General features: G+C 38.9%; 1 protein-coding gene across 1 annotated transcript; it reads left to right on the plus strand.

The window, feature by feature from the left end:
• Nucleotides 1-33,020: 33,020 nt before the first annotated feature.
• Nucleotides 33,021-104,336, plus strand: LOC126282329 (golgin subfamily A member 6-like protein 2). The gene is made up of 7 exons (XM_049981987.1): nucleotides 33,021-33,222; nucleotides 38,192-38,358; nucleotides 76,399-76,627; nucleotides 76,712-76,845; nucleotides 103,196-103,435; nucleotides 103,568-103,741; nucleotides 103,866-104,336. Exons 1-7 carry the CDS (start codon nucleotides 33,021-33,023, stop codon nucleotides 104,334-104,336), a joined length of 1,617 nt encoding a protein of 538 aa, XP_049837944.1.
• Nucleotides 104,337-144,179: the final 39,843 nt, after the last annotated feature.

The following is a 144,179-nucleotide window of genomic DNA, read 5'->3' on the forward strand; positions in this document are numbered from 1 at the left end:
TTTAAAAATGTGTGAGAACAAATTGGTAATACTAATGATCCGAAAAATTTATTGTTTACTGGAAAACAGATGGTTAATGAAGCTCCCTTAGCAATATATTTCCATACCATAGGTTGCGAATGGCGTGTTCACACCTTAATCCCTACCACACGCCTACGCACCAGTTTTCAGCTTGAAAGCTTATACAGAAGCGAAGAATGTTATAATAAATAAAGAAAAATGAATGACAGCATATGATGGCATAACAAATACACATACAGCAATATCGCTGAGAAAAGCACTTTGTAATGAATAAATAAATATTGAGTGAAATATGCAATGTTCACCGCACGCCATAGGCTTTTCAATAGAAACATTCTCATTAAGCGACGTTTTCATGTGGGTAGATAAATGGTGTAGCATATTTTTTCTACCACTCCCTATCATCTTGATGTACCATTTATACGATCTTCACTGCTCTTCCTTTTGCCACACTCCTATGAATTATTTTTTTTTCTGTTTTTTCTGTAACTTCTTTTAAGTTTTTTCTCATTCCCCTTTCCTTTCTCATTGATGAAGCCATAGTCAATTGAATGCCTTTGAAAAAATGTAAGAATATGCAGGTTCATTTTTTGTTCGATTAGAAAATTTATGATAGACAGTCTTGAATTCTCGTAAACCTGCGCTGATTTTAAAGCCACTAAACACAGCAGGATGGGAAAGTAGGACTGAACCAGTCTACCTGTTAAGAATAACGTTATGCAAGGGTTGAAATAAGCAAAGATACAGACAGAATGCTTGCACCTACAGCTGGCAGTTTGGCAGACCTTACCCAGAATTTTGAGTTGTGTGGTTCAGTGGCGACCTGATATGAGATATATCACTCAACATTAACATTAGTCTACCGATACTCGAAAAGAGAGTATTTCACAAATTACCAAGATGAGCCAATATACCAAGATCACTCACTTTACTCAAAGAAACTGACAACCGAACTTTTTTTTTTTTTACGCAAAGAAACTGACAACCCAACTCGATGTAGGAAACCCATCCGTACGTGGAACAACGCAGTTACGAAAGAGACAGAAGAAAAAACGGTTCTGTTGTGAGGGAGATGATAAGAAAATTGATTGAGAATGTGGTACAAAAAAGAATTTTAGTTCGAAGCACTGGATGCTATTATATGTGCTATCAGTAACAGATATGAACAGCTTAGAAGTCAGAGTGGGCTTTTTGATTTTTTTTATGTCACCTGACGTTTGTGTGACAGTTTCAGTCATAGACAGGCTAACGACATCAGTATTGTCAGTTTTAAAGATGAAGTTAAATTGATCTTAACGTTGGTAAAGCGTGGTAGCACACTAAGTCAGACTTTAAAACTCCTACAAAGAGTATCAATTTGTGCGTAATGTACAGAGAAGCATTACAACTTTTGCAAATGAATCTACTGACAGTGTCAAATGATAAAAACAGTTTTTCGAAACTTAATCTGATTAAAACGTGACACTGGTAAACAATGTGATATGTGGTATAGTGTGGACTGGCAGTGCTGTCGACTAAACATGAGTTAGCTGAATGTTTGGATTTCAAGGAAGTTACGCAAAAGTTCACTGATGCCAAAAAAGAGGTTAGTAGAAGGTAAATGTGTAAAAATATGATTATCACCAATTTTGAAAGTTATTCGTTCTGAGTCTATGGATCGTTCGTTCATGAGCATTACATTTTGTCCAGCTTTTCACCTAAGACTGAAGACTGAATGTACTCTCCTCTCATATGAAAAGGTGGAATTGAAATTACTATTGTAAACAGCGTGCCTCGGTGCACACATTTACATAAAGACAAAACTAACAGGTTTTCACTGTGCAGGAAGTTAAAACAAAACTCTTACTCAAAAACCACCACCAAAATGAAAATGTGCACTGCCCAAACAGTTGAAACAATGAAATTACGCAGCGACACACACTGTCCACTGGTCCACTAAGAATATGAATTACAAATAAAATACTTCGAATTTTGGCAGTGGAAACATGAGATGAGAAACGAAAGAACCGACAAAGTACGAAAAGAATCTCACCTAAAAATTACAGGACAATTGGCAGCAACAGCACAGCATGAAGAAATCGCAGCAGCTAAAATATGCCAAAAAAAACTTACCTACTGAGAGAAAGATTGGGATTATTTTCTTATACTAAAAACACTTCTCACTTGAAACAAAAACACTAATCCGTTCATTATAATGACAATGCTGAATTTTATATTCTTTTTAACCCTTCTAAGTAACAGAAACAAAAACCTTACTTTATTTATAAAAGACAGTGATTTTACAATTATACAATACGAAATAAATTAAACTGGAATGATATAAACTTAGGCATGGAGATGGACTGTTGTGTTGCAAGAATCGCTAATATTATCACTACGCACCAGGAACAATTATTACCTTAAAAACTTGTAAAACATACAAATCCATTTTCTCTGCTCCATGAGTGCAGAGTCTGTGAGACATTCCATTTGATTAATAATACCTATCAACTTTCTTAAGTAAAATCCTCCTCCAATATGCACTATGCTAAAAGTTCTCCCAGCTAATTCCATGTCCAACACTTCACTAAACTGTGCTGTACAGCTGAGCCAAAGATACACACGTTCAAGGATACTACTGACAGTTCATAAGTGGAATAATCCACATACATAACGTGTGACTGCCTCACACTTGTAACATGAAATTTCCACTCATCCTAAAACTATCATCATTTCATATCATTTCCTAAATCATGGCTAACTTTCACCTTAACATATACCTCTGATAACTTATTGCCAAATCATGAGTTAATACCTGATATCAAATACTTAAAGTGTGGAGACCTCGCTGAAATTAGAGTAGCACATCACACTCATTCACACAATGTAGAAAAAGAACAAAGCATCTAACTACAAGCAAAAGAAGGGCCTATCATGTTATACAACATAACATCCTAAAAAAATTCATCTCTAGTACAATTGCACACAAAGAATCATCAAGACCACAAAATCATAGAAAATTAAGTTGTCATAGCACATGCAACAGTGTACCACATCCTAGCAAAAAGTGGTTTAACCAGTTCAAAATCTACTACACACCAACATGAATTAATCTGCCTCTCAAGTCATGTAGTACTTATATTAATATGTGTTATGTAGTAAGTTAAAACAGTTTGATGAGAAAGATTTTAATAAGTAGTACAATAATTATAAATTAATAATTATTTTGCAGTTTTCCTTCGTGAGAGATTTCCTCTCTCATTTCTCACAGTTTCTGATTAAGTCCCTCCCAATAATCTTTCAGAATGTAAACATTTTATAGTAAAGTTTTTCATCATAAACTCCCAAAAGGTCTCGTGAACAGAAAAAGTTAAAGATTGGTAGAAAGTGGTAAAACATGTTTAAGTTTACAAAAGTATGTAAAGGAAATTTTCAAGAAATACTGGCATCATGCACATGAAACTTCATTCTCAAGACATATGGTACTGATGGTCAGGAAGAGTGGCAAAATCTAAGTAACATTTTACGAATTCACATCAACTCTTTCAGGCGTTCAGGCAAAAATTTTCAAGTAGAGTGCATAAATTATTTCATTTAATTCAGTGTCAACACTTACACATTTTTTTAACTTGCAACCTAATCGGTGTACCATTCTCCTAACAACAACTGTGTCAACAAAAAACAGAGTCCCTAACGAATCACTAGTCACCACTACCTTTAATACATAAACATATATCATCACACTAATTAACATAAACTTCATCACATAGCATCACCAAAATGTAGCATCATTGGCTTCAGTGCACAAATAAGAATATGTCCCATTCAGTGCACAAATAAGAATATGTCCCATATAACTTAGTTTTCAAATACAGCGCTTGTTCTTTACTTAGTATTCACAAATTGGCATATTAGAAAAACTACATCATTAGCTGCTTATTAAGATAATAATTAATAGTGCTATTCCCATTCTTCGCTCAAAACCGGAAAACTTTAATAATGTTTACTACTGTTCAATATACTTGTTAATCATGCACCAGCTTAGTAGAAAACAAAATTGCAGTGCATTCCTAATGAGTTACATAAAATTCCGTTCTACAGTTTTAGGTACTCCCAATGTAGTATTTACTCAACAAATACCTTTGTGTGTGATATCAGGTGCATTCCTTTAGAGTTCTGAGTATGTAGTATTTCAACTACGATATTCTGGTGCAGTTTTCTGTTCTGGAAAGAAGACTTACCTTCACTTGATACAGGATGAGATCTGATCAAAACGTACTATACTACGTGGATTTTACTGGCTTGTGTCTTCATATTACGAGATTTTCTGCATTTTTCAGCTGTGCTTGGAACATTTGTTAAGGCTAGTTGTATGATACCTTTGTGCCATATTTTTCTGCTTTGAGGAAACTACGAGTCCTTTGATTTTGTCTGTTGGCTTTTGGATGTTGGCTTTTTAATGCTAAGTCTGGTAGTATAGAAGTTGGGTGGTCAAGAAGCTTATTTAAGATGTCTTGAAATGAAGTGATATATCTTAGTTCCTATGTCGACCGTTGCAATAGAGTCTGCACTATTTGTCAATCTCTTCTATTACACATTCTGTTTTTCAGAGTCAGGTGCAATACCTTCAGTGAAATGGTATGGCCTACTAATCATTTTGCACTCGTCTTACTAAAAAGAAATTTTTCTTAGTTAGTGTCAAACCAAAACCTTCAAAAATGTTCAACAAATTTTCTGAGATTTCTTTATGTCTTGATCAAGTTGGTTCTGCTCTCAAAATATCATCGATGTAGGTATTGTGTCACTTTAGATGATATGGAAGAATAGTATTTAATAAATAAATACTGCTGATGAAATGCTTAAACTGGAATGCAGTTTACATAACTGGTAACATGTCCCAAGGCATGAAAAGGCTGTATACTTCCTGCAGTCAGGATGTAACTCTATTTGCAAAAAACTAGAGTATAAATCTACAGATGACAATACTTGTATGTAATAGAAATTTTGTAAAATATCTTCAAGTGTCTCGGTCTGTCTGTTTGCGGAAGAATGATAGTATTGACCTGACATGAGTCGGAGAGCAACCTAATTAAACTACCTCTTTTTTTAAAGATGTGCAATAGACTGTTGTAGGAGCTCACAGCTGGCTCAATATCACCGTTTTCTAACATCGACTATATCAGAGCCTTCTCCTTTTCTTGGTAATTAACTGGTATTACATAAGATCATACACAGAATTTGTTGTGCTCTCTGACTAAAGGTGGTATAGCAATCTCTTGATGGTGCTGAGTGTAAGTGTAAACAATACAGCATCTTTTTGTAAAATTAAGTGCTTTGTATTAATGTTCATGAAAATTCTGTTTCCCTTTACTTGATTTATATACCTATATTGATTACGTTATCGTAACTGTCGTTGTTTGTACAATGATATGCTGTATTACTGTCAACATAATCAGCTGATTACTGAAAAAACTCATTATGCAGGAACATGGGCGGTTGGTCTCTTCTTCTTGTGCTCTTACCCATTATTCATATTTCCTAACGGTCTCATAGTTAACTGTTTTTCCCAAAATGGCTCCTCATATTTTAATTTCCCTAAGAGGTAGTGTCAGGTAAAATTTTGTTTTTGTACATTTATTATATGCAGAAGCGCTGATAACTACTATTCCGCTAACTGAGTCCAAAAATGTGGTATAATTATTATTAGCAATGCAAATGTTGATTATAGGGTGTACAATGTCAATTGTTTACCTGGAGCAGAATGTCCCTAATATCTTCTAACTGCGTGAAATTAGCAGTTACAGCAACAGACTCATCTGTTCACTGTCTATTCCCCTCAGCTGCCAGGGTCTCAAATCATTATTTACTCTTTTTATCCTGTCACTGACTGCCATTAGATGTCAGTGATCTAATTTCGACTGTCTACCAGAGCTGTGACTTATAGACATGTTCTGCTGACTGGTATTCTGATATTTGTTTTTGCCTGAATTTCCATGCTTATTCCAGACGTTGTTTTGACCAGACTGCTTACATTGCTGATTACATGATTGTCTTTGATTATGATTGTCGGTATTATATTCATGGCTGTTTTCTAAATGATGTTTATTAGCGGAATAAGAATTCATAGCTTCTGAAATTGCACCTGTCTACGTAGTTGTTTTGGTGCCAGAATTGCGTTCGTTAAGATGGTGTCCATGATAGTGTCGTGATAGTTTCTACCATGTAATTTATTGTAAAACAATAAACTTGTAGCCAAGATCGCATGGATTCTTTTTATTCCATGGTTACCGGTTTCAGCTAAACTAAAGCCACCATCATCGGATCTATGGAGGACAGAAAACACTATAAAAGAGTGCTTGGATTCCACCTATATATCATGTATACATATATCTTTAGTTGCATACTTTAGGACACATACAGGTTACAACATTAAGGCATACAATGGTGATAAGGTATTTAACTAAAGTTATATGTATACATGTTATATAGGTGAAATCCAAGACCACTTTTATAGTTTTTTCTGTCCTCCCTAGACCCGATGATGGCTGCTTTAGTTTCGCCGAAACCGGTAATCATGGAATAAAAAGAATTCCTGTTACCCTGGCCATCAGTTTATTGTTTTACAAGCATCTAGATCGCTCCCACATGAGCACAATGTGCTACCTACCAAATTAAAGTTATTGTATGATTTACCATTCTTCTTACACAAGCAATCGTAATTATCAGACTTGTTCTCTGTTGATTTTCTTGTTAGGGCATAGTCACTCACTAAATCCAACTCTTGCAAGAGACTAAAAAATTCCTTTAAATCGTCCTCACACAAGTTTTCCAAGATTATTTGACATAAATGGTAGATAATTTTGTAAGGAAAATTGTAATTAATTCAGGTGGGCTGAGCAGATGGTACAGGTATTGGTTCCGTCACGTCATGTCCTCAAAATATTGTACTGAACTTGAGAATTCCAACTGTTCAAAGTTGTACGACAATATTATACGGTGTTTCATTCTGTCCTGCTTTGATGTAGGCAAGTATGCGGTTAAAAATGCCTCCTAAAAGTCCACTTCTGATTCACTGACTGCTCGTTCATTTTCTAGGTATTTGCAAGTGAATTGTAGCTTGTGTTCGAGGTGCCAGTTTGGTGGCAACGCATAGATAAAATGATCAAGCCATGTCCTAGGATGAATTTCGTTAGTGAATTTTCGGAAAGCTTTGATCTTTCGTACAGTGGGGAAGTGTTCATTATCAAATGAGCTTTTGCGCCTTGGTGCAGCGTTTTCATGGTTGCGCCAAGTGCTTTGTTCGCTGTCATATATTGACATCTGAAATGGTTCACTTTGGTAATCTCGCAAACACTATAAGTTACTTTTGTCGCCTAGGTTTCCATAGTGGGCACTTGTGTTACTAGACAAACTCTTGTCTACGGTTATTATTGTCCAGTTTTTCTTCAGTGCAAGTAAGTTGTGACTATACTGTTGCAATATCATTCCTTTCTTGTTTATTGATTATTATCTGATTTTCCTTGAAACGGTCCCATCATTGGTATTTGATTCTGTCCACGAAGTGCACAAACACTGTGTCATTGAAATTTGGATAATTGTTGGCAGACGAATTTGTTATTTTTGCACACAGTTCATCTGTTTGTTCGAGGTTGTTACTTATTTGTCCTTTCTGTACTTCTGATCATAAGTATAAGGTTTCGGATTTTTCGTTAATTTTTTTGACATTCTGTTGCAAAAATGAGGTCTGTTCTTTTATGTCAATAACTATTTAGTTGGGGCGGACCTCGCAAATTTTCGCCATTATTTTTGCGCGGTCAGCTTTTTGTGTGTTTTTAATTTGCTCAATGTCGGTTTTTAAAGCTCCTAATCGGTTAGTAACACTATCAAACATTGGTTGAAAATCATTCTTTATTTCTTCCTTGCCTAATAAACTCTGTATTTTTTCTTGTGTCGGCTTAAACTGACTCATTAGTTTGTTCTTGTGACTGTTTTATCTGTTCTCTTGAAACATTCATGTTAGGTTTTGATCTGAATTCTTACTGTTCGACATTTTGACAGATTCCGATCTCCTGGAAAAAAGATGCAAAACCTGAATCTGTGCAATTCAACTAAACATCCCTATCTGTTTGCGGTCCGGTTTGCATGTTACAAACTGTGCGGCTTATCGCTTAGCGATTCTTCTTCTGTTTGACAACTATCGCTTTTTTGGGAATTTTGTTCTATTTCAAATGTAGGCACCTGTACCTACACTTGCGTGATTAGATTACTCTCGTGCCGGTTGTTGTATTGATGCTAAACGGCAATTGTTCGTTATTAAATGACTTAAATGGCATGTTTCTCTGTGTTGCGTCAGGTTCTGTTGCCGCTCGTCGCTGCACTGAACGCGTCTCATAGTCGTTGTTATAACAAAATGAGACTGGCAAACTTTACCAAAAATCCTACAATTGTAATATGGTCCACTATAAATTTCTAAAAAAAAATTCAGTAACTGAAAATAAAATTTAGCCGTTTCCCAACAGCAAAATCAAGAAGTCAAATTTTTACAGTTAATTAAACTTGAAATGAATTAAACTGAAATTACATAAACTGTGGTGGGGAGGTGCTGTTGTGTTGTGACATTATCAATACGTGCCAGTGAAAGTTACTACCTTAAAAACATTTCAAAAATGCAAAGCCATCCTGTATGTTCGACAAATGCTGCTGTGTCTGCAAGTCCTTCCATCATATTAATAATTCCTAACAATTTTTTTAAGTAAAATCCTCCTACAATATGCGCTACGCTAAAAGTTCCCCCAGCTCACCCCATGTCCAACACTTGACTGCTCTCCACTGCCCAGCTGAGCCACAGTTACACAAGTTCGGTGATAATACTGTCACTGCTGTAAGTTGACCATTTCACAAACGTCACATGCGGCTGCTTCACTCTCGTAACATGAAACTTCCACCCATTCTGAAACTACCCACAAATAAATGTCCAGCCACTTATATAGGTTCAACTTTCAATTTTAGTTTTGATTTATTCACCTATGTGGTTATTTTTCATTCTTTTATGCGGCACAAATTTCCAATTGTCACTCACCTGTTCGAACACATTCGTGGAGATAATGTTTCACATACTATACTCTGTTTTCTTTTCCTTGTTCACTGGGACCCTTATTTGTGCTCGCAGCTGGTTGACTTAGTTTCGGATGGTTCATGCCTTTTGTAATTTCTGTAAGTGTATGCGTTGTAGCATTGTTCAGCATTGCAGTGAACAGTTGTTCAGTGCACTGTGAACTTGCGTGCGTTTCTTTATATTTGTGGTGTGCTACAAATATGTACCATACGCGTAGATAAACGTGTAAAGTAAATTCTCCGCTTCTCGAAACCTGTCTGCCCTGTGCATTGTTTACATCACAACAGGCAGCCGGTATGAAATGGAAATTGTGTAAGTTGGAAGTACAGTGGGGACTAATCCCCTCTTGGTATCCTCGTGGCAGTGCTCATTGTGCTCTTCTCTCTGCAGCGCACGTTCAAATGGCTCTGAGCACTATGGGACTTAACTTCTGAGGTCATCAGTCCTCCATAGCATGTTCCTTTCTTCTCAGTGGACGAGAAAAAGGGAACTGATTTTATAGTTATACTGTCCGGAAGTGACGAAACCTTATTTTGGTCGACATAACTAATTTTTCTGTTTTGTTTTCGCTGTAAAGTTTCACTTCTGCTTCACTGACTGGTACCCCACACCACCTTGTGCTCTTCAAAGTGCATTTACGTCATAAAGACGTATCAATAAGTGTTATATGTCAAAATCATACGTCACAGTTGAATGCCATTGTGAAACAGTTTCATTACATATGGTAATCCAAAGAGAGGTTTATGTGGGGAGTTGAGGTGGAGCTTGAAATTTTCATATAGGGCGACGATATCCCTGGAGCAAGGTCTGCATAGGAAATTGGGTCTGCAAATATTTTAGAGACCTTTCACATCATACTTACGATCAGTATATATTGCAACTTCCCTCAAAAATTAATCTTGTAACTAACTTCTAACACCTTTAGTTCAAATGCAAAAAAGTTACCTTTATTCGAAATGCAATTAAAAAAGCAATATTAGGCTTAAACTGACATCTATTATGTTTTGATATGTAACAGAAGATGCATTATCTTTGTTCCTCTTAAAATGATACTTGCTGAGAAGAAGCGTTACTGCGAAAACGCTGTGATGACAGTTTGTTCTAAGAACTAAGAACAACAATTCTTCAGACTGAAATCACAATACCCTATATAAATTTTAAAAATGGAAGTAGTGTGGTAGCACTTCATAAAACATTATAGAACCACTTGTACATGGAGACATTTGATTTGAGGGTGCACTGTGTCTTACACAAAGTGTAGGACTAAAAATGTAATTCTTTACATTCTTGCAGTAGCTGACGATTTGTTTTCCTACTGGCCTGTTTTAAGCAACATGTGTATTCTGCAGTTATAAGCTTCATCCAGTCAGTTTCACTTCACCATTTAACTTGGGTCTAAATTTTAAATTACTTGCCTTTTTAGCATGTTATTTTTAGCCAAATACAATTAGGCATCAAAATAACATTGAGGCAGTTAATTTCAGACTATATCTGCGTGTGTGCGTGTGTGTGTGTGTGTGTGTGTGTGTGTGTGTGTGTGTAAACAGTGTGACACTCAATGCAAACAGTCTATTACCACATTGGTGATGCTTTTTTAACAGACATTTAAATGTCTGTGACAGTAGACAAACCTTACAATCTTTGCAATTATTTAATATTTTAATTTTTTATTATTTCATTTGAAGCAAATAATGTTATAACACTTGAGGTAAGTGTTACATTTTTGTATTGTTGATGTATTTTTGCTGACATTTTAGAGTTGCAAAGAACATTGTCACAATGGACAATATGATGCCTTTAATTAAGTTGGGGCTTCCTTCTGTCTTACCCCATGTAATTGTCAGAAACTGAACTTTACTTGTCTGCTGATCTGCTTAACCTGTACATTTATGGGAGAAACATCATTTATATGTGTGTAGTGTGTGTGTGGAAGAAACACCATTTATGCATATTTTTGGACATATTCTATTGCAAATGGTGGAGGGGAAATACAGATCATCCAGAATGTTTTGATCATAGCAAACATGGCGGCTCCAGCCTCCATTGTCATTTCTGTTTAATGCCCACTAAAACAGTATGCTATCATTGGGTTATTCATTTCAAATCCATGTTGATCTTATTTGGAGATGGAAAGGGGGTGTATGGAGGGGGAGAATGTAGGGCAAATGGGAGGTGGAGAGACACAGAAAAATGGTGGAACATGTCTTGCCAATGGATGATGATGGCATGATTGGTAAGGAAGATCTCGTTTGTCATACAGCAGGTATAATTTAGGTGTGGCTTGTGACATCAGAGGTGGGGAGCATGATGTGGGGACATGGATATCCTTTACAACGTTCAGCAGATGATTGAAGATCAAATTTATCCAATTTGTCGAAAGATATACCACACATAAAATATCTAAGCTACCAACTGACTTAACTAAACAAGTAAGATGTGCCATATGTTCTAAATCACAAGACATAAAAACAAAAGTTTGATGTCTTAGTTGTAGCATACTACTGTAAAATGGCTATGCAAAATGTCTTTGTAAGGTTTGCGTATTATGTAAGAACCAACATGGTTTTGTTTCCTTCCTGATACAGGTAGTTCGCAATTTACATTATTCCACTCCTGTGTTTCCTATTGCTACTATCAATTAATAATTTCTAAATGTCAACAAATCCTCCCCATATGCGGAGGATTTGTCTGAAAACCAGTATGTGCCAGAAATAATCTTTTATTAGTATGAATATCAAGGTTTATTGATAATTGTCTTGTACTTACATATAAAGTCCTTTGCCCCAAGACCTTAATAAGATCGAAAGGAATGCAAATAATGAATGAATAGAGTCTGACCATGAGAGCAGTTTTTTATTATTTTTTATTGGTTGTGACAATGATTTTTATCAGATGGTCTGCCCCATGTGCCACGATGTCCATATGATTTTATAAATGTTAATCTATGTTTCAGGTGTTTGGTTCTGTAATAATTGTAATGTATATAGTTCACTCATGTAAGCCCTCCCTCAAGCCTGTTATCTTATACCTTCACAGATCTGATGATGGCACCTTCAGGTTGCTGAAACCAGTCATCAAGTAAACGATATTGAATCATGGATTTTAAATTATTTAAAAAAAAGTGATGGCCCCATGACACACCATATGTTCACTGCATCAAAGAAATCAGATTTCTCCTTTACCTATGAAAGATGCTACACTCTCATTCCACTTCAGATCCCTACAATCATTCCAATTTATCACAAGAGAGAAATGAGTCACTTTTTATGCAGATTGAATAATATGTTTACCAATTCTTGTATCTGGAGGAAAAACAATTGTACAAAATGGCTTTTCGAAGATATAACTGTGTAAAATGATGACATTTTGTTGTGCAGGTTAATCTGCAAGAAGGGGGCTACCCAATGGAGGGGTCCACCCGTGAAGGGCAGAGCAAGCTGCCTCCCACAGGCGCAGGCGAGAACGAGCTCCAGCAGCAGCAGCAGCAGCACACCTGTCAGAGCTCGCTGGTATGCTGCGACGGGGTGGCGCCGGGCAAGCAGCCTGAGGGCATCTGGCTGACGGAGCGGCCTCCCGTCCAGGCCAGTAGCCCCCCGCGCATCTTCACCGAACTGTTACCTCCAGTGACCAGTTCCCAGCCCGACGTCAACGTGCCGGTCGCCATGACTTTCACGGGAGGCGAGAAGCAGGACGGCTGGTGTCCACAACGAAAAAACGAGCACAACGCAAATCCTACCTGCGCAAGAAGCGACGAACTACAACTTCAGATGCAGCAGCCGATACTGCCCAATGACCAGCAGCGACAGTTTCCTAAGAAAGATACTCTAGCCCACGGGAAAGAATATGTTTGCAAAACATGCTCCAAGAAGTTCGCCACACGCTATTCTCTGAACGTAAGTTGCCATTTCTAGTTGTTGATATAGTGGTTTCCAGTCGGACGACTGGCTTAATGCTGCTCTGCGCGCTACTCAATCCTGTGTAAGCCTCTTCATCGCCGAATAACTGCTGTTACCTACTCCCATTGGAACCTCTACATCTGTATTAACATCTACACTAGGTGATCAGAAGTATCCAGGCACTTGTCTGAAAATGTCTTAAAAGTTCTTGGCGCCCTGCATCGGTAATGCTGGAATTCAGTGGGGTGTTGGCTCACCCTTCGCCTTGATGACAGTTTTCACGCTCGCAGGCATATGCTCAATCAGGTGCTCGAAGGTTTCTCGGGGGAATCGCAGCCCATTCTTCACGGAGTGCTGCACTGAGGAGAGGTCGGCCAGGCGGTAAGTGAGGCCTTGCACGATGTCGGCGTTCTAATACATCCCAAAGGTGTACTATAGGATTTGGGTCAGCCCTCTGTGCAGGCCAGTCCATTACAGGGAAACTATTGTCGTGTAACAACTCTGCCATGGGCCGTGCATTATGAACGTGTTAAAGGATGCAGTCGCCATCCCCGAATTGCTCTTCAACAGTGGTAAGCAAAAAGGTGCTTAAAACATCAATGTAAACCTCTGCTGTGATAGTGCCACGCAGAACAACAAGGGGTGATAGCCTCCTCCATGAAAAACCGGACCACACCATAACGTCACAGTCTCCGAATTTTACTGTTGGCACTACACACGCTATACCGAGCGAGGTGGCGCAGTGGTTAACACACTGGACTCGCATTCGGGAGGACGACGGTTCAATCCCATCTCCAGCCATCCTGATTTAGGTTTTCCGTGATTTCCCTAAATCGTTTCAGGCAAATGCCGGGATGGTTCCTTTGAAAGGGCACGGCCGATTTCCTTCCCCATCCTTCCGTAATCCGAGCTTGTGCTCCGTCTCTAATGACCTCGTTGTCGACGGGACGTTAAACAACACTAACCTAAACTAACCTAACCACTACACACGCTGCCGCATGACGTTCACCGGGCATGCCCCTGCTATCGGATCGCCACATTGTGTACCGTAATTCGTCACTACACACAATGTTTTTCCACTGTTCAGGCGTTCAATGTTTACGCTCCTTACATGAAGCGGGGCGTCGTCTGGCATTTACTGCCGTGTTTTGTGACTTACGAGCAGCCGCACGACCATGATATCCATGTTTTCTCAACATCAACCTAACTGTCATAGTACTTGCGGTGGATCCTGATGCTGTTTTTAATTCCTATATGATAGTCTGGACAGAAGTCTACCTCTTGAACTGTCGGCGATCTCTGTCAGTCAACGGACGAGGTCGACCTGTACGCGTTTGTGCTGTACGTGTCCCTTCATGTTTCCAGCCGGCCGCTGTGACCGAGCGGTGCTGGGCACTTCAGTCTGAAACCGCGAGGCCGCTACTGTCGCAGGTTCGAATCCTGCTTCGGGCATGGATGTATGTGATGTCCTTGGGTTAGTTAGGTTTATGTAGTTCTAAGTCTAATGGACTGAGGACCTCAGTGGAAGTCCCATAGTGCTTGGAGCCATTTGAACCACTTTTGATGTTGGGGTTGTCCGGTCCGGATACTTTTGATCACATAGTGTTCATACATACACAGGCAACAATACAGTGGAGGAACCTCTGTTTTACTAATTGTCATTTCCTTTCGTGTTACACTCGGAAACAGAGAGAGGAAACAAGAGGGTGTCTATATGCCTCCAAACGAGCTTTAATTTCTGTTATCCTTAAGCGAAATGTAAGTTTCCCAGTAAAATCGTTATGCAATCAACTTCAAAAGTTGGTTCACTGAATTTTCTCTATAGTGTTACTAGAAAAGACTGTCGCCTTCGTCTAGGATTTCCTATTTTTGCTACCAAGGATCATGACGCTGGCATGTTGTTCAAACCTACTGGAAATAAATTTAACAGCCTACCCTGAATTGCTTTGATGCCTTCCTTTAATCTGAGCGGTGGAGGATCCCAGACACTCGACAATTACTAGTGTCCAACATATGGCCTCTTTTCTAGGTGAACTAAACTTTCCAAAAATTTCCCAATAAACCCCTGTCGACCGTTTGGCTTCCTTATCACAATCCTTAGATGTTCGGCCCATTTCATATCGTTTTGCAACGTTACACTTAGATACTTCACCGATATCACTGTGTCAAGCAATACACTACTGATCTTGTCTTCGACCATTACAAGCTAGTTTTTGCTGCTGATACGCTTTAACTCACATTACTCTTCGTTCAGAGCCAAGTGCTATTCAGCACACCAGCTAGAAATTTTGTCTGAGTCATCTGATATCTTCCTACGGTGTTCAACTACGACACCTTTCTGTACACCACAGCATCATCAGCAAACAACCGCAGATTTCTTCCCACCCACCGGCCGCTGTGACCATGTGGTTCTAGGTGCTTCAGTCTGGAACCACGTCATCACTACGGTCGCAGGTTCGAATCCTGCCTTGGGCATGGATGTGTGTGATGTCCTTATGTTAGTTAGGTTTAAGTACTTCTAAGTTCTAGGGGACTGATAACCACAGATGTTAAGTCCCATAGTGCTCAGAGCCATTTGAATCATTTGAAGCTGCCCACCTCGCCCCCCCCCCCCAATTAAGTCACTTGCAATTTTTTATAGTCGCTCGGCCAGAGTTCCATGATAAACGAAAGCTATGGAAGAGTCCAGTGCTGTGGAGCACTCTTTGTAAAAGCGAACTGTAATGCCATCCGACTTGGTAACTTACTTGCTTTCGCCTCTTTCAATTGTTTATCTGCGCCAGAGATGCTTGTTAGCTCACCTTCCATTCGAGAGGTTGTGTGATAGTCAAACGACGTCATGTCTGTATGAGTCTCTTTAGAAAACGATTTTTTAAACGAGAAATTTAAAACTCTGGTTTTTCTTTTGCTGTCTTCTACTGTGATACAGACAGTTCAACCTGTGACTTAATAGAAGTCTTAATCCAGATTATCTGTTTTTCGTAGGACCAGAATCTTCTTGCACTCCTGGCAAGATCCTTTGCTAATATATGACGGTGATAGTTCCTGTATGCTTTTTGCGTCAATCGTTTTATGGACCCACCAATTTATATTAACTTTTGACTGGCATCAGTTGGGCTTTCTCTTCTGAACCAAGTGGGGAAGAGCCTTTGTCTCCTCAGCACATCCGAATTCCATTACTAAACCACAGTGGGCTTTTTCATCGTCAATCCACTTTCTCGGAACATACTTCTTGAGTGAACGATTTCCAGCTCAGTTAAATTTTACCCATAATTCTTCTCCGTCCATAATACTGGAACTAAGTGATGTCAATTCATTATCTAAATGCGTTGTTGAGTTTCCTACCTGTTTTTTATAGCAGAGATATTCTCCCAGCCTTCTCCAGTGATTTATTAATTTCAGGAACTATAGACCTGTAATAACATAATCGCCACTCATCCCTCTCTCTGTACTGACGCCTTTGTTAAGGTCAAGCATATGTGCCCCTCTACAATTTTTACCATTAAGATTTAATTCTATTACGAAATTCGTTATATCTTGACATATCAACCGATCATCTGATTGCTTAGTTAGTCAAGTTGGACCATGAATTTGTTATTTCCCATAATTAGATTCAGTGCCTCCTCATTAATTACTTGTACTACCTATCAGATCTGAAGCATTCTTCTGCTGGAAAGGAGTTTCAAAACTTCTCTTCTTGTATGAACTGCCCCCTGTATCCGTTTCACTTCCATACAAGGGCAGCTTCCAGATGAGTACCTTCAGAAAAGATTCCAAATATTCAAACTTTTACTTGACATTACTAAATAACTCTCTTTAGGTATACATTTCGTGCCATAGTCTCTATCTCAACTACCATCAGTGAGTGTATGTGTCTTTTGAGGTCGTCCCAATGGCGAGGTCAGTGCTCTTACATGTGTTGAAAAAAAACGAATGTGGATAAAATTGCGAATAATTTTGCTTGTCAGAAGCATAAGGCAAATGGATTCTGTTTTTATGTTAGATATGTAAATGGAAGCAAAAACTATCCTGTTGTTTTTACAGGACCAAATTGTTGTAAAAAGTTTATTGAATATATAAAAAAGAGGTTTAAAGAATTTGAAAAATATATTCTGGAGTTGAAGAAAAGAAATCATAAACTTCTGAATAACAGTCAAGAAATAAAAGATAGAAAAATGTACATTGTGTAACTGTCATTATTCAATAAAAATAAAAAGGATTGTCTTCCTGATGATTTAACTGGAACTTGTATGCATCCATTATCTAATAAATGTTATTTGCAGCTAAGACATCAAACTTTTGTACAGATTTACTTACATAAGGCATCAGAATATGATACACATCTGTGTGTAAGAGAACTTGGCCTATGGTAGGAAATACATATATTTAATGCCAAACAATGAAGGTAGATATGTTAGTTACGGTAAGAGAACAGAAAGTTATAAATGAGATTTTTTGACAGATTTAAAATTATGGCTTCTTCACTTGATAAACTTTCATCAAATTTGAAAAGAGATCAAATGAATAACGTTAGAAAGCGTTTCCAAGAAGAGTAATTTAATTCAGTGGGTACAAAACTTGTGTATCCAGATGACCACATGGATTTTAGGAAAAAATTTGAAGAGACACAGTTATCAGCAAAATAACAATTTTACTGTAAACAAACTGACTGTGAAATAAGTGATGAAGATTATAAATAAGCAAAAATACTTCAGAAAAATTTAATATTAAAGGTCTAGGTGAATATCAATATATATCTTAAAACTTATGTTTTGTTATTGTCTGATGTACTTGAAAATTTTAGAAAATCTTGCATAATAGCATGAGATTTTCATCCATCTAGCTATTATACTGCTATTTGAAATTTGCCAAACAACCACTTGATTTATTACACGATTATGACACAATTTTAATAGTTGAAAAGGGAATAAGAAGAGGAATATCACAGTGTAGTAAAAGATATGTTAAAGCAAACAATAAATATATGAATGGATTTGGTAGTGAAAAGATATCAAATTATCTAGCACATATGGTTGCAACTAATTTATATGGGTATGCTATGAGACAGTATTTACCATATGGTGAATTTGAATGTTTGTTGTTGTTGTGGTCTTCAGTCCTGAGACTGGTTTGATGCAGCTCTCCATGCTACTCTATCCTGTGCAAGCTTCATCATCTCCCAGTACCTACTGCAACCTACATCCTTCTGAATCTGCGTAGTGTAGACATCTCTTGGTCTCCCTCTACGATTTTTACCCTCCACACTGCCCTCCAATACTAAATTGGTGATCCCTTGATGCCCCAGAACATGTCCTACCAACCGATCCCTACTTCTGGTCAAGTTGTGCCACAAACGTCTATTCTCTCCAATCCTGTTCAATACTTCCTCATTAGTTATGTGATCTACCCATTTAATCTTCAGCATTCTTTTGTAGCACCACATTTCGAAAGCTTCTATTCTCTTCTTGTCCAAACTAGTTATCATCTATGTTTCACTTCCATACATGGCTACACTCCATACAAATACTTTCAGGAATGTCTTCCTGACACTTAAATCTATACTCGATGTTAACAAATTTCTCTTCTTCAGAAACGCTTTCCTTGCCATTGCCAGTCTACATTTTATATTCTCTATACTTCTACCATCATCAGTTATTTTGCTCCCCAAATAGCAAAACTCCTTTACTACTTTAATTGTCTCATTTCCTAATCTAATTCCATCAGCATCACCCGACTTAATTCGACTACATTCCATTACCCTCGTTTTGCTTTTGTTGATGTTCATCTTATATCCTCCTTTCAAGACACTACCCATTCCGTTCAACTGCTCTTCCAAGTCCTTTGCTGTCTCTGACAGAATTACGATGTCATCGGCAAACCTCAAAATTTTTATTTCTTCACCATGGATTTTAATACCTACTCCGAATTTTCCTTTTGTTTTCTTCACTGCTTGCTCAGTATACTGATTGAATAACATTGGGGAGAATCTGTAACCCTGTCTCACTCCCTTCCCAACCACTACTTCCCTTTCATGTCCCTTGACCCTTATAACTGCTACCTTCAGAATATAAAAAGAGAGTATTCAAATCAACATTGTCAAAAGCTTTCTCTAAGTCTACAAATGCTAGAAATGTAGGTTTGCCCTTCCTTAATCTAGCTAGTAAGATAAGTCGTAGGGTCAGTATTGCCTCATGTGTTCCAACATTTCTACGGAATCCAAAGTGATCTTCCCCGAGGTGGGTTTCTACTAGTCTTTCCATTCGTCTGTAAAGAATTCGCATTAGTATTTTGCAGCTGTGACTTATTAAACTGATAGTTCGGGATTTTCATATCTGTCAACACCTGCTTTCTTTCGGATTGGAATTATTATTTTCTTCTTGAAGTCTGAGGTCATTTCGCCTGTCTCGTACATCTTGCTCACCAGATGGTGGAGTTTTGTCAGGACTGGCTCTCCCAAGGCCGTCAATAGTTCCAATGGAATGTTGTCTACTCCAGGGGCCTTGTTTCGACACAGGTCTTTCAGTGCTGTGTCAAACTCTTCACGCAGTATCGTATCTCCCATTTCATCTTCATCTACATCCTCTTCCATTTCCATAATATTGTCCTCCAGTACATCGCCCTTGTATAGACCCTCTATATACTCCTTCCACCTTTCCACTTTCCCTTCTTTGCTTAGAACTGGGTTTCCATCTGAGCTCTTGATGTTCATACAAGTGGTTCTCTTATATCCAAAGGTCTCTTTAATTTTCCTGTAGGCAGTATCTATCTTACCCCTAGTAAGGTAAGCCTCTACATCCTTACATTTGTCGTCTAGCCATCCCTGCTGAGCCATTTTGCACTTCCTGTCGATCTCATTTTTGAGACGTCTGTATTCCGTTTTGCCTGCTTCATTTACTGCATTTATATATTTTCTCCTTTCATCAATTAAATTCAATATTTCTTCTGTTACCCAAGAATTTCTACTAGCCTTCATCTTTTTACCTACTTGATTCTCTGCTGCCTTCACTACTTCATCCCTCAAAGCTACCCATTCTTCTTATACCGTATTTCTTTCCCCCATTCCTGTCAATTGCTCCCTTATGCTCTCCTTGAAACTCTGTACAACCTCTGGTTCGTTCAGCTTATCCAGGTCCCATCTCCTTAAATTCCCACCTTCTTGCAGTTTCTTTACTTTTAATCTACAGGTCATAACCAATAGATTGTGGTCAGAGTCCATATCTGTCCCTGGAAATATCTTACTATTTAAACCCTGGTTCCTAAATCTCTGTCTTACGATTATATAATCTATCTGATACCTTTTAGTAGCTCCAGGCATCTTCCATGTATACAGCCTTCTTTTATGATTCTTGAACCAAGTGTTAGCTATGATTAAGTTGTGCTCTGTGCAATATTCTACCAGGCAGCTTCCTCTTTCATTTCTTTGCCACAGTCCATATTCACCTACTACGTTTCCTTCTCTCCCTTTTCCTACAACCGAATTCCAGTAACCCATGACTATTAAATTTTCGTCACCCTTCACTATCTGAATAATTTCTTTTATTTGATCATACATTTCTTCAATTTCTTCATCATCTGCAGAGCTAGTTGGCATATAAACTTGTACTACTGTTGTAAGTGTGGGCTTCGTATCTATCCTGGCCACAATAATGCTTTCACTATGCTGTTTGAAGTAGCTTACTCGCATTCCTATTTTCCTATTCATTATTAAACCTGCTCCTGCATTACCCCTATTTGATTTTGTGTTTATAACCCTGTAGTAACCTGACCAAAAGTCTTCTTCCTCCTACCGCCTAACTTCACTAATTCCCACTATATCTAACTTTAACCTATCTATTTTCCTTTTTAATTTTTCTAACCTACCTGCCCGATAAAGGGATCTGACATCCCATGCTCCGATCCGTAGAACGCCAGTTTTCTTTCTCCTGATAACGACCTCCTCTTGAGTAGTCCCCGCCCGGAGATCCAAATGGGGGACTATTTTACCTCCGGAATATTTTACCCAAGAGGACGCCATCGTCATTTAATCATACAGTAAAGCTGCATGCTCGTGGGAATGATTACGGCCGTAATTTCCCCTTGCTTTCTACCATTTGCAGTACCAGCACAGCAAGGCCGTTTTGGTTATTGTTACAAGGCCAGATCAGTCAACCATCCAGACTTTTTCCCCTGCAACTACTGAAAAGGCTGCTTCCCCTCTTCAGGAACCACACGTTTGTCTGGCCTCTCAACAGATACCCCTCCGTTGTGATTGCACCTATGGTACGGCTATCTGTATCGCTGAGGCACACAAGCCTCCCCACCAACAGCAAGGTCCATGGTTCATGGGGGGAGCAATTTGAATGTGATGAACCAAATAAGTGGAATTTCAAATACTGCTAAAATAGGAAATATGTTTGAAGCAGATTTCGAGTGTCGAAAATACTTACATGATTAGATAAAGATTTACCATTAGCTCCTGAAAATAAAATTGTGCATCGTGATAAGGAAATGAAATTCTTAACTACCTTATAAACCAAAAGTTAAATGTAGTTCATTATAGAAACATTAACCAGTACTTACCATTAGGAATGAAATTAACCTAAATACATAGTTTTAATATTTAAACAATTGGATTGGTTGAAGAAGTAAAGACATTGAAGTACAGAAATGAGAACTAGCCAGAAATAATTTTGAAAATTATTTCTATTAAACTATGAATAATTCGCTCATTGCCAAGACAATGGAAAATATTAGACGTAGAGCTGATACTTAATTAGTGTCAAATGGAGAAAAAAGCGATAAATTAATAGTAAAGCCTAAATTAAAATCAAGAAAAAGAAAGATGAAGATTATGGAAAAACAATGGAAGAATTTTGTAGTTTGAGAACGAAAATCGATGCTTATGACGTTGGTGATAAAATAGCGAAAAATTTTAAAGAGTTAAGAAATATATTGTTAAAAACAGAATAAGGTTAGAAGATTATCAACATTGTTTACCAAAAGATAACAGTACAGAAGAATTAATATGATTCCAAGTAAAGAACATGAAATATACATAGTAGAACCAAACAAAAAAGCATTGTGTCCTCTGAAGACAAAAGATATGTTCTGAAAAAGAAAATAGAAATATTTCCGTACGTTCACCACAAATTGTAAAAAAAAATTAACAAAAATTATTCTATATAAATAGCAACTCTAATGTAGAAGCTCAATAATGTAAGTGTATCTAAGGAGATTACAAAATTAAGTGAGATAGGAATAAATGTTATATGTAAAGTTACTGAATGTGTATATTTATGTACTAGATCTGGAGAAAAATTTTGTATTGAGCTTAATAATGTGTTTATGATGCTTTCAACAGATAGATATTCTAGATTAATTATTGATTGGGATTTTCAATCAATCAGTAACAAACAGATGGAAATGAGATACAAATGAATGAAGAAACTCTAAAACAGATATAATGAATTTCATGATATTGAATTCACAATGTGAAAATTTTGCACTCCTTGATAATGAACCTGTTATTCATATCTGTGGCTTTACAGGTATGAGCAACCTATAGTGGCTCGCCTTCATGCATTCTTTTTTTAAGAAAATTTTGACCAAAACTCTTCTGGTCTATTATTTATTTTATATGTGACATGTAATTACCGTCTCTGCCTTGTATTATTAGTTCATTCTTACACATTCATATAAAAATTTTATTTTTCCATAAAATTGTAATTATGTTATGACCAATCAAAATATTTAAATGCTGTGAAGGCAGTCTTAGAAGTGTTGAAACCTGTTTAATATGACTAAAGTTGTGCCAAAACGCTCATTTGTTTCAACTTTAATTTATTAACAGCTGCTGAACAAAGCAGCCATGTTTAAAACTTTGCGATTTTTGTATGGGATTAGCTGGCCACTTTTGATTGCCTATGTTTTAGCTCCTCTGTCATTTTACTTGAGATTTACTCACTTCTATAGCACATTAACGCCCTTTCTGTCTTAAGGCGTGTGAAAAAGAGGGTATGAGTGGGTCACTGAGAATGAGGTGAGAGTAAGCGCATGACTGCTGTTTTTTAGGTATCGTTTACACTGTGTGCAACAATATTCTCGATTTTATCCACATCGGTTTCCTATAACATGTGTAGGGGCAATGACAACCTCGCCCTTGTGGTGTCCTAAGTAGAAATACACATACATTGACTGATGCTAGTAGAGGTAGAGAGGACATAAAATACAGCCAGACTACGGCACGAAACGCATATCTAAAAACAGTAATTTAGTAATGTCCAGTAAATGTTTGAGTATTTGGAATTTTTTACGAAGGTACTCCTCTGGAAGGTGCCCTTGTGTGGAAGTGAAACGGATATAGGAGGCAGTTCACACAAGAAGAGAACAGAAGTTTTGAAACTCCTTTCCAGCAGAAGAATGCTGCGGATCGGATGGGTAGACCAAGTAATTAATGAAGAGGCACTGAATCTAATTATGGAAAATAATAAATTCATGGTTCAACTTGACTAAAGAAGCAATCAGTTGATCGATTGATATGTCAAGATATAACGAATTTCATATTAGAATTAAGTCTCAATGGTAAAAATTGTAGAGGCCTGACTTTAATACTAACAGGATATTCTTCAAAGTAAAGCATTATGTCTTATCTGCTCTCTAAATTTCTCAGAAATGACACAGACAGGACTACCTGTGTCTAAGAGGCAAACTCCATGATTTGCCACTCTCTCTCTCTCTCTCTCTCTCTCTCTCTCTCTCTCTCTCTCTCTCTCTCTCTCTCTCTCTATATATATATATATATATATATATATATATATATATATATATATATATATATGTTGCAATAAATCAATCTCAACCTCTCTAAAGTTCAAGTCGTTTATACCATTTTTTCCTGCATAAGTTCTTTTATTTGTCTGAATTTTACTTAGAGCTACAGCAGATGATCGCTTGATTTCATGTCCCTCTTTTACACACTGTCTACTTTTCCTTAAAGTGGTCTCACTGTAGCCTGCTGATTGGTCCTACTTTACCAGTTGGAATGCAGTTTTCATAAATAATCTTGATGACCTTTTCTACTCTGTCGCTGCCACTATAACGCTTGTAAGTATCCCACAGAGTCTAGCATCACATCTAAATCATAATGTCTGTACACATGTTCCTTACCTGATGGTACGTTCCACCTTCCATGGGTACAATCTGGTTCTCATATTATTCACAAATGCTACTATCATCATTCTCTTCACCATTAATTAAATCTTCTTTAACCTCCCTATACCCCATGCCATCTAATTGTTCCTCCCATTCATCATTACTACCGACACTTCACTATCAAAATTGTCAGACATGCTATCACCTCCAGTACTAGACGCATCTACAATATCTTAACAATGATCATCAGAAATGTTGACGAGTACACCAGTACAAGTATCATCACTTAAGTGCTTAACAGGGATAGATTCTTCCTCCATCAATTTACTTAATCCAAACTCATTAAGATTACCATCAGAACGAACATTTTCGTCGCACACTTCTTCACCACACTGATTATATAGACTTGATAGTTCCCTCCTCTAATGCAACGACTCAAACATTATCACAGATGCTATTACTCCTATCTTCAACATTTTTGTTCATACTTCTCCAGAATTTACTATCGGACTGTAATTTTGTAATCTGATGTGCTCTTCTTCTATTAGTTCTGTCATTTCCACCCCAAATTTTCGGTTACTCTGCCTTATGTAATTATTTTCGATGTTTCTATGCCAGTGGTGTTTAGTCTGATGTCAGTACTTATTTCTCGCCACCAACTGACAGGCTTCCAATGAGGTGTTTCTCAGTTTACATTGACTAGTCTTGATTGGTGATTATCCAATTGCCTGTTATTATTCTCTGAAGGTCTCTTCCTGTTATCACATCCTCTGTTTCCATTCCCATTTCTATTGGTAATCCATCTATTATCAATTCTGTTATAATCACTATTATTATTCTGATTTTCATTGTCACACCTACCTTTGTTCCTGATCTGAACCCACCACCCCAGATGGTTGACTACCAAATCTGCCATTACTTAATGGCTCACTTGTCTCAAATGCTGTATCAAACTTGTCTACATATCTAAAGAACTGATCTACAGAATTGTCTGGTCTATAAGTCAACTCCCACTGTACTCTTTAGTAATCTCATTATCAAGACACCTATTTGTATTAGTTCATCCAAAGGTTTGAGTATGTGTACTAATTTTCCAAAACACTTCAAGCTACCATCACCTTCCTTATACATTAGACCATTCAAACACTCAATCTTAATTCTTGCATACTCAGATTCTGACCAAAACATATTTAAGAACATTCTTTCAAATTCATCATATCACCATTAATATTCTAATTAGCCTGTGAGATTGTTTCTCCATCCAAAAATCTCTTAACAGATTCAATTTTAACATTGTCTGTCATGTCATTACTAAAATTATCTTGACAATGCTGTAAATATTCAACAGGATGCTATTTACCTTCTTCAGGAAAGCGTTTTAAAGGTATACCACCCCATACACAATTAATAGTGCAAACAAAATTTCTTTGAGCTACACCCTCTTGGAATTCTACAACTTTCTTGCTTAAGTCTACAACATTATTTTCAAAGAAATTTATTTTTCATCACACTTCAGCTCTACACTACTTATTTGCTTAGTATTGTCTGTAGGTTTTGACTCAGAGTTCATTTTGTAAGATCCTGCTTCTTCTAAAATTCTGCTAGTCTGGATAACTCCTACTTCCAGCTTAGAATTTTCTATTTCTATATGTTTATCTGATTTTACGAATCTCTCCTCGTTTCTTGAAAACTCTTGTGTGAAGTTAGTTTCTAATTCCTCTAACCTTCTTTCTACTGTTCCTACACAAATATTGAGTTCACCCTGCCCTGTCTCAACAGTAATTTTTAGTGCTGGCAAAGCCTCCTGTACTTCCCTTATCTGCTTTGTATTTTCAGTTAATCGCTGACCAATATCCTGCCTAATCTGTCCCATCTGTTCCTTCACTTATTTCATATGCTGCATTAATAACATTAACAGATGATCTCCGCCTACTCTTCCCTGAACAGTTGGAGTACTTGTGCCAACATATTCACTGGAACCCTCTCCACAAGAGCTTCGATCTACACTTGGATTACTACTGGGCGACAGTTCACTAATACTTGCTCCTAGGTCCGAAATGTTTTCTACGGATTCACTAATAACACCTTTTTTCTCACTCATTTTTACATAGTCTTTATCAGCCATGGCAAAGTATAAAATAGAAAACTTCCCACACAAATGTTTGGCACTTTCCGAAAATCACTAATTAAGAAAATAAGCTATTACTCATCTGATGGCTGACGGTGCTGTCCAAGAATTTGGTACTCTATTATCCACACCAACTCTTCCCATGTGGCAACATCCGTTTGTTCTGTGTTTCCATGACACAACATTTTCAAGACAATTCATGTTTGGCATTCGTCCTACATTCACATGAAACAGTCACTTATTAAACATATTTCCACATTTCAGACACTGATCCAAGATCAACTCCACCATTTGTATCGATTCATGTTGAATGTTTACTACCTTAAGGTTCTTCTGCCTGGTCCATTGATAAATGAATGCAAAATTTTCATGCTTAACAAAGTTTATTAACATTAATTGACATATGAATGGCACACTCGTCATCTAAACAAAAGTCAGACAGACTTAACTGACCTCTTTCACTTCCAAAAGTAACTTCAAAACTAACTTGCTGCAGCATCAATTTATATAGAATTTTAAAAATTGCTTCCAAAACAAAGCATTATTAATTTTGTACAATTTTGATGTTACAATTAAAACTTACACAACATAAAGAATCTGATGTTACAGCCGAATAAGGTATAAAGTACAATCTTGAATGACAATCTTTTATAGTAGTGTCCTACGTTTTCCATAAGAAAATCATTCTGAACTTAAATTACTATAAAATCTCTTGTATTATTTTAGTTACAAATTAATTACAGTTTAAAATTGGGTATTAAAATTCAGTGTTGGTACAGAGCTCTTGTTATATCCGATTACATACACAAACTGCCCGATTAGGGCCTTAAATTCTGGAATTTGGAAACTGTGAGATGTAAACAATTGGAGAGTTTATTCGAAATGTAATTACAAATAATATTAACTACAGAGGAAGACATAAAAATAAATAACAAATGAATATACATCACTAGGTAATAACCTTTATGCTGTTTCTCAAGATAGTGAGATCTTCTGTTACTGCATTTTTATATTACCATTTCATTAATTAGAAGCATCAATTTTTCATGCTAACATCTCTGTAGTCTCTAGTTATTTATAGCAATAAATAACTCATTACTTCAATTTCTTGATTAGTTACTTAATTTAGTATATCTACATAATATTATGAGTGACAACAATTCACTGACAACTATGACAATACAATACCCTCCAAGATATTCCATATGCTTTTGCAATGAACGGAATGATATATATTAATGCACACATACAAGGCCTTAGGAAGCACCGAATTGTCCAATAACTATCCAGATGCATACAAAAAAGATAGTACCAGGCATTTCATATGAATTTTGGGGGAAAGCTGCTATAACCTGCCTCTGGCATTTCTATTTTCCAGGGTTTGTTAACTAACCAGCTTGATGTGTGATTTTTTTTCTTTACTAGTGAAATGGAGTAAAAATATATCATAAGTAAGTGTTGGTTCTTTGAGTTTATTAATTTGACTCAAAAGAAGCATACATAAATTTTTTGTACAACAGTGGTGTAATTATTTCATTTCTTGAAATAAAGGAGATTTACATATTTCTCTTTCATATTTTTAGTAATTTTTGATGGATGGACTTGATAGTTCTTATCAAATGAATAACCATTGACAGGTAAATTTCGTATTTCATTTTCAATTTTTTTGAGTATGACCAACTGAAGCAGAAAACTCAAAATTTTGAAGTTCCTGATCGAGATCAAGACCAATATATTTATATACTTTCAACTCTTTCTGATTTTTTATCTACCGGATGGAGAGTAGGTTTTATTGCCACAGAACACACTTTTGATCTTTATTTTTCACATTGATACAAGGGTTTTTTATTTCTTATTTTATCTGTGGTCATCTCACTAGAACATATCTGTTAATTGCCAGTTGTGAACAATTATTCTATTTAATGATCATCCTGTTTCACATGCTTGAAGAACACACATTCTTGACAAAATATGTTGTTTACCTATATAAAATTATTAAATTATCTCTCTTACACTTGTGATCGATTAGTTTTGTGTCTGCAACTGAAATACCACAATATTTCTGGTTGTCTACATTTGGTAGCCACAGAAAATTCTTCAAGTTATTTTCAATCCACAATGTATTCTTACACTAATTTTACAATTTTCATAACTTTCTGTTTACTGAAGTTAAGAGTTGATAAAGTTCAATTAAGTTTATATTATTTTCAAAGTCTGTAGTTTGTAATCTGTTTTCAAATGCAGTATCAACTAGATAATTTCTGATCTTTTCTCTTATGATAAATTATTATAAATAGGAAATAATATTTCCTGATTAATTGTAGTTTTTGGTTTTACAAACACGTTGGCAAAAAAGGAAAATTTTTAAATGATTTATCTTCTATAGCACGGATTCCCAAAGTATTTTGGACAAGTGACCCCTTTTCCAAAGTGAACTGTTACCTCAGACCCCCACGGCCAAATTACCTATCTTTAAGATTAACCCCCTTATTGATAATCGTTTGCTAACTTAAAACAGCTGCTACAGAGTGTTATTTTTCATTCTGACTTAGGTCAATAGAAGAAAACAGATTGAGATTTAGCAATGCTTTAAGTTTGCAAACTATTATAAACAAGGGAGCCTATCTTTAGTTTTTTCCTATTGATACAAAATACCTAGGCACTAAGGTACCAATTGGAAAACTTTGCACTTGGTTAAGTGAGTAAAGTTGTCTTCATTTTCTCATTAAAATTTAACAAAATAAAAAGCCATAATTCAGTAAATATTAAGTTTAATTTATAATGATTATAACAAATAAAGTACTTGATGAATTTTAAGTAAGTAGGATATTATATTTAAAAAAGTATTAATTTGCAAAGAGAAAATAAAACATTCAGTGTGATGGATGAACCTGGTGACTATCTACCAATCTAGCTACATCCGGTTCAACATTGGTGAGTTATGTTGTGCTAACTTATCCACACAGACTTGCAGAGTTTTTCATCTTGTACGAACTTGAGATTTTACATTACTACAACAATGCTATTTCCTGCAAAAATATTACTTATTCCTAGTACACGTAACACAGCATAAACAATACAGTACCTACCTATCTTGAAAGTTTTAAATAAGAACTTGTGTTAATATAATAGGGGTCGATTATTAGACCTTGTCGACTCACAAAATCAGTTTTCGTTTATGTCGACCCCTAGTAAACCGATATCGACCCCTTGGGGTGGATATCGACCACTTTGGGAATCCCTGTTCTATAGTGCCGAAAACATCGTCGCCACTTTTAATTTTATGATAACATACTTATCTCCAAAGACTTCATCCTTGTAGATTTAAGTTTGTGATATGATGTCTATTACAAATCTAATTAAATTAGCTTTACTTAATCTACTATATGCCTTTAAATAATTCCTTTTACAGTTAACACAGAGTTGAGCAACTGTGAACCACTCCATTTCGTCTTCTATTTGTAGAAAATGATATTCAGTTAATTTCTAGAATTTAATTCTTCAAAATTGACTAAAGAGAAGTCTTTTTTAGTAGGTACTTTATATTAAGTATCATAATTGTCCTTTCTTATTTTTTGCATATTCTAAAACACTTTTTTACATTTACTATTATGGTTGTCTTTATGAGAAGAATTTTTGTAAAAACAAATACTTTCTATCTTGACAAGCTTTACATTCCTTTGCCAGTGTACGATTTTCTTGTTTTTCTTCAGTATTCATGGACAATAATATTTTAGAATGTTCTTCACTCATAATTCTTTGCAAATGATTATTACAATAATATTTAAAAAGTTTTTTCCACATACACAGGGAATTTTATTGTCATTATATTTTTACATGATATTCATTTACACAATGACTACACATTATTCTATATACATATCTTGTATGCATCCCTGAAGTAATATTATCAATTGACTCCTCAGAATTAAAATATTTACAAAAGTTCCAGAAGAATGCTCTGGTTGTTGAACCTCCTTTATTTGTATAGAAACAAATTTATTACTTTTGTAAAAAGTAAAATTCTCTAATTTTTCGATTCTATCTATTAATAAACTTATTACATTATGCTAAAATGTTGTACATCTAATACCAAATAAAACTAAATCAACTGTACCAGCTGTAACTACTTTTTTTTGGAAATTCATTATATTCATAAGCAGTATCGTCCTTGAAGAAAACAATCCTTTATTGTATCTGAATGCTGAATTAAGTCTATTAGGTCACCCTGTTAAATCTCTAGTTATATTTCTTTGGAATTTACATATAAAATTACGTTCATCTAATTGCACATAGTTAAGTTCATTAAAAAACAAAACAGCTCTATATGAATAAATGTTGACTACACTACGTAATAAAATGTTTTTACGCAATCCTGTACTAGCTATTGATTTGGATATCCCAGAATTAACGGCAATGTTTGTAAATTGGCCATATATATCATATTTTCATCAAGTAATACAACTTCATCAGTTGGTCTTTGACGTATTTTCTATTTTTAGTAAAAAATTTGACCAATTCGGTATTAAATGCGAGTTCATACCATCACTTATCAATGCACATTTCTGGTAAACAGTATGTAGAACTTCATTCAAAGTTAATAAGTGTTAAAATTTATTAATTTACATAGCACTTTAATTAATATATTTAAATTAAGGTTGGTACCATTCATGTAAATTTTTGCATAGTTATTTGTATTGATATTTTTACCACACAAAATTTGAATACTATCAATATCATCTTGAACTAATAGTCTACTAAACGTGGACCATGACATAGTGGATATTTTATTGATTCATAAACATCTGAATGACAGTATATTTCTGGTATATGTACATGTCTTTTACATTTAATTAAAGTATCAAGATTATTAATATCATGAGCAAACTGAATATTAATATACTTTTCCCATAATCGAAATGTTGCCTCTGTTACTTCAACCATTTTTTTAAATTTTGCTTCTTTAGAAGTCCATTTCATAATTTTTTTATTCGATTTATACTCATTACTTCTATAACTAGTGAAAAATTTTTTTCCTCACACTTCGGTTTGTTCATAAAATTTCAAATTTCTTCACTTAATTCATCGTTTACCTCAAAATTAATGTTAGTTGAAATAACATTACTGATTATCATAATAAACCATCTTTCGATTTAGTAAGTACTGTTTCATCTGTCTGGATATCTAAGTAACCATAATAATATAAATATTTAATTCCCTTATTCTTATCATGTGGTGGCTGGACTATAGCTGGCACTATTGAAAGAGCTATCATATTTTTTTCTGATTACTGTTAAAATATAATGATGATAAATGTTTGAGATCATTTGGATTAATTCTTTAAAACTAAGTAGGTAACGTAGCGTCATTTGTTTATTCTTAGAAGGAAAAAAAGGGTTTTTATTGTGTGTTTATGGATGCTCAGTGTCAGGATCAGTGATTAAGATTCCAGAAATAATTGATTAGACAAAGTACAATTGCACACAATCATTTAAGGTTAATTATGACCTTGAAACTGGTTGTAGATGTATGCAGGTCAATTTTGTGGCAGACTTGTAAGCGTCGTGAGTGTGTTGTAGTATCAAGATTGCTTTTGCATCGCCGATGACTTGCTTTAAAACTCACGAAAATACAGTTTACGCGAATTCCTAATCTTCACAAAACGGTAAAATATCTCATGAGCCATTGTGGAGGACAGAAGTTTGGATATAAAGATAATTTTCAAAATCCAATTTAAATCCTGTTGATCGAAGTAGCCTAGCAACCAAAAAGCTCATATGTGGTTATCAGCAGAAACAACGTACTATTTTTCATGCACACGTTTACAATCCAAATCGAGGTGTAGATGATTTGTGGAAGTGAAACAAACATTTGAAAGCATTTGATTAAATAAAAAGGAAAAATATAAAGAATTTTATTCGTATGTTTTGTTATTTCATGAAAAGTGTTATTTTCTTATAGTGATGTAGAGCCTTATGTATTATTAATGTTGTGACAGACTGATCGCAAGTGCTCTCGTTACAAGTCAAGTTTTGGGCCTGATTAAGAGTATCTGGTACCTAAAGTCTCAGAGATTAAGTGAAGAATAATATCATACCTAAGTAATGCAGCATCGAAAAATACTATATTATGCTAGCTATTCTGGAAATAGATAAACACTCACATAAACCTTTCTCATGTTCTGATAACGATAAGGGACAGAAGAGACAACAACGACGACATACACATATACATATACAAATGGTATATGTGGGGCCTTACCATACAACAAGACAATGGACATCACAGTACAAGTGGTGCCTAAACGAGTGGTTCGATCACAGAGGATTTGCTGCACTGAGTCGAGTGCCACCCAGATTCACCAACTGTGAAATGGAAGAGCACTGCAGCAGCCAGCGAATCAGTCCAGCGAAGTAGGTACACGTCAATAATCGCTTAGAGTAAGTGATGCCGCCAGGTACGAGAAAAAAAAAACATTGTAATAAAAATAGAATATTGATACTAGTGATATTGATGTATATTGGAAAGTGTACAATTTAGTGTTGAATGATCATGTCGAAGCGACCCAAGAAAGTACATAGTAACGTGCAGTCTAGTATGGAAACGATCAGAGAGAGGGAGGAAAGTGATGATGATACGGGTATAGCCTCCAGTGAGGCTAATATGGAAGAGGAGACATGTGCAGATGATCATACTATTATTGATTGAGAGCCACCAGTAGAAACAGATACAATGGCAAGTGGGATAAGCAATGTGGAGAAACAAAGATATCGAGGTTTCGGAAGTAGATCAGCCAGCTGATCCAAAACTTGGATATATTATTCAAAAAATGTTGGATATGTTAGTATCAATAAATACTCAAATTGGTTTGATGAATGGAGGACTCAGTTGGCAAGAGGAGGGCAAGAAAAAGTTAAACGATGAATCTGAGGCCAAATTATGTTCATTAAAAGGTAAAATGAAGTCATTGGAAAGTGAACTTAGTACCTTTGATCATAAATTGGAAAATACTAAGAAAGAATTAAAGGCTGATTGGGAGACCCAGTTAAATGCGAAATTTTGAGAACTGGACTTAAGTATTCTGACACCTTAGAAAATCAACAGAATAAATTAATAAAAAAAAATCAGTGATGTAGAAAACACATATGAAACAGCTTTGAAGAGTTGTGATAATCTGTCTAATAGGATGGTAAAGTGTGAAAGTACTTGTTTCAATGCTAACACACAGATAGAAGGCCTTTCGAAACAAATAGCAGTGTTTGAATCGGATGCTCGTAAGAGGATCGACAAATATTTAGTAGATCAAACGAAAAGGCTTGACAAAGACCTTTCTGAATGGATAAAAGTAAAGGAAAACGAAATAGCAGATAAGGTCAAGACTACTATTGAATGTCATCAAATGAAGCTACAAATGAGCACTAAGGTACTAATGAAGAATTAGTTAAGGTATTCACTAGCGAATTTCTGCTAATTAAATACAAAATAGTTGACGCATTCCCTAAATGACAAAAGGAAACCAATCATAAACAATCGGTGAAGACTGAAAATGATTACAGAATTTGCTAACTGAGGACGAAAGTTCAGAGAGTAGGTCGAAAAACAAACAAGTTTGTGGTGATCCGAAATACAACTGTTATGAAAATCTACAGAGGGGTGTTGATTCTTTTGGGCAGGAATATGATTCTTTTGGTCAGTGAGGATATTTGTCTTCATTAAAAGTGGAGAACATTATGTTCAAAAGTAGGCAATTCCCAACATTCTCCACTGAAAAGATCAGTCTCCATCCGAAAATTTTTGCCAATAATTTCAAAAGAGTATTTCCGTGCAGCTCGTCAGAATATGACAGACTTCAATTTGTAGTGTCCAAAATTACAGCAGAAGCAACATTTTGGGCTGCAGAAGCAACAGAAAGTTGCAACACTTGCGCTGAGTTTGAACAACTGTTCTTAGCAAATTACTGGTCACTGAGTAAACAGGAAAAATTATGAAAAGAGGTTTATCAACCCGGCTAGGTTAAAGATAGATATAGTGGGAATTAGTGAAGTTCAGTGGCAGGAGGAACAAGACTTTTGGTCAGGTGACTACAGGGTTATAAACACAAAATCAAATAGGGGTAATGCAGGAGTAGGTTTAATAATGATTAGGAAAATAGGAATGCGAGTAAGCTACTCCAAACAGCATAGTGAAAGCATTATTGTGGCCAGGATAGATACGAAGCCCACACTTACAACAGTAGTACAAGTTTATATGCCAACTAGCTCTGCAGATGATGAAGAAATTGAAGAAATGTATGATCAAATAAAAGAAATTATTCAGATAGTGAAGGGTGACGAAAATTTAATAGTCATGGGTTACTGGAATTCGGTTGTAGGAAAAGGGAGAGAAGGAAACGTAGTAGGTGAATATTGACTGGGGCAAAGAAATGAAAGAGGAAGCTGCCTGGTAGAATTTTGCACAGAGCACAACTTAATCATAGCTAACACTTGGTTCAAGAATCATAAAAGAAGGCTGTATACATGGAAGATGCCTGGAGATACTAAAAGGTATCAGATAGATTATATAATCTGTAAGACAGAGATTTAGGAACCAGGTTTTAAATTGTAAGACATTTCCAGGAGCAGATATGGACTCTGACCACAATCTATTGGTTATGACCTGTAGATTAAAACTAAAGAAACTGCAAAAAGGTGGGAATTTAAGGAGATGGGACCTGGATAAACTAAAAGAACCAGAGGTTGTACAGAGTTTCAGGGAGAGCATAAGGGAGCAATTGACACGAATGGGGGAAAGAAGTACAGTAGAAGAAGAATGGGTAGCTTTGAGGGATGAAGTAGTGAAGGCAGCAGAGGATCAAGTAAGTAAAAAGACGAAGGCTAGTAGAAATCCTGGGTAACAGAATAAATATTGAATTTAATTGATGAAAGCAGAAAATATAAAAATGCAGTAAATGAAGCAGGCAAAAAGGAATACAGACGTCTCAAAAATGGGATTGACAGGAAGTGCAAAATGGCTAAGCAGGGATGGCTAGAGAACAAATGTAAGGATGTAGAGGCTTATCTCACTAGGGGTAAGGTAGATACTGCCTACAGGAAAATTGAAGAGACCTTTGGAGATAAGAGAACCACTTGTATGAACATCAAGAGCTCAAATGGAAACCCATTTCTAAGCAAAGAAGGGAAAGTGGAAAGGTGGAAGGAGTATATAAAGGGTCTATACAAGGGCGATGTACTGAAATACAATATTATGGAAATGGAAGAGGATGTAGATGAAGATGAAATGGGAGATACGATACTACGTGAAGAGTTTGACAGAGCACTAAAAGACTTGAGTCGAAACAAGGCCCCTGGAGTAGACAACATTCCATTTTAACTACTGACGGCCTTGGGAGAGCCAGTCCTGACAAAACTCCACCATCTGGTGAGCAAGATGTACGACACAGGCGAAATGCCCTCAGACTTCAAGAAGAAAATAATAATTCCGATCCCAAAGAAAGCAGGTGTTGACAGATGTGAAAATTACCGAACTATCAGATTAATAAGTCACAGCTGCAAAATACTAACACGAATTCTTTACAGACGAATGGAAAAACTAGTAGAAGCCGACCTCGGGGAACATCAGTTTGGATTCCGTAGAAATGTTGGAACACGTGAGGCAATACTGTCCCTACGACTTATCTTAGAAGCTAGATTAAGGAAGGGCAAACCTACGTTTCTAGCATTTGTAGACTTAGAGAAAGCTTTTAACAATGTTGTTTGGAATACTCTCTTTCAAATTCTGAAGGTAGCAGGGGTAAAATACAGGGAGCGAAAGGCTATTTACAATTTGTACACAAACCAGATGGCAGTTATAAGAGTCGAGGGACATGAAAGGGAAGCAGTGGTTGGGAAGGGAGTGAGACAGGGTTGTAGTCTCTCCCCGATGTTATGCAATCTGTATATGGAGCAAGCAGTGAAGGAAACAAAAGAAAAATTGGGAGTAGGTATTAAAATCCATGGAGAAGAAATAAAAATGTTGAGGTTCGCCAATGACATCGTAATTCTGTCAGAGACAGCAAAGGACTTGGAAGAGCAGTTGATTGGAATGTACAGTGTCTTGAAAGGAGGATATAACATGAAGATCAACAAAAGCAAAACGAGGATAATGGAATGTAGTCGAATTAAGTCGGGTGATGCTGAGGGAATCAAATTAGGAAATGAGACACTTAAAGTAGTAAAGGGGTTTTGTTATTTGGGGAGCAATTAACTGATGACGGTCGAAGTAGAGAGGATATAAAATGTAGACTGGCAATGGCAAGGAAAGCGTTTCTGAAGAAGAGAAATTTGTTAACATCGAGTATAGATTTAAGTGTCAGGAAGTCATTTCTGAAAGTATTTGTATGGAGTGTAGCCATGTATGGAAGTGAAACATGGAGGATAAATAGTTTGGACAAGAAGAGAATAGAAGCTTTCGAAATGTGGTGCTACAGAAGAATGCTGAAGATTAGATGGGTAGATCACATAACTAATAAGGAAACATTGAACACGATTGGGGAGAAGAGAAGTTTGTGGCACAACTTGACCAGAATTCAACGGATCACCAATTTAGTATTGGAGGGCAGTGTGGAGGGTAAAAATCGTAGAGGGAAACCAAGAGATGACTACACTAAGCAAATTCATAAGGATGTAGGTTGCAGTAGGTACTGGAGATGAAGAAGCTTGCACAAGATAGAGTAGCATGGAGAGCTGCATCAAGCCAGTCTCAGGACTGAAGACCACAACAACAACAGCAGAACACTTTCTAGCTCTGAACGTGCGTATTGTACTATTGAATTGAAAGTTCTGGCTGTGACCTGGTCACTTAGAAAGTTTCGCTGTTTTGTTTATGGAAAGAAGGTTATGATACACTGTTTTCACAAAGTTTTATCTTTTACTCTATCTGAAAGGATGTTTCATACATGTTTAACCCGGTGGGCTTTGCTACTCCAAGACTATGATACTTCACTGCAGTAAATCAGAGGATAAACTAACATCATAGCTGATGCTCTTCCAAGGCTACCGAAAGAAAATAATGACGACGAATGCGAACTATTGACTTTAAAGTCAAGAATTTATCAATGCAAAACTGTGAGAAGCAGATTTCGCAGCTGTGTCGAAAGCTAAAAGACCTACAAGAGACGATATGTTGTGGAAGCCCACTAAGGATGCAGTTGGACGCAAAAGAATAAGTCGCTTCAAGGAACAGTATCAGTTAAAATCCGGACTGTTATACAAAAGAAAACATAAGATGACATTTGGAAAGTTTGTATATCTTAGTGGATTCTTGGAATCACTAATATGGTGTACTCACTTAGAATGGGGTCATTTTGTTTCCACAAATTAGCGCAATATTGTTATTATTCAATTTTGGGATTTTTAGCCACACATATTCTCAAGAAGTGCAAGATAAGTCAGAAGTAAAAGCCATAAATTATTATTGTAAGATGGAAGTACACCTGATAATTCCACAGCTGCCTTTGATGTTGGCGTCCTGTGATGTCTCTGGACTGTGCCCTATGATACGTGGATGGCTCAAATATGTTTTGGCATTCTATGATCTTTTTTCAAAAGATGACAAATTATATTTCTTGAGAAATCTTTACATACAACCAATGTTACACAACTTTATTAACAACTATGTAACTGAGCTTCGTAAACCTATGATGATTTTGACAGATAACGCTGTGTATTATACAAGTAAAATATGGAGAGACACTGTGAAAGAACAAGGAATCAAACATATTTATGTCTCACGATTTTGCACAAGTGGCAATCCTGTTGGAAGAATATTAGGAAAGCTAAATGAGTTACTACATTCATACATACATACCGAACCAACATTATAAATGGATCGACCAGATTTACGATTTTGAAAAAGTGTATAATGACTTACCTCATTTATCAACAGGCTATAAGCCCAACCAAATAGAATTTGGTGAAAGTAGCTTGTCAGAATGGTTGAAGGAATTATCTCAAGTGGAAGGAAAGAATATCGAGAGAGAAGATATTTTGAAGAATGTTTACGAAAACCTGAAGCACAGAGTACGATTGAGAAAGGCTAGGTTTGATAAAACCGTGAATAAAGTAGTCACTTATAATGTAGAAGAAGTAGTGTTATTGAGAAATCACCTGAAAGCATCAACTAGAAATAGAGTGAACAAAAAGTGGCAATATTTGTATACAGGTCCCTATAGGATAATTAAATTACCACATGAAGGGAGCTACATACTACCAGATGGCGACACTGACAAGATTAGGGTCTTGTTCCCCCACATAGACATTAAGAAATATTATCAATGATGAAAGAGATATGGATTCGAGAAATACAGAATAAACCAATAGGACACTGTTAGTAGAATTCGACCAGATGTCAACTGTAATGTGTGCAAGTACAATATCAGTGGAGGAAGAAAAGAAGATGGTGAATATAAGATTATTATGATTTTATGAACTGTGAAATAAATGGATAGTGAAACAGAATGACTATTCAATCTTGTAAAAGAAGAAATTGTGAAGAAAGAATCTATTTTATGTAAATGTGTAAATGAGATTAGTATGTAGCGCGCATATATATATATATATATATATATATATATATATATATATATATATATATATATATATATATATATATATATATATAGTTGAAAATATTTCTCTGTCACAACCTAATTAATGGCAAAAAGACAAAACTGCATATCCTTATGTATATATGTAAATAGTCTTACAGACAATGATTCAAAAGTATTGTTAAGATGTAAGAAGATGATGTATTGGGCTTCAGTGTATATATGTTATACCAAGAAAGGTTATGTTAACCATAAGAAGAGTTTATTTAGTAATTGATTGAAGATTTATTAGTTATGTAGTGTTATAGATAGGTTTGTGAAGCAAAATGGGAAGTGCACTGTAATCACATGAGCTTAAAAGTAGTGAGATGAGGAAATTTAATGCAACCCTATCAAATGATGTAGTAATATGAAATAGAAGAAGCGGAATAGCAGGTAGAAAGCACTGGAATAATAACAGGAAGCAAACCAAGATAACCGTCTAATGTTTAAATGTTACATAGGAAATGCAATTGACCACGCCAATGGAAAAAAACCTAAAGAGGGTAAAAGAACTTTTTTCGTAGTATTATGAGAAGACAAAATAAAAATACCTGTTAACATGTACCTATCTGCACTAATTCGAAATGCAAGAAACAATGAAATATGTAACAATGTAAATACTGAAATTTAGCAAGAGATCCTACAGTATGGTATTAAAAAGTATTTTACTGTATGTTTATGTTGGTTAATGACCAGAAATAATTGAAGAATGATCTTAAATAAAGACGCAAATAAATATTGAAAGAAATTGCTATCTTCACCTAATAAATTACGGACTTCGCCGAGTGAGATAATTTGAAGAGTGTTAAATGTCTGGAAAGGGATTTAATCGAAGTGTATTACGTATGCAATCTGCCCATCAATTGTTAGTGAACAGTTAATGCAATTAAACGATTGTAACAGACAATTAATATCCTAACCGTATTGCAGAAGTCATAGAAGTTTTAGCAAACTACTGTATTGAGAGAAATTCAAATTATCTAAACCGCCTGAGCTAACTGAACGAAAACATTATGGAAGGCAGTAATAGTGCGAAAAGTACTCACATTAACGCCAGGAGATGATTATTTCGTAAAGCACCAAAGATTTCCATCCCATAGCTTCTAGAGGAATGCTCAGCTATGGTAAAGAATCACAGTTGATCGGTCCTTCAAAGCGCGCTCGTCGCGCGATGCAGCAGTTCATGTGTACCAACTTGTGACAAACAATATAATGTCATAAGTCAACCATTACACTTCAAAATTTTAATGAAAGCATTGCTGACATCGATTCTCACAATTAATACAACAAGGAAGTTTGTGGACGACAGTGATTTAATGTACTTTAATGTTGCTAATTCAGTCACAGTGTGAGCAACATAACTACTTTCATTAGAGATGGATTTACAATGAACTATACAGCGGCAAAGACAATATTGAGATCCCATTTGTCGTCTCACCTTATGGCAAGAGCACCTGATTTGAAATTGGAATTGGGAGACGAAGACAACAACCAGGTTGTATCCAGCCAAATAGGCCGTCTGATGCTGGTCACACCTTGGGCGTCAATCGTCAGAGCCAGCTGCGATCCCTGCTTTGCATTGTCGGCTGGAGAACTAAGAACTTCGTCCAAGAGAATGTGTTGTGTGATTATGTATTTTTTTTTTCAAAAAGTTTTTGATACAATAGACAGATTTGAAATTTATTTAAGGGCGTTTTGTCTAGGCCCACTGATACATCATAAAATTGTTGTAACATACATGTACTTACTTACTGATTGAATCAGAGTGTGAGTGAATGCACAAGGACAAGTACACCATCCTATCGAAATAGACAACAGATAGGCCTGTTCTGTCTAGAACCCTCTTCAAGGCATCACAGTCCGGGGGGCCATATAACATTACAGGACTGTGTAACATTACAGGTCTTGAATATCTTATTTGTATCTGTCAGTTGGTATGGAGAAATTTAGATTTGGTTCATTTCTTTATATAGTTTTGCGTGATTAAGTCCCGACGCTATACAAAGCTGTCATTTAGTTACGTGCGATTTGTGATCTGTTATGTGTTACTTTCCGATAATAAATCATATTTTTTCTGATTACTTTTAACATATAATGATAAATGTTTGAGATCATTTGGAATAACATTTTAATAGCTATGTAGATGACGTGACGTCATTCGTTTACTCTTACACAGAAAAAAGAGTGTTAATTGTGCATTTATGGACGATCAGTGTCAGGATCAGTGATTACGATTCCAGAAATAATTGATTGGACGAAGTTCAATTGCACACAATCGTTTAGGGCGAATTATAAGCTTGAAACTGGTTGTAGATGTAAGCATGTCAATTTCATGACAGGCTAGTAAACGTCGCGTGTGTGTCGCGGTATCAAGACTGCTTTCGCGCCACCAATGGCTTGTATCTGATTAGTCATTGTGGAGGACGTAAGTGTGGATAGGAAGATCATTTTCAAAAACCAATTTAAATTCTACCAACCCAAAAGCTCATACGTGGTTACCAGCAGAAACAGTGTACTATTTTTCATACATACGTTTACACTCCACACTGAGGTGTGGATAATTTGTGGGCGTGAAATAGACATTTGAAAGCATTTTATTGAATAAAAAGGAAAAGTATAAAAAAGTTAATTCCTATATTGTGTTATTTCATGAACAGTGATATTTTCTTATAGTATTATGAATATTGTGATAGACTGATCACAAGTGCTCTCGTTACAAGTCGAGTTTTGGGCCTGATTAAGAGTATCTGGTACCTAAAGTCTCAGAGATTAAGTGAAGAATAATGTCACACTTCAATAGCGCAGCATCGAATAATACTATATTATGCTAGCTATTTCGGAATCAGGTGATACCGTGGCCATGTAGTTGTATGTACTCGTCAACAAATAGGTAAACACTGACATAAACATTTCGCATGCTCTCAAATCGACGAGAGAAAGAAGAGACGACAACGACGACAGACATGTATACATATATAAACGGTATACGTGGCGCCTTACAATACAACACAACGGACATCACCGTATACTTCCACTGTCCTGTAACACTAAATTTTTTTACATTTGACATTACTGCTCAACACCATTGTTGACATAGCTGGCCCATCATTCTGACCTCTTATGTGGTGTAGCTTTGTATCACTGTGATCGTTAATGTAAATGACATGGTATTTCATTCTTCTGTTTTCACAGTAAATGATAGCAGCTAAAAAGTCGCAGGACAAAGACTTATTGAAATCCTTGACCACGGTTTTGGTATATCTAAATACACCTGAACAGGAAGACACATTCATTAGCAAAAAACTTAGCAACATAACTGAGATAACAGAAAACAACCACTTATATCTTTAAGTACCGTGAAAAATTACCACAGTATTACAAGCACAAAAGCTTTTAGTCACTTATGGGTTCACATTTTGCAGTGGAGGTACATAAAACAAATGTGCCAAAGGCGTCGTCAGTAGTTAAAGTTAAAATATCACCTCCATCTCTACAGCATATTTATGAAGAGATGGTCGATGCTAACACGGAATGCTATCAGTACTTAGCCTACGAACTAGCATGAAGAGGATATGGAAGGACTATGGCAGACAGTTTTACCGAGAGAGAGACACTCGCGCTCATTAGAACCCGGGATACATACTCATGCGCGTCAAAATTGTAAAGGTTATGCTACGTCAGCCCGCATCTCGTGGTCGTGCGGTAGCGTTCTCGCTTTCCACGCCCGGGTTACCAGGTTTGATTCCCGGCGGGGTCAGGGATTTTCTCTGCCTCGTGATGGCTGGGTGTTGTGTGATGTCCTTAGGTTAGTTAGGTTTAAGTAGTTCTAAGTTCTAGGGACTGAGGACCTAAGATGGTAAGACCCATAGTGCTCAGAGCCATTTGAACCATTTTTTTTATGCTACGTCAAACAAACCCTCTACCTTAATAAATAATACATATCAAAACCATTTAAAACACCTGCATACAAGAGAAAATATGAACACCAATTTGCCTATGTCCTAGTGTCAAGCAGGTGAAGCTTGCACTAAGGAACATATCTAGCGAGAGAGGGCACTAATATTATCAGAGAATCTTGCGCAAATTAAAGGCTGGGATACATACTAGCTAAAACGAACAAAATGTTGTAGTAAATGGAAACCATCTGTCCTCATGAGTAAAAAACATAACAGACACATTTAAACCACACATAGGCAAAAAAAGAAACCACGAACAACGATCATCAAAAATACATTTGTTTCTCTATCTCCATATGTTGTTTGTGAAACCCATTTCAGATTTTGAGCTATTGTTTCATATGTTTCTGAGATAGATTCTTCTCGATGCAATGACTTAGTTTTAACAATCGTTACTTTCATGAAAGAACCTTCTGCGTCTCAATCTTCGTACACTGTCATCGTTATGCTGCCGTCCACTAAACCGATTTCCAAGTATCATACAACATCTATATACTCTAAAAATACTTCTTGTCTATGGCCTTGAAGAAAATAAGTTCATCCATTGGTATTTTTGGATTTCTTCAATTCTGTCATTTAACATCTCAATTTTCCAGGTATTACCTTGACAAGACTTACCAGTTCTGTTAATTTTTGGTTAACTGCCTCGGTTTTTCTGTCAATCTATAGACGAATGTGCTTCGCACATTACGGATGAGTGTGTGACTCATGTGTAAATATGTGTTTAGTCTACAGAATAATGAGATAATTGGTCATGAACACAGCAGCTTTTAACCCTTGCAATACAAAATGATGGGAGAGGATAATTCGACCCCACCTTTGAAAATATTGTAATCCAGTTTGGTACTTTATATTTTAAAATTATGAAAGATATAAGGTTTATTGTTTTTAATTATTCTTTATATGCGATTTTGTAACTGTTTTAAATATTTTAGTAAAACTTTACGCAAAAATTTATGTCTTAGTATTGAATGTGACCTTTTTAACGATTTTCATGTTCGTGTTTTCGTGTTCAGTACCCTTTTTACACATCGATATAACTTTAAGAAGAATATTACGACTGAAAAATCAACGACAGCTGACGAAATTTGTATTTCTTTAAGATTCTTCTGGTAGCATGAAGTAGTCCTCCACTCTGTGTAAAGACTACAGAAACGTTTCGCTGTTGCTAAGATTGTACATTTAGATATTTTCAGGTTTTGTACCCTACTTATATAGCAGTATAAGATATGTCATTAATAAAAATTCATAAAAATACATCAGTATAAGTATTGTCATTAATAAAAATTCATCGCATTTAACGAAACTTGCTTTTTTGTGGCCCCTTAGTATTACGTGTTATGGAGAATGAATCGTTATTTTTAGCGTTAACAGAATCCCCTAGATGTTTCATCTATAACGTCATTTTCAATCACATAAAAGCGACACTGCATCTATTCCAGAAATGCCACATATGCTAACAATTTCATAACATTTCATGTTGTTTCCTATCTGTGCATGGTAAATTTGTTTTAAATTTATCCTTCCTGTTTGAGTGTGATCATAAGATTCTCATAATCCCTTAAAAATTGCTTCAGAATCCTGGAATTTATCTTGCTCAAATAAAAACATCCGCTTTCATGTCATGGCAACGAAATATATTACCGTATTTGGGCCTGTTTTTTGCTGCAGCGTCATCAGATATGAACGAACTGCTTGACTTTACTTTCGCAGATGATGGAACGTCACTGCCTTACTGAATGCCGGGTACGTTACGCCTTCAACGCAGTCGAAAATAAACTTCTAATATCTAATAATTGAGCTGAAACAGTGTTTTTGTAATATGTATAAGCATGTTTGAAGTGGGTCCCCTCAGGGTATGTGAACAATGACACAACAAAATTATCCTTCCCACAATTAGTAGATCAGTTATCAACGCACTTACATTATCACAAAGTGGAGAACCATTTTACTTCTTTCCTGGTTAGCAGTATCATTACTTGACCAGTCATTACTACAAGGCTTCATCTGCTGAGTGATGGTGACAACTATACTGTTACATTACAATACAGGGGGGTTTTGTAGCTACATTTCGTTGTATTTGTACTCTCACATATAGCAGGGTATATGAAGATACTTAAGTAAGATCGTAGTTTTATGTCCACATTTAGTTCACATATCTCTTCCTCGTGTATTGATGTGCAACATGAACAGAAGAGTTCAGTGAAGGATTTTACTAATGGGTGAAGGGTTTTGTACGCCATCGCCAACGGTTTTCTCTACATTCTCTCGTAGAATGCATAGTCCTGTGGTTCCCAGTTATGTTGATAGTCTAGAAGGTGTTTAATTGCATCACTGGAATACATTAAATTCTTAAAAGCGCCTTCCAGTGAGTCACTGCACCGTCTTTCACTAAAAATTTTAACTGTACTTGGGAGTTTTCCTCCTGTGATAGCATGATCACTTAGTATCACTGACGGGGAGTGAGTGTTCCTGTGGAGTAAAGCAGTAATCTGTAGAGAGACACTATATACACAATTCCACCATCAGGGAGTAATATTACTTCAACTTCGCTACATCATGGATTTTCGAATACCTCTCTGGATAAAACTCATTATCTGACTTCAATGCCATGATGACTTGCTTAAGGGCACTCACCTGACCTTCAACATCATTATTTCCACACCAGACAACTGCAATGAGTTACAATCGGACATTCTTATGTTTCGGGTGATTTATCGACAGTTGTTTGCAAACATAGCAGCAATATAAACAACGTTTAAAAAGAAAGAATGGTCTCTAAAATATATTTTCGATCACCTTTTTATTGTTACTGTTGAAATGTAGAATAATTGTCTCTCCTTCTTCTCTGTGAAGTTGCTGATTACGCTCATTTGCATGCGTTAGATATATTAGAGTCACTGTAATAAACGTATAAGGTACCCGCCAAGGCCACCACCAGAAGATGTGCCGTGTACTGGTCACTGGGGTAAAGGGAGGGGGGGGCATAGTATGTGTCACCAACGACTTTGAATGTGACGTGCACAATTGCGTCTGCTGTGGTATGATGCTGGAAAGTGCTGACTTTACTGTTCCCATATTGACAGACACACGTTATTAACGTATCCTTCCCATAACGCGTGGTCAACGAGACGATTAGAAAGCATCCCTAACCACTCATTCAGTGAGAAACGTTATCAGTGAGGTGAGTTAAGAACCGAATGTGAGTGTACGTCGAATCTGAGCCAAATTAAACAGAAACTTAATCGAAATGCGTAGACTTCAAATACTTTTAATTAACTATGATAATTTATGGTATGGAAGTCAGTGACAGCTTGTAGTCACAATTTCCTAATATCTCGCAAGCGCTCGTTTGTATATCAGTATTTGCAAGAATTTTTATGTTTAGATTACCACATACTTTCAATTGCGTCAGTTCACGTCATTAATTATGATACACGTTTCATAACAGATGTTTATGTGGATGTCTCCCACTTACTAATAAAGAAATTCTTAAGCGAGAAAGAAATTGAAATTTCTCTCTGTACAATGCGATTTTCTTTTGCAGTATTTTTATTTATAGTAATTTAGGGAATTCATGTCATTTTTACGAAGCAGATTTTGCTCATAGAGCTCAATAATTTTGGTAATCTGGCATTTAACTGGGTCTGATTGAAATAAAAATGAAGCAACTGGCAGAGTTTGTCTGTTGCAAGTGCAGTGACGACAATAAGATCGTATTCTTGTAATTAATGAATTAATAACTACATCTACGTAAAAACTCTGTAAGCCAGTGTTCAATATGTGGCAGTGAGTTCTTCGTGCCAATGCTGGTTACTCCACGCAATACATAATTTTCGAATTGAGCGAATATAAGGTGATTGCACATGCCTCACTATTTGAAGCAGTCTCTCTTATCTGCATGAAGGATATACGATAGACACAGGTAAATTATTGCACAGCCGTGACACCAGCGCTCTACACTTAATAATCAGGTTACATATGAGCGACTTTGACTTTCCTTCAAAGATTATCATTTAACTGAACGTCTTCATTACACTTTCATGTGGCATGTACTGTCTTTAACTTTCCTGGATGTGATATCTAAATTCGCTTGATGTGTATTCTTAAGTCTGCATATTGATTACTCCTAATATTGAAGCAGGACTTCAAAATTTATTACTAAAACCAAATGTTGATGGTGTTAGGACAGCAACCAGCCACAAATTTGCTTTCAGTTCCTTTATTCAAAGGGTACCGTCACCGGTTTCGAACCGTTGTGATTCATCCTTTTACACGTTAATTGTCCTAAAATATAAATAATATATAATTATAAAATGCGTTACAGTTTCATAAATGAATATATGATCCTTTCCAAACATAGGACATCATCGTGAAATGTTACGATATATCATAGCATCTGTGATAGTCATATGTTTGTAAGCTGTTTGTATGTATCAAAACATGTGGTGCGTGGTAGAAAACTTCTCAGTGACAAATCTAAAGTATTCAGTGAGAAAAATTTACGTGTGCAACAATAAGAATGCAGTGGGAATGCATTTACATCTGTTGGACGAATGTTATGGAAACAAACACTCCAAACCGAAGTTTCACGTAAGTCACATGCAACGAAAATCTGTAACGCAACCATCTGTATGAGGCGTGTTTATAATTATGTATTATTTATATTTTAGGACAATTAATCTGTAAAAAACACACCACATGTCATAAACGAAGCATGTAAACCGTCTGAGGATGAATCACAACGATTCAAAACCGGTAACTGTACCCTTTGAATACAGGAATTGAAAGTAAATTTGTGGCTGGTTGCAGTCTTAACACCATTAACATTTGTCTTCAAACAAGAGCCAGGGGTCTCCATCATGTTATCATATTATTAAAGCATCTTGAATACGATTTCCTTCACAGACTTAACAGATTTTCCAAGAATCTTCCCATCAAACATGTCATCCATTCTTCTTCCACTCTACTTATTTTACGTGTGCATACTGTTTCATATTTCTTCCTTGTATTACCAGAAAATATTTAAACTTTGTTACAGACTCCAGAATTTTACCACTAATTTGGAAACCAGGGCACTAGCCGAGTCCTTGCCTTCGCGATGCTATTTGTGTTACATGTACTCACATTAAAAGATGCATTTAAAGACATCTGTCATTCTGTATAGAAAGTAGAAACAGCTACTAACCATGTCGTTCATTTCCCTACAATTTTATCCCGAAAATTCTTTGCTGTAAGAGACAGTTTAATTAGAGAATAATGTGATACGCCAGGAAACGTTGCCCTTTCCTACGCTTTCTACAAATAGGTGTATTATAACGCGTAATTGAATTGGACTTGTGGTACACAAGCACATGAAAGCTATTTGTGCCATCACTCTAGGTGCTCAGTCCGGAACCGCGCGACTGCTACAATCGCAGGTTCGAATCCTGCCTCGGGCAAGGATGTGTGTGATGTCCTTAGGTTAGTTAGGTTTAAGTAGTTTTAAGTTCTAGGGGACTGATTACCACAGATGTTAAGTCCCATGGTGCTCAGAGCCATTTTGTGCAATCACGTATGTGCTGGCTATTTTTTCAAATCTGATGTGATGCTACAGGATTTCGATAAGTGCATGAAAATAACAAATAGTTGAAATTGGCTTACTTCAAGGAAAATACTTGAACCAATTTTTCTTTTTTTTAAAAAAAAATAGTCAGTATCAGTATTTTTGAGGAGGTGGTTCTTCACGCCTTGCACCTTGTAACGTCTGAAGATAGGTGTTTAAGAAACATGAAGAGCTGCTGATGAAATAATCCAATACATAGGAGGATGGAACCTGTATGGAGACTTTTTCTTAATATCATTTAACTGCATTAATGTATTTTTTGTTGAACTCAGTTTTAGTTACCCAGAGTTTGGTGCTTACGCCACAGTATACGGACGATATCACACAGACTGATAACAATAATTTTATGTTACCTGGTGATCATCGGCTGAAGGAAACTAGTGTAGTAAATTTTATTTCATCTGGAACTCTTGATGTCTGTCAAATATGAAGACCTTTAACTAACAACACTGTTTTTGCTACTTCCGACCTGACGTTGTTTAATATGAATCTTCTGCCTGCCAACAGCTTCATTCACGTACACATACAGGAGAAAAGCCACACATGTTTTTACTAGTTTGAACGTGACTTTCTTTAATACGAATCTTCTGCCTGCCAACAGCTTCACGGGCGTACGCATACAGGAGAAAAGCCACACATGTGCGAACAGTGCGGGAAGAGGTTCAGCCAACGTCGGAACTACCGCTACCACCTGTCGCTTCACTCCGGTTCGAGAGAGTTCGAGGCGTCGTGTCCGGTGTGTGCCAAAGTGTTCAGCGACCGGGGCTACCTGAGCTCCCACATGAAGATCCATCGCGACCAGCGCGAATACGCCTGTACCGAGTGCGGAAGGCGGTTCAACCAGCGCGTCGCCTACAACACGCACGTGCGTACACACACCGGAGAGCGGCCGCACCGCTGCACCGTCTGCGGCAAGACCTTCTACCGGAAGGCGCTGCTCAGGCAGCACATGGAGAGCCACACCAAAGAGAAGTCCCTCGCATGTCTGGTACACACATCACTTTCTTCTTTTGATACCTGAAGGTATACTTCGACTCTCTCTCTCTCTCTCTCTCTCTCTCTCTCTCTCTCTCTCTCTCTCTCTGTGTGTGTGTGTGTGTGTGTGTGTGTGTGTGTGTGTGTAGGGGCAGTTTGCGTGAATTTTGACCAACGCGAACAAAAGATGTGGGATTGTGTTGAAATACGCTATTGGCCATTAAAATTCCTACACAACGAAGATGACGTGCTACAGACGCGAAATTTAACCGAAACGAAGAAGATGCTGTGATATGCAAATGATTAGCTTTTCAGAGCATTCACACAAGGTTGGCGCCGGTGGCGACACCTTGCAACGTGCTGACTTAAGTTTTCAACCGATTTCTCATACACAAACAGCAGTTGACCGGCGTTTCCTGGTGAAACGTTGTTATGTTGCCTCGTGTAAGGAGAAGAAATGCGTACTATCACTTTTCCGACTATGATAAAGGTCGGATTGTAGCCTATCGCAAATGCGGTTTATCGTATCGCAACATTGCTGCTCACGTTGGTCGAGATCCAATGACTGTTAGCTGAATATGGAATCGGTGGTTTCAGGAGGGTAATACGGAACGCCGTGCTTAATCCCAACGGCCTCGTATCACTAGCAGTCAGATCGTGCAGCCACGTCTCGATCCCTGAGTCTGTATATGGTGACGTTTGCAAGACAACAACCATCTGCACGAACAGTTCGACGACGTTCGCTGCAGCATGGACTTTCAGTTCGGAGACCATAGCAGCAGTTACCCTTGACGCTGCATCACAGACAGGAGCGCCTGCGATGGTGTACACAACGACGAACCTGGGTGGACGAATGGCAAAACGTTATTTTTTCGGATGAATCCAGGTTCTGTTTAGAGCATCATAACGGTCGCATCTGTGTTTGGCGACATCGCGGTGAACACGCATTGGAAGCGTGTATTCGTCATCGCCATCCTGGGGCATCACCAGCCATGATGGTATGGGGTGCCATTGGTTTCACCTCTCTGTCACCTCTTGTTCTCATTGACGGCACTTTGAACAGTGGACGTTACATTTCAGATGTGTTACGACCCGTGGCTCTATCCTTCATTCCATCCCTGCGAAACCCTACATTTCAGCACGATAATGCACGACCGCATGTTGCAGGTCCTGTACGGGCCTTTCTGGATACAGAAAATGTTGGACTGCTGCCATGTTCAGCACATTCTACAGTTCTCTCACGAATTGAAAACGTCTGGTCAATGGTGGCCGAGCAACTGTCTCGTCACAATACGCCAGTCACTACTCTTGATGAACTGTGGTATCGTGTCGAAGCTGCATGGGCAGCTGTACCTGTACACCCCATCCTAGCTCTGTTTGATTCAATGTCCAGGGCTATCAAGGCCGTTATTACGGCCAGAGGTGGTTGTTCTGGGTACTGATTTCTCAGGATATATGCACCCAAACTGCGTGAAAATGTAATCACATGTCAGTTGTAGTACGATATATTTGTTCAATGAATACCCGTTTATCATGTGCATTTCTTCTTGGTGTAGCAATTTTAATGGCCAGTCGTGTGTAGTATTGAGTTGGTGCATTGGTGTATTCAGTAAAGTGGAGACTCTGGTGGTGTGCACAAGCAGTTCTGTGAGAGGGAGATAGCACAAATGGATTACTAGTACCTGCTGTAGAACATAAATAGATAGAAACGTTGCGGTAACGCACAGAACGCTAAAAGACAGTAACAGAGTTTTGCTATTGGAGAACTTGGAAACCGCTGTCTACGTTGAAGCTCATAAACAATGTCAATACGCCAAACGGGAGGGGCGCATTTCTATTGCACCAAGTTTTACCCGATACAATCCACTGACTGACCAACAGGTACAAAAAGAACACCGTCTAAAATTAAATAGAGAAAATGCAGTCGGTGCTGTTATTTGTCTTTTGCAGAATAGGTCATTTCTTTGGCAGCCCCATGAATAATTAAAATCGGTACTCCCGGTGAAGACGGTATTTACTCAGCAAAGTTATGTGACATTGTGCCGGAAATAATCTTCATACCTGAAACAGGCACTGGATAAAGTACTATGAGAGTGAAAAGTGCTAGCAGCCTGGAAAATAACAGACACATTCTGAGAAATTGCATTTAACAATATTGACAAATATTTGTGTAAGATTCGACAGATCCTATTTTTTGCTAAGAACATAAGAGACTCATTTGCAACGGCAGCTTTATAGGTAACTCCGCAGACGTAGCCCGCACTAGTTTGGGTTTAGGAAGACAAGGTGTATTAATGAAAAAAGCGATCAGAACAGTATATAGAAAATCTACTGTGAAGCGCACGAATACAGTTATGTCTGCGCTACATCTTTTGCGATCCACCAAGAGAATCACTTTAACGCTTGACGGTGGGCGAGGATCATACAGATAATATCATAGCCTAGGAAGACTGGCTATTGGTGGTAGTCTCAGAAGAAATGAAAGGGCAGTTAACGGAGACAGACACTGTACAATAAAGACAATGAATCATGGTGTTAACGGAAAGTTATGTATGAAGCTGAAAAGGAAACATGTATATAAATCGACGAGGAAACAGGAACGAAAGTAGAAATTCTATCACTAAATATTCATGAATCCAAATGTGCCAGTGGTTGACTTTAAACGACCACATTCGAATGGTAATTAACACAATTATTCTGAAAATAAAGAACAACAGTAGCTGCGGCTACATTAGGACTCACATAGTCGCACCAAGGTCCATGTTGTGCTCAGTAAGTCCTGAATCCGTATGTGACAAAAAAACATTCTGCATGCGAGAAACTTCGCTTTATTCAGCACACAAGTAAGAAACTAAGATAAATATACTTGAAAAAATAGTAATACCAGAATCTGTTACAGAAGCTGGCAACAGTAAACTGCGCTTAGTACAAAATGCCGCAATTCTCAAGGAATATGTGGACAATAGACTCTTTTAATCACATTAAACATCAGAGTCAGCACAGTGGCATCTACTAGGTCACACATGCGATGTTCGACTTTGGCGGTGATTATGAAAGGTCCTCGGAACCAGGTCACTGCAAGCTGCGCAGTGAGGCAGCGACTGTGGCATTTCAGGAGCGAAGTTAATGATGTAACTAACCACTGCACAACAACTAACCGAACTGAGCATAAAAAGTGCAAGGATGGGAGGTTTGATGTATATTTTGAGGTTTGCATTCTTAGAACGCAATGGTGGTGCATTTATATTTCAATTCTATTTCGTAAGTTTCCTGTTCCCCAATCTTTTTTAACGGAATGTATCCCTTTACAGTTAATGAAATATTCCTGGTTATTATGCTGATTTCACATTAAAACCCAACTTTTCGTCCCTATCTGCGGAGGAAATTTTCAAGTGGGATCGTAGTCTCCGACTCATTGCCTCGGTCACTACTCACTCCAGAAAATTTCCGTTTACGTGTTACCCCACGACATGGCATGACGTTATATGCTTTGAATACCCGAGCGCAATCGAAAGCTGTTGCTATCACCCCATTGTGAAAGACAAGTACACTTCTTCGGCAGTGGGATCCAGACGTCATACACTTTCAAGCCCTCCTCCTTTCTATTCATATTCCAGAAGTGTAACAATCGACATGGTTTCTATGTATAGCCTTTCGTAGTATCTGCTTGAGGCTGCCAGTACTTAAGCCCTATTAAAACGGAGAGTGGCGGTCTCCTGGCTGCAAAACATGTTTCGCTGCAGCTGATCTGTCCATCTCCCCCTTTCTACAATTGTCGTTGAACTCTTCTAGCCTTTTTTGAAAGTTCTTTTTGTATTACCCAAGTACACCTCCACATAACTACACAGAATCCTGGAAAATACTGCATGATCACCAAAAATTGGCCAAGGATGCTCGCAAACAAATGGAAAAAGCAGGAATTTATAGGATTCCTTGTAGTTGTAGGGAGGAGCAACTGGGTACTACAGACAGAACCATAGAAAAACGTGTAGAGAGTGCAAGAGCTATTTTAGAAGGGGGAAGCCAGACAGATCGGCTGTTGCGGAAGGTGCTGTGCAATAAGGACCATCACATTCATTTTGACAGGACTCAAGTACTGGCAGCCAGAAGCGAATACCATGAAAGCCAATACATAGGGGCCAAAGGTAATGTCAAACACGCAGGGAATTTCAATAGAATGGAGGAGAGCGTGAAACCGAATGAAATCTCGATCCTGGTGCTGAAGGAGATGGATACTGGTGCTCCACTGTGATGTAACAGCAATAGCGGACGACGGTAACCGGCAACGGCCGATTGCTCTCGAGTATTCAAATCACGTGACGTCAAGCCAATGCGCGGGTGCACGCTTAAACGGAATCCTGCTGTAGTCAATAGCGAGCCAGGGTCAGGCCCAGATGTTCAAAGAAGCTACTATCTCCCTTGAAAATGTCCTCCACAGATGGGGACGAGATTTTGGGTTTTAATGTGAAATCGATTCCACTACGCAAAATAACCTGGAATATTTCATTATTAGTGACATTTTCAGCCGCGAAAGTTTACGTTTCATAATTATCCATTTTATTTTCAAAAATAGTTTTATCATTCTATGATGCCTAGAACTGATGGCGTTAAACTGTAAAACTCAAACACAGTGCAAGTGACTGAAGTTGGCAAGTATTAAGAATAACAATAAAACATACAAAGTTCAAATGGGTCAAATGGCTCTGAGCACTATGCGACTTAACATCTGTGGTCATCAGTCGCCTAGAACTTAGAACTAATTAAACCTAACTAACCTAAGGACATCACACACATCCATGCCCGAGGCAGGATTCGAACCTGCGACCGCAGCAGTCGCGCGGTTCCGAACTGAACGCCTAGAACCGCGAGACCACCGCGGACGGCAAACATACAAAGTAGAGCTTATACTATGATGAGACAGCGGTCTTAATCCCACTTCTTTGGAATAAATGTCCGCTCTTCATAAATGTGTCACCTGCTTCCTTGACTCGTGTACGAGGTTTATGAACGTAACAAAGATATAAATTTAGTTAAAGGTATCACTTCAGAGTTGGAGTGACTATCATTTCGTCCGCGGGATGTATCATAATTCACCAGACCTCGCTTTCGTGGAAAATGTTTGTCTTAAAGTGGCACGTCGATGCCAGGTATCGACGGTTAGCTATTTCAGCGCCATCAAAGTTCTTGTAGAAATTCTGACGAATCTATCAGAGATGATTCATTTCTAAGGGATGACGATGTGACTCCACTGAGGAAAAATGCTAAAAGCAACCACGGCTCCACCGAATGACCGATCTATTGCTCCTGACACAATCATCCCTAGGTTGTGTTTCTGTCAGTCATCGCTTTTTCGTTTGTGGCAGTGAATTGTTAATGTGAAATTCGGAAACGTCACTTTGGTTCGGTGGCTGTGTTAACATACAGGATCGGTTAGTCACTTAAAACGTCAGAGGAACACTGTATCTACCGTAAGTCCAGACTCAGTACCTTACTGCGTTGCTGGAACCATCCTTAGGGTTGGGTATTGACCTACATCGCTAGTATAGATCCGAAGCCTATCTGGAGCACCTATTTCAAATAATCAATAAACTAAAAGCTATGAGTCTGCCATCTTATTCTTTAGATCTCAGACAGGTCACGATAAAATAAACTCGTCACTCAAGAAAAGTAATGCTGCTTGTAGCTATTTCCTCCTCATTGCTGTAGGTGGGCATAAATTTAGCTATAGGATACTGCTCTTGCACTTTCAGCAAACGTCGATCACAAGAATTTCTGAAGGAAGAGAAACGTCCAGTATTTGGGTTAAGGACATATCTCACCCAGTAGTTCTTCCAACGTTAGCATATACTATCTGCCTAAAAATTTCCGGATACCACTATGTAATTCGCAACTGACCACTATGTGTCACGTGAGGCTGACACGCCAGATACAAAAGGAGACTGGAAGTATTCCGGTGACAGCAGAATGGGTCCGTCAGGAGAGTTCAATGACTTCGAATGTTGATTAGTCATTCGATGTCACCTGAGTAACAAATCCAACAGGAATATTTCTACCCTTCTGAAAGTTGCCCTGTGCGATTGCTGACTATGTAAATGTGAAGTGGGAACACGAAGAAACAACGATGGTAAAGCAAGACCAGGCAGGCCACATTAACTGAAGGACAGGGAGCATCGAGTATTGCAGAGTATGGCTGTAAATAATCGAATGAACTCAACGGTAGGGATTCGTTCCCGATTTCCGAAGCTGTAGCAGCAGTGCAGCTTGCACAACTACTAAGGGTAGGGAGTGAAAAAGAATGGGGATAATGGTCGTGCAGCTTCCCATAAGCCAAACATTTCTATCGACTGTGCTAAGCGATGCTTGAAGTGGTGTAAAGAGGGATTCCACAGGACAGCGGGTGACAGGAAACGAGTGAGTTGAAGAGATAGTTCACGCTATATCCTACAGTAATTAAATGGAAGGGTTTGGGTTTGATGAACACCTGAAGCATGGAGAGTGTTATCTGCCCATCCTGTGTTGTGCCAATAGTCACGGTGTGGAGCATTATTCATGGTTACGGCGTGGTCCCCTTATTGTGCTTAGGAAAACGCTAAATGCTGAAGGATATGCAAACACTTTACAGAATTCTGCACTGCGCACAGTAGAGGAACATCTCGGAGACGATGATAGTTTGTTTCAGCAGATAATGCACCCTGGCACAAGGCAGCATCCGTGACACGCTGATTTGTGGACATTTCTGAAAAGGACAGTCCTGTCCAATGTCCCGACCTACACCCAGTGAGATGAGTTAAAACGTAGCCTTCGCCATACTCTTACAAACCTTTCACCTTATGCCTCCACTTCATAGCACCCAAAATCTCTACCTTCGCTGGTTTCGAGTCTTGAGAGAAAATGTTTTAGCTTTTCATCAGAGACATTCAGTTACATCATAGGAAGTGTCCAAAGTTGAGCAAAAGCCGAGATAAAGGCGAAGGGTGAACACAACGCATGTTTATGTCTGGACACTTGCATAGTATGTATTCGAAGTTTAGGAATAAAACTGCTTACACAAATGAAAACTGGTTGTAGCTAGTCGACAAAGGTTTTCGGGGTATGGTATGCTTCATAATGTATAACACTTATGCTGCTGGAGAAAAACCAAAGTTTAGTCCACGGCTGCAGCGGCCTTCTTCTGGCTCTACTGCAGCAGAGTGGCTGAGCGGTTCTAGGCGCTAAAGTCTGGAAACGCGCGACCGCTACGGTCGCAGGTTCGAATCCTGTCTCGGGCATGGATGTGTGTGATGTCCTTAGGATAATTAGGTTTCAGTAGTTCTAAGTTCTAGGGGACTGATGACCTCAGATGTTAAGTCTCATAGTGCTCAGAGCCATTTGAACCATACATTACGACGCGGTACTACACCCAGAAAACTTTTATGTCGACTGACTCTGACCGAGGAAGCCTACGCAATTACACTACTGGGCATTAAAACTGCTACACCAAGAAGAAATGCAGCTGATAAACGGGTATTCATTGGACAAATATATTATAGTAGAACTGACATGTGATTACATTTTCACGCAATTTGGGTGCATAGATCCTGAGAAATCAGTACCCAGAACAACCACCTCTGGCCGTAATAACGGCCTTGATACGCTTGGACATTCAGTCGAACAGATCTTGGATGGCGTGTACAGGTACAGCTGCCCATGCAGCTTCAAGACGATACTACAGTTCATCAGGAGTAGTGACTGGCGTATTGTGACGAGACAGTTGCTCGGCCACCATTCACCAGACCTGTCCAGTTGGTGAGAGATCTGGAGAATGTGCTGGCCAGGACAGCAGTCCAACATTTTCTGTATCCAGAAAGGCCCGTACAGGACCTGCAGCATGCGGTCGTGCATTATCCTGCTGAAATGTAGGGTTTCGCAGGGATCGAATGAAGGGTAGAGCCACGGGTCGTAACACATCTGAAATCTTACGTCCACTGTTCAAACTGCCGTCAATGTGAACAAGAGGTGACCGCGATGTGTAACCAATGACACCCCACACCATCACGCCGGGTGATACGCCAGTATGGCGATGTCGAACACATGCTTCCAAAGTGCGTTCACCGCGATGTCGCCAAACACGGATGCGACTATCATGATGTTGTAAACAGAACCTGGATACATCCGAGAAAATGACGTTTTTCCATTTGTGCACCCAGGTTCGTCGTTGAGTACACCATCGCAGTCACTCCTGTCTGTGATGCAGAGTCAAGGGAAACCGCAGCCATGGTCTCTGAGCTGATAGTCCATGCTGCTGCAAACGTCGTCGAACTGTTCCTGTAGATTTTTGTTGTCTTGCAAAAGTCCCCATCTGTTGACTCAGGGATCGAGATGTGGCTGCACGACCCGTTACAGCCATGCGGATAAAGTGCCTGTCATCTCGACTACTAGTGATACGAGGTCGTTGGGATCCAGCTCGGCGTTCCGTATTACTGTCCTAAACCACAATCGCGATAGGCTACAATCCGACCTTTATCAAAGTAGAGAACATGATGGTACGCGTTTCTCCTCCTTACACGAGGCGTCACAACAACTTTTCGCCAGGCAACGCCGGTCAACTGCTGTTTGTGTACGTGAAATCGGTTGGAATCTTTCCTCATGTCAGCATGTTGTAGGTGTCGCCACCGGCGTCAACCTTGTGTTGATGCTCTGAAAAGCTAGTTATTTGCATACCACAGCATCTTGTTCCTGTCGGTTAAATTTCGTGTCTGTAGCACGCCGTCTTCGTGGTGTAGCAATTTTAACGGCCAGTAGGGTACAATCGGGTTGCAACGTTACCTGCAGGGGCTCTTTAGATACTTATTGCCTTCCGTAAATAATCAAGAGTTCCCCTACGCGAAAAAGTGAAGCTCGATTGTAAGGTGGACGAGGGTTAATAATGATACGTGTAGATGACTGATAGATGAAAATCGTTCGTAAAGAATGAATTATTTTTCATTAGCTGGTGGTCTTTAAAACATTAGTTATTCATATACGAACTAATGTGCACTGGACGCTGAAAGTCTGCTGCTGGTGCTTACAGCTTGTCTTAATGACTCGATCTCCTGAAACACGAAGTCCTTGTTGAAAACGTATAAGTGAACTAAGTTTACTAGTACCGTTTGGTCAGTACCAAACATTACGTGACGCGGCTGTCCTCGAACGCTATCTGTTTTTCAGGAGAGTGGCAAGTGCTTCTCGGAGAGCGGCAACAAGGCGCAACGCGAGGGTTCGCTCTCGGGCCTGCCGCCGAACGTGTCCGCGGGCTGCCTTTGCAGCTCCTCCCAGAAGGACCACCTGTGCTCTCACGTCTGCTGTGATGCGGGCACCGTCCCAGCAGACCACAGACGCCGGTCTGAAGAGCCGTCCACGCCTTCCGGCGCCCGCGGTCCGTCGCGCTGCACTACCGTCATCATCAGCCCGCCGCCGTCTACGATACCCGACCGCACGGCCTCCACCGAGGCGTCGCACCTACCACCGCCTCCGCGGCCGCCGCCTCAGCCGTCCCTGTCGCTACCTCGCCAGAACACCGACGTCGGCGCATCAAGAGTTCGTTGCCACATAATGGCACCAAAGGGATCGTAGGTCGTGTTCTATAAGAAGGATGATGATACCATACAATCCCTGAGAGAAATTGCGGGGACAGCTCATTTATTGTGCTTCGCTCTGGCATGAACTGAACGCCACAACATTTGAATCAGTTTGTGATGGGACTATTTCGCTAGCTGACGAGGGAAGCGAAAAGTTGTCCATGTACTCAATTAAGCACCGTGTCATTATCTGCTGTCATGATAAGTTCTAGAAATGGTGAGTTCACTACTGCCATCTTGTACTCTGTGTTATTAGTGATTTAGATAAATGACAAACATGTATGAAACTCCTTGGCCCCTTAGAAGTGGAAATATAAAAGTGGAACGTAAATGCCTCTTCGAAAACCGCACTAAACAGGTATAGCGTCTGCAGTGGGTTGTACTATGCTAATCAGGACCTATACTTTACTGCTCTCATCCCTTTATTTTTCGAACTAGTGTTTAGTAATAGAATATGCGCGATATATCCACAAGTTGATAGGAAAGACCTACGTATCATTTTCTAAACGACAGGAACAACGCCGAGCGGTTCTAGGCGCTTCAGTCTGGAACCGCACGACCCCTACGGTCGCTGGTTCGAATCCTGACATGTGTGTGATGTCCTTACGTTAGCTAGGTTTAAGTAGTTCTAAGTTCTAGGGGACTGATGACCTCAGATGTTAAGTCCTATAGTGCTCAGAGGAATTTGAACCATTTTTTGACAAGAACAACAACAATCACATACGAAATTGCAGAATCACAAGCGACTATGAGGAATGACGTAGAGAGGGAGATAAAGAGATAAGAAAGGAAATAGATACTAATCAGAGCATATAAAAAAAAGAATATGCTGGAGTCTGCAGTAAGCATTTTAGCCGGCCGCGGTGGTCTCGCGGTTCTAGGCGTGCAGTCCGGAGCCGTGCGACTGCTACGGTCGCAGGTTCGAATCCTGCCTCGGGCATGGATTTGTGTGATGTCCTTAGGTTAGCTAGGTTTAAGTAGTTCTAAGTTCTAGGGGACTAATGACCACAGCAGTTGAGTCCCATAGTGCTCAGAGCCATTTGCACCATTTTAAGCAAACATTTCTGGAAGTAGTTCTGATTCCTTATTGCCATTACAAATTCCTCTAGTGTGCATAAAAAAGTTACTGTATTCTTTTGAATTTGTATTTCCCATATTCGTGTACTGCTTCCTTACCGTCGATTTCTTCAATGATCTCGACCAGCATGGACTTCGCGTCATTCACAATGTCTTTAAGTGGGTTCTTTGAAACCTTATGCCGATAATTGGTGGATGTAGGTATGATTTTGCCCGCCCAATTGGAAAATGTACTGACGTTTTGGCATTGGAAACGCTGTAACACTTCCTTGCTTATTTTCCATCGTATTGTTTGTAGCCAACTGTATTTGTTTGATTACTTTGTAACATGTTACTTAATATTCGAATAGAAGGAAACTGTCATATAACGTTTTTCTAGTGTCACATCAATTACTTCATTTTAGACTCAAACTTTTGGTACGAATAAATATGCTGCTTATTTCCTTCATTGAGAAAATCATCCGTACGAAGAAGAGCATAATAGGCATGAAGATCAATGGAATTGTTCTGATTTTTTTATCACCTGTCAAATAATGACACTTTTCTGCGGGTTATGACCCGTTTGGCATCAGAGGATATATCATCCGTAAAATAGGATTGTGTAATGTACTTGTCATTAATAAAGCTTTTTAATTATTGTGTCACAGTCAGAATGGAATGCGGCCGGCTCTCTCACATATGGTCGTTGTAAAAGAATATTACTTTTAATCTAATATGAAATAATGGTTATATTGACATTCGTAACTCTGTATTTTTCAACCCAAGTGTTTTTAAAAGTGCTACCTACTGAATACTAACGGCTTCTAAACACTTTATTTGAAAGTTACATGTCAAAAATATTGTACAACTCGTTTTAATGACAGGATATTAATGCCGAAGTTGAACATACATTTACAACTCGTCACAATACTCGGCTCAATTAATCACACTATATAGAAAAATGAAATTCCTACTAGGCGACACCAGGACGTACTTTGTGACGCCAGAAAAATGTTATTCACATCCTGTGTTCGGGCACTTCGCTGTCAAACCCTCATTCGTAATTTTTCTTGTGGAAGAAACTTGGGAGATATTTCATCTTATCCAAGAAACCATCTTCGTTTTGTTTTACCTAGACATGTTTCAGCACTTTATGTGCATTTTGCTCATTTTCTTTCTGGAATGTTAATGTTACATGTTAACCTAATCTATAGTTACTTAAGTGCATTATAGGTCAAAATTAATTGCATTAGCAGAAGGAGGTGATCATTAAGTGTCAAATACAGACTAATATAAAAAAAACCATAGTGACGCACCACGAGGGAATTATTCGAATGGGATGGAAATCGGTGGATGAGTTGTACACATATAGACAAACAAAATCGCTACAATTTCGGAAAAATTGGATGTTTTACTCAACAGAAAAACTTTCACCAGATGGGGAAGTCAGTAACGCTTTGGCCCACCTCTTCCCCTTATACAAGCAGTTATTCTCCTTGGCACTGGTTGATAAAGTTGTTGGATGTCCTCCTCAAGGATATCGTTCGACGTTCAGTCCGATTGTCGCGTAGGATAGTTAGAATACCCAAACAGTGGGGAAGTCTTGTCCGTGTAGCTCGAAACGTTTTCAATTGGTAACAGATCAGGCGACTTTGGTGGCTAAGGAAGACTTTTGCAGGCACAAAGAGAAGCAGCAGTAGCTATAGCTGTTTGCGGGTGGACATTGTCTTACTTAATTGTAAGCCCATGGTGGCTTGTCATAAAGGGAAAGAAAATGACGCGTCTAATATCGTCGATGCACCGCTGTGCTGTAAGGACGCCGCGCATGACAACTAAAGGGAGTTCGCTATGGAAATAATCCTATGAATCCATGAATCTTGCATGTCAGCAGGGGACTGTTGAAGCTGATGGACGCTTTGTAATGGTGTGGGGCGTGTGCAGCTGGAGTGGTATTGGAACCCTGATACGTCTAGATACAGGTCTGACAGCACAGGTCTGGCACTCCAGGCCATCACTCCTTGCTGTCAGGTCATATGGCAGGCAACAGTAAGGTTGATATCACAAACCTGTGTGGGTCATCTCTAGACACTTTTTCTACAGCGAAGACAGCGGAGTAGAAATGCTTCAGTGAGAATTCCACTTAGAACTGAGCTTTGTTGACCCGCGACTGCTGTGAAAACTAAACTCACCATATTTAAACCCAATCTAAAGTATGTTGGATCACCTCTATCTCTCTGTTCACGCTATGAAACCTCAACTGAGACTAGCGCAGATGGCCAAAGCACTGGAGTCGGCTTGGCCCACAACCCTGTCGGCACCTTTGAGAAACACACTGATTCTGTTCCAGTAGGTCTTGAAATGTTCCATGCTGAAGAAGGTGGTTATTCAAGTTTCCGTTGGGTGGCCACATTAATGTGAATGGACAGGGTAAATGTAAGAATCTGGAAGTAATCCATATATATAAGAAACTGGTATAGGAATGCGCATTCAAATACAGAGATGTGCAAAGCAAACAGGCAGAATACGGCGCTGCAGTTGACAACGACTATATCACAAGTGTATGGCGCAGTTGTTAGATAGGTTATTGTTGCTAAAATGGTAGGTCATCAAGATTTATGTGAGTTTGAACGTGGTTTTATAGTCGGCACACGAGCGATGGGAGGTAGCATCTACGAGGTAGCGATGAAGTGGGGATTTTCCCATATAACCATTTCACAAGTGTACAGTGAATATCATCAATCCGGTGTGGCAGAAAAAAGATCCTGCAAGAACGGGACCAAGGACGACTCAAGATAATTGTTCAACGTGACAGAAGCGCAACCCTTCCGCAAATTGCTGCAGATTTCAATGCTAGGCCGTCAACAAGTGTCAGTGTGTCATCCATTCGACTAAACGTCATCAATATGGGCTTTTGGAGCCGAAGGCCTACTCGTGTACCCATGATGACTGCACGAAACGAAGCTTTACGCCTCGTCTGGGACAGTCAAGAGCGACGCTGGACTGTTGACGACTGGAAACATGTTGCTTGATCAGACCAGACTCGTTTTAAATCGTATCGAGCGGATTGACGGGTGTGGGGAAACCTCATAAATCATTGAACCCTGCATGTCAGTAGGGGACTGTTCAAGCTGGTGGAGGCTCTGTAATGGTCTGGGGCGTGTGCAGCTAGAGTGAATGGGATACGTCTGGAGACGACTCTGCAGCTGACACGTGTGTAAGCATACTGCCTGATCACCTGCATTCATTCACGTCCATTGTGCATTCCGAGGGACTTGGACAATTCCAGCAGGGCAATGTGACACCCCCCACATAGGGTGATTATTATAATTAAAGTTAAACTTTCAAAGCACTGTAGAAACAACACCACTGGTCGGAGTGACGTCAAACTTCAACGGAATATTATCGGAGAAGGGGGAAAACGTATGGCAGAATAAAAAAATTGTTACAAAATGTAGCAAGAGCTGGCGCTGTATGCATCATAGTTTAATAGTGGTCGACTGCAAATGACAAATGAATTATATAACAATGCTTAAGATGTTAGACGTTAAACAAATTGTACTATTCAGTGTGCATGGGTGTACAGGTGTGATATTGTTAGTTACGTAGTCCCATCCACCACGACAAGGTCATGTAACATCGGATTGGAAAAATCGGTTTTTAACTGTACTTCAGCCAAAAACCACATACAATCAATCACATCGGGTTTTAATTGTCCCGACGTCAAAAACCACATAGAAATCATCAATCAAATCGGTTTCTAATTGTCCTGAGGCCAAAAACCGCATAAAAAGCATCAATCAAAATCAAATCAGATTATCAATTTCCATGTGACGCGCAAAACATGTTCAGTATGCTGTCCACCGTTTTCTGCAACGAGCTGAAACTGGGAAACATCATGTTTGACAACTGATCGAAGTGTTTCCGGGATCACGTTCAGAATACGTTGCGCAATGCATGCCTTCAATGCAGCTAAGTTTGCAATCAGAACTCTGAACACAACATCTCTCAGATAGACCCACATCCACAAGTCACACGGATTAAGATCAGGAGATCGGGACGGCCACGCTGTAGAGAAATGGCGGCTGATAATCCTACCATTTCTGAAATGGTGCTTCTTGCGTAAAAATTATCTCCTCCACACATGCACGCTGTTGGAGAACTGGAATGACGTGGTTGCGCAAAAGACGCTCTTAGCGCTTACCAGTTACGGTACAAATATCAGGACCACAAGCCCCTGTCTCTTCGAAAAACTATGGGCCTATGATAAACCCGCGCCACACAGTGACCTTTTCAGGATCAAGTGGTACTGGTTGATTTGCGTGTGTATTTTCCGTTGTCCATTTTCGACGATTCTGTGTACTGGCATATCCTGTCAGATGGAAGTGGAATTCGTCTGCCTACAAAATCTTCCACGGCCAATGATTGTCCACTTCCATGCGAGCAAGAAATTCTAAAGCAATGGTCTCTCTAGCTGGCGGGTCAACAGGAAGCAACTCGTGCACATGGGTAATTTTGAATGGATAAAAAAGAAGGATATTTCGCAGGATTTTACGCGCCGTGCATGGTCAGCGGAATGTCCAATGTTCGGGCAATTCCTCGTGCACTACACGTTTGCACACCACCTCCCGTCTCCTCCTACATTGCTGTGGCCACGGCTTCCACTGACGTCGAATCGATTCCTTTCCTCCCTGTAGCAGCTTGCACATCAAAAGAATCAATCTTCTCGAATTTCCGAATCATTTTCTCCAGACCCACGGCAGTCATCGGACCCATACCTTTTTTGAAACCCTTCAGCGTCCGGAACTGCAGAGCGATATGTGCACACTTATCATTCTTGTAATACCGCCTTACAAGCAGAGCGCGACCCTGCATTGAGGCAGTAATGGCGACCGTCGTAGATGCGAACGGACGAAAAGCGTGTACCTGGCGTGTTTATACCAACTTCAATAGGTCATGCGTATGACAGGTGTTCTCATTTACCTACTCTGATCATACAGCGCCTTCTATTGACCAATTTTCACACTATTTTTTCTTCTGCCATACGTTTTTTGACTTCTCCGATAATATTCGGTTGCAATTTGACGTCCTTCTGACCAGTGGAGTAATTTCTACAGCGTTTTGAAAGTTTAGCTTGCTGAAACAGCAGACTCAGTAGCTCTGAACAGACTTGGGAATAAGGGGCCACTAGCTGTGACAGTGGATATATATATAATTTCGGACTGAGAAGTACTGTATGTCGTAGAGCATGCCCAGTGCGGTGAGGGGAGCTATGGGCGAGGATGGTGCGAGTGGGTGATAGAGGCTAGGGTGATCCCAGGAGGCTCTACAGAAAGGCAGCTGCAAAGTTAGTAAGTTAATTATCTAAACATCTGCTATGCGTAGTACAACAGGTGAGTGGCGAGCTGACTGCTGACTTAACGCTGGGCTGCTGGGCTGGGTGCAGCATGCTCCGCGTTGCTGACACGGAACCTCTTCCATGTGCCAATGGTGATATCTAAGCAGGTAGCAAGGCTTGCATGGCAGCGGCGTGTACACTCTACAACGCCGTATCTGCTGCATTTAGGTACTAACCATGCAATGTTGGAGAAAGGGTGGTGTACACAGGGAGCAACCAGATGCCTCCTGGGCAAGAGTCGGAGCTGCTGGAGCAAACCTGGAAAGGTATTGTCCACCGTGACACTAAGGCTGGGAGAGACTTGGTGCACAGAGCTGTTGTAAGGTGTCAGGCAAATCCAACAACTTCCATGAAAACCCTGACATAATAAGCAAATCTAGTAGTATGTCACATAGCTCCGAATAAATCGTAACATTAAATTAACCAAAGTAATACGAGTAACGAGTGAGCAAATGGAATACCACAGACTAACACAAGAATACCTAAATGCATGTTGTACCTTCCCACCGAGAGACCGACGCAGTTCCGAGGGGAGAAGCGAGAATAGAAGTCGAGAGCAGAACCGTGTTAAGCTAGAAGGCCCTACGATAAGGGACGGACTGGACACCCACGTCGCCAGCTAACCACTAGGGCTCACCACCCGCACGTTTTAACGTGAGACTTTTTCGCGTCTCAGGTACGTCAAGGACTACCCCCCAGCCCATGTTAAAATATAGAGCCCTCCATAAGAACAGTATAGATCTTATGATAACGCTAAAAGTACCACACCAGCTGCAGGTTTTGGCGTGAGACTTTTTAGCGTCTCTGTTACGTTGCAAACTTTAAAAACATTGCCCCACCACGAGGAGAGTTAGTTCCGAGATGGCGAGCTGGATGGCTGGTGCGCCAGCCGCTGTCGCCCTGACGCTGCCTAAACACGGACAAGGTAATGAACGCACGCGATGCCGCATTTTTGAGCGAATAAGGCTTCAATCAGAACTGCAGAAGACTCATCTGTTACACCCCGTTTTTGCGTAATACTATTGTCGATCGTTAATTAAAAGTCATGCTGTTCACAATTGCCACTTGAAGAACAGATCTGAAACGCGATGATATTTCTTCTATATAGTTATTGAGAAGCCACATAAGCCACTGTAATTTACTACAAGTTAGATAAGTAATTAAAGATAGTTAAGGGTCACTGTAGACCATTTTGATAGTTTTCTCTTTTGTGAAACTTAAATTAAACCTAGATTATAGATGTGATATGGCATAGGTCATCCTTCGATCGATTGTAGAACTTGGTAACCCATTCAGGGAATATTCGTTCACATTTTTGTTCAACGCCGTTGGTTTTTACCATCCTGTATTAAAACATTTCTTTTGATCAATAGTGCAATTTATAAACGATGTTTTGTAAGTAGAATAAAATTTCCAATGGTAAACTTAACTGCTTTTTCGACGTTATTTTACCAGCTAACTAAAAATAGGAAAGCCTTGAACCCTTTTCACTATATTTAGTTAGTATTAAGATTCTTTTAAAGGGAGTGCAGTGGAGCTACGCTGAGATCATTAAGTATTTGGTTATATCATCGCTAGTCTCACTGAACTCTTCTGAATTCTACATGTCATGTGTGGTCTGGCGTCTCCTTACCAGCAACAGGTCCCAGGTTCAAACTAGTTAATTCCCTAAAAAACGTCGTTGCGCGAAAGTGGTAGGGAGACACGATATAGAACAATCAGACACCATCATGAATGTTTGGACTGTTGCCGACGAACCACTGACTTCTATTGGCGTTTCATGTGGCGACCTCGCTCAGGCAGTCCTTCGTACTGGTAGAGTTCATGGACTGGTAATAATTTCATATGAACTGTGCAATACTTAAAGCTGGCAGCAGTGCACCTCTTCTGCACATGAGGTGTCACTGCAGTTCACGTGTCCTCAAGCTCCATTGCCGCAGCTAGTGCGGAAATCTGGCTTGTCACTGGCTGCCAAAGTCTGTCTAGAGCTACTGACTCTGCTAGCTGCCTCGCAACATTGCGCTGGCCTTGTTGAATTACTACAGTAGCAGCATCCTGTGCTCGCCTGCTGTCAGTGTGGCTGTAATACACCACTATGCAAACCAATATGCGCATACACTGTAGGTGCTCTACAATCACGTTATTTGTTATGTTAAAGCATACAAAGAGTAATCACAAATCCAAAATACCATCACATAACAATCTTCCCTTCTTCTCATGAGACGTCTACTCTACACTGCTATCGTAACAGTGACATGTATAAGAGGTCATAGACACAGGTGCAGTATTCCCAAGGAAGTACACTGTGTACACCTTACAGAACCCAAATACTGCTTCTCACAACACCTCTCAACTCAGGTACGTCAGTCAGCTCCTCCGGTCTAATCAAGGTAACCTTCCAGTTATGATGATAGTCACACCATGCTTCCATGTCTACTATACTCTACAGAAATAACCACATGGGTCACCATTCACCGCACCGTAATGACGCCGTAGGTTGTGGTCCAAAAACTGTGCTGACGTATGACGACAGCGCTAATTTTCAGAATCCTAGTGTAAGAGGTCCATGATTAAAGAATTTGTTGCTAGCGCACTCGAGCAGATGTAATTTCGATGGATTGCTCACGCGCTGCCTGCGATATGTAAGCTGTAACAGAATCTCAGACCAGAGAGCAGTGTTGTATGCAGTAAGAGCAGTGTCTATAGCAGTAGGAGTAAGTAGTTGCTAGCGACCTGTCGTGTGTATGGAGTTGGCTGGGCCGGTCGTGCAGAGTGATGGCGGTGCCTGATTGTTGTAGTATAAGGTAAAAGCCGCCTCGCATGTGTAGTATTGTTATATCAAGTCCCATGTAAATGTTTTAAAAATCTCTTAATAATAATTTTCTTTATAAAAATTTACTTTTGACAATCACTCATCTAAATTTAAAGAATTTACTAATTTCTCCAATGCATGGTCATCCCGATTGTTGTAAAGAAAAATCTTTTGTTTCCTTTTATACATGACAAATCTATCGACCAGCATTGCCCTGGGCTGTGCCAGAAAAATGTGTTATAAGAGCAGATACATATGCGTTATCCGGCGACTTCATTGAGGTAAGAATTTTCAATTTATTCAGTATGATCTTTCAGGGCCATGTTACAGCACTGCTGACGTCCAAAACTTACCAGTTTAAATTCATAGTCAATTATTGAAAGGTTATCTATGAGTCACATTCCTTTATTAGGACATTAGTCACACTTTTATTATCCTAAGGTTACAGAAGTAAACTGTTGGTGGGTTACGCTGAATGTGAAATAATTATAGTTTTTCTGTTGGGAGGTTACGGAATTTCTCTGTTGAGAGGTTACACCAGAAGGTTACAGAGAAGGGCGGCTGTAACATTTTACTGAAGCGTTTGGGTTGTGTACCGTAGTGCACGGTGTCAGAAGCCTGCTGATCGCAGAGATCTGCTGAGCCAGCTTCTTACTTGCTCCACATTGCTGACACAGCGTCTCTTCCTTATGCCAGCGGCTTCGCTATGTAAGCCGACAACGAGACTGAGGAGGCAGCGGCGTGTACGCTCGGCAGTACATTATCATCTGCAACCCAGGACAGCGCTTAGGCTGTGTCATAGCGGAGGAAGCTCACCGTGATAAGACGCTTGTTCAACGATGACGGAAGATGGCTGGTGTGCAGCGTGCAATGGTGCAAATCGGGACTCCTTAGTATGTTCAATGACAGAATCATTAAAATCTCCAGTATTCTTGTACAGTTTGATTTAAATAATGGGCTGTTTTGTGGGCCTCTATATTGATTTCGTAAAGAATTGCTCAAAAGACCAACATTCAGAGATCAATACTTTGTAAAACAGCCTATACTAATTTTCAGAGCCGGTCACAGTCGTGTATGAGGTGTAACTGTCCTTATAAGAATTATTAATTATTATAACTGCATTAGCTTCAACAGGTAAACACTATCAGATAATTACATGCTGCTTGCCGAGGTGGCCGAGCGGTTCTAGGCACTTCAGTCTGGAACCGCGCGACCGCTACGTTCACAGGTTCGAATCCTGCCTCGGGCATGGATGTGTGTAACGTTCTTAGGTTAGTGAGGTTTAAGTAGTTCTGAGTTCTAGGGGACTGATGACCTCAGCAGTTATGTCCCATAGTGCCCATCTGATTTCAATTACATGCTAGACCTGTTTCTCAGTACTTAATTGCCTTCACGCTCGTAGGACCAACAACGACCCATTTTTCAAATAATATTATTCTCTATAAGAAAATACACAGAGGTGAACAAAAGTCATGAGGTATCTTCTAACATCGTGCCAGACCTCTTTTCGTCTGGCTTAGTGCAGCACATCGACGTGGTCTGCAGACGTACGAGCCATGCTACCTCCACGGCCACCCATAATTTGCGTACGTATAGTAAGTACATGGTTTTGTCCCAGAATTGACCTATCCATGACGTCCCATAAATGTTTAATGTGATTCATGTAGGATGATCTGGGATACCAAATCATTCGCCCCAACTGTCCGAAATGTTTTTCAAGCCGTTAACGAACTATTGTGACTCGGCGAAATGAAATGAAATGATCGTATGGCATTGTTGGGTGGGAGGCCCCATTCGGGGGATTTCGGCCGCCGTATTGCAAGTCCTTTCCAGGTGACGCCGCACCGGCGACTTGCGAGTCAATGATAATGAAAGACGCACCACTTTCAGTCCCCTGCCGGGAATCGAACCCAGGTCCTCCGCGTGGTAGGCTGTAACGCTACGGATGCTAACTTCTGACTCGGTGACAAAGAGCATTACCACCCATAAAAAGCTCCATGGTTGTTTGGGCACATAAAGCCCACGACTGGCTGAAAATGGTGTCCATGTAGCCGAACACAACCATTTCCAAGTCGACTCATTGCTTATATCATGCCAAGGGATGCCTGAGCAATCCTTTTGAAGAGCGTCATGGTTAACATTTTTTAGGTTTCTGTAGGTTACTAGGTGAGATTTTTCTTTCGTAGTATGCATTGACTAAGTCAATATCACGTCATGAGCAGAGAGTCCCCTTTGATTTCGTAAAGAATTGCTCAAAAGACCAACATTCAGCGATCAATAATTATTTTAACTGGTCGCTTTGTTGCTATTATATTTATGAGTATAATGCTATGTGATGGGCTGGGTCTAGCGCTGTTATACTCGTGTCATTGGAGTGGAACAGTCTCCTTAGTTTTCCTGCACAGGGAGATTTTAACTGTAAGTCGATGTTTGTGTCGCCCATAACGATTGTGTGTCCCTACTGCGACACGAGCGAGGACAGGGCAGACAAAGGAGTACATGGCACCGACGTTTGGAGGTTTATAGAGTACTCCAATTTGCAGTTTCTGATTTGACGTATTTATTTCGAAAAAACAATAACTCTGCTTCTCATGCGGCCTTCTTTATGATACAACAATCAAATTTCCGGAATACTGGAGCCACGGCATCTGAGACAAGGGATATTTATAGAGATCCAGCCCTCTGACATGGTTTCCCTGGTTACTATGGACTCAGAGTACACTGCATATTGCTTCTCCACGTATTATCATGCTGCCTTACTGGAATACTGACCCCAGCCTCGTGATGTCGCAATCCGAGAGTTGGACTATGAGCACCAGTCTAACTATGACGTAATCGTCCAATACCCATGACCTAGAATACAAGGTGACGAAAGAACACGGAGACTGGGGCATACTGGCACTGTTATGTTACAGTCTAGCTCAAACAAGTCTGGATGTTTATAAATGTGAGAAAATTTCTGCATACTGGCCCAGACTTCAGATTCTGGGACAGGTTCTATTACATCAGTACCCATGTTCCTGAATACTGGCACGACTAATGGGACAAAGGATGGTGCAGATCGACACTGAGACATCTGTTCCCCGACCACTGTTCACTCACACTGCTACACCTAACTCTAAGTTCGGGTCCCACCATAAGCATTTTCTTGTAAAGAAACACCAGAAGACTCAGACAGTCCGGACCGGGGGTCCCCCCCCCCCGAAGGCTCATTCCCCTAACCTAAAGTCCAAACTAAGCCTTATCAGGGAGAGCTTCCAATTGCGAAACAGCAAAGTTAATGATCACGAGACAGGCGAAGAGGTACGCCTTATTGCAACACTCGTCTCGCTATTTGTGATAGTGTACAATTTCAGCATACTTTCCCAAAATTGAGATACTGGTTTAGTCCTACTAGAACATAAGCAATTAAGCAACTACCGCCCTAGATTTATGTTTAGAATGTCACAGCATAATCCGTTCTGAACGGTGAATTTACCTTCAAAACTTCTCTGCAAGCATTTACTTTATATACTAGCGATTCAGCAAGAACATTAATACATTTAAGCACACTAGGTGAGCGTGGAAGTAGTTGCCAGGAAGTAACTGATGAAAATGAAATTACCTTTAACAAATGAAATTTATTCATAAAATCCTTTTCAAAAACAGATTAAAAATTCATAAACAGAAAAGCACCCTCGAAATATCAAGTTACAATTTTATTTAGAGGCAGAAAGAACAATATTGACTGTGTGAGTGTTCGGGCTGAGAAGCTTGCGACTCCCTTTCAACACGACCGCTCACAACAACCTCTGAAGACTACACTGCTACAAATCTGCAACACACCAGATTACTTTAAACTAAAAATTTTAACAACTCACTCAAACACACTAACTATGCACCCCTAAGGTACAAACACTCACACCAAGAAATTATTTGCCACCGAAAGTACAATTTGTTTTTAAAAGGACTCTTACGGTGGAAGTGTGGCAACTTTATAAAAATGACTATTTAAATAAAACCCATTAAATTCAGAGTTACATCAAATGTACAACATGCTCTACATTACACAAATACCGCCTTGCAAGATGATAGGCAAGATAAAAACATATTTCAGGATTTCGGCCTTTACACCTTCATTCTATAAATTCTTTAACACCGAATCCGACAAACATGACAGAGGCAGCTATTAACGTATGGGAGATTTACAGTGGGATTACTGAACAACCCGAACCGCAGATTGCTCTAACCCTCCCAAAATCCACAAGGGAAAAACGGGCCATAAACAAATAACCACCTTCCAGCGGGTGGGCAAACGGCGAAGAATGGTGGGACGACCCCGAAACAAAGTGGCTGGTTACCTCACCAAGAAAACAAGTAGAATTTAACAAGTAAATGAAACAACGTATCTCCAGTCACTTAACTTCTAACAAATTGCGACTTCTGGCGAAGACCTGGCGCAGCACGCCCAACGCTCTCCCGAACCGTCCGCTGCCAGACGCTTCAATGGACGCAGGAAGGCGCGCCGATCTCTCGTCTCACGGCGTCGCAGCTCGCCCCGGCCAGCCTGATGTCGTGGTTTCACTCCTGTTGCTCTCGTGTCAACCGCGAGCCACTGTCCTTTTCTATACGGCGCGGCCCACCGGACTCAGGTGGGGACCGAACATGCGCCGACGCTCAAACCGGACAAGTCATTTCGTGCCTCAGTGCGCGACCGACCAACCGATCGATCGAACTGCGAATGCCCGTTGCCCGAGCAACTCGAGCACACTGGCGGCCTAACGCGCAGACTCAAATGTAGGAACTCAGCCCCGACTGGGCAACCACTAGTTCTGTTCTGGCGGAGTAGCAAGACTCTCATTTTCTGACTTAAAGTTTGATCCAAACGACAGACATACTCGCACTCCGACGACAGACAGACACTAAATGCCGCACAAATGCGAACGAGAGACAGACCAGCAACTGGTGACGCGAGACTGACCTGGCCTCACTCCGACTGACCAACTGCCGAGCTGATTGCGCCCCTAAAATGCACGTGAACAGGCAACCTTTCCGGGTTCCCACCAGAGGGAGACACCAAAGCTGCGATCGCCACCGCCAGAAACTGAGGGCGACTGCTTCACACAACGCGCTGCAGCGCACTCTTCAAAACAGCAGTTTTTTAACCACGGCTCACGATCTGCGGACCCCGAGTCACTGCATATTTACCCACATTTTAAAATCATAGCAAGTCGGGTGACAGCCAAATAGTAGAGCACTTTTCCTAACAGATGCAGCGTGTTAGGATGTCACTATCATGTTTAGTTGGAACAAACCACATGGAGGAGGGTATCTTCCGCGTGCACTGCGAAGTTTAGCGTCACTGTACCACCGCCATTTGGCTGTTGTGCCAGGCAGCGCTGGACTGCCGCTTCCAGCAACACCATGTACTTCCCAGCGGTGTGTAACACTTAAAGGCTGCGTTCAAACAGTTGACAGACCCTGCCACTGAATGCTGCAGGGCGTACCCGATGAAACTTCAAGTTTTTGGCACCACGTCGTACAGAGAGCATCCCTTGCCTACAAGGTCTTTCAGACTGCTTGCTCAGACTTCGCAACAATCCGCATGACGTCACACAGTTCCTTGTAAACAACAAATACGACGTGATACAGATTGAAGACTGAATTTTTCTTTGGAAGCAGCGAAGACACATCTCCTGCACCTCATGAATTCAGTCATAATCGCCGCATTAATATCCCGCCGTTCGCTCGTGTCATAACATCTCGGAACCAGCAAATATAGAGCAAAACCACAAATATGTCGTACAATTTCCACGTTAACTCTATCTCCCTCCTACGGATACACATATACACTAAAGAATCAAATGCAGTTACCCATACAACATATGAAACATGAGAGTAACAAAATTTGTGTAAAGCTTCCTCTCCTGGTGCCTTTGAAACGAATATTGCACCAACCACGTTAAATTTTGCGTTGAAACTAGCGAATATGGCTTAAATCAAAAAGATTCCACGTCAAGTACTTAACATCAGACCTTTACATGGGATTTCTAAATGCGAGCAGGTGACATACAAACAGCAAGTCAGTGAACTTCTTCACCAAATTGAAGAAGAGCACAATAGGAGCTAAACGTTACAAAACTACCAAAAACCTATAGAGATAACGGATATAGTGTTACGGCAACAATCATAGTTTCTGGAGCTCATAACAACATAGGAAGAATAGCTACAAATGTGAAACCAAACCATCAGATCTGTTGGAAAATGACGTAGAATTTGTTCCGGACCGGCGCTATGATACATCGACACGAAATACAACATTTATCCGGACGATCAAAAACCATTCATAGGTTCCCTAAGGTGTATAACAGCAGCCGTTTACGAAGTTCATATCTGATTATCGTTCAGAAACTATGATATGTACACATCGTTCCCTGTAAATTTTCGGCAGCGACGGTAAAGACATGTGACGAAACAGCGAATCTTGGGAGTGTAATGATCTTATCCGTTGCATATCAACACGTGAAACAGCTATCGATATGACACCAGACCACAGCGCACTTCAACACGAGGAACAGTCACCGACCACTGCACGCCATACATTTAGCGTCGACCATAAGTCAGCAACGCTAACTTAATATTCCAACGGATAGTTCACAACATAATCGAAGAGAAGTTTCAGATATGTCCACCATAGGCTGAGTCCTGAAATGTGCACAAGAAAGTAACCATCCCACATCAGCAGGAGGAACGTGCTTCTCTAGATTTTCTCGGCACGGACATTGAGAGGATGAAAGAGAAATGGTCTGACTGTTTTTTCATGTACTTTGTTTTTGAGAGGGCTGGTATAATGCCGTACTAGGAATGGCGATTGTAGCTGAAACCACGGGGTTTTCCACGTCAGTTTAACCGGTTAACACCGCTCAAAATAACCTGTTTCCGAAATAACCGATGTTCGTTATTTATTTCTGCTATTTCCAGTAATGAACATAGATATCGAACATCAATTGCAACATTTTGAATCCTTTACTTTCAAGATGCATAGAATTAACATATTTAAATAAATAGGCAAATAAAAGAGAACTTAGTGTTTTGTCGAAAAGTCGTAATTGGTTGAATATCGCAAGAAATCGCCAGTATTCTCCCATGATTTAAATTTTTTGAAACTGCAAAAAAACGTTTTGAAATTTGGGGATCATGACACTATTTGGGCATTACGAATAATGCCAAAGGGAGAAAATTGAGGTCCTGTTTTTCTTCTTAATTTTGCCGTCTTCAACTGCTACAGGGATATAAAGTCATTATTTCATAAAAATGGTAGACAAATCTTTAACCAAATATTTCCAGACTAGGGTTGGTGCCGTTCTACACAATACAAGGGATGTCCAGCAACGACAGCGAAAAACTAGTGTATAGATCAGGTGAAACCTCTTCCACACTCCACCTACACACGCACTTCAAGCTACGAGAAACGGCAACAGTGGCATTATTGCCTCACCAATACTGTAACAGTTGTTATACCACGTATCTGTCACTCGTTTCTACCGCCACTGCCATTAAAACAGCACTGATCGCATTTCCCATTTTCTATAAAAACGCATTATTTCAAACTAATGAAAATTTTACCAATTAAGACTACTCCTGTTTTAAAATAGGGTTTAGATAAAAAGAAAAAAATAGCTCTGCTGCTATGGCTAATTGATATTTTTGTATTTTAACTCGAGTATGAGATCAAAATGAGAAATATCTGTTATAACAGAGACCAAACAAATACCTAAAAATACCAATTATTCAGAGCTAAAATACTGATATCGGTTTTAATCCGTCAGTACATGCAGGTGGTCTGTCAGATCAAGGAGAATACTTTTACATTAATGCAATGTCTGAAAGTTGTTTCCAAGAAGCTATCTTCTCAGTACCCTTAAGTGAGTGCAATAGGAGTCGTTTAGTATGATGTATCTGGTAATTCTGGTTAGCTTACAACAAAGAGGTCTAGGGTATCACAGGCCAGCCGCATGCACTGGTGTCAGTTTATTGTTAGCTCCGCCAAGGTTATTCACGGGCACGTTTGCGGTATCTGCTTAGTTTAGTGGTAGAACAGATTTTTTAGTGCTTTGTACCTCATTTTAGTGTGTTGTATGCATCATGGCTTATTCTTACGAGGCACAGGAGAAGAGAATTAGGAACTTGATTGAAGAGGTAATGGCTGAAAGAGACGCTAGTGATTCTGAAGATGGAGAAATCGACTTTGAAGAAGTCCAGGACCCAGAGTGGAAAAGTGATTTCGACACCGAACAAAAAACGTCGAGTGATGAATCAGAAGACAGTGATTGTGGTCCTGACAGTGATGTGTTTATCGGTAAAGACGGAACAGTATAGAACTCACGTGCTCCGCCAAAGAAATCCCACACACGTTGTCATAACATCATAACTCATTTAACAGGTGTGAAATGTGCTGCGAAAAGTGCTACAAGTCCTCTACAGTGCTGGGAACTGTTTTTTGATGAAAACATTATACACGTACTCGTTGGCTGCACTGACAGTTACATTCAAAGTATCCAGGAAAACTCTACAAGGGTAAGAGACGCACAACAAACTAATAAATCTGAAATAAAGGCATTTGTGGTGAACATATGGCACAGGAGTTGAAATATTTCATGTCACAATGGACATAAACAGATTTCGTTTTCTGCTTCCATAACTCATATTCGACGATAAACAAACGAGAATGGAAAGGGAGAAAACAGATCACATGGCGGCGATAAGACAAGTGTTCAGTCTAATTGTTGAAAACTTTCAGAAGGTTTATACAGTTTCTGAATACATCACAGTTGATGAAAAACTAGAAGCATTCAGTGGAAAATTCAGATTTTTGCCAAATAAGCAAACAAGTACGGAGTAAAGATTTTTGCAGCAGTAGATGCCAGAATGTTTTACACACTCAACATGGAGGTGTATGTTGGGCAACAGCCTGAAGGCCCTTACAGACAGGACAACAGACCACTTTAACTTGTTGAGAGACTTTACCAACCTATCCTGAATACAGGCCGCAACATAACTTGCGACAATTATTTTACAAGTTACGAGCTTGCAAACACATTGATTACGAAGAAGACGACCATCGTTTGTACCCTGAGGAAGAATAAGAGACAAGTCCCAAGGGGATTTATTAACACTAAAAACCGACAAGAAAAATCATCTAAGTTTGTGTTTCAGAAAAATTGCACCTTAGTCTCCTATGTGCGGAAACGAAATAGAATGGTATTACTACTGTCAGGCCGGCCGGGGTGGCCGAGCGGTTCTGGGCACTACAGTCTGGAACCGAGCGACCGCTACGGTCACAGGTTCGAATCCAGCCTCGGGCATGGATGTGGGTGATGTCCTTAGGTTAGTTAGGTTTAAGTAGTTCTGAGTTCTAGGGGACTGATGACCTCAGAAGTTAAGTCTCATAGTGCTCAGAGCCATTTGAACCATTTTTGAACTACTGTCAACGTTGCACCACAATGGAAATACTGACGAAAATACAGGGAATGATAAAAAACCAGAATTTATAAATTTCTATAGCCTTACTGAGGGTGAAGTTGACGTTGTAGACGGAATGAGTGCAACATATAATGTAGGTAGAAACACAAGAAGATAGCCAGTGGTTGTTTTTTCATAGCATCATGAATATAGCTGCGACACATGCGCCCGCGTCGCGTGGTCGTGCGGTAGCGTTCACGTTTCCCACGCCCGAGTTCCCGGGTTCGATTCCCGGCGGGGTCAGGGATTTTCTCTGCCTCGTGATGGCTGGGTGTTTTGTGCTGTCCTTAGATTAGTTACGTTTAAGTAGTTCTAAATTCTAGGGGACTGATGACAATAGATGTTAAGGCCCATAGTGCTCAGAGCCATTTGAACCATTTTTTGCGATAAATGCTGCTATTATTTTCAACTGAAATCAGAAAGAACAACTGAGAAGAACAGAGTTTTTGAGGCAGCTTTCTTTTGCGCTTCTGCATGATCATCTTCAGCAAAGAGGAATATCCAAAATATTGACAAGGAAGATAACTGAGACAGTTGGAGAGCTTTGCAATGTGAAAATTTCTGAAGTGGAATCAACTGCGACTTCACGAGGATAGTGTGTGGACTGCAGAAGCAAAAGCAGAAAAACAAGATATATTTGTAAGATTTGCAAGAAATACATTTGTCTTGAACATTCTGTTACTGTGTGCCAAGACTGTATCGACAAAATATCTGATTGAATACATGCATTATTTTGATAACAGCTAAATTTTATATATCTCCATTTGTGTCAATATTTTTGACCAAAATATTAAATTTTTCCCTTAAATATATTTACTAAACTGATTTTTAATAATATTACTTCATTTAATAACGCTTCCGTCTATAATATACATCTAAATGCAAATTCAGAAAGGTAGAAAGTGCAAGGGTCTGTGAGACCAGCTGCGTATACTACCGTCCTGTTTCCAGGTGTGGTGTGCGTACTGTAAGACCTTCGGTACACACACCATCAGATTATTTGACTTGTCGCTCTAACGAAGTAGGCGAGTGTCAGCAATATGTCTCGTGGTCTTATTGTGGCGTGTTTATCTTCTGCTGTTAGGTCAGACGATAGAAATGCCACTTGAACACTTAAGAGTAGCAGATTGACAGTGACCAACTTTAAACAGAACCTGATTAATTTTCACACACATTTATTAAAATAATAAAAAGCGTAGACATTACGTAACTTGATTCTGGATGCTGTGTACAATTGACAACTTTAAGTTCCTTTGGTCTTGGTATGGTAATCTTATTCTCACATATCTCTGATACTTGACAAAGTGTCTATACATTTATCTTCACGGCTATGTACAGGAATATGGCAATCTTCTTAGATGCAGACTGAAACTTGGCTATAGACTGGTACAGACTAATGCAGACTGGTACAGACTGATGCAGACAAATGCAGACTGACTAATCGGAGGTCTGTACACTCTTTATAATACCTTGCTCGTTCAGGTATCACTGCGCGAGTGTAATCCGCGAGGAGAAAAGGCTCTACGTTAGCAGCAATCTCATTGGCTGCGTTACATATTAATACGAGGATCGGCGGAAGCAGAATTTGGTCCGTCTCTAAGGCAGCGCCGTCTCGTAGTGCGGAGACGGATGAGCGCTGCGCCTGCGCTGTTGTGCTTAGCGGGGCGCGATCTAGTGGGAAAGTTGTGTACGCGCTGACTACGCGGAACTATGTACACAACACCAGGTGCGTGAACCACCGGGTTAATTGGTCATTTTTTCCCATCTCTATGCGGTATCCGCACTATATCACTTGCGGTGTGGTTCTGCAGACACAATACGTGGACTATACAGGACGATTTTTTCTCCCATGAACAAACTGTAGGGATTGGTTGATGAGAGGATACGCAACAAAAAAGGTCTAATGAACTTGAGACCATTTATTCAACCATACATTGTTACAGACACTGCAGTCTGATACGCACTGTGTCATGCAGCCACAGTTACAGTATGTGCTGAAAATGGTCTCGATGTTCCTCAACGCATCCTTGTACACACAGTAGAATATTCTGTCTCACACGTTTACATCGGCCAGGTTGCATCCGAACATTGTCAAAGGCGGCACGAATAAGCAGCTCCAGTGTCTCCACATCTGGAATGGGTTCTCCATACACGATACCTTTCAGATGGCCCCAGAATCAGAACTCGCCAAAGTTCAGATCCGGTGAATGAGCAGGCTATGCAGCTGAGCCCCCTCGTCCGATCCATCGACCAGTAAAGACAAGACTGAGATGCGTCGGGACGTTAACTACGAAGTGAGCTGGAGCACTGTCATGTAGCAGCCACATAATCAATGGCAACTCTTCCAGCAGGAAAGGCAAAGTCACTCGTAAGAAACACCGGTAGCTCCGGCCTTTTATGCGACGTGGAAAGAAGACTGGTCCCAACTACGGGCGCCAGTTATCGCGGCCCCCACAATATGGCTCCACCAATGCGGATGATTCGCTGACACCATATCGTGGAGCTTCTGCCTATTATCCCACAGATGACTGCTGTGGAAGTTTAAGAAACCACTCCGTATAAAGGTGGCCTCATCTGTGAATAGGATGGATGATACAAATCCCGGAATCGTGGTTGCCTGGTGAAGAAACCAGTGACAAAGCCCCTCCCGATGTGAAAAATCTGTCACTAGTGAGCCCTGCACAGGCTGTAAATGATACGGACAGTAATAGTTTTCATGGAGAATATTCCACACGGTAGTATGACTGTACTGGCGGGTCAACTGCCTGGTATTGACACGGCGGTCGCCTTCCACAGTGTTAATTACATTTTCCTCAAGTCTGGTGTCAGAACCTTTCAGGTACCTCCTTCCTAATTTCCTTTCTTCCTGAAACGACCCTGTCTCAGACAAACGGCGAAACACTGTTGCAAACATTGAATGCTGAGGTTGTTGTCAGTGGTGGTAGGTCTCCTGAAACAACCCTGTTTCTCGCCGAATGCTGCCATTTGTCCGGAACCGCGCTGCTGCTACAGTCGCCTGTTCGAATACTGCCTTGGGCATGGATGTGTGTGATGTCCTTAGGTTAGTTCGGTTTAAGTAGTTCTAAGTTCTAGGGGACTGATGACCTCGCATAGTGCTCCGAGCCAACTCTGCCATTTGCCTTTCCGTGTGTTAACACGATGTCGGCCAGCTTGAAAGGTGCTTACACTGAGTCACAGTGCCAGAGATTGCGCCAAAGATTATTATTCCACGGCCTCCACTGATGCAGTAGTAGTTCAGAAGATGTCAAGGGCAGTTTTGTTCTGTTGGGCGAGAGAGTAGTTGCTGTTCGGTTGGTGTAATGTGTAGATGGAAGAAGTTGCAATTGTCAGAGTGTATTTGAGGAAAAGAGCTTTGATTTATGATGCTGGTGTAATGGAAAATTTTCGTCAATATATAATGAGGTAAAATGGTATTACAGTTTTCTTCAGTGACAATGCCTCTTGCTCACAGGTACAATCAACAAGGCATCTGGCTCGTGTTCGTTTATTAGACTTGTAATTCTGGTTTCTATGTGCAATTGTAGTATTTCTGGTTTTTCAATTAGTTCATTGTAAATGGTGTTTGAAATATTTTGTCGTATTGAGAAAGGACCGAGCCAGATACATGTACGTTGAGTCACGCTACCACACACAGAACAGTTACACTTGTGCTTTGTTGTCTCATAGCTTTTATAGTTGCAGGGGACTTAATTAATCAATTGTGTTAATAGAAATTCCTTGTCATTCTTTATTTTTATTTTATGCAGTCAGATTGCGTACTAATAATAGTCAGGGCCAACCGGTTACGAGACTTCGTGACTGGTCAGGCAGCTACTACAATTATTGCATTCATAGATTAATATTAGTCTTTTCTTTTTAATTAAGCCCCCACGCAAGCTTCGGATACGAAACCATTGTTTAGCACGCTGTATCACATCCACTACAAGGTGAGCCACCAAGAGAAGTTAATCGGGGACAACATTACCAATTACTACGGCAGAAGGGGGAGCTAGAGCATGAAGTATGAGGAACAGAACCACCCTCTAGGAGGAAACTATGCATACTGTAACTGTGGCTGCATGATACAGCGCGTATTAGAGCGCAGTGTCTGTAACTAAATATGATTGAATAAAAGGTCTCTAGCTTAGAAATTATGCATTTTCGAACGTAATTCCATTAGACCTTCTTTATTCCTTATGTCTCATCGATCAATCCCTAGAGTTTGTACACGGTTGAAAAAAATCACCCCGTACAGTGTGTGGCACGAAGAGCACGATGCAATACCCGAAATGGATCCGGATCAGCGTAACGCCTAATACTGCTATGTAAATGTCCAAAGCGGAGCATGCTCGTGTTACCTGGCGTGGCACTGAACGGGGTGGCACTCGAGAGCGGAGTGGCCTCCCTCCCGCAGACATCTTGCCTAGTTCACCTGTACATAATTTAACTTTTCGAGACATCGCATTCCACTCACACTTCCCATGGACACTCTCCTTCGCTTCAACTTTAGCTACACTTATTCTGCCCATAATCAGATGTTTCGAGTTTATCTAAGTCTCCCTGTTCGCCACAAACACCACTTGTTGTGGTTTGCCTGTTCGTACTTGAAGCGCCATCTGTTCGATTGATGTTATTCTAGTTATACATGATTGTGATTCGTCATGTGTACTTCTTCCACTCTGAAGTGCCTAACTTCCTTCCAGTGCTTGGTAGGATGACGAAACCAAGCGATGAACGTTTCTGAAATGTGTGTGGTACATTTAACAGCAATCAACGTGATGAATTTGTCAAGCATATCTCTGTGGCAGACAGCGTCGAGGGTTCAAACCATTTCTCCTACTTGGGAATGCCAGTGTGACAGCAGAAAGAATACTGCGTAAAATCTGGCAGAAAGGATCGAAAAATCTGTCCTCGTACCATATATATTGGTGTTGGCTGATGGTGAAATTGACGTTATGATGGAAAAGTTGTCTGGAAAATCGCAGTAGCTTGCATAGAGCTTTCTGGACTCAAAAAACATGAATTTTCTACACCGCTCATGTGACAATCATTCGGGATGTTTATCGAAATAACAACTACTGTTGTTGTTGTTGTTGTTGTTGTTGTGGTCTTCAGTGCTGAGACTGGTTTGATGCAGCTCTCCATGCTACTCTATCCTGTGCAAGCCTCTTCATCTCCCAGTACCCACTGCAACCTACATCCTTCTAAATGTGCGTAGTGTAGTCATCTCTTGGTCTCCGTCTACGATTTTTACCCTCCACGCTGCCCTCCAATACTAAATTAGTGATACCTTGATGCCTCAGAACATGTCCTACCAATCGATCCCTTCTTCTGGTCAAGTTGTGCCACAAACTTCTCTTCTCCACAATCCTATTCAATACTTCCTCATTAGTTATGTGATCTACCCATCTAATCTTCAGCATTCTTCTGTAGCACCACATTTCGAAAGCTTCTATTCTCTTCTTGTTCAAACTATTTATCGTCCATGTTTCACTTCCATACATGGCTACACTCCATACAAATACTTTCAGAAACGACTTCCTGATACATAAATCTATATTCGATGTTAACAAATTTCTCTTCTTCAGAAAAGCTTTCCTTGGCATTGCCAGTCTACATTTTATATCTTCTCTACTTCGACCATCATCAGTTATTTTGCTCCCCAAATAGCAAAACTCCTTTACTACTTTAAGTGTCTCATTTCCTAATCTAATTCCCTCGCCGGCCGCGGTCGTCTCGCGGTTCTAGGCGCGCAGTCCGGAAGCGTGCGACTGCTACGGTCGCAGGTTCGAATCCTGCCTCGGGCATGGATGTGTGTGATGTCCTTAGGCTAGTTAGGTTTAAGTAGTTCTAAGTTCCAGGGGACTAATGACCACAGCAGTTGAGTCCCGTGCTCAAAGCCATTCTAATTCCCTCAGCATCACCCGACTTAATTCGACTACATTCCATTATCCTCGTTTTGCTTTTGTTGATGTTCATCTTATATCCTCCTTTCAAGACACTATCCATTCCGTTAAACTGCTCTTCCAAGTCCTTTGCTGTCTCTGACAGAATTACAATGTCATCGGCGAACCTCAAAGTTTTTATTTCTTCTCCATGGATTTTAATACCTACTCCGAAATTTTTTTTTGTTTCCTTCACTGCTTTCTCAATATACAGATTGAATAACATTGGGGAGAGGCTACAACCCTGTCTCACTCCCTTCCCAACCCCTGCTTAACTTTCATGCCCCTCGTCTCTTATAACTGCCATCTGGTTTCTGTACAAATTGTAAATAGCCTTTCGCTCCCTGTATTTTACCCCTGCCACCTTCAGAATTTGAAAGAGAGTATTCCAGTCAACATTGTCAAAAGCTTTCTCTAAGTCTACAAATGCTAGAAACGTAGGTTTGCCCTTCCTTAATCTAGCTTCTAAGATAAGTCGTAGGGTCAGTATTGCCTCATATGTTCCAACATTACTACGGAATCCAAAATGATCTTCCCCGAGTTCGGATTCTACTAGTTTTTCTATTCATCTGTAAAGAATTCCCGTTAGTATTTTGCAGCTGTGACTTATTAAACTGACAGTTCGGTAATTTTCACACCTGTCAACTCCTGCTTTCTTTGGGATTGGAATTATTACATTCTTCTTGAAGTCTGATGGTATTTCACCTGTCTCATACATCTTGCTCACCAGATGGTAGAGTTTGGTCAGGACTGGCTCCCCCAAGGCCGTCAGCAGTTCCAATGGAATGTTGTCTAATCCGGGGGCCTTGTTTCGACTCAGGTCTTTCAGTGCTGTGTCAAACTCTTCACGCAGTATCGTATCTCCCATTTCATCTTCATCTACATCCTCTTCCATTTCCATAATATTGTCCTCAAGTACATCGCCCTTGTATAGACCCTCTATATACTCCTTCCACCTTTCTGCTTTCCCTTCTTTGCTTAGAACTGGGTTTCCATCTGAGCTCTTGATGTTCGTACAAGTGGTTCTCTTATCTCCAAAGGTCTCTTTAATTTTCCTGTAGGCAGTATCTATCTTACCCCTAGTGAGATAAGCCTCTACATCCTTACATTTGTCCTCTAGCCATCCCTGCTTAGCCATTTTGCACTTCCTGTCGATCTCATTTTTGAGACGTCTGTATTCCTTTTTGCCTGCTTCATTTACTGCATTTTTATATTTTCTCCTTTCATCAATTAAATTCAAAATTTCTTCTGTTACCCAAGGATTTCTACTAGCCCTCGTCTTTTTACCTACTTGATCCTCTGCTGCCTTCACTACTTCATCCCTCAAAGCTACCCATTCTTCTTCTACTGTATTTCTTTCCCCAACTCCTGTCAATTGCTCCCTTATGCTCTCCCTGAAACTCTGTACAATCTCTGGTTCTTTCAGTTTATCCAGGTCCCATCTCCTTAAATTTCCACCTTTTTGCAGTTACTTCAGTTTTAATCTACAAGTCATAACCAATAGATTGTGGTCAGAGTCCACATCTGCCCCTAGAAATGTCTTACAATTTAAAACCTGGTTCCTAAATCTCTGTCTTACCATTATATAATCTATCTGAAACCTGTCAGTATCTCCAGGCTTCCTCCATGTATACAGCCTTCTTTTATGATTCTTGAACCAAGTGTTACCTATAATTAAGTTATGCTGTGTGCAAAATTCTACCAGGGGGCTTCCTTTTTCATTTCTTTGCCCCAGTCCATATTCACCTACTACGTTTCCTTCTCTCCCTTTTCCTACTACCGAATTCCAGTCACCCATGACTATTATATTTTCATCTCCCTTCACTATCTGAATAATTTCTTTTATTTGATCATACATTTCTTTAATTTCTTCATCATCTGCAGAGCTACTTGGCATATAAACTTGTACTACTGTAGTAGGTGTGGGCTACGTATCTATCTTGGCCACAATAATGCGTTCACTGTGCTGTTTGTAGTAGCTTACCCGCATTCCTATTTTCCTATTCATTATTAAACCTACTCCTGCATTACCCCTATTTGATTTAGTGTTTATAACCCTGTAGTCACCTGACCAAAAGTCTTGTTCCTCCTGCCACCGAACTTCACTAATTCCCACTATATCTAACTTTAACCTATCCATTTCCCTTTTTAAATTTTATAACCTACCTGCCCGATTAAGGGATCTGACATTCCACGCTCCGATTCGTAGAACGCCAGTTTTCTTTCTCCTGATAAAGACATCCTCTTGAGTAGTCCCCGCCCGAAGATCCGAATGGAGGACTATTTTACCTCCGGAATACAACTACTGTTATCAGCGAGTAAATTTAGTAGGATAATTCTGCACCACCCCAGGAAATAAACGGCGACATAGCTGCCAAACGTATTCTACAATGTTTCAAATTCTCCATTAGGCTCGCCACAGCAAGGAAATGTTCATTAGCCGAAGTGTTTCTAAAACGCGGTGGCATTAATACTAGAAACTGAATTACCACATTTATAGGAAAATAATTTTATTTGCTTTCCTGTAAAAGTGATTTGGATCGAAAGCGTGGCTACGATTAATATGCTGTTGTATCGACTGCAACTAGAACACTTCGAATAAAGAGTAGGGGGAATTATTTCTGCGGCCCTCACCTTTAGTAACCGTCGTAGCTATTTTCGTTGTTAGGGTTTAGTCTCCTAAATCGGTAAAAATGGAACCCTAATGGTCTCACTTTTTTGGCTGTCTATCTGTCTACCCAACGCTTGAAACACGTTTACCTCGAGAACGGGTAGACACAATAAGTGGAAATGTATCGCACTTACTGCGGAATACGGTCCCTTGGTTGCGTAAAAAAGTGAACTTCTATGTGAACGTAATCTAAAGATACGGCTGTTTATGTAAAGAAAATTTACGCAACGGTAATCCAGTATGAGTGGTCTGAACAGCCCGTTTCGCGGCCGAATGCGCATAATATTTTGCTAATTCGTAACGATCTGGGGTACATTGTCTTACTAAAACAGCTATGTTATCTCGATAAGCTGAAATTCATTTTAATTAGTACAATTCATACTAATTAGCATTTCTTCTTTCATTTATATCTTATAATTAGGTGTTGTGCTTAACACATTAATCAGCATTAATATAGACATGATTCAAAACTGACAAAGTTCGGATAGTTTTTCATTTTCACGCCTGTGCACAGTATGTTGGTAACACTTCGTCGCCTTGCATGTTATGCTGTGTAGCAGACTTTAAAGTTGTGCAGATCAGCATAACGGAAAGGCGAGGGGTCTCACTCGTTTTGTTCACGACTGTACAACGTAAAACACTTTGATGAGGTTCTGTCTGTCGTCTGAAGTAGTTTCTCTAGCCGTAGTTATTGCGTGTGGGAGAGATATATTGTGGTGATCTATTGTTCAGTTCTGTTCTTGTTCTGCAGCATATTATAAGATCGGGTGTTAAACGTTGTTGTCCTGCACACGTCTGTTTATGCAAGAAGTTCACGAACAGCTATAGCGGAATGATAGTCACGGCATTAGTATGCGTTTACGGTACACATTCTGTTTGCTGTATGGTGCGGAGGTACCTGACGTTTGCATGTGTCTCGTCTAATCGCCAAACTGGGTCGCTGGGGAGAGATCTTAACTGCTCTTCGATTATGTCGTTAAGCATTTGGTAGTCCACATAATTAGCGTCCCTGACTTCTGGTAGGTGTTAAATACGGGGAGAGATGGGGTCTAGCATCTGGCACTGGTGACTGCCTTTTGTGTAGAAATGTCGTGTAGAAGAAGGGAACTGTTCGCCATCAGCAACGTCACTGTGCATTTCTTGATTTTCTCGATACACATATTGAGAGAGATAGACGGAAAGAGATGAGTGGTTTGGCCTCTTCTTTGCTGCTACATCTGCATATGGGTCAGTGAGAGAATGTGTATTTGCCTCCGTCAAAAAACGTTAAGCGTTCAGTTGTGGTGCACCTGTGTGCAGTTGTACTGTGCAACATGGATCGCTGTGGTGACACTCAATCTATAGCGAATAGATCTGAAACCACTCATCCACTAAGTTGCCAAGTATGTGTAAGAATACAGTATAATTTTAGCGTTCCTGACCTGCTCGGTGTAATTTTAGCGCTCTTAGCTTCAAGCCAGTGTTAAATACATGGAGTGGTTTGATCTGGTGACTGTTCCTCGTGTTGAAATGAGGTGTGGTCTGGTGTCTGGAATTGGTAGCTCTCATGCTGAAATTTCATGAATGAGAGTGGAACAAACTGTTACCTTCATGAAACCTTGTTTTTTCGTCACAATTCCGCTGACGACAATTTAAAGGAGATGCCCAGAACATACCATAGTTTCCGAACTCTAATTCAATACAAATTTAGTAATCGGATTCTGTTTCATACCTTCGGGTAATTATAAACTTTTGGTGTCCAATGATGTATTTTACCCTTGTAAAGTTTTCTGTTCCACTGTCAATGCACCACATAGCTTGTCTGGAATCAGTTCTGCCTCCTACTCCAATATATATGGCACTGAATCTGCTGTGTTGATTTCCGAGCCGGTCGGGGTGGCCGAGACGATCTAGGCGCTCCACTCTGGAACCGCACGACCACTAAGGTCGCAGGTTCGAATCCTGCCTCGGGCGTGGATGTGTGTGATGTGCTTACGTTAGTTAGGTTTAAGTAGCTCTAAGTTCTAGGGGACTGATGACCTTAGAAGTTAAGTCCCATAGTGCTCAGAGCCATTTGAACCAATTTTTTGATTTCCGATTTTTTGTTATTCTTCATATATTACAAGCTCCAGGAGCTATGTATGTTGCCACGACACTAGATACGGCACCTCTACGCACTTTCAGTAGATTTGTGACGTTTGGCCCCTATTTTACACACGTTCATTTTTACGAGGAAATGAATGAATTCTTGTACGTATGTCCTCTACTACTATTTGGAAATCCTATGGGCGCGTCTGATTTTAAGTCTGATTTTCACGTGGAATTTCACCTGTTTGCGTGGAAAATTGTATATTTTTGTAGTATATATTTGTTGATTTCAACGTAGGATCTAGTGTTGTCTGTACAATGTTCGTTTGCCTCTACACACATTTTGTTGCCGTCATGTGTCATTTGCTGAATAAGTATTTACATTTGATTCTTTGATGCATACGTCAGCTCTAGACAGAAGATAGATTTGATACGGAAATTCTCCGATTTGCGTAAAAATATTGTAATTTTGGTCTATATTCACTAATTTCTACGTGTTAAATATAATTCCTAAACCGTATATCATGAGATGAATACGAGTGCTTATTGGGGGATTGTGAGTGAATTCATGAGTTTCTGCCCACGGATATTCCATGTCTCCAATGCAAAAATTCAGCATGTGTTGTTTGTTGCTTACATGGAACCGTGTGACGTCATGTGGAGGTCGGCGAAATCTGAGCACGCAGTCTGTAGAACCCTGTAGGCGAACGATGCTCTCTGTACGCCGTGGCGCCAGCTGCTCTGTACCTGGAGGTGAAAGCGGATGAGTCCGTGGCGCTACATCGTTAAGTCCTCCAGCATTCAGTGCCAGGACTTGTCAACCGAACGCAGCCTTGGAGTTTTGCACAGCGCTGCGCAGTCCCTAGTGTTGTTGGTAGCGGGAATCAGCACTGCTTTGCACATTAGCCTAATGACGGCCGTACTGTGACGCTGAACTCTGTGTGGTGTTTGTTTTAATAACGCTGCAAGTGTATACTTCACCTCCTCCACCTAAACATGACAGTGACAACCATGCAGGGGCATCAGATAGGAGAAGTGCTCTACAGTTTGACAGACACAAGACTTCCCGTTATTTTAAACCGTGGTTAAGTGGATTTCCTTAACATTCTGAACCTATGGTAGCTGCTGTGGAGGGGGGGGGGGGCTGAATTGTTTAAAATGTAATGCCGTAAGAGGGTGAACCTCATTCCAGTGTTTAGAGCTTGGATTCTTACAAAGACTCAGATGGAGAGATCTAGACTTAGAGACAGGAGAAGCAGTGACTTCGAGAGGCATTTCAAGTAGGTCAGAAAACAGATATATGCTGTACGACATTCCAAACTTAAACTTACGGTGATAATTGCTGAAATGCTGATGTTACAGTAGGACGCAGCCAGTATTTCAGGTCTGCGTTGGTGTGCCGGAATTGTACACTGTTATAAGTAGCGACCACAGAGGTTTGTAGCGGCTTACTTTTCCACCGGTGTGGTGATACGCTACTCACAAAAATTGCACTTGCAGAATGGGGAGCTCCCCCAGATAAGATATTTGTTAGCTTTGGACACTAACTGAGGGAAATAAGTTGAGTTCGGGGACATGTCCAGAGGGTCTATTCCTGCTAGTGTTTATTTAAATATAGTCACCTATCGAACGACTCGAAAGTTGTGTTTGGAAAAGTAGTGAACATACACATTTAAGTGAACTGTAGCTTAAGGAAACCCTACACAGAGCTGGACCTGCACCAACATCCTTTGTCGTATTCTGGAAATTGGACACTGGCGACATAGAACCTCTCCCAAGTCTGGGCAAGTGTGCCAGAATTCCACACTGTTATAGATCAACACGTAGGAGCAGGATTGTGACACCTCACAACCAGTGCTAGATGCCGACAGTTCCACACTGTTATGTCAATAGCCTGACAGGTAAGAGGTGAATTGTGACTTCATATAGTTTCACCAAATATGCTTGCCATTTTACAGATGGGACAATTGGCTCTTGTCAGTAGGGGATGGGGATGGTGGTGTTAAAATCGCATGACTCAACGATGATGTCATCGAGGACGTCATCAATGACGTCATCACAGACGACATTGGTGATCCACTACTCGCCATAACGAGCCCTGTCAGCCCACTAACATTCTTGAAAGCTTTAAGTCTACAATTTCTATAAACGGAAATTTACCTTTCTTTTGCCTATCGCCTGAGGTAAGTTGTAGTCTCAGTATTGCCTCAAGTGATCCTCCATATCGCTAGAAGCTGAACTGATATTCCCCGAGTACAGGTTCTATCAGTTTTTCCATTCTTCTGTAACGAATCGCCGTTATTATTTTACAACCATGATTTATTAAGATGAGAGTTCGGTATTATTCACACCTATCAGCATATGCTTTCTTTTTAATGGGAATTATTGAATTCTTCTTGAAGCCTGAAGGTATTTCGCCTGTCTCATACGTGTTTCACATCAGACAGAAGTGGTCTGCCACGTCTCAATCAATAATTCTTAGGGAATGTTGTTTCGAATTCGGCCTTCCAGTGCTCTGTCAGATTCTTATCTCACTATCATATCACCCATCTCATCTTCATCTACACCCTCTTTCGTGTCTACAGTGTTGCCTTCAAGTTCATCTCTCTTGTGTAGACCCTCTATATAGTCCCTTCATCTTTCAGCTTCCCCTCCTTCGCTTAGGACTGGAACTTCTGATCTAGGGACTCTAATGCTCTTTTGATACTTTCACATTCGCTATAGCATAATTCGGCTTCTTCTAGCAAATTTTTAATATCACCTCGATTCTACTGCTCCTAGAAAGCTCCGCTAATGAAGCATTCAGTGTTACCACATTTTTATCTATTGCCATTGATTGTTGATTAAAACTATTATTTCTTAGTTTGTGTGAATTCATCAAATGATTTCTTCTCACTTGTCTCTCCTCTCTCTCCTTCCTCTTCTTTGTCTTTCCCTTTCCCTCCCCCACTTGCCCTCTTGTCTTTCCTTTTCTCTTCCACGACTCAATTTTTCTGTCCGTTTACCCAAAAAGCATTCCACAATTTCCGCCTCACTTACATGCACAATTTCTACTTCACTCATTTGAACACAAATATTTTTCCCCATAAATCTTGAATCAACATCAGTTCTTTTCACAGTTCACTTTCTACGGTAATTACCGAAACCATACACACAATGCAGGGAATTACTAATTCTAACATGAACATATACCAATGAATCGGCTTTAAAGTGACAATGAAAGTTTCTAAATTATTTCTACTTTCACTGTCTTATTCCCTATTTATTCTAAGCACATTTGGTCACAGCAGTTGCAACTTCTTGGCCTCTACATATGCACTACAGATGCAAGAAACATCGCTGTTTGTTTGCTATTCTCGTTTCTTAAGCTCAGGTAACGTCTAGCGTGCCCTTCCTGAGTTCCTTCTAATTACCAACAGTATTTTCCACTCGTCAGCTGAAAACTGATTTAAGTTTGGCTGGGTGAAATTTAAAAAACCTTGGGTGAACTATGTCTAAATATATATAAATGAAATATTGAGGTATTACTATAATACTAAGCAGACTGAAATTATACTTTATTCGTATACTACTGGAGCACCATATCTGAAGATACAGGGTCTCTTGATTGCTTGTCGTCAATTCGTGGGAAGTCAAAAAAAAAAAAAAAAGCATTCTGCCTCTTGCAAGAACATTTCATTCAGTCGGTCAACGCTGCAGCTTACTCTAGTGATAGTATGTAGACTTTTTACGACACTAATACTTACTTGTGACATTAGTCTAAAGCCCACCTCTACGTATCTGATGTGGAAGCTGATTCATATTTCTGTTTTGCAGACTAGTGCACTGAGCAAGGGTATAACGCACTGAAAAAAAAAATCATTTTGCCTTCTCTTATAATGTCGTTATATACGAGTGTTCAGGGACTCAAAGTAAATGGTTCTATTTATCCCATCTAAAATCATTTATCTGTCTTAAAACACAAGAAGCAATCAAATAGTTTCCGTTCATGCCACACTAACCCTTTGACTATATGTCGGTGCTTATATACCAGCATCGGGGACGTGATAGTTTGCATAGACGCCGCAGCGGCCCACATATCGAAACTTTTGATAGCACCTTATCTGCTCCTTATTTCAATAACCAATTGCGCTTCCTTTTTCTTTCCTGATAATTCTGTTTTTTCACTTACCTTAACACCAAAACTTCATAAAGGACTCACGAAAGTTCATTTCACATCGTCCTACGACACACTGTTGTCAGTTATGTTATTTCTTAGATATCTTCACTCCTTGCGTTTACTTTAATTACGTGGTCGTTAGCAACAAAAAACGAAAAATAACATAAGAATACTAGCTGCGCGCTGGCATGTATTCATTACTCATTTTCTGAGAAAAATGAACAGGAGCGATAATTTTTAGGTACTTTGCGTTTACCTGCTCAAAGTATCACCTGAAAAACTGGTCCTGTATAAACCTGACACCTGTCCGACATCGCGTCTAGCAGCGCAGCAGCGTATTTGAATTATTCAGGCTTTCTGTAATTACCACTAACCACGTAAAATAAGTCATTTAAAAGTTATTCAATTTTGCGTTCTTCTATTGCGTTCTAGAAAGTTCACTGATTTTGTAGCAAACTCTAAGAGTGATCACAGTACTTATAAACCATGACATTCAGTTCTTCTTAACTGTATAAATTATTCATTAGTTTCTCATTTAAAAGCAAAATTGTTCTGCTGAAACATTTTACATCAACTTTTCCCTGCTTTACCCGATCCTACAGATAACGAGTTGTGAGCACCGCGGAGTAGACAAGCGATAGAAACTTCCTTCTTCATGGGCTCTAACGCAACCACTATATAAACTTTGAATGAAAAACGTCTATGACGGCGGTAGACGACTTTTTGTGCAAGCTCTTACCATTGTTCAGCCAGTGGCTTTGTCAAAGAGGGAGGGGGAGCGTACAGCGTTTCAAGGTTAGTTCTTGCCCTTGCTGTGCGAGACTGCCGCTAACATCCCGACGATTCAGCAAACAGTAATAGCATAAATATGGAAATTACTGCATTGAAATCTGTCATGTGCATCCATTGTTCAATATAGCACTGGACGAAGTCATCAGGCAGTGGAGAGCAATAAACGAGGAAATGGTATTACCAAAGACCCATGTGGGGGGACAAAAATGACAACAGGGCTCAAGTGGACTGCCTAGCCTTTGCAGACGACATAGCAATAGTAAGTGAGACGGAAGAAGACGCTAAGACACAACTCGACAACTTAAGTAAGGCAGCCAGAAAGGTGGGGCTGAGGATCGCCTATAACAAAACAAAGATATTAAATACCACTGCTGACTGGGAAACACCGGAAGGCACTGTGCAAATGGTGGAAGAATTCAAATATCTGTGAGAATTTATAACAGGAAGGAACAGGAGCAAGGAGGGAATAACAGAGAGGATAAAGATGATGAAGTCAGCCTTCTGCATGACGAGAGACATATGCAATAACAAGAATATATACACAGAGGCAAAGATACGCCTCTACAAGGCAACTGTGAGGAATGCAGTATTATATGCTGCTGAGACGGCGACACTAGGAAGAAATGGGGCAGAACAACTAGAGAAAGAAGAGAGAAAAATACTGTCCCAAAAGATCAATGACAGAGAGGAATACAGGAAAAGATTAGAGCGTCAGCAGTGGAGCCGACAGGAGAAACGGAAACTGAAGATCTCGGAAGAAGAGCGGGAGAGAAGAAGAGAAAGAATGAAGAGGTTCTAGGAGAAGAAGAGGAAAATCAGTCCACGAAGGGGCTACCTGTGGTCCTACAGAGGCCGTAACGCAAGAAGAAGACATGACATTTGGCCATCAAGTGAAATAGTATCACGATGATATCCATGTTGACAAACGATTCCGGATTAGTCCTCCAGTCGGATCACTGGCAGAGGCCTCCCAAAGCAGAAAACAACCTTGAGAAAAAGAGTCAATAATCAACGGCAGAATAACATATTGCCAGTCGGATGGTGGAATATCTGAATTTTGACTGCTGTAGAGAAGTTAGAAAATCTGAAAAGGGCAATGCTAGTTCTGAGTGTAGCTTAAGTGTGGACCAGTGAACAGAGACCAACGCCAACAGTTTGGGTATACGTGCATCGTCGCAAGCAGAAGATGAAGAGATTATGTATGAGACAATTGATCCGATAATTCAGTATGTAAAATGAGATGACAGTTCAACAATCTTGGAGAACAGGAACTTGGCAACAGGGGAAGGAACGGAAGGAAGTGATGCAGGAGAATATGGACCGCTGTTATTCCCTATATGCCTAAATTATCTGGCGGACAGGGTGGCCAGCAATCTGCTGTTCTTTGCTGATGATGCTTTGGTGTACGGGGAGATGTCGAAGTTGAGTGACTGTAGGAGAGTAAAAGGTGACTTAGACAAAAAGTACTTGGTGTAATGAATGACAGCTAGTTCTAAATGTAGAAAAATGTAAGTTAATACGGTCGAGTAGGAAAAAGACCTGGATGTTCGGTTCCAGCGTAAGTGGTGTCTTCCAGAATGAGATTTTCACTCTGCAGCGGAGTGTGCGCTGATAAGAAACTTCCTGACAGATTAAAACTGTGTGCCGGACCGAGACTCCAACTCAGGACCTTTGCGTTTCACGGGCAAGTGCTCTACCAACTGAGCTACCCAAGCACGACTCACGACCCGTCCTCACAGCTTCAGTGCCGCCAGCACCTCGTTGCCTACCTTCTAAACTTCACAGAAGCTCTTCTGCAAACCTTGCAGAACTAGCATTCCTGGAAGAAAGGATATTGATGAGACATGGCTTAGCCACAGCCTAGGGGATGTTTCCAGAATGAGATTTTCACTCTGCAGCTTCAGGCAACAGCACAGATGATAACAGTACGAGCGGGCTGCAATATCTGAAAATCACAATTAGCGAGAAAAATCTTGTATTTATCATGCAGACATTTGGAACATGGAAAGGAGTTCATTAGGATTACCCATTCAAAACGGAAGTGAGGTGTAATTGGGTTAGTTGACTGACATAATGGAGTAATGGAAATGGAGAGGAATAATACTGATATCTGTCACATCTCAAGAACTGTTTTAAAAATGAGTGTAGTTACTGTAAGTTAAACGATTAATTTAAATGTATACATATAGAGAAACACAGATAATAATACGGACAGGTAACATGATTAAGACATGTAGCTTATTGATAAATGTAAATGTGATACAAACAGCTTTTAACGGAAGTAACAAAAACGCAGAGTAACCGATGCAAGGAAATAAATTGTAGAAAGCTGATTCATATGCTAACTGATCCACATAAAGATACAAGCTCGCTGAGGTTACTCAGCATTACGAAATAACGGAACAACTATTGTAACAATAAATCAATGCAAACTAATCAGAATACGACAGTTTAAACGTCAGAGGGGCACACCATATTTAAAGACACGTAAAGAGTTTTGTAAACAGCAGAGTTAGTGAATCAGGCTCTGCAGTCAGAAAGGACGTAAGACACCATTAATAGTCTTGTGTATTTTGAAGGCTATATGTTGTAATAACAATAAAAAATGGTTAAAATGTCTCTGAGCACTATGGGACCTAACATCTGTGGTGATCAGTCCCCTAGAACTTCGAACTACTTAAACCTAACTAACCTAAGGACATCACACACATCCATGCCCAAGGCAGGATTCGAACCTGCGACCGTAGCAGACTGAGTGCCTTAACCGCGAGACCACCGCAACCGGCTGTAATAACAATAATCTTGAAACAGAAGGTTTACTTGAAAGAGAAGAAATCCGTCTCTTACATCTTTTCAGTTATTTGAGTGAGTAAGAAAATAAGATTTATTTTCAGAATGAAATTTTCACTCTGCAGCGGAGTGTGCGCTGATATGAAACTTCCTGGCAGATTAAAACTGTGTGCCCGATCGAGTCTCGAACTCGGGACCTTTGCTTTTCGCAGGCAAGTGCTCTACCAACTGAGCTACCGAAGCACAACTCACGGCCTTTACTCACATCTCCGCTTCTGCCAGCATCTCGTCTCCTATCTTCCAAACTTTACAGAAGCTCTCCTGCGAACCTTGCAGAACTAGCACTCCTGAAAGAAAGGATATAGCGGAGACATGGCTTAGCCACAGCCTGGGGGATGATTCCAGAATGCTTCGGTAGCTCAGTTTATTTTGTTTATTTTGTCCTCGTTTGGCGTAGAAAGAGAACAGAAGCTTAGACGTGTTACCTGTTTCTCCGAGACGTGGAGACATTGTGTGAGCGAGTAGTTTGTGGTGAGGAGGACCTGACCAAAGTAACACCTACCTTTTCCCTTGTAAATGAGCAGAGTGGCGAGAAAAGCACTCACCGTAATGACTTCATCCCCTCTACCAGAGTAAGTGATCTATACTACACCATCAATGATCTGTAAATTCGTAAGTGAATACCTAGTTTTCCGTGTGTAGTGTTTGTAAGCATTTTGGTTTCGAGTGAATAAAATGGCAAACTAAAACATTTTAGGAAATAGCAGCTCCTGATTCTAAACATATGCTAAATTTGATAAAGTCGTAAATTTTCTCACAAGTTTGTATACATACATGTAACAACATGTTGATTTGTGTTTTGATGTGTATATATAACTGTTTTTGTGTGTGGGTAGTATTAAGTAACAAACTGCTACTAGCCGATTTTTGTGGCGAGAGATGAGATTTTCATCACTCTTATGCCTATAACTTGTGAGTGTGAACTCTTGCCAGAACACACAAATCCGTTAAACGTGCTGAACTGTGGACATGTGGACTGAAGGTTGTTCAGCAGCATGTTCTCCATGGCTTTCTGGCTATACTCACCTGTAGATTACAGGCCCTTCAAATGGCAATGGTATGCAAAAATTGCACAAAATTACCAAACATTTCAACTTATAAACCAAATAAACAAACCACCCCGTACCAGGCTCAACGAAACTCGCAATAAAAAACACAAAAATCATACAATAAGCTTTTCACTTATTTCTAGGGAAGAACAAAGTTTATTAACCTCTAATTTGGCGTAACATAGAAGCTTGTAATAGTTCGTGGTCGCTGTACATTTCTGTGAATATATTCCTTAAAAACCAGGAAAATACAGATTGAAATTATGAGCTGTATGTAATACTGCAATATTTTACATTCCCAGTCCGCAGATTTACACTGGTCGACAAGATAATGAATCATGCGGAGTCGATCGAGGTAAGAGAATTGCTTTAGGTACATTGAAAGGCTTATAAAGCAACGGCAGAAATGTAACAGCTGACAATTATTTTCCAAGCCTTCAGAGCACTTCTGAAAATCGATCTCGTACTTTAGCAACAATTACAAGAAATAAAGGAGAACTACCAGAAACTTTCTCTGAGACCTGAGAGCGCGCCAAATGTTCATCCATGTTTAAGTTCCAAGACCATGCATCAACAGTTTCTTATTGTTCATAAAAGGGCAAAGTTATAGCTTCAGTGCAATTCATTAGAGATCATGAAGAATGGAAGCCAATAATTATTCTGTACTATAATAAAACAAAGTCAGGAGTAGATAGAATGGACAAGCTGGTTATGCCATACACTACGAAGAGGACGACATCCTTTTACAGCGTGACTGATCTTAATGCACTGAATGCATTTATTATATGGGTGCATGTCACACCAGGGTAGGCTTAAAGGACTAAATACAAAAGACGTGCATACCTCATGGGTTGAGGAAAGCAACACATTGGCAAAAAAAACTTGATAGTATTACCTCCCTAGTACTTTTATCAACACCACACACGAAAAAACGAGATCGGTGTCCATTTTGTGAGAGCTCTGTGAACATAAAATACAATGATAAGTGTTCCAAATGAGGATGATTTGCATGTAAAAATCACTCTGAATTTTCTTGCCTTAAATGTAACGTTTCAAAATTGTCACTTTGGAGTTTGAAACAAGACATTTGTAGTTTTATCAGAATTATTTGTACCATTTGCTGAAATGAATTATTAAAAATAATGTGCACTTTCATTCATTTTCATGCCTCTACCATCAAGACTTAGAACAAGGAAAAATATAAGGACTGTGATTACATCCAACACTTATTGAAATTATCCTTAACAAAAGATTTATTCTAGTGGGGTCCCCAAAGACTCCAGTGGTGTTCAGTGTAACAAAAAATTATTTCGTATTAGGGGGTTAAGACGTCAAGAAGTAATTCCACGGTACCTTAGATGGCTGTGGAAGGCAAATATTGTAGGGAAAGACGAGACTAAAGAGGATTGAACGAATAGTTGAGAAAGTCTTCAGTAAGTGATACTTTGAAATGAAGAGGCTAGTCCAGGAGAAACATTTATGGTGAGCTACATCAAACCATTCACAATACAGATGACCAAAAATATGTAAAAAGAGAAATGAAAGAGTATAGAGGAAGAAGAACGATTCAGACGAAATAAAACATATGAAACAAATTGTTATAATTCCTGGCACGAAAGGGACATAGTCAATAGCCTAATGTAAACCAAAGTGTTTCTTCGTGATACACTGCTACATTTACCAAGGAATTAGCTCCATGATAGTGTCTTGTGTAGGATAGTACATGAAAAACCTATGAGTCATATAAGACACCTTGTATACGACCATGACTGTGTTTAATAAATAAGTTATATTACTAACAGATCACTGTTTTCCTGTAACTATGTTCCAAAAAAATTTTCAGAGGTTTTTCTCCAGTGCCTCGTTCCAGAGTAATTGTTCTTCGTTTTAACTGCCATTACATTTGTATCACATTTTTGTCATCAGTCTTCTGACTGGTTTGACGCGGCCAGCCAGAAATTCCTCTGCTTTGCCAACTTCTTCATCTCAGAGTACCACTTGCAACATACGCCCTCAATAATTTGCTGGATGTGTTCCAAACTGTGTCTTCCTCTCCAGTTTTTGCCCTCTACAGCTCCCACCAGTACCATACAAGTCATTCCCTCACGTCTTAACAGATGTCCTGTCATTCTGTGCCTTCTCCTTATCAGTGATTTCCACGTATTCCTTTCCTCTCTGATTCTGAGCAGAATCTCCTCATTCCTTACATTATCACTACCTTAATGAAAATAGCAGCACAACTACTTTTCTGAACAAGGCCCACGGCGCACACCAACGACATGTACATTGTGGTCTAGATATTTTCAGAGAAATTCAGTTACAGACATATATGGAGGTAATATACCGAAGGAAATGCAATTATTCTGTAACGAACAACCGTAAACCACCGGTTCCTTATTCTAACACACTGAGAATGTAATTTCGTCAAAGAGTGACATTTTGAGATTGTGAGTCTGTAGCAATGAAGGTTGAGGGTTACGTGCACTGGGAATTTGGATTCTGAAATACGTTTAAACATAGAGCAAGTAAATGTTCTTTGAACTGTGTCTCGAAGCTTCATCCAGTTTGTCCTCTATATTAGGAAGGGAAACTTGGGCGTCTGAGTCTCTATCTGCCCTATTTTTCATATGGGGGAGGTGTTTGTTATTTCTTGAGGTCCGAATGGCACGCTGCTGAAGTTTGCTGTTTGTGAGCAACTTTACCTTAATGTTCATATTTTTAGATTGCTATTTTGTAGGATTTGCTACCTAAAAAAGAAGAGCAATCTGTTATCTATTGCTTTCTACTGCATTTAGTTGTAACTGTGTGGATGCTGGTGAGAAGCTTTGTTGTCTAGTTTTTCTTTTCTTTTTTGTGAGAGTTTGTCTGTCATGGCAGCACAACGTTCATTATTTAAGACTATGGTTTTAATGGTTATTTATTTGTGTTGCTCAAATGGTTCAAGCAAAATTTTATGTGGGTGATTCAATGGGGACTTTAAATATACCATCTTACACTGGTCGGGATGATAACATGAACTGTTGTTGCAAGAATCAGTGCTTTGTTGATATATATTATGATTTTTGCTGGAGATTTGTAAAACTAACAATTTGATGCTGTTATTTGTCTCATGGCCATTGGTGAATTTAATGCGTTGGTGCCTGCTGCTCAAATTGTTGCTAATGTGTCAGTTACCTCATAAGTGCCACCAAAGAGAATGAATGTATCAACACTTTTGTTGTATCTGATTTTACTGTTGATGTAATTTTCAGCTTTCGAAAACGATTGCTCTAAATGGTCTACATAAACGTCACCTGAAATCCCACCTAGGCAGCCACCAATTGCCAACCCATCTTTTTGTTTGTATACTTTTTCACTAGCACTAGAATGATGGAAGGGGTCAAAATGACACCTGCCATGCGTTTTTCTTTCATTCTGTGAGGGATCCGTGATCCCACAAACATATTAGTATCCGACACCCAGGTCGATAGCAGACAGGAGTCGATTGTTGAGTGCTGCAGGAGGCAGTGAGATTAGTGTTGAGCGGTAGTACTGCGAATACAGGCAAGAATGGTGGTGGAGCTGAGTATGGTATCAATGGTGGATGTGCCGAGTGAGTAGTAAACGGTAAATTCACCGGAGTATGACAAATGAGCGCGTCCCCCTGATCATCGTGGTGTTGACCCTCATCGATACCGATTCATGAGTGTAGTCACCGGTCAGTGTGGTACACCTCTGCTATACAAATCCTTGCTGTCGCGGCGTGTGGACCTTCTTCATCGCTTCAGATCACCAACAGTGACAAATGCCGAATTACGTGTTTCGCATTAACCGCATCGGCCAGCAACAACCATGGATTGCAGTGAGGATTGTTGTGAATGTTAACCATCATCATTGCGTGTGACGAAATACTTAAAATCAGCAACCAATAAAAGATATAACCGTAATTAAACATGTAAGGCAAATGTAGCAGCTGCCTCAGAATTTGTGTGTTAGTAGAAAATACATATCAGTTTGTACTTCGCAACCTTTATGGTCTTTAATAATAGACAAACTTTCAATCATTAACTATTCAGTCTCAGAACAGCTGCACTCGGTTGAAATACCCCCGAAACCACAGCATAAAAGCCGAGAGCCTTTCATCCATTAAGCACACGGTCATATAATTATAATAATTAACTGTTTGGCGGCTTCGGTAAATCACACAAAACCCAATAAAGGACAAAACTGGGGTGTTTCACCTTGGTTCCTTTGCCAAAGACAGTTGCAATCTTCGGATCTGAACAATGGTTTATTAAGAACCATTTTTTTGGTTTCAGTGGAAAGACATTTGCATTTATCGGACGATTTTAGTGCAAGAATAATCCGGTACTGTCGTTACCGTGACTAAAATTAGAGTATTTCAACTAGCAACAATGTAAAATAACGTATTTATGGTGAAATTAGAAATCGCAGGAACGAAGCACATTACTGAAACAATACAGTGCAAAAGTGACTGAGATACAGTAAACAATTTGTTTTTACGAGTTTAAGTGACAAAAGCAGTGTTGATAAACAATGTATTGAAGTATGGAAACGACAACCAGCGTGAATTACTGTAAAATTCCTACTCTAAGGAAAGGAGCGTTCGTGTATAATCGCTAGCGATCCAGCTAAAATTCCGTTATGAAAGAATTAGGAGTATGTTTTCAAGTGACTTTGTATCTGAAATTATCTTTTGAATAGAGTAAATCCCCAATTTGATGTGGACTCATAAACTGTTACCGCATATGCGAGTGTTCATTGTGGCTTAATTGTTGGATGACGTGACCCAGACTCTGTGAGCGGCTAGCTAAGGTATTTGAAGCGGTGAAGAAGGTCCACACGCCGCGACAGCAAGGATTTGGATAAGCAGAGGTGTACCACACTTACCGGTGACTACAGCGGAGCAAAGTGACTGAAGTAGAAACAACGATGACGTGGAGTTCGACATCTAGTGGCGAACCCTGAAAACATACGACGCCTGCGCCACCTGCCCGCCGATCAGTGAGATATGCGTGACAGCAGATCCATTCCGTCGCCAGCCGCCGAACTACAAGACTGCGTCAGCGCGATTCACCGCGGACTTCGCTATGTACACGGCACCACACTCAGCTACAATAACGCATCGCCAGACAACCGCCGCGCCGGAGGAGGAAACGCGAACGCAATTAGTAGCGAGACTTCAAACGTCAAAACATTTCCACTTCGCTGAGCATTGAGAGGTGAGTGAAGCCGATTTACTGACACGATAGTAAACCATATTGTACTACCTTCAGAACGCAGAAGAAACTTTCAAGTTAAATTTGGCAATTGCAAGAAATATGAAAACAAAATTTTTTAACCTTTTTTTGCGAATTTGTTCTGAAGCATGGTGTGCTAATATGCATGTGTGTTCATGCTGTACAGCACAGAATAGTGTCTCATTTGCATTATTTATTTATTGTAAACTGCATCTTTATATGTCTCCCAAGTTGTTGTGTGTATGTTACTTCAAGATTTTGTGTATAAATGCGGTCATTAATATTTGATCTGGGTAGTCTTCTGTAATTTATGGTGTTCTAATAGGTCTGTTTTGCCAATCAGGATTAACCTAATACAGTGAAGCATTATTTCATTATTAGCTAATTAGCAAGTGTTTGGGTTACTAGGGAGTTATATCATTTTCCTTGTCTGTGCATGGTGAGTAGTTGAGGATGGATCCTGAACTGAAAGAAAATGTTGTGGAGGAGGTAGTTAGCAAAATGGAGATAGTGCATGAGGACAAGGATGAGTCAGGAGTTGGTAGTAGTTTAATGTCAGTGAACAGCCCATTGGATCAATTAGAAAGGAACTGAGTCTAGAGGATGGAGAATTGCAGTCAATAATATTCTAGATGCTCCAAGGAATCAACAAGCATGTAGAAGAAATGTCTAAAAGAAATGAAGACATCTACAAGCGTTTAGAAGAGATTTCCAAAGGAAACGATGAAATCAAGAAAGGAAATAAAGAAATCAATAATCGTATAGAAGAGATGACCAAAGAAACCCAGAAAAACTTAAGGAAAGGACTGCAGGAATTCCAGGAACAGATGAGAATAGCTCTTAAGGAGAGAGATGACAAGCTGCAGGTGAAGGTAGATTAGCTTGGAGAAGAGATGACCGATATGAAGGCAGAGATAGTTGGAAAAGCTTACGGGGATGTTGAGGGTGTCAAAACTGAATTGGAAGGCAGTATACAAAAAATTGAAACACATCAATACTAACAGATTAAAGACATAGTACAAGTACAACAGCAGTGCCAAGTTAATATTGGTAAATTTCGAAACAAACAAGTGAAATTGGAGGAGGCTGTAATACATATAGTCACAAATGAGATCAAACAGTTTCAGGAGGGAGTCCAGCAGCTAGAAACTAAAATTGAAGAGAGTGCCACCTTAACAGTAGGGGAAGGCAATGTCGTTATATTAGTGAACGCTGATAGTAGGTACACCCAGACCCACATGGGGCAAAAATATAAACCTAAAGGGGCATTGCATCCAATGATATTTTGCTAAGTGGTCACAGGAAGTTCTCCCAACACACTTACAAGATGCAGATAAAATTCAGTTCGCAATAGACAGAATGGAGGGTGAAGCTTTCACCTGGGGAGGTAGGAAGAAAGAAGAAGTTACCAGCTGCAGTCAGTTTGAGAAAGAGTTTGTAAAGAAATACTGGTCCAAAAGTCACCAGTGTGCAACACTTGAAGATTTACTGCATCGCAAGTCCCTTAATATATGGAGAGGTAGCTTGAGAGAATTTGCTGAGCATCTATGGGAAGTGAATGAAACATTAGAGCAACCATTGAATGACGAAATAATGATATCAGCAATTAAAAGGAGGTTAAGTCGCAGGATGCAAGAAAACTTATCCAGAAGCCTGATTAAAGATAAAGACACTTTAATGGAAGTAATGGAGGAATTAGAAACTATTCATGCACAGGAAAACAACCAGATGCGTGATCAGAACAAAGGTGAAAATAATTACCATCAAAATTAGTTTAATGGCCCACCAAATTACAGAGGTAGAGGTGGGAGTAATGGATATAGGATCTGTGGCAATGGTCGACAGTTTTACAACAATCATAAGAGAGATGATGATGATAGTAACTATGACAAGGGAGAAGACAGACGAAGGGATCATTGAGGTACAACGTGAAGAAATAAGACACCTGATAAACTAAATGAGATGTAGGGAGCCAGCAACTCTTTCACTGGTATACCAAGTGGCGACTGGTGCACTCCAAGCTGGGTCAGACTTTATTTCTTTTTTCAAGATTCACTCCTCTACCATCTCTCTCTATCCTTAGGTTAAGAACGTTTGTGTGTAGTAGTTAGAATAAGTAGTGGATGTCCAAGTAATTCAGTCAGAAACCACTTAGCAAATTTATAGTGGACTTAAAATAAAGATAAGTGGTTACTGTTGATGTAGAATGTGAGATGTCAAAGAATCAATAAGTTAAAAATCAGTTTAGTGTCTGTTCCCAGGTTCCCGGATTCTATTTCCGGCGGGATCAGGGATTTTCTCTGCCTTGTGATGACTGGCTGTTGTGTAATGTCCTTAGGTTAGTTAGGTTTAAGTAGTTCTAAGTTCTAGGGGACTGATGACCATAGATGTTAAGTCCCATAGTGCTCAGAGCCATTTGAACCACTGTTTTGCATTGGGTCTTCTATAACATTGGAACAAACAAGAAAAAGGAAAGGAGGAAGTTCATACTTCAACTGACAAATGAACTAAAGGGAATGAAACAGCTAGAGCATCAGGCAAAGGAAGAGGATATGGGACTGAAATCACCTAGAAAGCAGGAGAAGTGCCAAATTAGCCTATGTAAAGGCAACAAAAAAAGCGAAAATTGTGTAAACTCCCACAAAGTCGAATGCAGAAAATGTGCATGTAATACAGAAATTAACTGTGCTAAGAGCACCTAGCAGCTTCAAATGACTTGAGTGAGAAGTAATACAGAGCTGTTTGTAAAACACATGTGATAGTAAAATGGACCAAATATGCCAAATATGTCTAGAAGATTGTATGAATAGTTAGTAAATTAAAATCTGTAGTTAAGAAACTTGTTAGCAGTGGAAACAATAAATTTCTATGATACACTGTTGTTCAAATAAATTAGTAACTATTATTTATAACTGAAAATGACTGTTGTGATTACTAGAAATAAACTATGGGTTAACAAACACTACAAGAAGTACTTTTTAAAGTCAAATATGAAAATGATGAATGTGGGGTCAAAATGATCCTTTTTTGCCATTTTAGGAAAGTCAGAAACTCCCCTATCATACTGTTAAAACTAAAGAAACATATGAGGGTACAGATGCATGTACCTCAATGAGCGCACAGATTTTTACCATACTCTGTTTCTTATGTTTACCTAGATTATTTTTGATTATATTTTTGGCGCCACTGATACAAATGTTTACAATGTTGAGTGAAGCTAATCTGGCTGTCAGGGGAATGAGCACATCTTTAATTTTGTCAATAACTACAATCTTGTACTCTGTGGGAAAGTTGTTTTGAAAGGTATAGTGGATGTTAAGAAAAGCTAGAACTTTCCTATGTAATCTATATGAAGCGCTGTCCCTAGAATTAACAGTAGTTCTGACTAGATGACTTTGTTCATGGATTTAAGGTTATGACTGAAGGTGAGGTGAAATGTGGTCCTTACAGATGCAGTCAAATACCTCTCATTCAGTTAGGAGGAAATTGCAAATCTTGTGAGTTATCTTCATTTTGGTCTGGAATTAAGATAATAGAAGAAAGTTCAATTCCCTTATTACTATTCAAAACATCCTTACTTTAGTCAACAAAGTCAATTACATACATTGTGGCCGCCCAATTTCCTTCACCAGCCTTGACTGTTAGAACTTCACTGTTTAAAATTTGGAGCTAATACAATTTGGAATCCTTTGGTCAATGTTTTTATGCAAATTGTCGTCTCTTAGGTGATTATTTAGTAGGCCCTCAATACAGACGATCTGCAAATTTTCTGCTATAACATCAATGTACTCATTGTATCGTCTGTGAGAGAGACAAGCTTTGGCACTGTTATTTTCTTATATTACCAACTTGTGTACAGTCTTCCATTTAACAAAGGCGTTTTGATGAGTGTGTGACAAACACAAGCAGCAAACACAGCAAAACAATGTTGTGGGATTGTGACATAAGTAACCCATAAGAAGAACAGGTCTACCTCAAAGATTTGTTTACATTCTATTTATCTCCTATTAAGAACAGTTATAGTTAAATGTGCTATTTCTCACATTCTTTACACTTGAGGAGTGGTATTGAGAAGGAACTTTAGCCACAAAAAGGAATAAAGAGCTGAAAGCTAATGTTAACATCAACAAATCTGCATCCAGAAGCATATGAAAAACAATGTATGGTTCAAAACCACTAAAGATGCTATAATTGTGAATAAATAGCTTTATTGGCATTGGTGGGTTGCTTTTCTCGCCTTGCAAGAATCAGCCTGTTCTGAGAAAGTGTCCTACATCTACACCTGAACATATACTCCTCAAACAATCATATGATGTGTATGCATGTACAAATTCTTGGTGGATCACACGCAACCAAATGCTATGGGAGAGGATAGTTTGCAACTGTACCAGTCATCCCACTCCTGTGCCACTCACAAATTGAGTGAGAGAGAAACGACTCTCTGTATGTCTATATAGCAGCTGGTATTTAAGTGAGACATACACTTTTTGATGCAAAGTAAGTTCATCATTGCATCACAAGAGAGTTGTGAGAAAACTGTAATTATTTCGTTGTATTCTAATTTTCTCTTTTCTTTCACTTTATCCTCAGTTATTCTTATCATAATTTCACAATTCAGTTTTGAATATTCGTGTACATTAAAGTGAATACCTATATTTTCATAGCCGGCTGGAGTGGCCAAGAGGTTCTAGATGCTACAGTCTGGAACCACATGGCCGATATCGTCACAGGTTCTAATCCTGCCTTGGGCATTGATGTATGTGATGTCTTTAGGTTAGTTAGGTTTAAGTAGTTCTATGTTCTAGGGGCTGATGACATCAGAAGTTAAGTCCCATAGTTCAAAAATAGTTCAAATGGCTCTGAGCACTATGGGACTTAACATCTGACGCCATCAGTCCCCTAGAATGTAGAACTACTTAAACCTAACTAACCTAAGGACCTCACACACATCCACACCCAAGGCAGGATTCGAACCTGCGACCATAGCGATCCCGCAGTACCAGACTGACACACTTGGCCACACCAGATCGCTATGTCCCATAGCGCTCAGAGACATTTCAACCATTTTTTTTATTTTCATCACTATATTTTTATAATTTTTCTCCAAATAATAACTTTTAGGTCCAGCTGAATCCCAATTTGTAATCCATTTATCATCTCCTACCTCACCAGTTCATTCACCTAACATGTAACTTATTTGCTTGTTTCCATAGTAATTTCGCCATTATCGATATGTATACTATACTGCCTTCATCAAAATATATAACAGCTTTTCATAGCTTATCGAACATAATCTTTATCTTGTATTTGATTTAGTGAATTCTGCTATAAAATGTTTGTAGCTGTCTTCTTTTCCCCAAATTAATCGTTGAAATTGTTTTTCCTCTAAAACATATTGTAATTAAAAAACTATGTATATTATTATATAATGTGTCATCCAGTAGTATCTTCTAGCATTATTTTAAATCTGTCATATACTCAGCTTTACTCATATTTTGCCATTGTCCAAATTTTCCCTATAATTAATATAGGTCCATCTTAGCAGCAGGTCATTTTCCTAGATTTTCTTTTATCTTATCAAGATCCAAGTTGATACCTATTTTTTCTTTCACATATTTTATACACATCTTCTTAAATTCAAAATTATGTTTGTTTCTAATTATATTTTCATGAAGCCTTTCACAAAATTATTAAACAATTTTTTGCTTTCATTTCTAAAATTCTATGCTTTGTAGATACCTAAAATTTCATGAATTTTTTTACAGTTATATATTCGTCATCTGCTCTAAAAGTTCCAGTACAATTCTTTCGTTGTAGTTGTGATTAAATTTTTTATTTTTTCTTCTACACATTTTACACGTAAACAATAATTTTTCATTTTCATCACTCTTTATTCACACTGGTAAAACTTGTTAGTACAATCTTCTGCATGCCACTATTTTAACTTTATAAGCCAATATAATTAACTATTTTAATATTTTGGATTTTATATATATATATATATATATATATATATATATATATATATATATATATATATATATATATTTCATGGATGATCTGGCAGCAAATAATAATAATATTGTACTGTTGGATAGGGCTACATACAAAAATATATCTCATTCTTCTGTTAACGCTATTGGCTTTAGCTCTTAATTTCACTGCATTTTTATGACTGCCATAAAGAGCATCTCTTCTGTTCAGTGGTTTGGCAACTTCAGGTAACTGGTTTAAGTTTTTTATACACTTCTGAGTTAATCCAGTTACATTTCCCCATCTGCACTAAATTATGTCCTGAATTTCGTATTTCTGTACTGCTTGTTAATACCCTTTGATATCAATCATCCAATGATTCCACATTTTTGTTTTTAATTATATCAGTTTTAAAAGGATCAATTACAACCATGTTAGAAACAGCCATGGTACTGATGAACAGTATTGGTTTCTGTGTCAAATAATCTACTTTAGCTCCTGCTACATTTACTTCACAGCCATTAGAAACATGTTGAATGTTATTATTGTTTAAACTACTTAGTAAAGCTAGAGATTTTTTCACTAATTTTCCTTTATCCAATATGGCATTTTTTCTAGCAGGTAAATGCCTAGATCTGTCTATAGCCTTACAAACTCCAGCAGTTGTTAAACAACAGATTGGATCTATATTAGTTATTTCTAGGAACTGATATCTCAGTTCTACACAATTCTTCCTGATACGCTATGTGATCAAAAGTATCTGGACACTTGCCACAAAATGAATTACAAGTTTGTGGTGCCCTCCATCGCCAATGCTGGGATTCAATATGGTGTTGTGCCATCCTTATCCTTGCTGATAGTTTCCACTCTCGCTGGCATAGGTTCAATCAATGCTGGAAGGTTGCTTGGGCAATGGCAGCCCTTCTTTATGGAGTGCTGCACTGAGGATACATGTTGAGTCAGTTGGTGAGGCCTGACACGAATTCGGCATTCCAAAACATCCCAAAGGTGTTCTGTAGTATTCAATTAAGGACTCTGTGCAGGCCAGTCCATTACAGGGATGTTATTATCGTGTTACCACTTCGTCACAGACCATGCATTATGAATAGTTGCTCAATCCTGTTGAAAGGTGCAGTCGCCATCCCCAAATTGCTCTTCAACAGTGGGACAGACGAAGGTGCTTAAAACAGCAGTTTTTCCCTGTGCTGTGATAGTGCCACGCAGGTTGCAAGCTCCCTCCTTGAAAAACATGACCACACCATAACACCACCGCTTCCGAATTTTACTGTTGACACCAAACATGATGGTCGATGACGTTCACCCAGCATTTCCCATACCCACAGCTTACCATCAGATCGCCACGTTGTATAGCCTGATTTGTCCCTCCTCACAACTATTTTCCACTTGTTAATCGCCCAGTGTTTAATCTCCTTACACTAGCCGAGGCGTTGTTTGGCATTTATTGGCGTGATGTGTAGGTTATGAGCAGTGGCTCGACCGAAAAATCCAAGTTTTCTCACCTCTCACCTAACTTTCATAGTACTTGAAATGGATCCTGATACAGTTTGGAATTCCTGTTTGATGATCTGGATAGATGGATTACACACTTCTTCAACTATCAGCAGTCTCTGTCTGTCAACAAACAAGGTCGGCGTGCATGCTTTTGTGCTGTACCTCTTCCTTCACGTTTCCACTTCACCATCACATCGGAAACAGTGGACAGTGGACCTAAGGATGGTTAGGAGTGTGGAAATCTCACGTACATATGTATGACACAAGTGACACGCAATTCAAAAAATTCTTTTACATTCTAACTTTTATAAGCTATGCCATAAACTTCTTGGTGATTGTTTAAGCATTGTTCATTATAACAGTATCTATTACAGTTTTCAGAATTTGTCTTATTTTCCACAGTATTCTGTTCTCTACCCCTTGCATAATATGCGTATTTTAGCTCCTGTCTTACATTTATGATCATTCTCGTTCTTATCTGTTTCTTTATATTTATCACAATAGTATGATGATCCTATGAATGCTGATATACTATTAATTCCATCAAGATTGTTGTAATTTTTATACAGACATATTTTTATTGCTTTGTGAGGACAATGACAGAAAACTGAATTGAGATTTCTAGCACATATGACATTTATTCGAAAATTCAGTAATCGCTTAAAATTTTTAATATTATCTAGACTAAATCCTTCATTGTATTTGCCTACTTAGTTACACTTTATCCCAGTTACCTCTTTTTGTTATCTGTATTTATCTCCTCCTCTAATTTTCTTAATTTCAGCACTAGGTATTTCATGGCTTAAGATAAAATCAATGTCATTTATTAGTGCAACTGTTATTAATCTAGAGCAACACAATTATCACTATTATTAATTATTGTCACAGATCCATTATTCCTTTTATCATCAGGTAAATTTGTTATTTTATTACATCAGGTACCTACTGGAATTTTAAATTTCGATATTAATTGTAATATCTGCTAAATAAATAGGCTCATCAGATGTTAATATGTGCCTGATTTTATTGCAAACAACTGAATCTAATTCTTCCTTATTATTTGATGCTATATTTCCTGTAGAAAGAGATAAAACATTTTTGGATTTTCTGTTGCTACATTAAACTTACCTCCTTTTGTAAAATTAGTTCTCTTTTCAGCTACGTCTGTCATACACTTAGCGCCTTCATTATACAACCTATTTTCTCACTAGTGGTATCGAGTTCACTAATACTACCGTCATTAAAAACAATTTCATAGACAATTGACCAAGCTTTAAATTTTTTGTTAAATTTTGATTTTACTTCTTTCACTTCAAGTAAATCGTTTTTTGACAGTTTCTTCTCTTTTTCTTGCTCAGGTAATTTACTATGAATGGATGAATTAGATCTAGTCTCACTGTTCTCTCTTGTCTTGTTTGTCGAGTTTTTTCAAAACCATCATCGTCAAATCTCTAAAAATCTGTAAAAATAATTTATATTAGTTATACATTTTTGTCTTCTTTTACCCTTCTGCAATAATTCCTCATGAAAGGGAAAATCTTGTAATGTAATTGAATTAACTATTTCAGGTCTCCTTAATATACAATAATACCAAAATTTCTAGTTCTAGTTTTGAGCTCAACTACTGTCATATGGAGAATATTTGTAAGAACAGGTAATATCTTGATCAGTTTTTTCAGTTTCTCGTTATTCATCATTTTTCTTCAACAACAGTACCTTCCTATGTTCGTCACTCAGAATTCCTTGCAACATACAGAAACATTTTTTCATGCACATAAGGAATTCGTTTACTATCGTATACTCTTATATGAAATTCATTTATACATTGTCTGCACATTGTCCTTTAACATATCTTTTATGTAACTGAAACCCACAGCTGCCGACAAGTGTTGTTGATATACCTCACTGTGGACAGTCGATAATGTGTGCCCCGACCCAGACTCGAAACTGGGATCTGCTGCTTACATGACAGATGCTCTATCCATCTGAGCCACCAAGGACACAGATGAATAGCGCGACTGCAGGGACTTATCCCTTGCACGCTTCCCATGAGACTCATATTCCTAACTGTACACTAATCTACATATGTAATGTACCTTATAGACATTTGCCTATCCACTCATTACTCGTGCACACTTTGGCGATTCCAATAAGAGTTTGGGCAACCTGTGTGCATTCGCACAGACAAAGGCCAATGGCTGGGTAGCCTTTAACTATATATATATATATATATATATATATATATATATATATATATATATATATATATATATATATATATGAAGATAGTAACTGTTCTCGAAAGAACAGATACTGTTGATGAACATGCAGCTTTTCACTGGAATAAATGATGACTAACTGAAACCCACAGCTGCCGACAAATGTTGTTGATATATGTAGGACAGGTGTTGTTGATATATATAGGTATATGAACAACAGCTGTCAGCTACTGTGGGTTTCAGTTAGTCATCATTTATTCCAGGGATAACCTGCATGGTCATCAACAGTATCTGTTCTTTTGAGAACAGTTACTGTCTTCATATATATCTTTTATGTATTTAGTACAGTAAAAGTATCAAGAGACTTTTCAGATTGGTAATAATTACACAGTTTAGCAAAATTTTTATCAGTTAAAGGAAATTTTCTACTTTTTGCGGTGTATCTTTTAATATATTTATTGCCTCAGCAATTAATGCTGATGGTTTATTGCAGTCAAATAAAGATAAATCACCTGTACCAGCTCTTTCTAATTGTTTTGTGAATTGATTAGAGCCCTTGGGGCTCCCTAATCTGTGTACCTGCGCTGGCAGCCAATTCTGCGGACTACTGGGTATGCCTGAGCTCTCCACTTGGCCGTCCTCGCCCTGACCTGAGTATTTCGGGAACCACGACAGTCTTGCAGTTAGTGTGATCGCCGACATTACAAATAAATGCAAGATATCTGGATACTTATTCCACAGCTTTGAATCTGGAGATGAATAGCTCGACAGACCTAATATACACTGAAACTACTTACGCTGCTAACATGTAACTCCCCATCAAAGGCTTTCTTTCATTTGCAATTAGTTCTTGGGAATCGTCATAAGGTCTCAGTACACATCTGTGTTTTATTTGGCATACTGATACTTAATTATCAGATTTTTGTACGGAACGATATAAACAGTGTAGAATCCATAGCGACCAAACATTGACATTCTTCTGTAGAATAATTCACCCACAAACAACCTGCTAGGGAAGTGTCTGGATGCCGAGACACACCTTTGAAGCTAATCACTATATTTTGAGAGCATTAACCCAATAAATTATTACCAAGGGGAATTCAAAATCAAAAATTAAATTCTGAATTCTTTTTATGTGGGACGCAATTGCTATTGTATGGCAGAAATAAACAATGATTTACAATTTTTCTTTAAGAATTATATAACGAAATACTCAAGTTTCTAAACTACCTAATGAAATGTCACCTTTCATTCCTAGCGACCTTTTGTGCTTCAGAAACAGGTGAGTGTGTGCCACTGACCAACGTGTGCCAAGAATTTTTTCACGAATCCTGTGCCCTGGAGAAACAGGACAGCAATCCGTTACTGAACATTACTAGAAAATTGTAGCCTCGGTTGCGATAAAAGATATTTATTTAAGCGATGACTAGTTTTGGGCGAAGCCTATTTTCAAACAACCATGTCAAAAAGGAATTTGACAAACACATTATAGCTGTTAATAAAACCGTAGGATATCGGTAGCTATCCATCTTCTATTGTTTTATTAACAGCTATAATGTGGTAGTCAAAGTCTTTGTTTTACATGGTAGTCTGAGAATGGGATTCGCTCGAAACTAGTCGCTGCTTAAATAAATATCCTTCAGACACAACTCAGGCTACAATTTTGTAGTAATAATAACGCTAGAATTTATGTTTAAGTAATGATATTTACATTAAGTTTAAGGTTTAACTTGTACCAAGAAGTTGTGGAAGAATCCATAAAATTGTACATAGTTTTTATTTTTGCACCTTCTGTATGAATGTTTGAAGCATCCACTCTGTGTTTGTCAGCATAGACTGGATGTTTCACATTTTTGTACGTAAGATGTTTGTCAGAAAAGTATTTCACCTGGAGAGACTCTTCAAGTTCAGATGATTCGCTGATTTTTTTGTTGTTGACACTTATATTTCCCATTCTTCTTTCCCATCTGGTCTTTGGATCGACAATGACGAAGTTAAAAATATTTTTATTTTTGTAATTAATTTTTTTTAAATTTTTAAGTAATTTTCTTCAGAAGTAAGGGCTTCATTTCAGCTTCCATTTGTAGCAACTTGGCTAAAAGTTCTTCTTTGTTTTGGTATGTTTCAAAATATGGGTCAATGCAGAAAAGTACATTCCATGTTTTGCATTCATTTCGTTTCTCGACGGACATTTTGTTTCGAGTAGACCACACATCTGTGCCATAGTCTGCGTTTCTTTAACTGGTCACTTGGAATGACATGCGGAAAGTGCCTCCCAGTAAAGTGAAGAAGATTCTCGTCATCAGAGCATCTTCCTTTCCTATCTCTTCTCCGTTGTGTACCAGACTTCACCACTAGTTCTCGTACCAGAGATAAATGAAAATCTGCTAATGATATTTTGCTCCCTGTCACCGATCTGTGAAGAGTGTGAGCATTCAAAACCCAAAGGTCCACAATATGAAAAAAAAACTTTTTGTACCATTTAACAAATTTACGCAATGATGCAATAGAGCTTAATAGCATGTCAGAGTCACTGGTCTACTACTCCCATATTTGTAATCAACAACACATATTGTAATCAACAACACATTGCGGTTTCATTACTTTTTTGTCAGTCGTCCTGTTTGTCTTTCACGTGTCACGTGTTTCTGTAGTATAGTTGCGCCTGGTCCTACGTGCAGTACCCCATGCTTGTTTTGAAGCGAGAGGAACGAGGCCGGACTTGTATACCAATTGTCGACATACAGAGTGTGTCCACATTCAAAATATGTCTTCATTAGTGTTGCCACAATATCACCAGACGCCCCCAAATTATGGACTTCAATTTCTGTTGTTGTGCCTGTGTATACAAAGAAATCCAGGACGTATCCAGTTTTACAGTTGCACAACATGAATGTTTTGATTCCAAATCTACTTCGTTTCGAAGAAATTTATTGTTTAAAATATAAGAGGCCTTTGAACAACAATAGGCTTTCATCGACACAGAGTTTTCTCATATGGATTAAATGCACTGCGGAACGCCACATGAACGTATTAATTATTTTCCTAATTTTAAACAAGCTGTCATCTCCATGATTGGCCGAGTTGGCTGATTGCAACATTCTCAAAAGTAACATAAAACAGTCACGGGACATAACTTCGCCAAAAATTGGAGTACTCAGAAGTACATCTCTGGACCAATATTCCTTTATTCTGAAACTTTTTAACATGAGCCATGAGAAGCCAAATACCAATGAAGCAATACATTTCCTCACATCGTGCATATTTCCAGGTGGATAATCTAGAACGAACTGATTCCGATGTATTTTCCATGGTGAAAGTGAAAAATCGGTTCGTTTCAAGTGCCACAAATTTCAACAGATCTTGTGACAGAAATAGCATGGAAAACGACAGAATGCTTGAATGAGCCGCTAGTTGTCAATTATGTCCTGAAGATGAGTCATCAAATGCATGAAGTGCTGGACTAAAATCGCGTTTTCCCAACCAAATTTCTCATTCTCACTATGGTGTTGCCTTTTACAGATCGATTCGTCTTCACTTTCAGAATCTGAAGAACTGTATTTGCGAGCTCTAGTAGGTGAAGTAAATGGAGGTGTATTAATATGAGATTCTTTTGATGAATCTTCATCGTCACTAAATTCATTGAAGATGCCACACTCACTGTCAATGTCACACCTTGTCAGTATATCCAGTATCCCTTCTTAAGTGGAACAACGCTGATGTGTCATTTGCCGTGGAACTCAAAACTGACAGCACCGTAAAAATCCTGATGAAACAACAGATCGGTGAACAACACACAAGCACTACGCATCAGATCACATGAACCAGCTAACATGAATGTCGAACAGCAACTGCGAAATCCGTAACAGAGTGTTTCCCAAATAGCAGGGACGGCAGAACAGAACAATAAATGGCTCTGAGCACTATGCAACGTAACTTCTGAGGTCATCAGTCGCCTAGGACTTAGAACTAATTAAACCTAACTAACCTGAAGATATCACACACATCCATGCCCGAGGCAGGATTCGAACCTGCGACCATAGCCATCACTCGGTTCCAGGCTGTAGCGCCTAGAACCGCACAGCCACTATGGCCGGCTACAGAACAATAAATAGGGTACATCCATCCCAGGGAATGCAGAGGATAAAAAAACTTGCGACGGGATGGCATGCAGCCCTGAGCAGATATTGACGTCTGCAGGCCCACAGGCAATGGAACGAGCTGTCATTAAGACTCAAGTACCGACCAGGCCACACGGCGAATGCAATCTTCAGGGACCTGGGAAAGATCACTTCAGCAGCAAACAACGTCCGCAAGCCTTGCGGCAAGGTGGAGTGCTGCGGCATATCACGTCTGTAGTTCTCAAAGGGTAAAAGAATAATGTTTTTCCTGTATATGTAGTTACTCCACCATTTAAGTTCATATCTTGACTTGATTTCATACTAGATATTGGCCTACAATATGGTAGGATTACTTCTCGCATATTCAGTTTTATCATATAAACCATTTTGTCAAGAAATAAAACAACTCACCCATGGGTCTTCTGTATGTTTAATTATTTTTTGTACGTCTTGTGTTGTAAAATTTGTTAACCAATTAGTGACTACATGTGATTTCATATCCCTAGCCTACCCACACCCTCTTTTGATAAAAAGAATATAAAATTCCACTCTCAAACAATAAGTGATGCAACTTCTTAATTTGACTTATATATTCAACTGGTACAGATCAAAAATCTGGAATTCTTTTCAGTACAGATGGCTGTGTTAATATCGATACTTTTTTAAAATACAACCTTTGAACAACATATATATCATCTTGAGATAATTCTAAATGTGGACCATACAGTATGGATACATTATTGCTCATCAGAATCTGTGTCATCTAAACCCAGTGCATGACCAATTTCGTGTTCCAAAATTTCACACAGATTTGCTTCATCTTTTGGTGTATTTCCATCAGTCTCCAAGTACCTCAGCTCTTTGTCATTCATATGTATTACCACAGGATCATTTTTTATAGCTGGAAGTAATATATGACCTATTACATTAATATTTCCATCTAGATCTTTTCGACAGCGGTGACCATGTATTTCAAAATTATGCATATGTCTGTTATTTGTAATTAAACTATCAGGATTTGGTCATCTTGATGAAACTGGTTTTCAATAAAAATGAACTGCAGGCTTCGTTACTTGTAATATATTTTAATTGCACCTTTACAATACTATTCTATTTTCCTTATTTCATTTATACATACTTGTTCTATAATCAGTATTTATATATTTTACACCACATCATGGCTTATTCACAAAATATAATGTTTCTTTACTTATATCACGGTTTATTTCTAGACTCTGCATGTCCTGAGATATGATTACTGCTTCACTAAATAAAACAATAACTTTGGTATATTTTGTATCATCCTAAATATCTAAGTAAACATAATCATTTAAATATTTCATTACTTTACTCTTTGCATCTTCTACTACTATTTTAACATATTGAAATAGTAGAAATTACTTCATTTGTATAGGCTTAAACTACTGTAAAATTTAAAAATAAATATTTTTTTATAAATGTATTGCATGAAATGGAGTCATTCATCAACAATAGCTTACATACAATAATAAACAATTGTTCATGATTATTAATGTGAAAAGTAATCCATGGCTTTATGTACATGATGTCACTGATCTTTTAGGATGTGAAATTGCTAGGATAGCAATTAAAGACCATGTTGTACAAAACTGTGTGTGAAACATACGAAAATTTCAGTAGATCTGAAGTTGCACTACCTAAACATATGCAAAAAACAACTAAACTTGTCAATGAGATTGGTCTAAATTCTTTAGTTATAAGATCCAAAACGACTGTTGCAGGAAATTTCTGAGATCAGGTTTAATATGAAGTTTTACCATCAGTTCATGAACATGGAGAATACAGGATTAAAAATAAAAGATCCCACTTAGAAAATATAAATAAAATACAGAAAAATACATAGAAATCTTAAATTGAATAATTGATGATCATTCAGAGTATAAGCAAGAAACAGAGAAAAGATATTTTATTTTCTGACTTCGTTCCTGAAACATTCAAACTGAAATTAAGGCCAACATTTGATCTTTTAAAATTATCTGATTAAAACTACAAATATAATAATTATGTCATTAGAGCCCAACAAAACTATTTACAAAGGCAATTGTATAGAACCAATAGACATGCAAATTGTGTAGAAATGTTAACACTTATTTAGCTTCATAATTCAGTAAATTTGTATCAGTGAAATAAAAAAAATTTCAAGACCTGTTTGTTGATACTATTATTTCTATATTTTGGATAATTATACACATGAAGAATTGATTAATTATGTAATTAGTCTGTATCATACATACTTTTTAAATATTATGTCTACACCTTCGGCATATGGAATGATATGGATATATTTATTATTTATTAATGCATTCATTATGAAAAGTATGTTGACATCTAGTTTTAAGTACATATTATCTTGATCAATGAGGCATTTACAATAATCTTTGTCTATAGTTGATAGTTTTACATGAGATGTTCTTTGTAAGAATGATACAGATAATATTTGAAAGCTTAAAATATTTTCCAGTTGACTTTATTTTACATTCTGTTGTTAAATCTACAGGTTTTTGCATTGTATGTGATATATCAAACCAGTTTAATTTATCCTGAAACTCTCTCACAAAATCTTCAGATGATTTTCGATCAATGCGGCATTATCCAATCAAATGAATCTTAAATTTCTAACATAAAATTTTCAGGTAATTCTTGATCACTGATAACTATTCCCAAATCAATTTATCTTGAAAATGTCACATAAAACTTTTGGATAATTCTTGATTTGTTCATATATTTTTCCAATTCACTTTATTCTGATACTCCCTGCTAAATTTTTCAGATAATACTTGCTGCCTTGCGACATAAGACTATTCCAATTTATGACAAACGCCTCTTATGAAACTTTTAGTCATTATGCCTTGTGTGTGTACGGCATTGCCGCAATGGCTACACCAGTTCCCATGAGATCACTGAAGTTAAGCGCTGACGGGCTTGGTCTGCGCTTGGATGGGCGATCATCTGGGAAAGCATGTGCTCTTGACATTTTTTGGGGTGAACTCAGCCTCGTGATGTCAATTAAGGAGTTAGTTGACCTAATAGTAGCGGCTTCTATCAAGAATACTATCATAACGACCAGGAGATCGTTGTGCTAACCCCACGCCCCTCATATCCGCATCCTCCACTGAGGATGACACGGCGATCAGATAGTCCCAGTAGGACACTTGTGGACTGTAGACGGTGTGCTTATGTGTTTTACTTCCAATTTGTTCTATTTTGAAATACTCTTATAAAAACTACACATAATTTTTCTTGATTTGATATAACCGCCCATTTCATTTTATTTAATAAGCTCTACAGATACTATCCCTTTGATATAATACTCCAGTCAAATATCTCTTGGAATTCTCTTATGAAATGTTTAGTTATATTACGATATTACAGTGTATTGAAATCTAATTTTTCCTTGAAATTCTCTCATAAAATATTCATATCAGTTTCATGTTTGTGACAAAGTATACCAATCAATTTTACCTTCAACTTCTCTAAAAAGAACCTTCGGATAGTTTTAGGCATAGTAGTAATATAAATTCTTGAATCCCTTTCATAAGATCTACTATTAATGCACAATGAACTGATATATATTTCCATTCTGTAATATTATGCACATTATACTTTTTAATATAATCAACAATTTTACTTCTGTATGTTTCAGTTGCTGTTGAATACAATTTATATTATGTTTAATACAAGTATTTTCAAAATTATTAGTAATCAATGCAATAAATTATTCCTTTTCTAGTCTTTACCATCCTTTAATATCTAGGTCCTTCACTCAAGCTTTTAGTTCCTTTACATTAGATGCAGGCTTTGCACTACATGCCGTCTCCAGACTGTTGTTGTTAATAAGATCAATAAGCTGTTGTTTTCTGAGTTTAAAGTAACCTCTTGCTCCTAATTTTTTGGCCTAACTTTTAATTAATTTGTTTATAAAACTGTCTGTTTATTATTTGGGAAAATGTGTTTTGTTTACCAAGGATATTTTATGTTGGAATTTCAAGGAGGCTGTTGCAAGCCTTTGAAAAATTAATAAGAGTTAATAAAATAATGATAAAATTGTATTCCCTAAAAGGAATGAATTCGAAGTAAATCTACCTCAAAAGCACATGCAATTAATATTTTTCAATTATTAAAAAAGAGAGGCGTTATCAGTTAAATTTAGGCAGTTACTTTAATGGTATTTGGATTCCTTTATTTGAAGAGAAACATTTATTAGGTACTAACAATATTTCTTACTATGGGACTCTTGGGTTCTCAAAACATAACCATGAAAATATTAAATGAATTAAGAGACCCATAGTAAATTTTTTAAATTACTACAAATTACAATATACTGGAATAACATTCATGACCAGTTACCTTTAGAAAACGAATATATTGAAAATGAAGCAAAAGCTCCACTCCCAATAATTTAGTTCAAGATACATAGTTCCTTTATCAGCTAGGAATTTTAGGAAACTTGTAATTAGTTTAAGAACCAAAGTTGCTTTGAAATTAAAGATTATGATATAAACTTGGAAATTTGTTTTATTATTATTTGAAATATACAAAAGAACATGAAGTCATTCAAGCTAAACAACTAGATATGTAATTGTAAAATAAAATGTAAGTAGGAGAAGAACAAAAACTAACTTTGATATTCATCTAGAAGAAGAGAATGAAAATTTAAGGTAGGCTAACTACATGGAAACAAAAATAGAACTGGAAATCATCATTTCGATTATCACAATTGATAAACTACATAAAGATCATTTCTTTAAAGTTGATGAACCTAAAGTCTAGTTAATGAAATCTAGATTAGCTGCATACAATACAGGAATGGATCCTCATACTAAATTATTATATGAATCTATGAGAATATAATAACTGTAAAGTTACATAGATCTGCTGAGAGACACATTAATTCGTTTCTACACAAACATGATCTCCATACTGAAGAAATTATGGAAAAGGTACATGACAGTGTTTTAACACCCTGAATTTTCTCATTCACATTGTATGGTATATTCATAGACCTGGAGAACTACAGAGATTAACTTTTAAAAAAAACTATATAAGGTGGTTGATTTACCTTCCCCACAAAATAATAATTTTAACCCAACTATTATGTGAATCATCAGATCCCAGCAACTGAACATACACTGTACCTCCTTCCTTTCTTGATACCTTCTCAGCTAGATATATATTTGCACATATTGTCTTCTGCAGTTCAGTCTCATCAAAATATCCTCAAATTTGTTCTCCATCCAGTGCCTTTAATTTATATGTGATTCAATTAGAGTGAATAACACCTGAAAGTTGAAAAATTTCTTTTGATCATTTACTGTATAATCTTCCCCAAAAATACTTTTATGTTTGTTCATCCTAATTTTATCGCCAATTTATATTAAGAATTACCATTAGATACAAAAACAGTAGGCTTTCAATTTTTTCATTAATTTTTATTTTCTTCATTTTTATTATTGAGTGTTTTGCGTCGTTGTATTCATCAACCAGTTTTCCAGCTAAAATCGTCTATTACAATTGATAAGTATTTATATAATTTATTTGTTTTTGAAGTTCCTTTCAATTTACCAGAATCCATTTGTACTAGATCAGATGGCCATAAATCATCTAAAACTAGAAAGATACATTTCTTTTTTTAATTTTTTTATTGCTTTATGTAATTCACAAATAATTCCATCAAAGACGCTGGTGGAGCAGTGTTCAGATTGCATTCCATTACCTACAATTTTTTTTAAGAAATTTAGTCTTTTTAATTTTACAATTCTGTACGAAGTCCTTCAACAGTTTCTCTTCCAACAACAGAAGCAATTTCTGATATAAAATGTGATTTAGATGAAATAGATGATGATGAATTCTATTTTGATACAGAAAGTCTAGAGCCCAGATCGTAAAGAAAGCTACATGAGAACCCTTAAAGAAAAAGAAAAAGAAAATACAAACCAATTCTAGCTAACAAGTAAAACTTCTATCAACACATATCATTGTTTTAAATAGCTTACTGTAAATAAAAATCATGCTTCGTTGTAACAAAGCATTTCATTAATTCCCCTGTTTACCGTACAGCATAGGATTTTTATATCATATATAAAAAGAATACAGTTTGGAAACTATGGGTGATACAAAATAACTAATACTACGTTTGGATTCAGCTCATAAAAATCTATAAAGATCTGCTATCAAAGTAAGAAACTTTTTCAAAAAAATTTCTTTGGCCTGTGTTATTTCATGCCAAATAGTTTGGTAAACATTGCCTTTAAAACGCATACCTTAAGTGATATGAACGCTTGCTCAACCTTGCTATTGTATTTCTTCTATTAAACAAGTGCTCATAGCTCCTAAGGTATGCATTTTAGAACCCACATCTGCTTGACTTTTGCTTCAAATAGTCATATCTCTTATATCCCTAACAGTTCATAATGTCTCCTTGCTCACCTTGTATATTTTTTCATATTATCTAAAAGAGTTTGGCAATGTACAAGTAACTTACCCATTGTGCGTTTTTGTTCCGAACAGGAAATTAGATTCTACATGGTGGAAGCTACGTTTCACAACTCAGCATGTGTAATTCTGACAGATGATGTGCATTTACAGTATAGTCATTATGGAACTACGAAGTGCATCGCCAAGTTAAGTGAATGGGCTATTTTCGATTATACATAATGTGGGGTAACAAAGAAGCTGTGTTGTATGTCAAAAGGTACATGCAGTTAATGGTATAGTGCAAAGAGATATGCACACTTCAGAACCAAGTGAACCCTTAGAATTACTGTCAACTAATCTGTTTTATGTACTTCCCGCCCTACTATAAAGTAGGATGCACTCATGTGTTTGTGTTGGATGATGGTTGCTGTACACATGGAAAAACTTATCAAATAAAAAGAGCAAACGCCAAAACTCTAGAAGAAAAACTGGGAAAGAACTACTTTGTAAACTTTGGCAAGCCTATAAACCTCTTATCCTACAATGGTCCATATTTTATACCTGACAAATATGAATCACTTTTGGTGAATGAAGGGATTGCTCATCTCGGCGTATTCCCCTCCATGAAATATGAGCTACAGAATTATATGTGAAGTAATTCGATTATATCGAACTTAGTACGCAAGAAAACATTCTACATGTGCTGATTACCTCAAAAACTTCGAAAATATCATCAGCAACCGCAACAAATGTTCAACACAATTAGCTCCTTTGGTCCTGACTAAAACTTCTCTAAATGATAACAAAATGCAGGCAAGAGAAAACGTTTGCAAAACAGCATTGGACAGAAGAGGACGTCATTAGGCAAAATCTGATGCTCTAGTCTGAGGATTGGTGTACTCGACTTAGTTAAGTGGAAAGAAAAATCCAAGAAGATCTTAGCTGTAACCAAAACGTTCATGAAGTTATACCAAGAACCTTTTGGAATGATAGGTAAACCACAGCAAGTCCAAACAGTCATGAGTAAGAAAGAGCAAGAAACAGTTCGCTCCCAGAAACTTTGTGGATCCAAAGAAATTTGTAGATGGTATTAATTAGAGTCTTTGGGGAATCTGCCACTCTTTGGCAGATACACAATCTGACGAACTTCGTATACCACCTGAATAAGATCCTAGGTTTCACTCCTTCTTTATCTCTATTTCAGTAAAAATGTATCTCCTCATGTTTGTAAATGGACTATTAGTGAGTAAGAATGTTTATAGTATAAGAATTATTCACCGATTTGTGACATTACCACAGCGAGAGGAAAGTTTGCAATAATTAACTTAAAATTTCCATTGAAATACTGTGAGTTCAGACAAGAGTAGGGAATATAGTAGGAGGATAGTAGGAATATCTGACAGTAATGAGTAGTAGGAAAACATTCAATACTTTGTATGAAACATAGTGAAAGTAGAAGCTTTCTGAAATCTAAAAAGTAGAAAAGTTATTAACTGGAAAAAGATATTTATTTTTAAAGACACATTCCATCTGTTTATTTCCATAATAGTAAAGTAAATAAGTGTTTAAGGAAACATATTTAAATTGTTCTGTCCTCACTCAGTGCTGTAACAGAACAGAACAGAAATTGAGGCAGCATTAACTGTTTGTCAGGGACATTGCAGAAACATAATAACCAATTTAAAGCAGATTTTAAATTGTTTAATATATTGTCTGCAGTTGAAAGAATTTTATATATTTGTCCTATATAGAGGGAAGAAAAAGCATTTTTGTTATTGTTTGAATACGATGACAGGAAACGGCGCGATGGTAATGGCAGATTGTAATGAAATGTAAAGAAATTGAAAATGTGATCATTAGGATAACTCATTTAATGGAAAAATGAGGAGTGATGGGATCAGTAGGTTGATGTAATCAGTGCAGAAAATAATGGAAATGGAGATGAGCTTTAAAATCTACTTCCCTCATGTCTCAAGAGGCATTTTAAAAACATGTGTACTTGCTGCATGGAAAAGGTCAATAGAGAAATAGAAATTTAAAAAGCATAGACGACAATATAGGCAGATAAAATGGTTAAGATTATGCATATTATTGAGAAATGCAGATAAAACAGACACACTTTCAATAAAGTTAAGGAAAATTCAAAGTAGGTGTCAACAAAGAAATAACTTTTGTAGTAAGCTCATCCATTGCTGATTGAGTCATGCACAGACACAAGTTCGCTGAGTTTTATTACTTTCACGAAACAGTGGAACGAGTATTGCAAAAATAATATAATGCAAGCTATCCAGTAGCTGACAAAATAAATATGAACATAATTTTCTAAAGAGAAGAACTCATGGCTGAGGCTCTGCATTATAAAAGTATGTACTGTAATTAAACACTTTGGAAAAAGATATTTATTTTGAAAGAGATATTCTACCTGTTTATTTTCATAATAATGAAGTAAATAACTGAGTAATGAAGTGTATTTAAATTGTTCTGTCCTCACTTAGTAGAGTAAAAAAACAGAAAAGAAACTAAGGCAGTGTTATCTGTTTGTCAGCAACACAGAGGTATCGTATAATTGCAGCCTGAAATCTGTGTGGAGAGACAGACGTGTAGGACATAAAGCATAGTGAGTCGTCCACTTGCCTTTGTGTACAATGGCAAGAAGAACACTCAGCGTTGTGACTTTGCCTCTGTACCCAAAGTTATGAGAGATTGATGGTAGTACACTCACCATAGTACCGAAGATCCATAAATGGTAAGTAGGTACCAGTAGTGTGTGGCAGTCCATATCGTTTCTTTTCTTTCAGGTACATTAAATAATGAAGTAAAACAATCATTTAAAGCCACACTCACCTCAATGAAAAGGATGACTAAACTGATAAAAGTTAAATTTTTTGTCACATTTATCTATATGTATGTAATTATACATTTATCTGTGTTTTGATGTGTACATAATTCTTTTGTATGTGTACTAATAAGTAAGATAAACAGGCTGATAACAGATATTTATAGAGAAATGATTCTTAGCAAATATGTGCTTCGAATATATTACTTTTTCTAAAAATTTTGTTAGAAAATAAAATTGGATGGGAAAGGTGGGAGGGGTTACATTGGGAGGCAGACACTTATAAGGAAGTCTAGTGTGGCGAGCATGTTATGGTATTTTCTGAGTCACTCGGCCAACGTTGAGACGACAGCCCTAATACAAGCCAATAATAGAGCTAACAAAGAAACTGGATAATAACCCTATGTAAAATGAAACGTTTAAATTTCGATACAAGACTTGGCCGTATTAGGTAAAGTACGCCAATCTCCAAGATTTTGAGTGTCAGCACGATGTGATAATTAATTTCTTCACAAACACTGTCTTACAGAATTTTAAAAAGGGTGTAACATTAAATATAGGAAGTTGTATTTCTGAAATTATGTTTATCTGGTTTTAAATATAGTCTGCAGAGATTTCCATGAAGCTACCTCTTTTACTGTTTGAAGTATTTTACTTTCATTACTTTTTGAACTTTTGGGTAAAAACCAATTTTTATGCCAAACACTAGAATAAAGATTTGGATTAAGTTACTAATGATGGCACTGGACTTGATATAAGTAATAATGAATTGCATAAATTTTCATTACGATATTGTGATTTTTTTTTGTCATCATTCTCCTGACTGGTTTGATGTGGCCCGCCATGAATTCCTCTCCTGTGCTAACATATTCAGCTAAGAGTAGCAATTGCAACCTATGTCGTCAGTTATTTGCTGCATGTATTCCAATCTCTGTCTTCCTCTACAGTTTTTGCCTTCTACAGCTCCCTCTAGTACCATGGAAGTCATTCCCTCATGACTTAACAGATGACCTGTCTTCCTGCCCCTTCTCGTTATCAGTGTTTTCCACGTATTCCACTCCCCTCCAATTCTGCATAGAAACTTCTCATTGCTTACCTTATCACTCCACCTAATTTCCAAAATTCTTCTGTAGCACCACATCCTCTTCTGTTCCGGTTTTCCCTAAGTTCACGCATCACTACCATACAATACTGTACTCCAGATGTACATTCTCAGAAATTTCTTCCTCAAATTAAGGCCGATATTTGATATTACTAGATTTCTCTTGGCCAGGAATGCCCTTTTTGCCGTACCTAGTCTGCTTCTGATGTTCTCCTTGCTCCATCCGTCATTGGTTATTTTACTGCCTATGTAGCAAAATTCCTTAACTTTATCTACTTCAAGATTATAATCATGATGTTAAGTTTCTTACTGTTCTCATTACCTTCGTCTTTATTCGATTCACTCTCTTACTCTGTACTCATTAGACTGTTCATTCCATTCAGCAGATCATGTAACTCTTACTCACTTTCACTCAGGACAGCAATGTCATCAGCGAATAGTACAATTGATATCGTTTCACCTTGAATTTTAGTTCCACTCTAGAACCTTCATTTTCTTTCCATTGCTTCCGCGATGTACAGATTGAACAGTAGGGGCGAAAGGTTACATCCTTGTCTTACACCTCCTTTTAATACGAGCACATCACCGAGCGAGATGGCGCAGTGGTTAGACACTGGACTCGCATTGGGGAGCATGGCGGTTCAATTCCGCCTCTGGCCATCCTGATTTAGGTTTTCCGTGATTTCCCTAAATCACTCAAGGCAAATGCTGGGATGGTTCCTCTGAACGTGCACGGCCGAATTCCTTCCCTAATCCGATGAGACCGACGACCTCGCTGTCCCCAATGCGAGTACTTCGTTCTTGGTCATCCACTCTTATTACTCCCTTAAGGCTCTTGTACATATTGTATATGGTCCGTCTCTCCTTATAGCGTACCTCTACTTTTCTAAGAATTTCGAACACCTTGTACCATTTTACATTGTCGAACGCTTTTTCCAGGTCGACAAATCCTACGAACGTGTCTTGACTTTTCTTTAGTCTCGCTTCCATTATTAACCGCAACGTCAGAATTCCCTCCCTCGTGGCTTTACCTTTCCTAAAGCCAAACTGATCGTCATCTGGTGCATCCTCAATTTTCTTTTCCATTCTTCTGTATATTATTTTTGTAAGCAGTTTGGATGCATGAGCTGTTCAGCAGATTGTGCGATAAATTTCGCAATTGTCAGCTGTAGCCACATTCGGAATCGTGTAGATGATGCTTTTCCGAAAGTCAGATGGTATGTCGACAGACCCATACATTCTGTACACCAACGTGAATAGTCGTTTTGTTGCCACATCCCCTAATGATTATGGAGATTCTCGTGGAATGTTATGCATCCTTTATGCCTTATTTGACCTATAGACCTCCGAAGCAATTTTAAATTCTGATTCTAATACTGGATGCACTCCACTCCTGTTTCTTCTTCTATCACATCAGACAAATCTTCCCCCTCATAGAGGCTTTCACTACAGTCTTTCCAATTATCCGCTCTCTCCTCTGCATTTAACAGTGAAATTCCCGTTGCACTCTTAATGTTTTCACCCTTGCTTTTAATGTCACCGAAGATTGTTCTGACTTTCTGTATGCTGAGTCTCCAGCCAGTTCGTCTTGGTTTCCTGGCACTTGCTATTTATTTCATTCCTCAGCGATTCGTATTTCTTTATTCCTGAGTTTCCCGAAACATTTTGTAATTCCTCTTTTCATCAATCAACTGAAGTATTTCTTCTGTTACCCATGGTTTCTTCGCAGTTGCCCTCTTTGTACCTATGTTTTCCTTCCCAAATTCTGTGATGACCCTTTTTAGAGCTGTCTGTTCCTCTTCAACTTTCCTTCCTACTGAGCTATTCCTTATTGCTGTATCTATAGCCTTAGAGAACTTCAAGCGTATCTCGTCATTCCTTAGAACTTCCTTATCCCACTTCTTTGCGTATTGATTCTTCCTGACTAATGCCTTGAACTTCAGCCTATTATTCATCACTACTATATTATGAAGTAAGTGTATATCTGCTCCTGGGTACACCTTACTATCTAGTATCTGATGTCGAAAATTCTGTCTGACTATGATGTAATCTAACTGCAATCTTCTCTTATCACCAATCTTCTCTTATCCTTTCCAAGTATACCTCCTACTCTTGTGATTCTTGAACAGGCTATTCCATATTACTGGCTGAAATTTGCTGCAGATTTCAATTAGTCTTTCTCTTCTTTCATTCCTAGTCCCAAGCCCATATTATCCTGCAACGTTCTCTTTTACTCCGTCTTCTACAACTGTATTCCAGTCCCATCACTATTAGACTTTCAACCCCCTTTACATATTGTATTACCCTTTCAAAATCCTCATACACTTGCTCTGTCTCTTCATCTTCTGCTTGCGACGTCCCCCATGTATGTCTGAACTCTTGTTGTCGGTATTGGTTTGCTGTAGATTCTGATAAGAACAGCCCTGTCACTGAACTGTTCACACTAACACACTCTCTGCCCTACCTTCCTATTCACAACGAATTTTACACCCATTATATCATGTTCTGCTGCTGTTGATATTACCGTATACTCATGTGACTAGAAATCCTTGTTTTCTTTCCATTTCACTTCACTGATCCCTACTATATCTAGATTGAGCCTTTGCGTTTCCCTTTTCAGATTTTCTTGTTTCCCTACCACGTTCAAGCTTCTGTTTCCTGACTGGTAAACCGATACCCTTCCGTTGATTTTCAGTCTTTTACTCATGGTAACCTGGTCCTTGACAGTCCCCTCCCGGATATCCGAATTGGACTATTCCGGAATCTTTTGCCCATGGAGAGACCATTATGACACTTCATCAATTATAGGCCACATGTCCTGTGGATTCACGTTTCGTGTCTTTAATGCAGAGGTTTCCATTGCCTTCTGCATCCTAATGCCGTTGATCATTGCTGATTCTTCCGCCTTTAGGGGCAGTTTCCCACCCATAGGAAAAGAGAGAGCCCTGAACTACATCTACATCTACATCTACATGATTACTCTGCAATTCACAGTTAAGTGCTTGACAGAGGGTTCATCGAACCACAATCATACTATCTCCCTACAATTCCACTACCGAACAGCGCGCGGGAAAAACGAACACCTAAACCTTTCTGTTCGAGCTCTGATTTCTCTTATTTTATTTTGATTATCATTCCTAACAACGTAGGTTGGGCTCAACAAAATATTTTCGCATTCGGAAGAGAGAGTTGGTGACTGAAATTTCGTAAATACTGTAGATCTAGCCGCTAAGAAGAACGTCTTTGCTTTAATTACTTCCATCCCAAGTCGCGTATCATATCTGCCACACTCTCTCCCCTATTGCGTGAAAATACAAAACGAGCTGCCTTTCTTTGCACCCATTCGATGTCCTCCGTCAATCCCACCTGGTAAGGATCCCACACCGCTCAACAATATTCTAACAGAGGACGAACGAGTGTAGTGTAAGCAGTGTCTTTAGTGGACTTGTTGCATCTTCTGAGTGTCCTGCCAATCAAACGCAACCTTTGGCTCACCTTCCCCACAACATTATCTATGTCGTCTTTCCAACTGAAGTTGTTCGTGATTTTTACACACAGGTACTTAGTTCAGTTGACAGCCTTGAGAAACGTACTATTTATCGAGTAATTGAATTCCAACAGATTTCTTTTGAACTCATGTGGGTCACCTCACACTTTTCGTTATTGAGCGTCAACTGCCACCTGCCACACCATACAGCAATCTTTTCTAAATAGCTTTGCAACTGATACTGCTCTTCAGATGACCTTACTAGACCGTAAATTACAGTATCATATGCGAACAACCTAAGAGAACTGCTCAGATTGTCACCCAGGTCATTTATATAGATCAGGAAAAGCAGAGGTCCTAGGACGCTTCCCTGGGGAACACCTGATATCACTTTAGTTTTACTCGATGATTTGCCGTCTATTACTACGAACTGTGACCTTCCTGACTGGAAATCACGAATCTAATCGGACAAATGAGGCGGTACCCCATAGGCCCGCAGCTTGATTATAAGTCACTCATGAGGAACGGTGTTAAAAGCTTTCCGGAAATCTAGAAACACGGAATCAACTTGAGATCCCCTGTCGATAGCGGCCATTACTTCGTGCGAATAAAGAGCTAGCAGCGTTGCACAAGAACGATGTTTTCTGAACCCATGCTGATTACGTATCAATAGATCGTTCCATTTGAGGTGATTCATTATGTTTGAGTACAGTATATGCTCCAAAACCCTACTGCAAAACGATATCAATGATATAGGTCTGTAGTTTGATGGATTACTCCTACTACCCTTCTTAAACACTGGTGCGACCTGCGCAATTTTCCAATCTGTAGGTACAGATCTATCGGTGAGCGAGCGGTTGTATATGATTGCTAAGTAGGGAGCTATTGTATCAGCGTAATCTGAAAGGAACCTATTCCGTATACAAACTGGACCTGAAGACTTGCCCATATCAAGCGATTTGAGTTGGTTCGCAACCCCTAAGGTATCTACTTCTAAGAAACTCATGCTAGCAGCTGTTCGTGTTTCAAATTCTAGAATATTCCATTCGTCTTCCCTGGTGAAGGAATTTCGGAAAACTGCGTTCAATAACTCCGCCTTAGCGGCACAGTCGTCGGTAAAAGTACCGTCGGCACTGCACAGCGAAGGTATTGACTATGTCCACTCTGCCGCCCTGTTTGACTTGCCCGTTGGCAGAATGAGTGTGACTTGCTATGCCAGAAGTCTTCGGCCGCAGTTGCTGGATTATTGATCAAAATTTAAGCAGCGGCAGGATTCGAAGCCATGACTGTAAACGACCTGTTTATGAATCAAAGATGTTATCTGCATACCGCAGGTATGGTATAAACAGACAAAATTAGATGTCTTGAAATGCGTTTGGTGGAGCACACACTGACCAGAATTATTCATTCTTCCTGTTATATAGGGCGTCCATTTAAGTAAAAATAGTGGGTAAGACAAGTCGGTAAGCTCAAAGGTGGACATCAAACGTTACTACAGGTGACCTCAAGCCCCTATCCCCTTCGGTGAGGCGGGGGACAACTTTCAAACCTTAAATGGAAAACTCCATTTTTTATTGAAGAGTCGCATTTTCCATAAAAATGTAATCAATTTTTGTCAGAAACATTTTTAAACCATTGACAGATGGCGCTGATATCGAGAAAAATTAAAATTGGTGAACAACTCCGATTTATTGAGACTGATCCGAGAAGGACGCATCAAATCGATACAAAATGTTCACCAATTATTTTATTGCACCAAATTAAGCTACTTCTTTTTACAAAATGTATCCTAGACGCCACATTTTTTGATGGAGGGAGACGGAATGGTATTAAAATCTCGTTAGGGAACTCCTCACAACTGCATTGCTCACCTGACTGTGGCACTGGCGTGGCCATACTGCGAACTATGGCTCTGTATAAAGGTCGGTGCAATGCGTTCAGACGTCACTTCACTTTCAGATTGTGAACCGTAAATATCAACTGACCAAAGTAAATTATTATTTAGCGAAACATGGCTCACTATCCTCCTACAGAGATTGTTAATATGATGTTAATTTATGTGAATGCCACAACAATTACGCAGCAGCTGCGTAACTGCATGCGGATCGTTTCCCAAACAGACGACATCCAAGCGAAAACATGATTACAAATTGCACTCAACGAGCTAGAAATGGATACATGCACCGTCCACCTCGTGATCGCGACTAAAATGAAAATGACGCTCGTACCGTTACCGTTCTCGCCTGTCTTCATACCACGGGATGTGGTGTTCAAAACTGTGGACAACTTTCGCAGACCATTGACTTTATGCATTGAAGCAAATGGGGATAATTTTTACCAATTTATTCGTGGCTAATTTCATTAATGAATCACTCCAAATTGTGAGAGGCAAGGGGACTGACACTAATGAAGCAGCCCAATATGTGGGAGGCAAGGGGACTTACACTAACGAAGCAGCCCATGGGAACATCATTCTACTACGTCCATGTTGTTGTTCCTGGGTAACGCTAAAAGTAGGATACAGTACATTTTGTACAAAGAAGCTTAATTGGTTGTAACGAGAGAATTGGTGCACAATTTTTTATCGATTTCATGCCTCTTTCTCGGATAATTCTAAATAAATTAGAGGTGTTCCCCAAATTTACTTTTTTCTCGATTTCAGTGCCATCTGTCAATGGTTTAAAGATGTTTCAGACGAAACTTGATTACTTTTCTATGGAGAATCTGAATCTGCAATAAAAATGGGTCTTTCCATTTAAGATTTTAAAATTGTCCCCAGCCCCACCTTCGTGAGTGGGGGCTGGAGGTCACGTGTAATATCATTTGATGTCCTCCTTTCAGCTTACGAAATTGTCTTACCCACTATTTTTACCCGATGATAGTTTTCGAGATAATCTCATCCGAAACTTCAGATGGAGTACCCTGTATGTTTAAGTAGCAGTTACTATTATTTTGTGCTTGAAAACATTAGGTTTCCCTAAGACTCGGTTATTAAGATGTCTGTTAAAGATAATGTGGACAGATGAAATTTCCAATCAGGAAGTACTGGAGAGAATTGGCGAAAAATGGTCATTTAGGAGAACGACTTGTCTAGCAAGGAAACCTTTGAGTGCAAGGTCGCAGGTTCAATCTTTAGTAGGGTTCATTTGAATGTGTTGTGTAACAACTAAGACAGGTAAAAATTTTAGTTGCTAATGACTCACCACGTGCATCAGGTGGGCGTCATTTTTATAGAGACGATATAGTTTACTTATTTCGTAAGACTCCGCAGAATCTTGTGTTAGGCGAAGATTTTATTTGTGTTTTGCGTCCTTGGAATCAGACCCCAAATATTAATTTCAGTAAAGAACTAGGCGCTTTGGCGCGCTCTTCCCAAACACGAGATGCATGGATCTGTCACTATGAGACTCTCGTCGGGTTCATGCTTTTTACAGCTACTTCCAACAGCAGACGCCACTGATTTTCTTTTTCTTTTTAAGGTGAAGCTTCTTCAGTTAATAAGACAGCAATTGTAAGGACATAGGGTACACACTTACATGTTAGGAAACTGACATTTTTTCACAGTATGAGAGGGCGCAGTATGGCGCGAGCCTATGATTGATTGTAGCCGCCATTTACCCGACCACAATGTTTTACTTGAGTATTGCCAGTATTAAACGACACAGAGCCGCGGAAAATTCAATAATATTATTTAACCTTAGTGTGATTTTAATTTATCTGCAAAGATTAATAGCAGTTTTCATTACATTTCAGTGGTTGACGCTTATCGGCTCTCTCTTGTCTCAGCTACGAAATTCACAGAAATTAACCTACTCCGAAATGATCAGTGATAAATATGCCACACAAAAATATATCTCTACACGCACCCATGACGTTAAAGCAGTACTAAATTAAAGTAGCAATAATTTCTATGAAATTGCAGTGTAAAAGGAACCTGCGATGTTTTGTTAACATATGAGCTAGTACGGTCCTTCACACCGCTCTTTATGTGTTTCACATTAAATCTTCAAATAATATTTCCATAAAAGAAGACTGTGTTATTCTACCGTGATAAGTTGTGTTGTCACTTTACAGTGTATGGCCTCATTCGATGTGTAACTATACGTATACCAGTATACAGTGTACCTTTTTAACATGTACACGAGAAACTCATTCTAATACGTCTCGTTTATTTATGTGTCTTCGAGCAGCCAGTTTGACTCCCCCGGACGATGTTGGCTGGACCAACTCCAAATTGCGGCACGTACGTAAATTTTATATTGTAATAAGACTTCTGGAAGAGTACATTTCATCAGTGACACACGTTACCACCTGATATTTGCTTTCTCGTTGGGGAGAGCAATCGTCCCTCACACCAGTTAAAATGTCCGAGTCACTGATATCCTGAAAACAGTGTGGTTTCACGTTAGTCTTCCTATCCTCCCAATGGAAGTCGCCTCATCGTGGTATAGAGTCATTCACAATCCGATCCCGGCCAACGAACCCCTCCGTCGCGTCGGTCTTAGTCCGATTGGTCTTTGCGGCACATGTCATCAACCTGGCACATTACCACACAGGTGTTAACACTGAGAACACTGCTACAGCATTCGCCGACAACTGGCTTTGCTTACCCGACCAGCTCAAGCTGTTTTCTCGGTTGCACGTCTTCTGCGTCCGGACTTTTACATTTTCCCTTGGACGAAGACTAATTCGATGGTACGGCTCCTCGGATACTTGGTCCACTACGTAGATGAGTGTGGCAACAACGACACCGACCCCCGTGTTTTTCGCAAATATATGGTGAACACTCATAGGATGTGGCAGAGACTTCCACGTTCACGTGCTAAGTTTTCTTCTCATAAAAAATAACCCCGAATGTAAGGAGAAATTGAAAAACACAAAAAAGTAAAAATAATGAAAACATGAAAAAAAACCAAACTAGTGCCATTTCTCCATGGGGGACCAGAGTCGTTGTACGATCCTTGCCCACCTTATCTCCACCCAGCCTGAAGATGACTGTCCGTTCTTTCCTGTAAAGTGGAAAACAAAAACTCAATAGAGGAACAAAGAGGTAATGTCTTTTAGGAAAAATGTGGTGCACGGGTCACAACGTCCTCGGGTCCGGGTTCGAACGGCGCCATACCTTAAATTTTGAATAAAAATCATCAGCAGTGGAGACCGAAGACTTCCGCTATAAGAAGACAACTCTCATTCAGCCGACGGCCTTGTCGGAAAGAAGTGGATAGGAGTTCAGGGCCCTGTCTTGCCCTCGGGGTGGAAAACTGCCGCTACAGCGGGAAGAATCAGCAATGGTCAATGGCATGAAGATGCAGAAGCAATGGAAATCACCGCATCAAAAACACATGATGTGCATCCACAGGACATGTGGCATGTAACTGAAAAAATGTCATAATGATCTCTCTAACTGATAAAGATTCCGGAATATCCCCGATTCGGATCTCCGGGAGGGGACTGTTAATGGGGAGGTGACAATGAGAAAAAGATTGAATAATCAACGAAAGGATAACGTTCTAGGATTTGGGGAGTGGAATGCCGGAAGTTTGAATGTGTTAGGAAAGCTATAAAATCTGAAAAGAGAAATGTTATAGCTCAGTTTAGATACAGCGGGGGGCAGCCGAAGTTAAATGGAAAGAAGATAAGGATTTATGGTCAGATGAGCATAGGGTTATATTAACAGCGACATAAAAAGGTATAACGGCAGTAGGATTCGCAGTAATAGTGAGCTACTGTTAACAGTGTAGTGATAAGGAGGTTCTCATCACAGTTAACAGCAAACCAGCACCTAAAACGATATTTCAGATATACATGCCGACTTCGAAAGGCGAAGACGAAGAGATAGAGAAGGTACATGAGGGTACTTGTAACGTCCTTCGTATCTTCAGTCTTGGCTAACACTCAGCGGTAGAGCAAGGAGATTGTTCTTTCATATGTGTCGGTATCGACGTTGCAAACAGAACATTGATGAACTGAACTCGCGACTTGTGCGAGATATTTACTTCAACAAATGTCGTAATTAAAGCGTTTATAATCGATGGTTTATCAGCTGCTATTTAAATATTAATGATAAGTTCAAATTCGTACCAGCGTCACCAAATTTCCTACAGACTGGATGTAATCTCTAATCTATATCAGTCGTAGCAGTGTTATTAATTCCTAACGTCAAGGAGTTTCTATATTAGCGCCGAGCGCTTCAGTCAAATAATATCGCAGCACGTCATCTCTATAAATAATATTGTAAACCTTCAATGATCAATGCGTGAATTGACACGATATGCTGATTTATTACACAATATTAGTCACATCCTAACAGAGACGTGAGGAAGAAGCTTTCCCAGGTGTTGGGGGGAATTATAAATTATGTTTTTCGTAACTATCGTCAAGTTCCATAGTCCATTAGTTATTACGAATGAAATGGTCTATCTGCGTTCACTTCCTAAATAGTGTTAACTTCAGATTATCTAATTAAAAGTCACTTCTGTCTAATATCTGTAAGTCCTCTTTCTGAATTCTAAATAATGTAATATTTGAAGTCAAAGTTTCGTTTCACTGCACCATTCTAGATCGCAATAATCAATTCTGAAAAAAAAATCTAATTGCGCCCACATATACGAGCATTCAGAAGTATGACCAGCTTCGGCTAACTCTCGTAACGTAGTGACAATGGATTGAATTATCTTTAGCCATTACTCACGAATGTCAAAGAGTACTCACACTGAGTATTGTTTGGGAACTTTCGTTCTACTTTGCGAATTTTAATTACAATGATTTTTCGATTTACTATGATTTTGATTTTTATGTTTGATTCTACTGGAATCCTATCTTTCTTTCGTATGTTAATAAATTACTAAGTATTAGATTCCTGATTCAATTACTGGTTAATATCCAAATAATAGTTTTAACTCGAAATTTGGTTGTTTGTTCATTATTCATGGAATTTGGAACTTGTTTTGGGGAGATCTTTCGGAATTTTGGTGCTAATTTTTTATTTTCATTTCTCGTCCGAGGAAGTGGCATTAAATACTGAACGGGTAATTCAGTATGTAAAAGGAGATGAAAATCTGATAATCACGCGGATTGGAATGCGACTCTAGGAGAAGGAGTGGCAAGATAAGGTTACGTGAGGATATGGGCTTGGTCCTAGGAAAGAGAGAGGAGACATATTAATTGAGTGCTGCAATAAAATTTAGCTGTTAATACGAATACCCTGCTTAAGAATCTTACAAAGAAGAGATATATTTGGGAAAGGTTGGGAGGTACGTAAGTATTTCAGTTAGATTACGTCATGGTCAGGCAGAGATTCCGAAATCAGATATTTGATTTAAGAGGCTAGTCGGTAAGAATCAATGTGCAAAGAAGTGGGATACGAAAATACTAAGAACTGAAGAGGTACGCTTGGAGCTCTCTGAGGCTACAGTTACTGTAATAAGGAATAGCTCAGTGGGCGGTTCATTTAAAGAGGAATGGGCATCTCTAAAAAGGGCACTCACAGAAGTTGCAAATAAAACCGGCGGTACAAAGAAATTAAATGCCAAAAAACCGTGAGTAATAGAAGAAGTAATTCAGTTGACCGATAAAAGAAGAAAGAAAAAAAAATTTCAAAAAATTCAGGAATACAGAAATATAAGTCACTCAGGAATGAAATAAACATGAAGTGCAGAGTAGCTAAGGCGAAACAGCTGCATGAAAAATGTGAAGTAATCCAAAATGGAATGATTGTCTGAAGGAATGACACAGCATACAGAAAAGTCAAAACGACCTTCTCTGAAAGCAAAAGCAAGGGCGGTAACGTTGAGTGCATAAGAGAGGGAGGATAGATGGAGTCTCTTCTCCGAAGACGTGATAGACGAAGAAACAAGAGTCGATGTTGAAGAGATAGGAGATCCACTATTAGAATATGAATTCGAAAGAGCTCTGGAAGATATAAAATCAAACACGGCTGAAGGAATAGGTAACATTCCATCAGAATTTCTAAAATCATTGGAATCTTTGGAGGAAGTGACAACAAAACGAATATTTACGTTGGTGTGTAGAATGTGTAAGTCTGACGATATACTATCTGACTCTCGGACGAACATCGTCCGCACAGTTCTGAAGATTACAAGAGTCGACAAATGAGAGAATTATCGCACAGTCAGCTTAACAGTTCATGCATCCAAGTTGCTGACAACAGTAATATAAAGAACAATGGAAAACAGAATTGAGCATGTGTTAGTCAGTTTGGCCTTAGGAAAGGTAAAGGCAACAGAGAGACAGTTCTGACGTTGGGGTTTATAAAGGAAGGAAGACTAAAGAAAAATAAAGAGAAGTTCATAGGGCCGGCCGCGGTGCCCGAGCGGTTCTAGGTGCTTCAGTCCGGAACCGTGCAACTGCTATGGTCGCAGGTTCGAATCCTGCCTCGGTCATGGATGTGTGTGGTGTCCTTAGGTTAGTTAGGTTTAAGTACTTTTAAGTTCTAGGGGACTGATGACCTCAGATGTCAAGTCGCATAGTGCTCAGAGCCATTTGAACCATTTTTTGAACGTTCATAGGATTTGACGAACTGGAAAAAGAGTTCGACGCTGTGAAATTGTGCAAGGTGTTCGAAATCCTGAGAAAAATAATGGTAAGCTCTAGGGGAGGACAGGTAACGTTAATATGTACAAGAACCAAGAGAAAATAATAAGAGTGGAAGACCAACTACGAAGTGCCCGGATTAGGGAGGGTATAAGAGAGGGATGTAGTGTTTTTCCACTACTGCTCCATCTACACATCGAAGAAGCAATGGCAGAAATAAAAGAAAGGTTCAAGAATGGAATTAAAATTCAAGGTGAAAGGATGTCAACGATAAGATTCGTTGATGAAATTACTATCCTGAGTGAAAGTAAAGAAGAATTACAGGACCTGCTGATTGGAACGAACTGTCTAATGAGTAAAAAATATGGATTGAGAGTGTATAGGAGAAAGACGAAAGTAATGAAAGCAACAGAAATGAGAACAGTGACAAACGGAACATCAAGATTGATGATCAGGAACTAGATGAAAAGGAATTCTGCTACCTAGTCAGAAAAATAACCCGTGACGGACGGAGAACGGAGGACATAGGAACCAGACTAGCACTGCAAGAAAGGCATTCCTAGCCAAGAGAAGTCCACTAGTGTCAAACGCAGACTTTAATTTGGGGAAGAAATTTCTGACAATGTGCGTTTATAGCACAGCATTATTTGGCAGTGAAGCATGGACTGAGGGAAAGCCGGAAAAGAAGATAATCGAAGAATTTCAGATGTGGTGGTACAGAAGAGTATTGATAATTAGGTGGATTGAAAAGGTATGGAACGGTGAGGTTCTCTGCAGAATCGATGAGGAAAGGATTGTATGGAAATCACTGACAATAAGAAGGAGCAGGATAGTAGGACATCAGCTGAGACGTCTGGGAATAGCTTCCATGCTAATAGAGGGAATTGTAGAAGGTGAAAATTGTAGACGAAGAAACCTAGAAAGTAATTGAGGTCGTGGGTTGTAACTGCTACTCCGATATGAAGAGGTTGACATAGCGGAGGAATTCGTGAATTCGTTGCGCGCCGCATCAAACGAGTTAGAAGACTGATGACTGAAAAACAAAAATTTAGTACTTCAAGTAAAAAACTGTGCATTAGCTGGAAGAGAGAACAGATCACGCTCGTCTACAGCAAGGGTAGTAGAACTGATTCACTAAACTAGCATTCAGTATCCCTTCCATCCATTTGTTGTAGTATGTGAAAACGTATTCTGAGTTCAAACATGATGTATGTCGAACAAAATAGTCTCCTTCACGGCAACCAGAACAGAGTTCGAAAAAATCAATCATGTGAAAACCAACTCGGAGTTTTCTCACGTGTGATTCAGAAAGCCATAGATCAAGGCAGTCAGAGAGCTAGAGTATTTCACGATTTCCGAAAACCATTTGACTTAGTACTACAGCTAAGCTTACTATCAAAAGCCCGTTCATATGAGAAATCAAGCGAAATTTTTTGACTGAACTGAAGATTTGTGGTAGGATGAGCGCAGCAAGTGGACTTGCATTGCGAGTCATTGACAGATGTAGAAGTAACTTCAGGTGTTCCCCAGGGATGTGTGTTGGATCCCTTGCTGTAGACATTGTATATAAATGACCTTGCCGACAAAATTAATAGCAACTTCCGACTTTTCCCAGATGATCAGCTATCTACAAAGAAGTACAGACTGGAAAAAGCTCCACAAATATTGACTCGGATCATGGTTAGATTTCAAAGTGGTGCAAAGTTAGGACATTTGCTATAAATGTTCAGAAACTTACTACTTTGCACTTTAGAAAGCGACTAATCTTAATAGTTATTACATTTAATAGTGACATAATTATTACTTTTATCATTTCAGAGGTTAGTTCATTAAAATATCGGTTTTGAGGACCGGTGATGGAAAACTTTTCCACCCTTTAAGTTTTAAAATCTTTTAGCGTACAATATTAATGAGTCACAACTGTAATCGGTCAGCTCATACAATTTACAAGCTGTAACAGTTTTTGGAAACTGTTTTAACTGGTGTCGAGTGGAACGAACACGTGGGCTGAATCGTCGGTAAAGCAGGTGGCAAACTGCGGTTCATTGGTAGAATACTAGGCAAACGTAGTAAGTCATCGCATATAAACCCTCTTTGAAATAAAAACGGGAAGGCGGCAGGGGAATGGCCTCTCACCGTTGCTGTTCAATTGTGAGCTTGAGAAAGTAGTCAGAGAATGGAACACAAATATTAAGAGTGATATAAGACTGGATTGCAGAAAGCAGAACCTTAAAGTAAACTGCATTGCTTTTGCAGATGATAATGCCTGGTTTGCTTAAACAATGGAAGAAGCACGGGAGCAAATCCTTGAACTAAAGAAACAAGCAGCTAAAATAGATCTTCACACCTCCTTTGAAAAAACTAAGATATTGACAGACACCAAGCATTCACGTAAATGCCCCAAAGTTCAAGAACAAAAGATTGAAATGGTAAAAGAATTCAAATATGTCGGAGAATGGATTAGTTGGAATGCTGGGGAAAGCAAAGCAATGGAATCCAGAAAAAATGAACTTGAATTGGCCTTCCAACTAACAAAAAATACACACAAAAAATAGCTTTCATGGGGATCCAAAATTACACATTACAAGACAGTGATTACGCCAGAAGCACTGTATGCAGCAGAAATACTAAACATGAATTTCGAAGCCCAATTGAAGAAACCTGAGATAAATGAAAGAAATATTTTAATAAAAATCATAGGACCAAATTTTCAAGACAATAAGATTATAAAAATCAGAAATGAAACTGTCTACAAAAAAATGGAAAAACTTTCAGATACTATGCGAAAAAGGAGGATAAATTTTTATGGTCATCTTCTCAGAATGATTTCCAACAGATTAACTAAACAAATCTTTGACTTTTTCCGTAACCGCAAAACGAAACTCAGCTGGTTTAAAGGAACTGGGGAAGACCTAGTAGAATTCAAGATTTCGGAAAATTCACTTATTGATCGAACAGCTAAATTAATTACTAAAGATGAAAACATAAGGTTCCAAGACAAATCTACACAAAAGTCCATACCCTGCATCTCGGAAGAAGAAAGGGAAAAGATGATCAGAAGGAATGAAGAAATACTGCGCCCTAAGAAAAGAATAACGCGCAAAGAAACGATTTCCTAAGAGGAAATTGCCCAAGTTAGTGGGGCCAGTGCCAAATAGGACTAACAGGGATACTGTATGTATACACGACGGATACCCAAAAAGTAATGCACCGCATTTCTTTCCTCTCAGCAGAAAACAATGCTACGAATCCGAAACGCTACGTATGCGTTATTTGAAGTCTCCTGAGTGAGCGCGCCAAGTTTCCGTCACTTCCGACAAATAGCGTAGCTGCAGGACAGTTTCAAAATGACGTCTGTGGGTGGTGCACATTACAAGCGACGTTCGGTCATTAAATTCCTCACTGCAGAGAAGGAAACTGAGGGGAATATTCACAAACTCTTGTGCAAAGTCTACGGAGCATCTGCTGTCGAGAAGAGTGCAGTTATTCGCCGGGCACGGAGAGTGAGGTCATCACGAGGCGGATCGACGGAGCTCCACAATTAGCAGCGGTCGGGGACATCATCCACGGCTGCACACCTGACATGTTCAAACGATCTGACGATCTGATGCTATCATTCGCTAGAACAGACGCATTACGACTTGGCAATTGGCGCTGCATCTGCCAAATAGCAAAGGAACACAGTGATGGAGATTAGTGGGAAAATAGAGTGTGTAGATAAAACACCTTTCTTTCGTGTGTGTAATTCTCATTATGTTCAGTAAAGAACGGCTGGAGGAAAAATGCGGTACATTACTTTCTGTGTTACCTTCTTAAAAACGTGCAGCACCAAAGACCACAGGTTTGCTTCCTCGAGGAAGACTGTCATGGAGACGCTGAAGATAGTAAACTATGAGACATTCAAAGATAGAGGAAAACAATCCCGAGCTACTGTAATTCTTGTTTTTGTGGTCTTCAGTCCTGAGACTTGGTTGATGCAGCTCTCCATGCTACTCTATCCTGTGCAAGCTTCTTCATCTCCCAGTACCTACTGCAACCTACATCCTTCTGAATCAGCTTGGTGTATTCATCTATTGGTCCCCATCTACGATTTTTCCCCCCACGCTGCCCTCTAATACTAAATTGGTAATCCCTTGACTTCTCAGAATATGGCTACCAACCGATCCCTTCTTCTACTCAAGTTGTGCCAAAAACTTCTCTTCTCCCCAATCCTACTCAATACCTCCTCATTCGTTATGTGATCTACCCATGTTCTAACATTCTGGTGGTGACTGTTTGTTCTATATCGTGTCTCCCTACCACTTTCGCGCAACGACGCTCTGAGCGTGATTTTTAGGGAATTGACTAGTTTGAACCTGGGACCTGTTGCTGGTAAGAAGACGTCAGACCACACATGACATGTAGAATTCAGAAGAGTTCAGTGAGACTAGCGATGATATAACCAAATACTTAATGATTTCAACGTCAGCTCCACTGCACTCCCTGTAAAAGAATCTTAATACTAACTAAATTTAGTGGAAGGGGTTCAAGGCTTTCCTATTTTTAGTTAGCTGGTAAAATAACGTCGAAAAAGCAGTTACGTTTACCACTGGAAATTTTATTCTACTCACAAAACATTGTTTATAAATTGCACTTTTGATAAAAGGAAGTGTTTTAATACAGGATGTTAAAAACCAACTGCGTTCAACAAAAATGTGAACGAATATTCACTGAATGGGCTTCCAAGTTCTACAATGGATCAAAGGATGACCTATGCAATATCACATCTATAATCTAGGTTTAAATTAAGTTTCACAAAAGAGAAGACTATCAAATTGGTCTACAGTGACCCTCAATTATCTTTAATTACTTATCTAACCTGTCGTAAATTACAGTGGCTGATGTGGCTTCTCAATAACTATTTAACAGAGAAATCATCGCGTTTCAGATTTTTACTTCAAATCTTAACTGTGAACACCATGAGCTTTAATTTAGGATCGACACTAGTATTACACAAAAAGGGGGTGTAACAGATGAGACTTCTGCAGTTCTGAGTGAAGCCTTATGCGCTCAAAAATGCGGCATCGCGTGCGTTCATTACCTTGTCGGTGTTTAGGCAGCGTAAGGGCGGCGGCGGACAGCACAGCTCCACTCACCTCGCCATCTCGGAAGCAACTCTTCTCCTAACTTCTCCTTGCTACCATTTACTGAAGTTGGTTTAAAAAAACTATCTGGCTGTGTTTTCATCTGACCAATCAGGGTCTCAATGTTAACCTTAAGCTCCGCCTACAAAAATTCTGTCTATCCAATGAGAAACGTTATACTTTTCGTGGTGGGGCAATGTTTTTAAAGTTTACAACGTAACAGAGACCCGAAAAAGT

This window comes from Schistocerca gregaria, chromosome 7 (genome assembly GCF_023897955.1).
Source record: "Schistocerca gregaria isolate iqSchGreg1 chromosome 7, iqSchGreg1.2, whole genome shotgun sequence".
In the NCBI taxonomy this organism is placed as follows: Eukaryota; Metazoa; Arthropoda; class Insecta; order Orthoptera; family Acrididae; genus Schistocerca; species Schistocerca gregaria.

What these genes read in the sequence shown, in the direction of transcription:
- LOC126282329 (XM_049981987.1), top strand. Translation starts at nt 33,021, where the DNA reads ATGTGGAGAAACAAAGATATCGAGGTTTCGGAAGTAGATCAGCCAGCT. An exon ending in AGGCTAGGTTTGATAAAACC is followed by an intron (nt 38,359 to 76,398) that starts GTGAATAAAGTA and finishes ACCTCATTTTAG; the next exon opens with TGTGTTGTATGCATCATGGC. An exon ending in ATGACAAGCTGCAGGTGAAG is followed by an intron (nt 103,436 to 103,567) that starts GTAGATTAGCTT and finishes CAATACTAACAG; the next exon opens with ATTAAAGACATAGTACAAGT.